The 138,574-nt window shown below is 40.8% G+C and overlaps 3 protein-coding genes and 2 pseudogenes across 9 annotated transcripts; 2 read left to right on the forward strand and 3 right to left on the reverse strand.

The window, feature by feature from the left end:
• Positions 1–804: 804 nt before the first annotated feature.
• On the forward strand, positions 805–20,847 carry LOC114497283 (tubulin beta-2A chain). 2 transcript variants are annotated; one of them, XM_028512962.2, is made up of 4 exons: positions 15,249–15,415; positions 16,772–16,880; positions 17,412–17,522; positions 18,724–20,847. In XM_028512962.2, the coding sequence occupies exons 1-4, from the start codon at positions 15,359–15,361 to the stop codon at positions 19,782–19,784; spliced, it is 1,338 nt and encodes a 445-aa protein (XP_028368763.1). In that variant the 5' UTR covers positions 15,249–15,358; the 3' UTR covers positions 19,785–20,847. The 2 variants fall into 2 exon arrangements, with proteins under 2 accessions (XP_028368770.1, XP_028368763.1); XM_028512969.2 differs by lacking the exons at positions 15,249–15,415; positions 16,772–16,880; positions 17,412–17,522 and adding exons at positions 805–923; positions 1,455–1,565 and having other exon boundaries at positions 18,724–20,025.
• Positions 20,500–52,913, reverse strand: BPHL (biphenyl hydrolase like). Of its 4 annotated transcripts, XM_036026585.1 has the most exons (8): positions 52,730–52,912; positions 47,775–47,878; positions 44,727–44,893; positions 43,108–43,261; positions 32,944–33,075; positions 27,842–27,965; positions 26,010–26,072; positions 20,546–20,834 (listed from the first exon to the last, which is right to left on the reverse strand). In XM_036026585.1, exons 1-8 carry the CDS (start codon positions 52,834–52,836, stop codon positions 20,747–20,749), a joined length of 939 nt encoding a protein of 312 aa, XP_035882478.1. In that variant the 5' UTR covers positions 52,837–52,912; the 3' UTR covers positions 20,546–20,746. The 4 variants fall into 4 exon arrangements, with proteins under 4 accessions (XP_028368773.1, XP_035882478.1, XP_035882479.1 ...); XM_028512972.2 differs by lacking the exon at positions 26,010–26,072 and having other exon boundaries at positions 20,500–20,834; positions 52,730–52,906; XM_036026586.1 differs by lacking the exon at positions 26,010–26,072 and having other exon boundaries at positions 20,546–20,784; positions 47,766–47,878; positions 52,730–52,913.
• Positions 49,482–50,339, reverse strand: LOC114496174 (annotated as a pseudogene).
• A 3,559-nt stretch (positions 52,914–56,472) lies between the features above and the next one.
• Positions 56,473–95,828, reverse strand: RIPK1 (receptor interacting serine/threonine kinase 1). 3 transcript variants are annotated; one of them, XM_036026584.1, is made up of 12 exons: positions 95,641–95,828; positions 87,015–87,235; positions 85,982–86,138; positions 81,589–81,726; positions 80,053–80,281; positions 78,024–78,173; positions 72,158–72,234; positions 63,124–63,214; positions 61,704–62,261; positions 61,209–61,319; positions 60,182–60,325; positions 56,473–58,493 (listed from the first exon to the last, which is right to left on the reverse strand). In XM_036026584.1, the coding sequence occupies exons 2-12, from the start codon at positions 87,164–87,166 to the stop codon at positions 58,207–58,209; spliced, it is 2,094 nt and encodes a 697-aa protein (XP_035882477.1). In that variant the 5' UTR covers positions 87,167–87,235; positions 95,641–95,828; the 3' UTR covers positions 56,473–58,206. The 3 variants fall into 3 exon arrangements, with proteins under 3 accessions (XP_035882477.1, XP_028369236.1, XP_028369237.1); XM_028513435.2 differs by lacking the exon at positions 95,641–95,828 and adding an exon at positions 95,442–95,608 and having other exon boundaries at positions 58,095–58,493; XM_028513436.2 differs by lacking the exon at positions 61,209–61,319 and having other exon boundaries at positions 58,095–58,493; positions 95,641–95,823.
• A 4,457-nt stretch (positions 95,829–100,285) lies between these two features.
• LOC114496980 lies at positions 100,286–107,653 on the forward strand (annotated as a pseudogene).
• The last annotated feature ends 30,921 nt before the right edge of the window (positions 107,654–138,574 follow it).

The raw sequence follows: 138,574 nt of genomic DNA on the forward strand, positions 1-138,574 counted from the left end.
ACATGATAATATTTAATGCCAGTCTGGCTTCCTGTCTCCCAGGCGGCAGGTGACTGACTGTATCTGGGATGCAATTACCCACAGCACTGGGCCAGGCCGGAGCGGGCATGGTGCATGGGTGTGGGCAAGGTCTGAAAAAGGACGAGGTCTCTGTCAGCACCGCCATATTGCCCACCCCAACCTCCCCGCCCCCTTCCTGCTGCGGATTCACAATGGAGCCTGTGCCCTCTCCAAGGCCAGCTCTGTTCACTGCCCCAGCCATGCTCCCAGGCTCCCTCCTGCCCTTCCCCACCCATGGCTCACTGAGCTCAATGGCCAGAGGCCAATATGGATGTTAGTGGCATAAACTGCACTGCTTGGAGAGCTGGGTGGGATTTGTGCCAGGAGACATTGATTCCTGTAAGGCAGCCACAGGGTGGGATCCAACTGGATCTGGGTCCTGCCAGGACCCATCCACCAGCTGGCATAGTGAGATGCTGTGATGCTGGGACATTGGGACAGTAGCCCTGCCTGGGGGTGACAGCCTCCACAGCTGCCCCAGAAGATCTGCTGTGCCCACCCTCCTCCTGCAGTGCCCCTCCCAGCTTTTCAGGCTGTTGCCATAATATGGCTGGTGTTCTGCTGGTTTCCAAGCCCCTCAGCAGCCTCTGCTGGAGGAACATGGATGCACAACTACCTGGTCTCTCTAGGACCCCCTTAACCATCTGATCACAGTGGCCACCACTCCAAGGACATGAGAGGAAGAAAAGGGCCACTCTTACTGATATTTATGATGCCATACCATCATGTGATATACATATTTTAAAATTTCCAGTTTTGGGAAGTCATCAGTGATGAGCATGGGATCGACCCCACTGGCAGTTACCATGGAGACAGTGACTTGCAGCTGGAGAGAATCAACGTGTACTACAATGAAGCTGCTGGTGATTATTTGAATGTTTTCTGCTTTTCTGTCAACCTTGTTTCCATACTGTGGACAGATGAAATGTGCTAGGAACATACAAATGACAAAGAAATGCTGCTCGCATTTTAAATATCAACTGCTAGTAGTTCCTTAAGACTCATGCATGTTTGCCATGACTAAGCATGACCATCCCCCCCCCTTTTTAAAGATTTTATTTACTTATTCTTAGAGGGAAGGGAGGGAGAGAAACATCAGTGTGTGGTTGCCTCTCATGTGCCCCCTACTGGGGACCTGGCCTACAACCCAGGCATGTGCCCTGACTGGGAATCAAACTGGCGACCCTTTGGTTCACGGGCCAGTGCTCAGTATACTGAGCCACACCAGAGCCAGGGCTCTTTTTTAAAAGCAGAAACACTCCCCTGTTCTTGTACTTTTGTCTCACATGTGGGAATTTTCCCAGATGAATTCTGCTGTGAAAGGTGCGTAGAACATTCTGTTGTCTGATTCCTTTGTCAACCGCAGGTCTAAATCCAGATCTTCTTTCCTGTAGGTAACAAGTATGTACCTCGGGCCATCCTGGTGGATCTGGAGCCAGGCACCATGGACTCTGTCAGGTCTGGACCATTTGGCCAGATCTTCAGGCCTGACAACTTCGTGTTTGGTATGTAGTCCTGAGCAATGGGAACTGGCTCAATGAGTCTTCCTCTTCCTAAACACTGTGGAAATCACTGTTTTTAGTGTTGACTGTCCAGGTGGACACTACGTCCACAGGTAGCCATGAGTCATGGCCTAATTCCACCTAGCCCAGGGGTGGAACTCTCTGGACAGCTCAGCAAAGAACAGTGTCAGGCTTCAGAGGTCTGCTTGTAAGCTTCTCACTACAGAGCAGCCTGTGAAGGGTAAAGAACAAAGGGCAATGAAAAAGCTTCAAACAGGAGTCAATAGGCTACTGGTAATTTCAGAGCGTCTTTGGCAACAGGTGGCCCCTTCAAAGGCACAGGTTGTGACCAGAAGTGAGAAAACTTCTTAGGACTGTTTTCTTTTCTATTTCATTGCGCCTTTGCCCTTACCTGTAACTTAATATATAAATACTGAATGCACACCTGTGCACCTGGAAGTGATCATGATGCCTTTCTCCTGCACTGGACCCTGACGGTGTCTGAGCTCATCCAGTAGATGCAATGTCCCCCCTCTCAATGTAGTTGGACAGAGAGGGTAAGAGGTTTTTAGCAGCTCCCCAACAAACCAGGACAGCTTCATATGAGTCACCAGTATGATGAGGCTGCCCAGAAAAGGCCATGGTAAGAGCTGTATTCCATACAGCTCTCCATCAAGAACAACCCAACTACGGGTGAAAAATGGGAAGGGATTAATAAGTACAAATTCATAGTTACCATATAGTCATGGGGATGTAAATATGGCATAGGGAATATATAATCAATAATATTATAACAACTGAGCATGGTGTCAGATGAGTACTTATCAGGATGATCACTTCTCAGGTTATACAAATGTCTAATAACTATGTTCTATATCTGAAACTAATATAATATTATATGTAAACTGAAGCCAAATTAAAAAAAATTTTATGGAAAGGAAAAGGAAAAAAAAGTACGAGATTAATTCTGAATCCAGTACCTCCCTAAAGTATAAACAACTCAAAATATTGTTTCATGGGGAGAGGTGGGAAGGAACTGAAAATGTTTAGCTGGTGCTGGTATCTCAGAAGTATGGAGAAGACAGACATCATCAGCTAAGGAGCCAAACAAGGACCAGTGGATAAATGGCACATGTCAATAGATATGGAGAAACTTTCTAATATATGCATGTAGCCCACACTGTTGGTATCTGCCCATGTTCCTTTAACACTCATTCTTCCCAGAGTGACTACTACATGTCCTACTATAACACCCCTTTGACAAGAAGACCCAAACAAGAATAGACTGGAGGCTAAGTAGCTCAGCTTCCTGACTTTCAGGGGGACAGCTCTGAGTGGTGGCCCACATGTCTCTTACAGATCCTCTGACGTGGAGCCCTGTGCCCACAGCAGTGATCCTCTCACAAATGCAGCCTGCTGGCTTTCCCCCGATTCCAAGCTCAGTTCCCCACCACCCTCCTGCTGCTTCCTGGGATCAGCTCCCTCACAAACTTCTACTCAATCCTTGTCTCAGATCTACTTCTGAAAACGGACCTAAGACACCCAAGACGAGATCGTATAGTAGTTATCTATTGCTGTGTAACAAGTTACCACAAACTCAGTGGCTTAAAACATCACAATTATTGAACAGTTTTCATGGTTGAGAATAGGGCCTGGCAGTCCTCTGCTCAGGGACTCACCAGGCAGTCCATCTGGAGCTGCTCCACGTGGTGTGCAGGGCCCTCATCCACGCTTCTTAGACAGCTGGCACAATCCAGCTCCCCACCACCACAGGTCTGCAGTCCCTGTTTGCTTGCTGGCTTTCTGCCTTCCCTACCACATGGTCCTCTCCACGGCATAGAAGCTGCCCCTTCAAAACCAGCAGGAGACTATCTTTACTGCTTTGAAAGTCTGATATGCTCTCGTGCCAACAGCTGGAGAAAATTCTCTGCTTAACAGGAGCTGGTGTGATTAGGGAAGGCCCATGCAGGTAATCTCCCCATTTCAGGATCAACTAATTTTGGACCTTAGTTACAACAGTGAAATCCTTTCACAGCAGTACCTAGATTAGTGTTTGATTGAACAACTGGGAAAAGGTATGTGGACTCCCGGGCCAGGTGAGTCTTGGGGCTGTAATGGAATTCCACCTACCACCATTGGACAGCTTGGAAAACAAAAGAACACGGTCTTAGGAAGATCTTGTTTCAACATCTGAACCTGTGTTCATAGAATAAGTGGTTTTTCCACTTACTAGTTGTATGGCCTTGGGCAAGCATTTTATTTTATTTTTATTTTTAAAAAGATTTTCCCTGGCTGGCGTAGCTCAGTGGATTGAGCGCGGGTTGGGAACCAAAGTGTCCCAGGTTCAATTCCCAGCCAGGGCACATTTCTGGGTTGCAGGCCATAACCCCCAGCAACTGCACATTGATGTTTCTCTCTGTCTCTCTCTGTCTCTCTCTCTCTCTCTCTTCCCCCTCCCTTCCCTCCCTAAAAATAAATAAATAAAATCTTAAAAAAAAAAAAACCAGCTTTCTCTTAAAAAAAAAGATTAAAAAAAAGATTTTATTTATTTTTAGAGAGGGGAAGGGAGATAGAGAAAAAGAGAAACATCAATGTGTGTTTGGAGCTACTGGGGACCTAGCCCAAAACCAAGGCATGTGCCCTGACTGGGAATTGAATCCATGACCCTTAAGTTTACAGGCCAGTGCTCAATCCACTGAGCCACACCAGCCAGGGCTGGGTAAACATTTTAATATCTCTGAAAGTTAGCTTTTTTCCCCCAGAAAATGGTGATAATTGTACTTACTTCAGAGGGTTATTGTACAGATGAAATAAAATAACCTATGTAAACTACTTGTCAGGATGGTGAACCATTGCTGCTGTAGTGAACATTCTATTAAGGAAGTGCTCAAGATAGGCTGACTTCTCATCAGGAACTCTACAGGGGAGAAGAAGATAGATTATTTTTGGTGTAGCTTTTAATTTTAGAATATATTATTTTCAGGTCCCTTTGACCACTGAAGTCTATGTGTCTTATGTGAATATTCCAGCAAGAGTTAATATACTTATCAGATTAAGTTCTTAATTGACTGTTATTATAGCATTTCCTTGGTACAGATTTCTTTTAAACATTTAAAAAAATATATTTTTAGAAAGAGGGGAAGGGAGGGAAAGAGGGGGAGCAACATCAATGTGTGTGAGAGGTACATTGATAGGCTGCCTTTCGCACACACCCAGTTGGGGACCTGCCCGGCAGCCCAGGCATGTAACCTGACTGGGAATTGAACTAGTGACCATTCAGTTTGCAGGTGGGCACTCAGTCCGCTGAGCCACACCAGACAGATTTTCCTCAGTACAAATTTTCATAAGGAGGTGAAGCCTATGTACTCAAATTGGGAGGAAGAATAGCAAGAGATAGGAAAAAAGAATCAAAAAGGAAATTCAAGCCACCCTTACAATTTCACCTAGGACACAGGTGGCAAACACAAGGCCCACAGGCCGAATCCAGCCCACCACCTTGTTTTATCCAGCCCAGCACCTGTTTCTACCTGGTGGGCAGCGTGGAGCTCTTGCTTAACTGTTAAGGAGTAGTTACATTTATACAGTCCTAAAATTACATTCGGCCCTTTGAAGGCAACTTTGAGGCTGATGTGGCCCCTGGTGAAAATGAGTGTGACTCCCCTGACCTAGGGCTAGTTCCACTTCAGTGAGTTAAAATTGCAATTGCAGGTAGCTACAATGGAAATTTCTGTTTTAGGCTGGGCTCATGGCAGCAATGTAAGATTTCCTGAGGCAGAGGTCCCATTCTAACTTACATCTTACACGTGCTACCTGGTTTCATTGTCCTGCTTTCTCATTGCTTCCTTTTAGCCCAGATCTAAGATTGGACAGCAGGTTCTAATCCTGGCATAAACCTCTGCTCAGACTTGACAGTTCATTTATCAACTCAGCTTCTGATATTGCTGGTCCTTGGTCTTTCCTTACTGTCTCAAATCCAGCCTACGCTCTCCCCACTATGGATGGTGTGAGCCTCTCTGCCCTATTTTCAGCTTCATTTCCCCAATGTCAGTAATAGCATGTTACCCATATACACATACCTCATTAATTGCAAAATTATCCAACCTCAAAGGTCATTTGTGAATCACCACAGTATCCAAGTATTAAATGAATTAACAAAAACTTAACTTTGAAATACCCAGTACATAGAAATTTCTGCTTGTACACAGCTACTCTATCTTATAATTCACCCAAAGTCCTACCTCTCCCCTCCTCCCCCAACAAAAATACTGCAACCAACTTGTCTTGGCCAGTAGCCCTCTGCTGGCCAGTAAGGGGAAATGACTTATCCAAGACCTAACCCGCTCCTTGATTTTTCTCCAAGTTAACTGTGCACACAGCCGCTTCTCCCTTTCCTCTTCCAACATTCGCAGCTCTGTCAAAACTCTCTCAGAGAATGCCTTTCCAACACTTTGTCTCCATATTTTTTAATCTCTTCTTTCTTCTAGTTATAAAAAATTCTAATTATTTTCTTGAACCCAGAAACTACTACTAATCGTGAGTGATGGGTGAAGCCAGTTTAAGAGCTTCGGAGGTCTAAGTTACCTCATTTTTGGAGGCACCACCCCATGTCATATCATAAATATTTATATTTCTATTTTGCACAATTTTTACATTAATTACAATTTATATGTTATGACCTAAAAGTTAATTGCATTTGACTAATTGATGTGATATGTTCTGTAGACATAATTTTACTATTGCAGTTTACTATTTCATATTTTGGAGTTGCCACGCCCCCCACACCCACACCCCTGCCCCATCTCAAACATCTTAGGTCTTAAAAACTAGTAAGTGCTGATCTTTTAGTGGCTAATGGTAAAATTGACCTTGTTGGTAAGATTAAAATGTGGAAGTAGTAAATATTCCTTCTAATTAAGAGAAACAAAAGAATATTGGCAGCATGTTACACAAGCATTAGACTGTGAGTGTTCAACAAAATTTGGTATACTCATATAATAAATTTTAAAAAATCAACACACCACGTATTTGAAAGGATGCCTATTACAATTTTTGTACTATATGACAATAAGGCATAAATAATAACTGATGGTAAAGAAGTAGTAGTATTTCTACACAGACAAATCAAGTATTTCTGGGATTTAGATGGAAAATAAAGGAGGAAACCATGAACAAGAAACAATTTGGGGGCTCTCTGAGGGCCCCTGGGAAACTGGATCTTTCCACAGCTTAAAAAATGGCACGTTATACTTCGAGAGCATATTTTCCAAAGGCGGTTGATGAGTTTGGTGGTTGGTTGCTGCTCCCACCTCAGAGACTGTTCTTGAGAAAACTGTACTGGCTATGCTGGTGGTGGAGCGGAGTGGGGGTGGGGTGGGGGGAGGGGAGAGCGGTAGATTTCTGTACGAGTTCTGGATGGGCAGGGAGGAAGGCGAAACCCCTTCAAAAGAGCAGAGCTGGGTGAGGGGCGGTGACCGGAGATGGGAGGGATGTAACAGGCTCGCGGGCGGCAGCTTTCCTCGCTCCCCGCTCACCCCGCCCGCGCACCTGCTTGCCCTAAGCCTTTCCCAGCACACTTTCATTAGATGACAATTGTTAGGCTCAGCACGGGCTGACCGGCTTTTCCACCACTTGGGAGGAAAACGCTCACATTGACCTTTCCAGTCATTGCCCTGAAAGAGAATAAAACCTGGGCTCTGGAGCCGCCATGAAAACGACCAGCACGTTTTCTGAGCGCACTTGGCGGCTTGGCCCGGTGGAAGACAGCATGGTTGGCCACACCTAAATTCTTTGGCTGTTTAGACTGTGGCGTGAGAAAAAGCTGTATTCAGAACATGGATGGTGAGGGAGTCCAAACTTTGGAAGTGACCGGGACAGGCTGTCTTGGGTTCCAGGGCCCCTCCGGCCGCTGATCCGGTCCTATCCTGCCTTTGTGGGCGGTTGGTCCCAGAACCATCTCAAAGCATGGGACCACCCATTGACCCGGCAGGCCCTCGGGGTTCAGGTGAGAACCATAGGGGCAGCACCAGCAAGAAACTGGGAAAATTTCTGGGCGAGTGGAATGGGGAAACTGAGACAAGAAAATTAAACCGGGCAAACAGTTGTGCAATTTACAGCCAGCTAGTGAATCACAAGACCTTAGCTCCCCTAACCATGGACACTTGAGAGTAAATAGTTTATACTCTCCTCCCTAACCAGAGAATACATAGCCATAAACCACAGGCCCCTGGGGAAGAGAGGAAGAGGAATTCTAACGCGAATGAAGAGATACTCAGGAACAAAGGAGCTGGTTTGGGAAGAAGGTTTGGACTTCCCTTTCAGCTCCTCCTCGAAAGAGAAACTGCATGTCTGTGCTTCCCACTGAGAATTTACCTCTCCCAAATTCCCATGTGTCCACTATATAAACTTGCTTCTGAAAGATCAAGTTAAAGTGGATGTTAGGGTTTTACCTACCACCTTCTAAGACTGCTAGCCTCTGATATTAATAAAAGCACAATTAAAAATCCAATCCCTGTCTCTGCTTTTTGGCTGCTCCATGACAGACAACATGAGCCCTGGAGTCTGTTGCCCTCCGGTTTCAAGAGGAAGAGCATTCAAACATCGCCTCAGTTCACTGCTTAAGAAGTTGTGCTGCTTGCTCGGTTCCTTGCTGTGGACAGCCTCATTGACCAAGGGTCAGAATTATAATACCAAGGTGTGTACACAATGTTATGGGCACAAAGGGGAGCATCACAGAGAAAGTGACATTAAGGCTGAGCCCTGATTTTTGAAGAAGAGCTTCTGGGATGGGGTGGGAAAAAAAGATCAGAAGGAGGGAGAAGGGAGAGAAGGAAGGAAGGAAATAGTAATACCAGTGGTAATAGCTAACATTTATATAACACAGTGGGTCAGGTGGTATTCTGAGTGCTTTTACATATTCATTCAATCCTTATAACAACCCCAGGAGATAGGTACTATTATTATTCCCACTTTACAGATGAGGAGGTCATTGAAGCGCAGAGAGGTTAAGTAACTTGCCTTAGGTCACATAGCAAATAAGTGGCATAGTCAGGATTTACTTCAACTCTGTCCATGGCCTGTGCTTTTAACCACTCAGGGCATGTGGGGTGGGCTGAATGGGGGGAAATTTATTCCAGTAATGTGAACAGCCTTGGCCTTGTGAAGCAGAGACAGTTTGCCCAGAAAACTGGATATGGCCCAGGCACTCTAGGTTATAGGGAAAATGGTAGCAGTTTAGAGAAGATTACATATATTTGAGAATTTGTAAGATTATGTCTGACTTAAATTATGGCATAATAAAATATAGTATTTTTACATTCTTTATGTTGAAGGCAAAAATAATTAAACTTATGTTAAAAAGAAACAAAAACACCTGAACAATCCATGAAAAGAAAGAAAAAGGAAGACACTACATCAAACAGGAATAGTGAAAAAATACATCTAGAGCAAACTGGGAAGACATACTTGCGTTTTTTAGTATTTTCTAAATTTTTAAATTTTGTAATCAGAAAATGTGTATATATAAAATAAGTGTTCTTACATAATAAGTATATGTGTACATATAATGTATGTGTATATTATACTCAAACATATAGTTTCCATTTTGAAATGTCTAGATTGACAATTCTAGTAAAAATAACACATACTAGGACACCAGACATTCTAGAAGGTGGCTGAAAAATGTTACTATATATTTATTCCAAATTATTAGTGTCTGGTGCAAAAGGTTATAAACTTTGGTAGAGTTGACATTTTCAAAAGTAAATTAAACTGGAGTTCAGACTGTCTGTGCTTTAGTCAGTCTTTTTAAAAAGGAAGCATCTTAAATGCTATAAGCCAAATTCCTCCATCTTCATATAGAGATTTTTGAAATTAAATGCCTGAAAATGTGTGCTTACAATCAAAGGAGCAGGCAGTGTACAGGAAAGAGAAATTGGGCTTCCTCATCCCCTGTGCCTTCTACAAGGGAACAATCAAATAGGATGTGAGACTGTTCCAGAATAATTGAGACAATTTTTTTTTTCTGAGATGGTTCTTGAGTTTTCATTATTCTGCAGAGAAAACTGATGTCCTCAAATTTTCAGGACCCACAACTAAATATATTTCAACTAGATCACATCTGTCATTTTAAAGATGGCATCAATTAACAGCATTAATTAGTAGCATTAATTATCAGGATCATAATACTAAGTATTCAGAGGGCAATTTCACTGGAACCTACTCACTGAAGGCAGCAGAGGGGGCAGGGCAGGCAGTGAGAAGGATAAGATCCAGAGTACTTTTCTTTTTTAAATTTATTTTTTGATTTAATCTTTATTGTATTTTTTCCATTACTATTTAGTCCCCTTATATTCCCCTCTCCCCAGCAATCACCACACTGCTGTCCATGAATCCTTTATCCTTTTTTGCTCATAGAGGGAGAGCAGGATGACAGCTAGTGGTGGGAGTGGGGGTTGGAGGGGTGACAAGGAGGAGGGACTGGGTCCGTTTGTAACTTGCATTCTGGAGCCTTGTACCAGGAATGGACGCCTTCCCTCTGCAGTCTGAATTTTGTCGTCATCACCTCAAAATGCCTTCAGGACAAGGGTGGCTCAAACACTGTTGGTGAGAACAGTTCCAAAGCAGGAAATGAAATGTGCCAACAGAATGTTGGCTCCTCTCCCCCCTTGCCCTGCCCAGCGGAGCCAGAAGAGTTGCTCCTTTTTAGATGCATAGAGAAAGAGGGAAAAAAGAGTGGAGGGAAAGCCACCCTTCTCCCTGAGCTCATCAAAAGCCCATTCCAAGTGATAGGAGACACGAGGAAGTTGGAAAATTTTAGTTTAAGTAACAGCTAATAAGCTTAGTAATCAATGTATGTAAAAGCTATTCCAGGAACTGAAGGTATGACCCACCGTGACTCCAAGCGGCCACAACCAGTCCAACTTTGTACCTCAAGAGGTCTCAAGCAATCGAGATGGTATCTGAGCCATTGTACTCCAGGGAGAGATGCCCTCAGGGTGAGAATGCTGCATTTTCTAAATCCAATTAACTTTCCCCCGACCCCCCTCCCTGAATTCCAAACCCCTTACCTGCACTTTGTTTTCCTTATAAAAAAGGGCCATTTTAAAATGGAATTTAAGACTGTTAGGATACAAACCTGCCGTTTTCTCAGATCACGGACCAAATGAATAAAGTGCCCATAAAGATTCAATCCCTGTCTCTGCTTCTTGGGTCTTGTAGATGACAGGCAGCATGAACACCAGCTTTTCTGGTTACACAGGGAAGGGGAGGACCAGTTGGCCCAATTTCCTCCTGTAATTACCTTCATGGGTGCCGTGCAGAATAGCACTGCTGTGTGATGCCTGGTGGTTAGAATAAGCACATGGTGGAGGGAAGCAGAAGCTCACAGTCCTCAGATGAGTCACCCTAGGTTGGGTGAGCTCTATTTAAAAATCTGCCTGTGTGCCTCTGTTGGTGGTGAAACGGTGCCAGAATATCACGGGAAATTGGACCTTGGTTCACCAAGCCCTGTTCTTGAGTTCTGGCTAAGAATTCAGATTCAAGACTCAAACTATAAAAAAAAAGTTTATGTGGAAATTCACGGAGGCAGGAAAAGTGAGCCAGCTGGACAAGGGTTTTGGAAACAAGTTAGAGAGGCCAAAGATGGGCCTTAAGTGTTTGGGAAAGAGAAAGGTAAAGGTAATGTGCCTGGAGGGAAGAAGAGGGGGAGGGCAAGAGTTTCACTTGGCCCTTCAGCTTGAGGGTATTTATCTGGAATCTCAAGGGAGGATTCCAATAGACTGTGCATCAGCTTTCCAGGTGTATCCTATCAGGGTCTTAGTCTCTGCTGACTGGTCAGTGCCAAGAGTGTCATTAGTCTGGGCAGCTGGTCCTGCTGTGAGCCATGGCGCAGCTTGTCTGGTTTTGCTGCTTTTCCTGGCCTGGAGCTGAAACACAACTGAGACCTAGATGTTATCCGTAGGGGCTAATGCTTAAGGGAGTGGTCATGCAAGGGTCCAAATGGGAGTCCCATGAGGCCACTCTTTGGTCCCTTATTCCTCTTCCAAAGGGGTCTACTGCATGACTAGTGACATGCCAGGGGAGGACGGTAAGGGGAGGGTGGGAACTGCATGACCAGTGATATGCTAGGGGAGGAAAAGTTACTCTGAGGGTGATGTCCTTGTTTCCCTAACTTTGCCCACTGCTAAGCACCTGGGGCTTCCTGCCCTGGTGACTTTCTGTAGTTGGTTCCTTGTCTTCACTCTGCTCATGGCTGTCTTAACTTCTTACCATACTTCTCAGACATCAGGTGCAGGTGATGGGGAAGGTGTGGGCAAACAAGTAAGCAGGCTGGGGTTTCTATTGGGTGGCAGGAGGAGGCAGCCTTGGGACCAACATTTGCTGCCAGTGATCCACAGAGCAGGTTGTCCTCAGTGCCTAGGCCTGCTGTGATAACTGCTGTCACTTATTGACTCACATGCACCAAAGGTTCAGTTCACAGACATTGTGTCTCATGTTCACACATCATAAGACAAGATTTCCATATTTCAGATATAGTGACAGAGCAGATATATTTGCTCCATCATGATTAATGACCCAATCATGATGGAGCAAAGTGGACACACTCCATCAAGGTGATTACCCCTCCACAGGTAGGGAGATGCCCACCTTTTGGAGTCCTCACATCCTCAATATCATCCCTTCCTAGTCTTATCCTCTGCTATTCTTTGGCCCAAAATTCCTACCATGAATGGGACCACAAAGGCCAAGAGGCGATTATCTCCAGAAACTCTTTGTGCAACTGTGTAATCAGTAAAGTTACCTGGAGCAGGGCCATTCTCTGGAGAGGCACTGGAAGACTCCAGCTGGCCATAAGAGCCTAAGATGTGGGAGTTGGCAATAAAGGTGGAGGGCAGATGGAGGCCCAACCCTAGGAACCTGGGAACAGCACCCATAGGATGGGCTGTACAAGGGGCCCCAGCCATGTGGGGCAGGAAAAGAGGAGAAAGTCTAGGAAACCATTCCACCCCGAGAGGAGGCCCCAGATGCTTGCCTGTGTGCTGGGGCCACCCCAAAGGACTAACTTTCTAAAGCAGGGCTGATGAAGTCATGATTTTGCCCACCCACCTCAGATATATGCTTATGATTAACATGGCAAATAGGCTTAGTATTTATGACAGCATCATTTTGGGTTTTATGGGGCATTTTTGCTCTATAAACTTGACCCACTTTCATATAGAGCTGCTCATTTCCTGCTCACAAAGCTGGCTGTGGGGTTCCTATAATTATCAACATTTTATAGTTGGAGAAACTGGCCCCAGAGAGGAAAGGAGGATGTGCTAGGAAACAAAAGCAGTTCCAGGTCCCTGCTCACTTAGCCCACTCTTAAGGTCATCATTGAAAAGAAATAAGGTTGGGCCTTACCTCACCCTGACCAAGCCTTTGAAACTCACCTGGCTTTCTTTGTAGCAGAAATCTAGATACTTTGATTTACTAGCTTTGTGGCTAGTCAGCTCTTTCAGCCTCCTTTCAGTACTATGAAATTGGAATAGTAGTAATGTTTGCTCTAGAATAGTGCTGTTCAATAGAAACACAATGTCGTTACTGGATGGGGACAGGGCCTGGAGTGGGTCTGCTTTGGCTGGCCTCTAGAGTGTGGGTTCTTTGAGTCCAGGTGATTTTGAGAGTATGTTTATTAACGAACCCCTACCTTTTGTGACAGTGTGGGCAGCACTGGAAAATATCATGCTAAGTGAAAAATAAACCCGTCGGTATAAGAGGAATCTAATGAACAAAAAAAAAACACTAATGAGCAAAATAGAACCAGAGACATGGAAACGTGGAATAGTCTGACAGTGGCCAGAAAGGCGGTGGGAGGGGGGTAATGGTGGAAAGAAGGGGAAGGGACTAGTCAAAGACCATATGTGAATGATCCATGGACCCTGGGACAAGCTGATTCTGCCCATTGCTCCTTGTTGCAAGTCTGGTGAGGTCCCTTAGAGTTCAGGATTTGCATGCCTGTGAGGGAAAAAGAAGGGAAAGGCATAGGTGTGCTCCTGGGAGAGTGTGCCCAGGGTCAGTCTTTAAGGTTTTAAAGGCTGAGAATTTCGGGAAGGTCTTAGAGAAGAATCTCAAGAGAATATTCACCAGCTTTTCCAGGTGTGTCCTTTCAGGGTTGTGGTCTCCACTGATTAGTCAGTGGCAGGGCAGCTGGTCATTGGTCACTGCAGCTGATCTTGGCATCACCTGCCTGATTTTGCTGCTTTTCTGGGCGTGGAGCTGAGATACCACTGAGGCCTAGATGTTATCTCTAGTGAGGGGGGTGGGGCAGGGCAGTTTAAACTGCTGGACCAGCAGTATGCCAGGAGAGGAAAGACCACCCTGGGGGTGAGTGCCAGTTTTGCCCATTGCTAGGCACATAGGGCTTTTTGCCCTGGTGACCTTCTGTATCGGCTGTAAATTGCTTCTTGGCCAGTTTGTTTAGCTATCTGTCTCAGTTTCCCCATTCCACTTGCCAAAAAATTTTCCCAGCTTCTTACTACCCCACCTCAATGTGAAGTGAACCACAGAAGTCACTGAAAATTTTCTAGTAGTCACTAGTCTAGAAGTCATTTAGAAAGTTAACAGAAACAAGTGAAATTAATTTTAAAATATGTCCAAAAGATTTTGAAAGGAAATTAATATACAAAATCAGTAAAGGAATATTTTATATTCTTATGGAATCCATGGAATCCTCTGAGTATTTTACACTGAAATCACATCTCAATTCAGACTACCCACATTTCAATGTTCCATAGTCACATGTGGCTGGTGGCCTTTGAATTGGACTGCCCAGGTCTATAAAGTCGCTGTGAGGATGTATGTAAGGCAAACGTACTTTGGCTGACACCTGGCTATTCACATTCATTTCCCTCCCTCTCTCTTTGACACACAGGCACGCAGCATTTTCCACATCTAAGTGGCCTTTACAAAGAACCAAGACCCAAAGTACAACATGAGACAAATCCAGCACCGTGCCCCTTTTCCTAACACCCTCCAACCCCTGCCAAACGGGCCATTTTCCTTACATGTAGAAGCAAAAAGCTGCCCACCCTGCCATTCTCGCGTTTCTTGAAGACAGCTCCTTGCTTATCAGTTCTCACCGGGGAACTCCCACTCCTAGCCACCTGCAGGCCCTCCCTGCGTTCATATTGGCTGCGAATTCCCACCTCGAATAGAAAGTGAACGAGGCCCACAGTCCAGGATCCTGCCCAGCATGCAGGAAAACTTAGCAAACTGCTGTAGACCCCACTGAAAATTTTGGGTTCCCTATTCCAAAAGGGTGCTGGATGCCTGTCGCCCTCTCCCTGGAGACAAGAACCCTGTTTGGAGGCAGCCTCTGCCCCAGGTTGCTGGACCTAGGTCTCCAGTCTCTCTCAGGGATCCAGAGTGGACGCGGTTGGGTGGGGATTCAGCTTTCCTGAATGACCCTTTGCAGGGTAGAGCGGCACGGGTGAGTTGGGGAAAGAGCAGCTGGCTGGGTCTGAGGCCCTCGCGGGGCGGTTTGGGTTCACTACGCGGGCCCAGCTGGCGTGGCGACCAACCTTAGCGCCCCCTCACCTCGCACCGCGCCCCGGCTCCCCCTCGTGGTGCCGCAGTCTCTGGCGCACCTCCCCCCCGCAGCTCCTCCTGCCATTACGTCAATGCAGGGCGGGCGGGTCCGTTGGTATAAAAGGCGGAGCTGAGGGGCGGTGATCGCTCTCTTCCTTCTAGAGCTCGCCCTTGGTACCCTGCTTCCAGTTCCGAGGCCCAGCGCTTCCACCCGCTCTGCAGCCGGCACCATGCGCGAGATCGTGCACATCCAAGCGGGCCAGTGCGGCAACCAGATTGGCGCCAAGGTGGGCGCGCCCCAACTGAAGGGGCCGGGAGTGGGCGGTGGGCCCGGAAGGTGTGGGCCGGGGCTGGAGGTGCAGCGGGTCCCAAGGGTTCCAGCTGGGCGAGGGTGGGGGGCAGCGGTTCCTGAGGGTGCGGCCGGGCCGGGAAGTGGGGGTGGAGGCAAAGGCGGCGGCTCCCTGCCCCAGTGGCGCATTTTCGGCGCAGCCCCCTGCGGGGCCAGGAAGCCACACCACCTGCTGCGATACGCCAGGCGTGGCAGCTGTATGTTCCTTTAATCAAGGCCCTTTGAAATTTTCTCGTAACCGACCCCTCAGCTGCATGTAGTTGGCATTTCTCTGAGTGTATTAGCCTCTGAAATTTGGACAGACGCTTCGTCCATATTAATCCAGTGGCCTCATGTAGAACTTAACTTGGACATTTTCCCCTCAGAGTATGAATGAAAAAATATGCAGTGTCATTGAGGTGACAGATGTTATAGAGACTACTCGTTGGGATATAAAGACGAGAATGTTAGATAATTTCCCTAGTACAAGCACCATGTAGACATGATAATATTTAATGCCAGTCTGGCTTCCTGTCTCCCAGGCAGCAGGTGACTGACTGTATCTGGGATGCAATTACCCACAGCACTGGGCCAGGCCGGAGCGGGCATGGTGCATGGGTGTGGGCAAGGTCTGAAAAAGGACGAGGTCTCTGTCAGCACCGCCATATTGCCCACCCCAACCTCCCCGCCCCCTTCCTGCTGCGGATTCACAATGGAGCCTGTGCCCTCTCCAAGGCCAGCTCTGTTCACTGCCCCAGTCATACTCCCAGGCTCCCTCCTGCCCTTCCCCACCCATGGCTCACTGAGCTCAATGGCCAGAGGCCAATATGGATGTTAGTGGCATAAACTGCACTGCTTGGAGAGCTGGGTGGGATTTGTGCCAGGAGACATTGATTCCTGTAAGGCAGCCACAGGGTGGGATCCAACTGGATCTGGGTCCTGCCAGGACCCATCCACCAGCTGGCATAGTGAGATGCTGTGATGCTGGGACATTGGGACAGTAGCCCTGCCTGGGGGGTGACAGCCTCCACAGCTGCCCCAGAAGATCTGCTGTGCCCACCCTCCTCCTGCAGTGCCCCTCCCAGCTTTTCAGGCTGCTGCCATAATATGGCTGGTGTTCTGCTGGTTTCCAAGCCCCTCAGCAGCCTCTGCTGGAGGAACATGGATGCACAGCTACCTGGTCTCTCTAGGACTCCCTTAACCATCTGATCACAGTGGCCACCACTCCAAGGACATGAGAGGAAGAAAAGGGCCACTCTTACTGATATTTATGATGCCATACCATCATGTGGTATACATATTTTAAAATTTCCAGTTTTGGGAGGTCATCAGTGATGAGCATGGGATCGACCCCACTGGCAGTTACCATGGAGACAGTGACTTGCAGCTGGAGAGAATCAACGTGTACTACAATGAAGCTGCTGGTGATTATTTGAATGTTTTCTGCTTTTCTGTCAACCTTGTTTCCATACTGTGGACAGATGAAATGTGCTAGGAACATACAAATGACAAAGAAATGCTGCTCGCATTTTAAATATCAACTGCTAGTAGTTCCTTAAGACTCATGCATGTTTGCCATGACTAAGCATGACCATCCCCCCCCCCTTTTAAAGATTTTATTTACTTATTCTTAGAGGGAAGGGAGGGAGAGAAACATCAGTGTGTGGTTGCCTCTCATGTGCCCCCTACTGGGGACCTGGCCTACAACCCAGGCATGTGCCCTGACTGGGAATCAAACTGGCGACCCTTTGGTTCACGGGCCAGTGCTCAGTATACTGAGCCACACCAGAGCCAGGGCTCTTTTTTAAAAGCAGAAACACTCCCCTGTTCTTGTACTTTTGTCTCACATGTGGGAATTTTCCCAGATGAATTCTGCTGTGAAAGGTGCGTAGAACATTCTGTTGTCCGATTCCTTTGTCAACCGCAGGTCTAAATCCAGATCTTCTTTCCTGTAGGTAACAAGTATGTACCTCGGGCCATCCTGGTGGATCTGGAGCCAGGCACCATGGACTCTGTCAGGTCTGGACCATTTGGCCAGATCTTCAGGCCCGACAACTTCGTGTTTGGTATGTAGTCCTGAGCAATGGGAACTGGCTCAATGAGTCTTCCTCTTCCTAAACACTGTGGAAATCACTGTTTTTAGTGTTGACTGTCCAGGTGGACACTATGTGTCCACAGGTAGCCATGAGTCATGGCCTAATTCCACCTAGCCCAGGGGTGGAACTCTCTGGACAGCTCAGCAAAGGACAGTGTCAGGCTTCAGAGGTGTGCTTGTAAGCTTCTCACTACAGAGCAGCCTGTGAAGGGTAAAGAACAAAGGGCAATGAAAAAGCTTCAAACAGGAGTCAATAGGCTACTGGTAATTTCAGAGCATCTTTGGCAACAGGTGGCCCCTTCAAGCAGAAAAGGCAAAGGCACAGGTTGTGACCAGTAGTCACGTGTCTTATCTCATTGCGCCTTTGCCCTTGCCTGTTAATGGGACCAAATTTACCTTTTTTATTGAGTTGGCCAAAAAGTCCATTTAGTTTTGTCTTTAAAATAAAAGACACATTTTTTATTTTCACCATTACCTTTATTGATTTGCATATTTTGAATATGTCAGCTATCTCCTGCTATTGGCTTCTAGTGGGTAGAAGCCAGGGGCATTGCTGACCATCTTCCAATGTGGCCCCACAGCAAAGAATTATTTGGCCAGAATAGTACCAAGAAACTTCACAAACCACTTTCGACATGTTCAGTCACAGCACCTTCTCCATACACTGCACAAACCTTTTTTTGTTTCCATTGCGTTTTTACCTTTCTTGAGACAATAAAGCATAACATGCTGAAAATGTTGCATATCTCCCATCTTCAATATTAAAATGGCTGCACAAAAATTCACCAATTTTGATAATTTTTTAATGCACGCTGATGTGATAGCTGTCACAATACAATCTAACAAAATTGTTTTGAATGAAGTTAAAGACAACTAAGTGCTACTATAGCCATTGTATGGAAAAAAACTAGCAGGACTTTTTTGGCCAACCCAGTAGGATATTCTGTTCTTAAGAATATTGTTTTGTTCCATTAACAACCTCCTTTGATCTAAACTTGTTATATTATGATCTCCAGTGTTTTTGAGTGTCACTGATAAAGAAAAATTTTCTGTAGACTATAAAAGGTATCTAAAAGGGAAGAACTTGCTACTGTAAGACTAGCACAGTGTCACAGTAACAACCTGAAATTCCTTATGTTTTAGTGTCTAGTATTCTCCTTTCCCTCTGGCAGGCCAGAGCGGGGCCGGGAACAACTGGGCAAAGGGCCACTACACAGAGGGTGCTGAACTGGTCGACTCGGTCCTGGACGTGGTGAGGAAGGAGTCAGAAAGCTGTGACTGTCTGCAGGGCTTCCAGCTGACCCACTCGCTGGGGGGTGGCACAGGCTCGGGGATGGGCACCCTGCTCATCAGCAAGATCCGGGAGGAGTATCCAGACCGCATCATGAACACCTTCAGTGTGATGCCCTCACCTAAGGTGTCCGACACGGTGGTGGAGCCCTACAATGCCACCCTCTCTGTCCACCAGCTGGTGGAAAACACAGATGAAACCTATTCCATTGACAACGAGGCCCTGTATGACATCTGCTTCCGCACCCTGAAACTGACCACCCCCACATATGGAGACCTCAACCACCTGGTGTCAGCCACCATGAGCGGTGTCACCACCTGCCTGCGCTTCCCGGGCCAGCTGAACGCAGACCTGCGCAAGCTGGCCGTCAACATGGTGCCCTTCCCCCGCCTGCACTTCTTCATGCCCGGCTTCGCCCCCCTGACCAGCCGGGGCAGCCAGCAGTACCGGGCGCTGACGGTGCCTGAGCTCACCCAGCAGATGTTCGACTCCAAGAACATGATGGCCGCCTGCGACCCCCGCCACGGCCGCTACCTGACAGTGGCTGCTATCTTCCGGGGCCGCATGTCCATGAAGGAGGTGGACGAGCAGATGCTCAACGTGCAGAACAAGAACAGCAGCTACTTCGTGGAGTGGATCCCCAACAATGTGAAGACGGCCGTGTGCGACATCCCTCCTCGGGGCCTGAAGATGTCGGCCACCTTCATCGGCAACAGCACGGCCATCCAGGAGCTGTTCAAGCGCATCTCGGAGCAGTTCACGGCCATGTTCCGGCGCAAGGCCTTCCTGCACTGGTACACGGGCGAGGGCATGGATGAGATGGAGTTCACGGAGGCCGAGAGCAACATGAACGACCTGGTGTCCGAGTACCAGCAGTACCAGGACGCCACGGCCGACGAACAGGGGGAGTTCGAGGAGGAGGAAGGCGAGGATGAGGCTTAAGAACTTCTTAAATACATCGTGCATTGTTAGTGAATTTCTGTTGTCCTCAATCAAGCATGGTTTTTCTATTTGTATACTATGGTGCTCAGTTTTGCCTCTGTCAGAAGTTCTAAGATATCTATACTAATTATAAAGCATGTGTCTAAAATCTTCTGGTTTCTTTCTTTTTTTCTTTCACTAGATACTTCTTGAATATGATTATGGGTTTACTAATCATAACAAAATAGAATTTCTACTTTTTTAAATTTTTAATTAAATGGGTGACATTGATTAATGGGGTCACATAGGTTTCAAGTGTACATTTCTATAACACATGATCTATATATTGCATTGTGTCGACCACCCAAAGTCAAATCATGTTGTTATCACGTACTTAATTAATAGTTCTATTAATAAAGAGATAAAAAATAATTTTTTCATCTTCACTGGTCCAAAATATGAAAGTTAAGGAATCCAGCAAAGGTAAGGGAGTGAATAGATTTGAGGTAAAGTCAACCTTTTTCCTTTTGCTGGAGTTATAGATCTGGTAAAAATCTAGAATTGAGGACCTTAGGCAAGGACTTTCTTCTGTTTCTTTTCTCGCTTTGCACAATGACACAACTACAGAGACAAGAGAGTGCTTGCACCTTTCAGAAGGCACAGCGTGGGTTCACAGCGCCCCAAAATAGCAGCCAGGAGCTCAAGTGCTCCTCTAACATTTATTTGCAAATAAATAAATCACCATAAGGAATTTGTTTTAAGACAATGGTAGAGATCCAAACTTAATGTTAAAAAGTCAGACTTAATTTTTGTAGCTATTAGAGGATGTTTTTAATGTTATTTTTCCTATTGGATTAACAGCAGTTGTGGGGAGGAACAGAAAGCCTAGAGGGAAGGTGAACTGGGGTGTGACGTGGGGGTGGGTTCCAGACGCCGCAACAGGCAGATGAAGCCTCTTGCTAAGGAATCGCCAGGTTACATGTTCATTGTAAGAAGTGTTCTGCCAACTTGTTGAATTCATCTGCAAAACGTAAGTGGAGGTTGTGTTTGCCTTCTGGCATCAGATGCAACCTAAAAAGAAAAAGCTTATGATTGATGGCATACCAGTTAAAACCTCTTACCCTCCCTAACATAGCATGAAAATCTAAAGTAAAAACCTGCCACATTTTTTGGATGACCACTTTTGGGGAGAGAATGTAAGGTACATAGTATAACCTTTCCAGATTAAAGAGTAAAAGCCTCTTGGAGTTTATGACTAACCTGGAGGTTAACCTGACGGGACCAGCACACACTGTATTTGGAACTGTATCATGTAACAAATGGTTTAACTGAACGTGCTTGAGAGTGGGGCACATGACATATGATTTGGTAGTTAGCTAAAAAAAAATTCATTTTAATAAGGTTGATTTTTTTTTAAGAGAAGGTTGGAGAGACGATAAAATAGAAAATGTCCAGATCCACTGGGTTAGAACAGGTGGGCTTTTTGGGGCATCTCTGTAGTGGAAAAACCCAAATCAGTCCAGCCACCAGACCCTTGTTCAAGGTTCAAAATCACCCTGTCGTTTTTGGAGAGTTGAGCAACTAAATATAAACCTCTAGACAAAGGGTGAGTAAGTGTTCCTTAGGACTGTGTGGGTGGTGGCAGCCTGCATCAGCAAGTCTCCTTCTCCAGTTGTCACTACATGTCTATGACAAACCTTACTGTCGTAAGGATTCTTCCTCGCTATAGGGTTGTGGTCAAATGTGGCTGGTTGGCAATTTCTTTAATAAAGGCAGCCTTCTTTGAGTTGTATGTTTTATTTATTGGTTACAAAAGCACAATTAAAGCTTCTAGGATATAAGTGCGAGCTTGAGCTGTCTTGTCCACAATGAGAATTGGACATTACAAGGACTATACTAGGGCAAAATGCCAATTACCGCTTTGCCTAATTCTCTGGTTTTTCAGCACCTGGGGTCTGAGAGCTCTCAGTGCTGGGGAGAACCTGGGAAAGGGCCCTGGGAACCGAGCTGTCCTTGCAGTCCAATCACATGGGGGTGGGGTGGAGGTACCCAGATAATCAAGATCATTTACTTGAAAGGAGGATGGGCCATATTGTTGGCATCTTTCTCAGGCTCTCAGGAAAGTTAATGCCATTTATAGTAACCAGAATGTTCCAAATTCAGTTTTAATGCTCTTCAGAAAAGTATGGCAACCCACATCAACCCCAAAGATAGGCTCCCAGTTGCCCTACACAAGAAACAGGGCTTGCAGGGATGCTCAAGGCCTCATTTTTAGCAGACAGAACCAACTGCCAAGGATGCTAAAAGGTCACAGAAGGGCATGTCTAGGCCAAACTGCATCTTCTAATGTGTGCTAAACTGGATTCCTAAGCAGAGACCCCAATCTGCCCAACTTGCAAGTCCTTTGTGGATAGCCATGCCGCTTATCACATGAGGTAGGCCTCATTTCTATGATTCATGCAAATCCCTAATAAGGCAGGAGAAACACCAGCAGTGAATCCCTTCTTTTTAGCCTTTGCTGTCTGCATTCTTCCTATAGTAATCTCTTGGTCTTAGGGAAATAAAAACGAGGTCCCTTTCATTAAAAATATGGGAGATCTGTTCTGAGACATCTCCATTCGGACCTACACTGAATTATGGGTGGATGAACAGACGGATGAGTATAAAGAAAGTTGCTCTTCTCCTTGATACTTTTTGGGGATCATTTCAAGTTCTTTAATACACCCTCCTTTAGGTCTAACACAAGAATCACTATACTTAAAGCCTACGTGTGTTCCTCTTTGGGAAAGTACCACACTAGACAGGAGTAAATATATAGGCTGTGAAGGTGATGTAGCAACTCTACTGCTGACCAAGATTCTCACCCAGATAACAAAGGGATCTAATCATATGATCCATGGAGAATGTTTTGCAAATAAGCACATTTCCCAGGAGAACAACTGGAAATTAAGGGGCATCAAGATGGTAAACAGAAGTTCCTATTTGCCAATGCAGGTTCCTTGTCGCATTTGGCACTTTTAGAAAAAGATGTGATTCTAGATCTTTTGAGAAATTAAAATATCTAGCCTCACAGTATAAATCCAGTGGTCGGTTTACTTCTTGATACAGTCCTTCTAGAATCTCACTCTTTACATCTCAGGTGGCAAAGGAGAAACAATGTTAGCATCCCTCCCTCAGTTGACCCTTCCACAGTTTCCGAATTAAGCTCTGAGGGCTGCAGATATGAACAAGGCCATAAATTATGTGCTGCAGCTTCTTTCTCCACTTGGGATATGATAATACTCTAAATTAGTTATGAACCCACAGAGTTTCCAGTAAGTCTGTGAGCATTTTTGTTTTAATTGAAAACCAAAGTAGGTTTCTGCCTGACTGCCTCCAAACAAGGATATGAGCTTTTTCATACCTTCAGACTCAAACTGAAATGTCGGCTCTTCCTGGTTCCCGGGCATTCAGAATTAGACCGCAGCTGTGCCTCATCTGTCCTGCGTCTCCACCTTCCTGACTCTGCTCCAGCTTGCCAACCAAAGATCTTGTACTTCTCAACCTTCATAACTGTGTGAACAATTCCTTATTCCTTATAGAAAATAAACCTATGTGTATGTATGTGTGTGTGTGTGTGTCCTATTGGTTCTGTTTCTCTGGAGAAACCTGACTAATAAATACACCCATACTCCTATACTAATGCTGAACACTGGGACGGAGGGCAACTTGCCTCTGACCTATCAAGCTATATCCTGTCTCCTGGGGCCTCTGATCACCTGCACTCATGCCAGCATTCTATCCACAGAACTGGCAGCTACTGTGTGCTGAGTTTTACGTGTTAAATGTGCAAATATGCACTCATCCCTCAAAAAATATTTTGAATGGTAGATACTATCACCCACATTTTACAGACAAGGAAACAGGGGCATGGAAATATATACTCACTGCCTAAATGAGTGACTGAGCCAGCATCCAAACCCACCTGAATGCTGCTGGTGCTCTTCACCACCACTACTGTGAATGTTGTTCAGGATCCCAAAATACCGATTCTGCTGCCCAGGTGAGACCCCATTTCCCACCTCCCCTTTGGATGACATTGGCCCTAGGTGCCACTATGTGCACATGGGTGTTATCCCTCATTCTTTCCCAGCTGGTCTGGCTCTCTGGCCCCAAAGCCAGAACATGAAGTTGGACCATAGTTTTTGGCCTGGAGTCACCAGTCAGTAATCCCTGGCCATCCACGGAGGCTTGGTCCCATGTGCCTCTTTTGCTCTCACATTCTCTTTCTTTCGGCAGGTACGACACTACATCCTGGGAAAGGTACTGACATGCTCAACAGGAGGAACACTAAATTCACATGCTAACAGCTGTAAAAGGGTATAAATAAGGAGCAGTGTGGCTTCAGATAGATAAGTAATTGGAGAAGGAGGAGAAAGTGGAGGAGGAGAAGACATCTGAGTTTCATTCTGAAGGATGACTACACTTGGCCAGGCAACCAAAGGAGGTGGGGGTGGAGGATTCCAGGTAGGGCGCTGGTCATTTGCAGCTGGGTCTCAAGTCCAGACCCTGACCTCTGTTGGGCCTGTAAGTCCTGACATCTGAGCATCTCCTTAGAAACACACTATCATGGGATGAACTGCATCCTCCCAAAATTTGTATGTTGAAGTCCTAACCCACAGTACTTCAGAGTGTAACCTTATTTGGATATAGGTCTTTAGAGAGATAATTAAGTTGCCCTGTCTGGTGTGGTTCGGTTGGAGCACCGTCCCATAACTGAAAGGTTATACATTTGATTCCTGGTCAGGGCACATATGGAAGGCAACCAATCAATGCTTCTCTCTGCGTGGATGTTATTCTCTGTCTTCCTCTCTCTCTAAAAAAGCATTGAAAAAAAAAGGTCTTTGTCCTTGGGTGAGGATTTAAAAAAAATAGGTAATTAGGTTAAAATGAGGATGTTAGGGACCACCCTAATATGATTGGTGTCCTTATAAGAAGAGGAGATTAGGACATAGACACAGACAAAACCATGTGAGGACACGGAGAAGACAGCTGTCTTCGAGCCAAGGAGAAAGGCCTCAGAGGAAATCAACCCTGCAGACACCTTCATCTCAGACTTCTAGCCTTCAGAACTGTGAGAAAATAAACATATTATTTAGCCTCCCAGTCTCTGGTATTCATTATAGCAGCTCTTACAGACTAATGCACATAACGAGCAGACACGCGGTTCAACAAGCTATGCAGTCATAAACTCCTCTGAGATGTCCGAGTCCCACTGCTTCCCGGAGCCCATCCACCCTACCTCCAAAGAGTCTGACGTGTGCCAACCTCTGCTCAATGCAAATTCTCTGAAAACAAGCTGGGGCTGGCCTCATGGGTGATGCATGTCTGATAAAAGGAGACACCCGAGCAGAGGCTGACTAGCTAGACAGGTGGTGAGTGATGTCAGTGCTTTTCCATCTCAGAAGGCGGGCTGGACAAGCAGGGGACACATAGGGGCTGGGACAGGACAAGGAGCCTCTAAGGGGCAAGGTCTGTTCCCTATCACTGTTGTAATAAGAACAGCTCTTACTTTGCAAGAGTTTGTTAGGAGGAAGGGTTCAATTGCCTAAAAATAAATTTTAAAATAGGAAACTTGAATGATCTCTAATGCCTCTTTGCTTCCAAGAGATTCCATCATTCTTCTCCAACAGAGAGAAACCAGAGACAAATTAACATGAGCAGGAAGCAGGCCTGCTGAACAACCCCACCCTTCATTAGCCTCATTCTGAGGACAGAAAGGCATTGGCTTCATATATGCTATTTGTTGGTAAAATCTTTGTGGGGCAGACTGGCTTAAACTTTAGTGATAAGCGTACCTTGCAAAGTAGTAAAACACTGAGTTCACTGGAGCTTGCTACACTGCGAACTGCTGTTGACAAGGGGCATGGTGTACCGAGTCACAGTATGACTTTGGTGCTTAAGGAATCCAAGTTCCTTTGGTTGGGTTCACAATAAACCACACCTGTTTTAGGTAAATTCATGTCGAACATAAAGGGCTGTTGTAGGAGAGGAAGGTGGTAGGTGTAAAATGCAAACCAGTTTTAGATAATCACTGCTCATAACACTTTACCTTCAACTGATTTGTTCCAAAGAATACTGCTCTAAGAAAATGACCTTCCATAAAATAGCCCACTGAAACATTAACATCTAAACAGTAAGGGAATATTTTTCTACCATGTTGATGTATTCTGTTGTTAGGAGATGGGTTTGAAACAGAATTCCTACATTAAACTTTCTTGCAGACTGACTTTTATTGAACCTGGCTCTCCAAGGGAACACATGTCTTTACTGTGAGAGTCAGTATACAAAAATTTGTCATTTCTGATGCTAGAAAACAATTAACCAGATCAGCAAGTATGTAATGCAGACATCTTACCATCATATTAAAATAAGAATACGTTTATGAGAGACAGCTGTGCTGTAGGGGAAAAGCACTAAAATAGGAGGAAAAAAACCTAGGATTTGTCTTTAACAGGTTATGCAACGCTGGGCAATTACTTAGCATCTCAGTCTTTATATTCTCATCTATAAAATGGGGACAATATTTCTTTTTCATAAGAAATATTTGTTTTTTGTAGCTGTAAAGTATAATTAGATTTTGTATGTAAAATGCCTTTTAAAATATAAAATGCTATATAAAGATAGAAATTATATAGATTTATGATACTAATATCTTACTATAGAATAAGAAGCATGCTCCCCATACTTGAATATTTTCTAAGAAACACAACATGGAATAGTGTCATTAGGAAGTAGTGGACTGTTTCTGCATCTGCTTTCCCAGCTGCACTCTGGGAGCTCTCGGGGCAGTGCTGGCCCACAGCAGGCATCATAAATTGGCTCATGGAAGGAAAGGAGAGAGGAAGAGGGAGAGAGAAAGAGAGAGGGAAAGGAACGGAAGGAGTAAGAGAAAGAGGAGAGAGTGAGGGAGGAAGGATTTTCTTAGGCTGCTAATAAAGGTCAATTTCAAAAGAATTCTATAGCAAAGATGTCCTGAGTAATGACAGTATTTCTGAAATTAATACGTAGTCTTTGAAGGGGTCAAGGCTCACCTGGGTCTTTATTTTCCAGTATAATTGCTAAAAACTGAGGTCACTGTCTTCTACTCACACATCATTTTCTCTTTCAGGATATGCATCCCTTGCATGTGAGGGAGATACTGAATTTATTCAACTTTGAATTTTCATCTTGATACAGCTGGCTATATATTTGAATTGGCAAAAGCTTGCTCTTGTGTCAGCCAAAATATTTAAAATATAAATTTCTGTTCTCCATACAAAAATGTATGGAAATGAAAAATAAAAATTTTGCTGACACATAAGTTTCAGTGATACCCAAAGCTGGCTGGCAGAAACAAAAATGCAAAGAATAAGCAACATGTATCTACTATTTAATCAAGTGAGCCACCAACATGGTTTGGTATATGTTGGTTTTATAATTCTGAATAATAATTTAATCATCTGATATGTACAAATTTAAGGCTAAAATAACACAAAAAAATTTAGAACATAATTTTCAGTGGAAAAAAGCAGCATCAGAGTTGAATACAGAACATGATTATTTTTATATTAAAAAAAGAGAAACAAAAAATGCTAGTAATAAAAGAATTTAAATGATTGGCAAGCAAAAGGCTATTATTTTCTTCTTTTGGTTTAACAGATTTTCCTTATTGGAAAGGGAGTGGTTTTGTAATAATAGTGTTAAAATTCCCAAATTACACAAAATTGTTTTAGTTAACAATGATTCCTATGAATCTTAACCTGTCACCAGTGTCACAGAACTTAGTATGTATTAGCACAGTTCACAGCAACAACAAGAGATATTTACCTGAGAATCCCCTTCCTTGTGATTACTGGTTCCCCACAAATCAGGGGTCCTTTTTTTCCCTATGTCTCTGGACCCTGTATACAGTGGTACTGCTTATTGTCATTGGCAAAATGGGAGTCAGGGTCCACTTTAAAAGATCTCAACCTTCATCATTCTTTTTGTTATTATAGCTTCTCCCATTTTCTTCAGAAGCCGTAGAGGCACAGAATGATGGAACGGAGACGACTTACCGTGACCCGCTCACGTGTTTGTGTATGAAGTCAGCATGAAAACGTGGGACTAGGGGATCCTTTTCACCATGCACAATCAAGGTGGGGCACTGAATCAGGGGCAGCAAGTGCCGGCAGATATTACCTGAAAAACAAATGCACGGGTAGTGGGCTTTACGGTGACCATTTCAGAGGGTAAGGAGAAGCTGAGAGCTGGGGCAAGTTGTACCTCCCTTTAGACCTCAGTGACCCAGTGCATTAAATTAGGTGGGGTGTGAGGGCCTACCAGCTCTACCCTTCTTTGGGTTTTCCTTTCTGTTTCTCTGTTTTTTAAATTTTATTTTAACACTTTATTAGTGAACAAGTAGTTTTGCCTGATTTAAATTAAAAATTCGGACTTCTGGCCAAGATGGAGGTGTAGGTAGACACACTGTGCCTCCTCACACAACCAAAAGGACAACAACAATTTAAAAACAAAAAACAACCAGAACTGACAGAAAATCGAACTGTATGGAAGTCCGACAACCAAGGAGTTAGAGAAGAAACATTCACCCAGACCGGTAGGAGGAGAAGAGACAGGCAATTGGGCAGAGAGGACTCGTGGCAAGGCGGTGGCTGGAGGACCCAGTGAGGCAGCAGATTGTGGAACGGGGCGTGTGAGGCTGCAGCTGGTGGACCCAGTGGTCCCACCTTTGTGTGCAGATAAACCAGGTGAAACTGGGGAGCGGGACAGACTGCACAACCCAGGGTCCCAGCGCAGGGAAATAAAGCCTCAAACCACCGATTGAAAATACCAGTGAGGGTTGAGGCGACACTGGGAGGAACTCCCAGCCTCACAGGAAAGTTCATTGGAGAGACCCACAGGGTCCTAGAATGTACACAAACCCACCCACATGGGAATCAGCACCAGAAGGGCCCAATTTGTTTGTGGGAAGTGAGGGAAGTGACTGAAATTCGGCAGAGAGCGGGGCATTGTTTCGTTTCAGATCCTTCCCCACATACAGCATCACAACTCAGAGTTACGGGCGAGTCAAGACAAAAAAAATGGCCCAAACGAAAGAATAGATCAAAGCTCCAAAAAAAATATAACTGAGCGATGAAGAGATAGCCAACCTATGATATGCATAGTTCAAAACACTGGTAATTGGGATGCTCACAGAATTGTTTGAATTTGGCCACAAATTAGAGGGAAAAGTGAAGACTATGAAAAGTGAAATAAAGGAAAATGTACAGGGAAATAATAGTGATGGGTAGGAAACTGGGACTCAAATCAATGGTGTGGACCAGAAGGAAGAAAGAAACATTCAGTCAGAAAAGAATGAAGAAACAAGAATTCAAAAAAATGAGGAGAGGTTTAGGAACCTCCAGGACATCTTTAAATGTTCCAACATCTGAATTATAGGGGTACCAGAAGGAGAAGAGAAAGAACAAAAAATAACGAAGGAGAACTTCCCCAATCTGGCAAAGGAAATAGACTTCTAGGGAGTCCAAGAAACTCAGAGAGTCCCAAAGAAGTTGGACCCAAGAAGGAACACACCAGGATACATCATAATTACATTAGCCAAGATTAAAATGAAGGAGAGAACCCTAGAAGGAGCAAGAGATGAGGAGACAGTTACCTACAAAGGAGTTCCCATAAGACTCTCAGCTGATTTCTTAAAAGAGATCTTACAAGCAAGAAGGGCTGGAAAGAAGTATTCCAAGTCATGAAAGGTAAGGACCTACATCCAAGATTATGCTATCCAGCAAAGCTACCATTTAGAATGGAAAGGCAGATAAAGTGCTTCTCAGATAAGGTCAAGTTAAAGGAGTTCATCATCACCAAGCCCCTATTATATGAAATGTTAAAGGGATTTATCTAACAAAAAGAACATTAAAAAATACGAACAATAAAATGACAATAATCTCACAGTTATTAACAACCACACCTAAAACAAACAAACAAAAAAACAATCTAAGCAAACAACTAGAACAGGAACAGAACCACAGAAATGGAGATCACAAAGAGGGTTATCAACAGGGGAATGGGAGGAGCAGAGAGGAGGAAAAGGTACAGAGAATAAGTAGCATAGATGGTAGGTAGAAAATAGACCAGGGGAAGGTAAGAATAGTATGGGAAATGTAGAAGCCAAATAATTTGTAAGTATGACACATGGACATAAACTAAGGGGAGGGGGAAATGTGGGTGGGAGGGCGTGCACAGCTTGGAGGGGAGTGAAGGGGGAAAATGGGACAACTGTAAGAGCATAAGCAATAAAATATATTTAAAAAATAAAATACAGTATTTTAACTGTAAAAAATAAATTAATTCAAAATTCACGTAAAACAGTAAGAAATACAAACAAAAACCCACAGCTCTTCATATGACATAGAGGCAGTTCCCAGTTTGCAAAACCACAGTAGGTGCTTGGCCATCTGATAAGCTCCTCCTGTGAAATAATGTCTGAACTGGTCCTTGGGGTCCCAGCTAGACCTCAACGGTCATATACCTCACAATGAAGTTACATTTTATAGCTCCTCCTCATCCCTCCTACCTCTCTGACATTCCTGACTCATATACAGTTGAAAGATTAGAAGATTCACTCCCATGCATAGCAACATTTCTAAGTTCCTCTCCCCCCCACCTTCCACCTGTGAAGTTTTAGTGGTTCCTTAGCCACTTGAGTTTCAACCCTCTCCTCTGGTAGAACAGGAATAAATCATAGTTCCCTGGGTGGTCAAGGGGCTAAAAAGAGATGCCATAGTACTGGCTGACACCCAGCAGATACTCCATAGAGCCAGCTCCTTCTCCCTCCTGCCTTCCCCTGCCTGTGTCAGAAAGAAAGCATGGCAGCTCTGAGAAAGCTAGGAGCCAGCCCAGGGGGAGTTGCCCCCTCCTCTTCAGTTGGGGGTTTGAATGAGAAGGTGACAGGCAGAACAGGGTAATACTTCTCTAGGTCTCTGAAGATGACCCCCTCCTGTCCCTGAGATGACACGCATCTGCCAACTGTATACTCAGATAATTAAAGCTGGCATTACTGAGTGTTCACTATACATTAGGAACTGTTCAAATTATTTAATAACCATAAAACACTTATGGTAGTTAAGTGCATGTTTTAACTCACTTAGTATGTACAATTATTTATAAATCAAGTACTTTTATTAAGCACTTACTCTGTACTTAGTACTGTACCAAAGCTGAACCTAAACAACTCAATTTGTCCTCAGAACAACTTTATGAGGTAGTTATTAGTATCCCTAGTTCTCAGACAGGAAGTTACAGCTTAGAGAAGCTAAGTGATTTGCCTGAATCCATTCTAACAGCAAGCCAAGTGGCAAAACCAGAATGCACACCAGGCCTGTCTAACTCCAAATCTGTGCAGTCAGTCCCTGTGCTAGGTCTGAGCATCTTTAAACTCAAGTGTGCAACCAGAAAAAAGGGCTCCTCTCAAATTAACTAGTACAGAAGGAGATAGTACTTCATTAACAATCTTGCTGTAAGATGATTGACACACTGCTAGATTCTTTGTATTACATTTTTTCACTCTATTTCCCTTTTTTAAAAAAAGATTTTATTTTTTAGAGTTTTAGGTTTACAGCAAAAGTGAGTGGAAGGTACAGAGACTGCCCCCACACGTGGCCTTCCCCACTACCAACACCCCCGAGTGGTGCATTTTCACAGACAGTGAACCCCCAATGGCGTATCATTGCCACCCGAAGTCCATCATTTCCCTCAGGGATCACCCTTGGTGCTGTGCATTCTGTGCATTTCAACAGATGTGTAATGACACGTATCTAGTATAGTACCATAGAGAACATTTTCACTGTCCTGAAATTCCTCTCTGTGGCCGTTCTAATAGGTGAAAAGTGGGATCTCATTTCTGTTTGGTCCATCTTTTAATTGGGTTGTTTTCTTATTGTTCAATTTTAAGAATTCTTTGTATTCTGGATAACAGCCCTTTATCAGATGGGTCTTTTATAAATATTTTCTCCCAGTCCGTGGCTTGTCTTTTCATTCTTTTGACGGTGTCTGTTGCAGAGCACAAGTTTTTAATTTTAACAAATACAGGACATATTTTTTTAACTCATTTAATTCTTCTTCTACCTATTGGCAATCTGACATTTTCCCCTACTCTCTTCAAGAAAACAGAAGTTTACATTTCACAAAGTTGTCTTCTTTAATGCAGAACTGTCTCAGATATTGTTTTATAGCAGTTTTTTTGTTTGCTTTAAAAGCCAAGGAAAACAGATTCCAGGGACCTAGTTCTATGAGTGGGTACTGTGTTTGAACAGCATATATTTGCTCTTTTGAACTTAAACCAAGAAAGTAACTTTTCCAAATGTCCTGTTCATTGTGAAGGTTTTGACAGATGACTCATTCTGGAAATTATTAGTTAAGACATCAAATTGATCCTTCAATCACAATGATTTTATAACTGAATGTGCTTCAAGATTATATTTTAGCTACTTTATATTCTTTCAGCAATTAAAAAAAGAAAAATGAGACATTAAAAATGTAAATATTTATATAAAATACTTTTAGATTTTTTCTTGAAGATGTTAATTTTTACTGTAATTGGACACCATGTCAATTTTTCAGATAAACACAGGGAGACATTGATCAGGGCTGAAGTCTATAATTTAGTTCTGAAGATGGAAAAAGAAGTGAACACTCTCTTCCTCAAACTAATGCTGCTGGGGCTAAAGGTCGTGACAGAAAGTCCCTCCTTCTTTGTCCTAGGGTAACTTGTCTAAATGTGCAAAAAGAAAAATTATGGTATATATTGCAGCTTGTTTGTTTTCGAATTACTCATTCTGAAATTAGAAAATAAGGACTATTTGAGGCTTCTGGAGAATTATTTTGTTATCACACACAAAGGAGTAGAAGAAAAAAGGACAGTCTGCTATTAAAGACTCAAAATTATAAACCTTTACACTATATACAATCTGTCTCTAGTTAAAGGTGGATTTAATTCACAAGAACTTGTATTGTATATAGTCAATAGTATTCTCTGTTCATACATCAGGGTGTAAGGATAGTGGGTGAATGCATTAAACCCTGAGGAATTCTGGAACATCAGGGGAGGAATTAAAGCAACCTTTATAATCAGCAAAGTAACCATTCAATAGTTCATGTAACCTACCATCCGGAAGATGTTTAAACTGTTTTATGCCATCCACCCACTTTTCACAGGTTTTTGCAAAGTACTCATACCCATATAGGGTTTCTAGAGGCTTTTTTATTTTCTCACTCCACTTGGAAACATCTCGGATACCTGAAAAATAGAAGTGTGGAAAGAACAGGTTTAGTGTCATATTAAAATTTACCTTTAAATATTCTAAGCATAGTCCAGCTCAAAGCCATTACTTGCTGTTCTGTCTGCCTGGAATGCTTCCCCAGGTTTCTCTAGAGCTCACTCCTCACTTCATCCAGGGCAGTAAGGCCTTGCCTTCCTGACCACCCTCCTTCCAGCTATTCCGCTTAGCATGTCCCATTACTTTGCAGTGTTTTCTATGTCAGTGGCTGAGTGTCTGTCTCTCCACTGGGATGTAAGCCTCAGTGTAAGGGACTGGGCTATGTTTTGTTCCCCACTGTACCCCCAGGGCCTAGACCAGTGCTTGGTACAAAATAGGCACACAACAAATTCTTACAAAGTGCAAGACATTAGATCTTCCTTTAATCATTCTGTTAAAGGTATATGATAAAAAAAAAGACATTCCTCTAATTAGGGTCACTTGAGTAAGAGAGACATTATTTATAATAGAGGGTTTTTTATTTCTGAATTGCATTTATGTACATTGAGAAATGCACACAAATTACTTATTTTAATTTCTTCTACTGAAGAGATATGGGTATGAAAAAGGCTAACTACTAACTTCAAACTATACCATAGAGGATTCACTATTAGAAAAGGAAATGATAGCCAAAAAACACCTTTAAAATAAATAAACACATTCTATTACTTAGCCTAATCTTTTCCATACTTTAAGTACAGTGAGATAAAGATTCTAATCCTCCTGAGCATATTAAAAATTGCTCATGTAGAGCTTTTAATACAGTGCTTATGATACAAGGTGCACCTTAAATATACCATGACGTAATGATATGAATTCACACTGAACAACAACTTAGCATTCTGGACAGTGCCAAGAAGCAGGCAGACACCTAATATATACTTAGTAAATGGAAATAACGAAATGGAGAAAAAACTGCTACTTACAACTATAACTGCCTTCTAAGGAAGGAAGATCCTGTTATAGTGCCTGCCTTTCTTCTGCGATTGGTTTAACTCTGCAGAGGTATGCCCAGAATTGAATATAGAGGCTGAGGAGAGCTGAAATTCTCTGTGCAAAAGTGAAAAGACTTCAGAAAGGGGTGTAGAGAGAACCTGAAAGTTAAGAGGTAGGAGGAGGTTTGGGAAAAAGAAAAAGGAAAGTTGAAGAGAGGGGAATGGAGAGGGGCGCTAGCAAGATGGTGTGAAGATGGCCAGTCAGAAATTCCCTGTAGATGCAATACTACTCAGCTGTAAAAAAGGAGGAAATCTTACCCTTTGCAACAGCATGGATGGACCTAGAGAACATTATGCTAAGTGAAATAAGCCAGTCCAAGAAAGACAAATACCAGATGATTTCACTTACGTGTGGAATATAATGAATAAAAACACCTAACAAACAAAATAGAAACAGACTCATTGATACAGAGAAAAGACTGACAGCTGTCAGAAGTGCAGAGGGGCTGGGTGAAAAAGATAAAGGGATTAAGCAAAAAAAAAAAAAGACTTCATAGACACAGACAACACTATTGTGATTACCAGAGGGAAAGGGGAGTGGAGGGATTTAAAAATAAATAAAAAAAATCTCCCTGTAGATATTTCTATTGCTGGCTATATAGCAGACCACACCCTCTGACAGGTCCTCTTACAGTGAGACAACTAGATCTTTATAACACATAGTTTTTGTTGCATTATTGGAGTTGCAGTAATTAGTGGACTAGATTATGAGTATATGTATGTGTAAAAGAAAGTAAATGCTGAAAGTAGAGGAAAGAGTGGTAAAGCTACTGAAAGACAGGGTTGCTTTTGGGGGGAAAGTGACTATCACTGGGGCTGGGAGGGTAGAGCTGAACCTGAGATCCCTGGGTTAGGCCGAGATGAAAATGGCCTTGACCTGGTCTGACCCTGTGGTCCCCAAGAGTGAATACACATATTGGTGAAGGAAAGCAATCTCAACAATGTTCATTGGTTTTCTGTTTGTTTCCAAAGTAAGAATAAGCATTTACTCCTAATCAAAGATCCCAAAACAGAATCTTCACAAAGCTAATGAAAAAACTAGAAAACTGGAAGAGAAAGCTTTAAAAATTATGCAGAACACCACACCGAGAGATAAGAAGATGAACCAGGGATAGGAAAGATGGAAAGATAAGGTCCACAAAGTCCAATCAGTCCCAGAAAAGTAGGAAGGAAGAATGGCAGACATGAAATATTTGAAAGGAACAAGCAAGAATGTTTTCAGAAGTGATAAAAGATAAGAATCCACAAACAAAATGTAATTCAAATAAGAGAAATAAAAAGAAGGCACACTTAGAAACAGAATGGTAAATCAGCAATATATCTAAGAAAAATAGAAAATCTGAACAACAGGCTGATATAAGACACATCACTTCAAAGGAAGGTAAATTAGACTGACAAAACTTCTCAACCGCAGCTACGGAAAGCAGAAGAGAGTGTAATATTTGAGAAAATAGTTTTTCATTGATATTTGCATTCTTAGCTAAACAATCTTTCAAGAGTGAAGGTGACATAAAACACATTCTTGGGTAACAACTGAGTGTACTATTACCAGACTTGCCCTTAAAGAATGTCTAAAGAACCACTTCAGGAAAGAGAGAGAAGATCTTAGAAGGGATGTCTGAGATGAAAAAAGGAAAGGTGAGTAAAGTAATTGACAGTTTGGTAAATGTAAAAACAAATACAACTCACTAAACCAATGAGAAAATAAGACATTGTAACATTTCCTTACTTTAAATTAAACAGTTCTGTCCATAAAGAGAGGCAAAGAAAAGCTACAAGCTATACAACATAACTACTAACACAATTACTAACTAGCAAGAGTTATTATTAAAAAATGAAAAACAACCCCTCTGCAAACCAGTAACACTGAAATAATATTGGGAGTGTTCTTATATGTTGTTACACCTGATAAGGTATACCTGTTACATATACTATATTATATGTATAACTATTACAAAATAAAAATTTAAAAATCAGTAAAAAGGAATAGAGTCCTACCCAAGATGAAGGTGTAGGTAGACACACTGTGCCTCCTCACACAAGCAAAAGAAGAGAACAACCAATTCAAAAACAAAAAAACAACCAGAACTGCCAGGAAATTGAACTGCATGGAAGTCTGACAATCAAGGAGTTAAAGATGAAACATTCATTCAAGCTGGTAAGAGGGGCAGAGATGGGCAGCTGAGGCAAGAGGACATGCAGCAAGGAGGTGGATCAAGGACCAGGTGGTCCCACTTTTGTGTGCAGATAAACCGGGAAGAACAACAGAGGAGCAAGACAGACTGCGCAACCCAGGGTTCCAGCATGGGCAAAATAAAGCCTCAGAAATTCTGGCTGTAAAAACCTGTGGGGGTTGTGGTGGTGGGAGAAACTTCCAGTTTCTTGAAAGTGGGATGAGAGCTGAACAAGCAGTATTGTTCACTCTCTGACCCCTCTCCCACAGACAGAGCCAAAATGCAGCAAAAAGGGTTGCCCCACCATGAAGAATACCTAAGGCTCCACCCCTTACAATGTAACAGGTGCACCAAGACAAAGAAATATGGCCCAAATGAAAGAACAGATCAAAACTCCAGAAAAAGAACTAAGTGACGAGAAGACAGCCAGTCTATCAGATTCAGAGTTCAAAACACTGGTAATCAGGATGCTCACAGAAATGATTGAGTATAGCCACAAAACAAAGGAAGAAGTAGAGGCTATGCAAAGTGAAATAAAGCAAAATATACAGGGAACCAACTGTGAAAGGAAGGAAACTGGGACTCAAATAAACAATTGGGAATAAGAGGAAGAAATAAACATTCCACTGGAACAGAATGAAGAAACAAGAATTCAAAAAAAAAATGAGGAGAGGCTTAGGAACCTCTGGGACAACTTTAAATGTTCCAATATATAAATCATAGGGCTGCTGGAGGAAGAGCAAGAAATTGAAAACTTATTTGAACAAATAATGAAAGAAAACTTCCCCATTCTGGTGAAGGAAGTAGACATACACATCAGGGAAGCTCAGAGAATCCCAGAAAGGTTGGACCCAAGGAAGAATACACTAAGATACATCATAATTATATTACTCAAGATTAAAGATAAGGAGAGAATCTTAAAAGCAACAAGAGAAAAACAGAGAGTTACCTACAAAGGAGTTCCCATAAGACTGCCAGCTGATTTCTCAAAAGAGATCTTGCAGGCAAGAAGGGGCTGGAAAGGAGTATTCCAAGTCATGGAAGGCAAGGACCTACATCCAAGATTGCTCTATCCAGCAAAGCTATCATTTAGAATGGAAAGGTAGATAAAGTGCTTCCCAAATAGGATAAAGTTAAAGGAGTTCATCATCACCAAGCCCTTATTATATGAAATGTTAAAGGGACTTATCCAAGAAAGAGAAGAAGAGTAAAACTATGAATAGTAAAATAATAACAAACTCACAACTATCAACAACTGAACCTAAAAAAAACAAAATCAAAAACAAACTAAGCAAACAACTAGAATAGGAACAGAATCGCAGAAATGGAGATCATATGGAGGGATATCAGTGGGCAAGGGAAAGGTGGAAAATGGGGGAAAAGTTACAGGGAGGGAATAAGAAGTGTAAATGGTAGGTACAAAATAAACAGGGAGAGGTTAAGAATAGTATGGGAAATGGAGAAGCCAAAGAACTTCTATACATAAGCCATGGACATGAACTAAGTGGTGGGGTGGGGGGAATTGCTGGAGGGAATTGAATTGGGGTAACTGGTGGAGGGGTATAAAGGAGAGAAAAAAATGTAACAACTATAATAGCATAATCAGTAAAATGTACTTAAAAAAGAAATGATATGAATAGGTATAGTAGAGAAGAAACCCCAGTGGTCATAAACACATAAAAAGATTTTCATCCCTACTAGTAATAGAAAAATGCAAATTTAGAACCCCCCAATAAAATACCAAAATACCATTTTACACCCCTTTGACTGGCTAAAATTAAGATGTGTGATGATTCCAAGTTTTTCTGAGTATTTAAGATAAAGTGTCTCATATGTTGCTGGTAGAAGTGTAAATTTATTTATTTGCAAAACAATCTGTCACTTATAATGGGACATACTTGCATTCCACAATACTCAGCAATTTCATACACCCTAGAGAGACACTGTTACTCATATGCCTCACAGGACATACACAAGAATGCTCATAACAACACTGGAAACAGAACAACTGTCCATTGATAAAGGAAAGGGAAAATAAAATGCAACATGTTTGCTCAATGAAATATGATACAGCAACATCATGAATGAATCTCAGAAACACAATGTTCAGTGAAGAGTGAGTCATAGGAAACAAGTCACAGTATAGAATCCCTTTGTGTAGCTAAAAAAAAATTCTATAATCAAATATATAATAATATAAAATATGTTTAATTTATTTCTTATATGATATAGTATTAAACATTAATGTTAATATATAATTTTAATAGCTTTATATAATATTTTAAATTTATGTGTTTTACAAATTTTTACAAAGTAAATAAAGGCCCCTGTGGTGGGAAGGCAAAAACCTTTTAAGAACCAAATTAGCTGATGTTCAGTATGGAGATATTTTTCTTGTGAAAATGTAAATTTCTCCACTTGGGACAGCAAAAGATCCTTAAAATGAACCAGGCATTTGGAGCAAGTGGTATCTATGGGAATGAGAAATCTTGGGTAAAACCTTAGACTCCCACAATAAACATTACTGAAATCTCAAGGGACAGGGAAATCCAGCTGCAGCTGAGGCAAGCCAGATGTTCATATTGAGCACTGTGGTTAATAAAATAGGCTTGGAAGTCATACTGCCTACATTTGAATCCCAGCTCTTGTACTTACTAGCTCTAAGACCCTGAGCAAGTTCTTTAACCTCTCTGTGCTACAGTTTCCTTATCTAAAAATTTAGAATTATAATAACATTATGGCATAAAAGCAAGTAAGTTAGACAGGATATGCACTAACAACAGTGCCTGGCATATTACAAGCACTTAAAAATAGTCTATGTAATGCCCCATCTGGGTAGCTCAGTTGGTTAGAGCACCATCCCGATATGCCAGGGTTTGTGGTTTGTTGTTCCACAAAAAGTCAATGTCTCTCTCTCTCTCCCCCCCTTCCTCTCTCTCTCTAAAATCAAAAATAAAACTTAAAAAAATTCTATGTATTTATTTAGTATATTTACTTCTGTCCTCTTCTTTTCAAGAGGAAGCCAGTTTACACCAAAGCATAATTTCCACCAAAAATGAGTAGTAATTATGTTTCATAGTTAAGTTCATAAAACAGCCATTTGAATCGAACTGTTTGCTGGTCCAAAACAACTAATTTCTATCCAAAAGTAAATTGATATTTTTTGAGCATATAATTTGTGACAGGTGCTGGAATCTTAATGAAGAAAACACTTATTCATCATTAATTAGCGAGTTAATCCAGTAAACATTATTTGAAGTCTGCTGTGTGTTAGTCACAACAGATACAAACTTGAATGAGATTGCAGTCTCTGCTGTTTAGTCAAGGACTGGTAAACAAGCATGGTATTAGACGTGCTTGGTGTCATGGGAAAGCATGGGGGAGGACAGAAGAGGGCTAGTGAGCTCCAGGCAGTGGCATCAGTGCTGGGTGGGCTTTCTAGAGGGTAAACACTGATGTGTTTACGTCCATAAGAACAGAAGTCAGCAAGCAAATACCAAAGCAGGAACAACATGTGCAGTGACACGGAGGCTGAGAACCATGCTACTTTCAGAACTTAGCGATTCTCAGGTGGCTGAAGAAAAAGATGGGTGTGTGGGGGAAGGGAAGACAAAAGTAGTAGGAGATGGACTGGAAAGACAGAAGGTCCTGGGTCACTCAAACTCTGTGAGCAAAGCTGAGAAGTTTGAACTTACTTATCCAGAAAGTCATGGGAGACCTTGAAGGATTTTCAAGTAAGAGTTCCTAAGAAATTGGATCCAAGAAGAAACACCAAGGCACATCATAATTACATTACCCAAAATGAAAGGTAAGGAGAGAATCTTAAAAGCAACAAGAGAAAAACAGAGTTATCTACAAAGGAGTTCCCATTAGACTATCAACTGATTTCTCAAAAGAAACCTTACAGGCAAGAAGGGGCTGAAAAGAAGTATTCCAGGTCATGAAAGGCAAGGACCTCTATCCAAGATTACTCTATCCAGCAAAGCTGTCATTTAGAATGAAAGGGCAGATAAAGTGCTTCCCAGATAAGATCAAGTTAAAGGAGTTCATCATCACCAAGCCCTTACAAATGAAATATTAAAGGGACTTATGTAAGAAAAAAAAGAAGATCAAAAACTATGAACAGTAAAATGACAAAAAAACTCACAACTATCAACGACTGAACCTAAAAAAGCAAAAACTAAGCAAACAAGTAGAACAGGAACAGAATCACAGAAATGGAGACCACATGGATGGTTATCAGTGGGGAGGGGAAAGGGGAAATGGGGGGAAAAGGTACAGGGAATAAGAAGTATAATTGGTGGGCATAAAATAGACAGGGGGAGGTAAAGAATAGTATAGGAAATGTAGAAACTAAAGAACTTATATGTACGACCCATGGACATGAACTAAGCAGGGGGACTGCTGCTAGGAGGGGTGGTACAGGGCAGACAGGGATAAAGAGGAGAAAAAAATGGGACAACTATAATAGTATAATCAATAAAATATACTTTTTTAAAAAGATTTTTTATTAAGATTTTATTTATTTATTTTTAGAGAGGGAAGGGAGGGAGAAAGAGAGAGAGAGAGAAACATCAATGTGTGGTGGCTGGGGGCCGTGGCCTGCAACCCAAGCATGTGCCTTGACTGGGAATCGAACCTGTGATGCTTTGGTTCGCAGCCTGCTCTCAATCCACTGAGCAATGCCAGCCAGGGCTAAAATATACTTTTAAAAAAGAAAAGAAAAACAATGAAATTGAATCCTCTAGTTAAACAGGTCAGGATAAAAGGAGAGATTATACAAATTATCAGTTTTAGGGAACAAAGGAAGGAGATCACTGTAGCCCTTAAAAACTTTTGAAGAGTTATAAAGGAGAAACAAAAGAGTGACAAGGGAATACTACGTACAACTCTGAAAGAACCCACTGGCTTTGACAACATGTAGATCATACTTATCTCAGTGAGAACAGTTTCAGTATGGGCCACAATGGGAGGTGGGCCAGAATGCAGTGGCGAAGGAATGAGAAGAGAATGTGTAGAAGTAGAGAGTGCAGACAACTCTTTCAGTCAGTTGTGGAAAAGGACAAAGAATGGTACTGTAGTAACTATAGGTAAGAAAGACAACCTTTTGGAGGAGGAACCATGCCCCCACCTTTATAGGCTGAGAGGAAGATCCAGGGAGAGAAGTCAATGATACAGGAGAGGTAGAAAGGACCAAGGCACTGTGTCCTAGAGGGTGGGAGGGAAAGGACCAGCAACAAAATGAAACAGCTTACTTTGCATAAGACAGGCACTCTCCTCAGAACCAGGTGGAGATGCAGTAAGGACAGGCAGGAGTACCAAAGAGGACTGGTAACTAAATCTGACTTACCATTTAAGAGTTTCATAGTTCTTTACCAAAGACAAGGACTGTCAAGAACTAAGACTCTACAATAAAACTTTGCCATTAAATAGCTTACTTAAGTCATGTGAATTTCAGAATAATTGAAAAAGATTAGACTTGTGGTATTCTAGTGCATAGGGCTGCAAACTATTTCTGTAAATGACCAGACAGTCTAAATATTTATTTTAGACTTTGTAGGCCAGGAGGCAAAAACAAAAACATTATGTAGATAAAGGAGAGAAACTTCTGATTTACCTTGGCCTAATTGTCTGGAATAGGCCATCTGGGAACCAATAGAAACATACTCAGGACAAAAAGCTATTGGCCTGAAGAGAAGGGTCCTGGTGAGACAGGCTAACATGTGGTGGTGTTAGGGTAACCCAGGTTAATTTCGCTTTGTGTCCCAGGGACCCCCAGATTCTGAATCACCTTTCCCTCCTCGCAAGGGCCCCATCGTCTCAATGTACACAGCCTGCTGGAGGCTAAGCAACTCCTGAACTGCCAACTGAAAGTCCATGGCTGGCTGCCTGGTTATAACTAACAGTTGCCAACATGTAGGTGGCCACCAGTACAGGTCCTGTAACAACACTGGGAGTGGAGGAGGAAAGGCAGATGAAGAGGGACACCCAATACTGATCTCCAGAAGTCACTGTGCTAGCCTCCTAGATGGGTGCTTAGGTCTTACAAAAACAGATGGTGAGCTGGATTTAGTCCATAGGCCCCTGTTCCTGTGTCTCTAAAAACCTTAAAAATTAGCCTGAAGGACAACCTTAAAAAATGTGAATAGTACAAAAATTCTTCATCAAAATAAAAGGTTTCAGTCCTGGCTGGTGTAGCTCAGTGGACTGAGCACCAGCCTGTGAACCAAAGAGCCACTGGTTGGATTCTCAGTCTGGGACTCATGCCTGGGTTGCAGGCCAGGTCCCCAGCTGGGGGTGTGCGAGAGGCAACCACACACTAATATTTCTCTCTCTCTCTTTCTCCCTTCTTTCCCCTCTAAATGTAAATACTAATTTAGACCTTTTTTGAGTCATGAAAGTATCACTTTTGAAAAGAGAAAGCTCTTAAACATAAACTGGTTAAACTGCATTACTTTTCTGAGAAATTATTTTTCCTACCTTCAGATTGAAAAGCAGAAGAGGATGAGATATGACTTGTAACTATATATCAAAATGAGAATTAAAGAGGAGCCCTGACCAGTGTGGTTCAGTTGGTTAGGCCTCATCTCCACAAAAGTGAAAGGTCACCAGTTTGATTCCAGTCAGGGTTCATGTCTGGGTTGTAGGTTCAGTCCCTGGTTGGGGCATGCATGAGAAGACACTGATTAATATTTCTCTCCCACATCAATGTTTCTCTCTCTTTCTTCTTCCCTTCCCCCTGCCTCTACAAATAGAGAAATAAAATCTTTTTAAAAAAGAATTAAAGGAGAGAGGGAAGAGGGAGATATTACTTGTCATGACATCTCCAGTTCACGGAACCTACCCTGATAAATCATTTCATCCTCCTCAGTCACATAGGCGTTGGCTCCCCAAATCACCATCTTGTGGATGTAAGATGGATATTTTGCAGCTGCAATGAGTGCTGTAATGCCACCATCACTCCACCCCAGCAAAGAGAACTTTTTAAACTTCAGTGTCTATGAGAAATACAACAAAAAACACAGCACAGGTTATTGCTCCTCTGTTAAAAGAACCCAATAATCAATAATTAACAGAATCAATACTACTGTGGGGTTTGGAGTATCAGTTGGCAGTTAATGAAAAATCCTAGAGTTCACCATTTGATGAGAAAAATGTTTTCTCTCAACTAATTTAGTGTAAATATAATTGTTTCAAATTTTGAAGGAACCACTTCATCCCTTGGATAAAGTCTCAAGGAACTGGAAATAATGGAGATCAGTACTTGGACATGACAAATGACAAGTGCATGCGCATGCACACCTGAGCAAAGACTCTGAGAACAGCTGTGTAGATTAGAAAGGGAAACTGGAAGAAATAAAATCATTGCATCTGGTAAAGTAACCAACTGCAACATTGTGAAGAAGTGGCTAGAGGAACTCTGGAAGAGAATGGTGTCATGGGGAGGTTATGCTAATCCTGGGGTGAATCAACCAGGCTCTGAAAATGTGTTACACAGGGACAATGAAAAAAGATCACATCTGAAAGATGCTGTCTAGAGGTAAAAATTAATTAATTGGGAAAATTAAGTTCAAGAATTGGAATGACTACTATGGATAACAACTTGGCACTATGTTGTAAAATGAAGCTGTGCATCTTCTATAAGCCTGCAAACCATCTCCTAAATATGTATGGAACTCTTACACATGTGTACCAGGACACAGGTCCAGGATGCCTGAAGAAGTATTGTTATAATAGCAAAAAAATGAGAACTAAAATGTCCATGGACAACAGAATGTTCACTGCACTGCTGTTTATAATCACCAAAAAAGGGCAACTTAAAAATTAAGTTATTGCCCTGGCAGGGTGGATCAGTTGGTTGGAGCTTTGTCTCGTATATCAAAAGATTGTGGGTTTAGTCCCTCTGGTTATAGCATGTGCGGGAGACAACTGATTGATGTTTCTCTCTCACCTTGATGTTTCTCTCTTTCTCTCTCTTTAAAATCAATAAATGTATCCTCTGGTAAGGATAAAGAAATTAAATTATTTATCTACCATTAGAAGAGAGGTAAAATAAGACACAGTATATCCATACAATGAAATACTATGCACCTATTATAATACTGATATAAACTAGTATTTATTGACAGGGAAGTATCTCTTTGAAAAATTGTTCAATGAAATTGAACAATAGTAAGTTACAAAAACATTAGGTACAGTATCATGCCATCAATATAAACATGTGTATTTACATATGGACTAAGACTGGCCAGAAATGCAGAGCCTCAAAGTCTTGGTGGTGGTATCTCTACATAGTTGGATTGTGGGATATTTCTACTTTCTTCTTTATATGTATTTGAACTTTTTAAATTTTCTGTAGGAGTCTCATGGTATTGCCCCGATAGAAATAAAAAACAAAACCAAAATAAATGAAGACAGGCTCAGTCATCCTCCCTCCCTTGGGTTCTTCCCTAAGAGACCCACCTTCATCAAATCAACAGCATCTTTTGCATCCCTTTCAAAAAAGTTCCTTGGGAAATCTCGATCTGGGGGTCTGGAATGTCCATATCCTCGAGGATCCCAGGCAACCACTGTGAAGAGCTTCTTATTTAGGTTTTTAATCTGAGGTCCAAAATCAGTCTCTCCACTTCCTAAAAACAGCGACTTGATTAATTCAAGTGAATGCTTTCATTATTTCAAACGCATTACTGTAAAAATATAAATAATTGCAAGCCCAAAAAAGCAAATAATTTATACTCAAAGTTAGACATGAGATTATAATCAGCAAAGGAGCCTTGCAGGGATGGAATCCATTTACCGGGAGGCTGACTTCCTTTTCCCTGGGAGCTCAGACGTGCCTCTTATGGCCCCCTAGTGGCCACTTTGAGAAAGACAGATGCCCTGGTCAGGGATTACTAAAGTCCAGCCCTTTTGGTACCTCTTTAGACTCATTTTCCTTTAAAAAATAAATCATGAAACTGTACAGAATTAGGTTTACTGATAATATGCTTCTGGGTTATTTTTTGCTTTTCTTTTTTTAAGTGGCTGTTACAAGTAAGAGAGATTCCAATATCTGTAGACTGATTTATGAGATTTGATCCAAGTTATTTAAAGTAGAATTCTAAAACCCCAGATGTTTTTTTACTAAGCTAATGTGAATAGCCCAGAAGACTTTTGGGCAGTTATCACTAGCAACTAGAAAGTTAAACTAGAAAGAAATGATTGGGGAGGGCAGGGTGTAAAAGAAACACATCAGTTTATTTCATTAAAAAATTATAGAACAGTGTATATCAATAAGTCAGTGGCAGACTTGACTGGGAGTTCCCAGCCTGCCCACTAGTCACGGCCACTGCGGGCACACACACGTCGAGCTCTCTCAGGTGTTGTGCTCACACCCACTCAAAGCAGTGTGCAAGGCCAGTTCCTCAAAGAGCTCAGTCCAGGGGCACATCAGCACTTTATTTTTAAGGTCTGCTTGGTTTTTGAGGACTCATAACTCAGACCACAAAGAGATACTAAATGTCTTGCTTGATAAACTAGCTATTGCTAGAAAATGTCTTTCAAAATGGTATAGTATCATTTGATGTTATCACTGTTCTGACAAGATATGCCGTTCTCAACATCAGGTAAATCATTCAGAAACCCAAGATAAAAACATAAATGGATCTCAAGCTCATGCCTTCTGCTCTTATGGTTCCTGAACTGGAGGGACTTCTCCATGGGACTGCTGTGGAGGGGCAGAAGGTGAGAAGGCGGGAAAAGGTAACAGCCCAACTCAAGACCAACTTCAGAAATAACAATACTTGCTTTCGGGCACACAGGTATACGTTTGAAGACTTTAGTGCAAACAATACTAAAACCTTAAAAAGTTTATTTTAAGGAACAGTTGCCAGTATATGACACTTGAGAAGGAAACACATCAACACTGGTTACATGTGGAGGCGGGAACTGGGTGCTGGGGACAGGGGACTGAAGGGGCAATCTCACTGTTTGACCTTTTGATTTTTGAATGAGGTTAATGTTTTACATTAACAAAAATTAAATTGTCAAGTTTTTTATACCTGGATAATGATTGCAATCTGAAATAATGGAAATCTAAGCTGGTAAATTATTCATTGCTTTTACAGATAACTTTGGTTCAACATCAGCCACTGGGTTAAATGTCCTCCTTCATTATACAGTTTAAAGGGGAAAAAAAGACATTAAATACTATCTAAACAAGGATGCCTCAATAGCTACAGGGGTACCATAATCAGCTGAGGCTCAACCAAGTGAAACCATCAAGTAATTGAAACATTTTAACAGAAAGAAAACACATCATAATGAAATAAGTATCAATTGGGATTATTTAACTAAACAAAACAATGCAATGCCAAAACCCTTAAAACCAAATCTGAGATGTTCTGAGATCATTGGAAAATTTCCTCCTGAACTTTCTACATCCTGAACTTCCTAAACTACTTATCTGAAAAATGAGACTGAGATTCAGCTGGCTTTACAATACACCATTCATACCAATCTAATTTTGACTTTCAAAAAGTCTGTAAGCTCAGTTTTGCTCTTAGCTCTTACTTTGATTGGACACATAGTTCACCACGAAGGGCCCTCAATCTACCTTTCAGCGCCGAAAGTCTCCCATCCAAGAAAAGCCTTAAAACCAGCAATCTGTAATGGCTGGTCACCCACTTGTCTTTTGCCTTCATCTATCCCTTCTTCCCACACCCCTTTCCTTAACTCCCAAACCGTAGCCTGATGCGAACCCTGGCCGGCAGGATCCATGTGTTGTGGCTGCAAGAGACAAATTCACATGGACTACAGAAGTCCTGTGGGGAAAAAGGGCCACTCTCTAAGTGACAGAGTATGTCCCAACCCCTGCCTGGACAGGCTTTTATTGCTTTTCTGGGTACATTACATTGAGGATGGTCCTCATTTACTATGCACAGGTTTGCTATAGGTGATTACCTTTTACAGATAACAAAGGAAAGAATGTTGCTGATTACTTCAAAGAGAAGGACGTTTCAAACCAAGGGGAATAGTGGTTGAACTGGTTACACTTCATACTTGGGAGGTTTAGCACAGACTTTAGGAAGTTCAGTAAGTACTTGCTGCCTCAATTCAGGGTGAGGGAGTTTTAGCAAAAGCAAGCCTCATAGCAGCCTATGTACAATGCAGGCCTGATTCCTCACAGGAAAACCTATCTGTGGGTCTGGCTCCTATGTGCCGGACCTCGCTCCCCACTGTCCTTTCTGAGTGGGGCCTGGGCTATATTCCCATGCAATGAGGAACAATCCCTATAGTAGGCAACCAACTACATGGTATACTTGCATGGGAAAAACCAGGTATTTAAAGAAATAAAATAATGCATATACCAGAAAGTTATCTTTCTAAGTCACCTAACATTAATTGTAGCAAATATTACTTAAAGCATTTCCATAAAAGCATTAAAATTAATGATCAGTATTTGGCAACTATATTGTGAAAGCATCACAGATTACACAGCACTCAAAAACATTCCATTAAAACCTTCCAGACCCAACATTCCAGGAAGCAGCAAGACAGCATGCTCGCCCTCTCCAGTCCGCTGATAATGCAGGTGGACACCATTCACAGCCACTTTGGTAGAGGTTACTGAGGTGCTAGAAAAGAAAAAGCCCATCCCCAAAGAAAAATTATTATTTAGCAGTGCCAATGTAATATGACAACACTGCCCTTTTATAGACACGAGTCAGCTCTAGTACCTTCTTCAGGTTTCTCAGACTATTTTGATTTATGCTTCAGTCTTCTGAACCTGAAAAAGAACATGAGTTTGTATCTTCCTCACTAGACTACAGATATGGACTGTGTCTTCATGTTTGAATATCCTACAGCACAGCTCAGGGCTTACAAAAGACCCTACAAAAGTACCTAGGGTCTTGCTCAAATCAATGGTCACACAGGCCCGCAGGCATATGCCTGGTGAGCTGGAAACCAGTAGTGCCAAAGTGCAGGCTGACATGGGAATGACGCACAATGGACTGTGAGGGGGAACATCAGCAGCACAGACCCCGGGCAGTCATCTGAACCGTGGCAGGTCTAGACAAGCTACCTGCCCCGGCAGCTGCCACGGCAGCATTCCCAAGGGTGAGACAGATCTCACGTGTCTACAAGGACAACCTTTATCTCAAGGCTATCCTTTAGACATATGATTTCTCACATTCCCCAGCCAGCTGCAGCTTCTGCAGCTCTACTTGGGAATGCCTGTCTGCTCTGATACGGCCAGGCTGTTTTTTAAGAGGGTAAAATATTCCTGTGTTGATTGCTGAATAACTGGGTCCATAAGCTCTCATCTCAAGAGCCTTTGCCTTGCCACTGACCTTCCTTGGCCCAAGATCTCCCATGATGCAGCATCTAACTCCACATGCTTGGCATGGAGAGGGTCTCAGGCTGGGGCTACTGCCAGAGTCTGTTCTGACTGGGTATGTGCCATGCCAGGTTTCTGGTTTTTTTTTTTCTTTTTTGTAAATCAGTCTTTATGTTTACTTTTTGAGGCCTTTTCTTTATTTTCTTTTTTGCTCAACCCCCTGACATTTTACTCCTCATGCACTAAAGATTTTTGAGGGGCTCCCTTCTTTGCTTGTAAATTTGTACAATGAGGATGTTATGTGCAATAAGATGACCACCCTCCCCCCACCAACTTTGTCAATGTCCAAGCCAGTGTGTTGTCACGACTGGGTGCTGCTGTCTCCTCCTCTCCAGGGCCCCAGGAGTCAGTGCTGAGGCACGGGCTTAGACAGGCTTCCCTTCCTTCAGCTTTTATGATCTCTTTTTATATTTAAAAAAAAAAAACACCTTCTAATTTCCTTCTGCACTTTGTTATCATTAAACTAAATAACAGCCACTGCGAACACCGGTATCATCTCATTCATTTTTCCATGTGATGCACATTATACTCACCAAATTCTACCACTGACGGACCTGAGGATTAGACAGTTTAAGCAATTTGCCCAATCACACTGCTCATAAATTGCAAAGTCAAGATGAGCATCTGTCTGACACCAGAGCCTTTGACACTTTTTATGCTTTGTTTAGAAATAAAAATGGGGGCTATTAATAGGATACAGCTTCACTTTGAAATTCCTACATATTCTCTATTATCTTATATGTATAGCTATTTCTTTCGTATATTTTTTTCCAAAGTAGCCACTGGCTACAATAAAGCTACCATAGGGCATGAATATATATACACACACACTACAGTGATAGCAAATTAATTTTTTAGTATTTTTTCCATTCCACATCATCAGGAGGACTGATTTCAACTTTCCTTTTTCCTTCGTCAGACTGGTTGGCACTCAAAACTGCCCCACCAGACCCCATGAATGATTTTTCATGGCACCTTTCACTTCAGCAGAACCATCTAAATAGATTTGCTGGAATAATCTGTTTAAAGCTGCATCTCCCTTCAACTTCTTATTCTTTTCTTTTTCTTTGATCTCTACAACCAAATCTCTCCCGATTTCTTGTATGAGATGATGATGGATATGAGCTCTTTACACCTGCTATCCACTGTCCCAGCTTAGGCACGCCTCCCTGCCCCTCTAGCTTTCCCTATCTCAGGGACTCTAGCTTTTCATTTTTAATTTTGATTTTGTTGAAAGTACTTTAAATGTGCTCTGTTCTGGTATTACAGAATTTAAAAAATCTCAATTTCAAATTGTAATCCTATCCAGTAGGAAGTTTCACTAAAGCAGGAAACTCTTTTTCTGAAAATTCCACCTTTATAATGCATCCTTCCTCCGCACATTCCTGACTATAAGTGTGGTCAAAGGTTCTGTTTGATATCAGTCATGCTTGATTTTTGACTGACAGGCCCCTGGGACACAGACACCTCAGATTGTGACTCATTCTTAGCTTCTTGACACCTTTTAGCCAGACAATAAAATCTGCATCCACACTATCTAATTTCTGTGGCTCCAGCAGTGGGGGCACATGCACCCTGACCACCGGACAGATGGTGGTGGCAGGCGCCAGGTGGAGAGTCTCTGATTCTCTGGCAGAACATCCTGAGTTTGAATTTGGAAAACATTTTTCATCAGGCAGGTTTTTAGGTTCTGTAGGTTATTAATATTGTAACTGTATGTAACCTACAATTCTAAGTAAAAAATGCTCTTTTAATCTAACCCTGGGACACACCGCTTTATAGATTATAAAATAAGAAAAGAACCAGCCTTCCAAAAAACAGACTTACAAACAAGTTTTTGGAACACAACTCAATTGCAGGTCAGGCACTGGCTGTTTCAGGAGTGCTTTTACCGACTCATACCGGGCTGCAGCCTTGTTTCAGGGTTTACCGACACCACTGCTTGTTTTCCCTGATTACATGTCATATTAATTTGCAAGCACACTTATAAAATGGCAGTTCAAAATCCAGAGAAACCTGTTTTTCAGAGATGTTTTAGGAAGAATGATTTGCAGTGCTAATGGATTGACCTTCCTTCCTACAGCCATTAAATAACCTATTGTAACTTTGATATTGGTAAAATCACTTTATTTCAATCCCTTTCTGAGAACAGTAAATTGGATTAATCACCATTTTTCAGTGTTAAATTACACTGCTGCAGACATTTACATATTTTTCCATCTGCATCAAAACAGTCCTGGAAAATCTTCCAAAATATCTAAAATAATTAAAAGACCCTAAATCCAATGTGAAGCTCCTAGTCAATCACAACATAAAAAATGTAAAGCCAGTCAGATTTTTCCTTTCTCTTTCCAAAAATGTTTTCAAATGAGAAGTTTCTACATTATATATAGTGAAGTTCTAAATGCCAAATACCTATCTAGCATTTGACTTTTCTTCCTGGTCATGAATGAAGCTTGCCTATATATATATATATATATATATATATATATATATTGTGTGTGTGTGTGTGTGTGTGTGTAGGTAGGGTGGTAGGCAATAAAGTAAAGCAAACTTCTTGCTTCTCTACCTTCATTTTCTGCCTAGTATCTCTTGGGACACAGGACACCCACTTTTAAGACAGTGAGTCAGAGATTAACCGAGGATTTTTTTTTTGGTTATTGGTTAATCTCAAAATTCGTGTGTGTGTATGGGCAGGGTGTGTGTCACAAAAAGAGAAAGGTAGATTCTTGGGCATCTCCACAGACAAACATCAGAACCTCTGGGAGTCAGACCCAGGAATTTGAATTTTCCCAGTTCCCAAGGTGATTCTCCTGCATGAGGTCAGCAAAGACTCTGGAACTTGGGACTGTGTTTCTGACAGCTAACAGGTCACAGACATTCTCAGGTTGGTTTCTGATCAATGAAACATGAGAGATTATTGCCTCTTAAAGAGACTGGACAGAGTAACAGACTGAGTAAGGGGTTTGAGGTTGTAATCTCTGTCAGGAGTATGTCTGTGACTAAGCACATAACATTTCCTCCCTGGGTCCCTTTGTTACTGGAAAGGGACCTGGTCCTGAGCAGGTCTGCCTAGGCCCAGCCTATAGTGTGTTGGTTCTTGACTTTGTACAGCAGAGATCTCACAACACGAGTTCAGGTGATTTTGGGAGTACACTTATTAAAGCTGGGGACACTGACACAAGGAAGAGCTTAGGATAGAAGAAGTAACAGGAGCACCTAGGCTGGGCAGCTTTGGCTCTCAAGAAAGTCAAAGAAAAGTGGGCCTTGGACACTTGTTCATGGGGTTAGCCCTGGAGGAGCTGCTGCTGCTGCCCATTGCTCCCCAGGTTGCAAGTCTCACTGAGGTCCCTTAGGGTTTACAGAATGAGTGCTCCTGCAGGAAGAGGAGGGGAAGAGGAAGGGAAAGGTGCAGGTGTACTCCAGGGAGGAAGAGCATGCTGGGACCCTTTATTTTTAAGGGTTTTTAAAGTCTGGGAGTTTAAAAGCCATTGAGAAGGATCTCAGTAGAATATTCATCAGTTTTATGCTGATGTGCTAAAATGAGATTTATTCCCTTAACTTCACCCGTCCTTGAGTATGGCTGGCACAAATGGTACCAATTGGATTTCTGCTATGTATTTCCCTGACTAGAGTGATTTAAGCCATTTACCCTCTGGTTGGGGAGAAGTGTAAATCATTTATTTTTAAGTGTCCTTGGCTTGGCTACAGAAGATTTGTGATTTACTACCTGGCTGTAAACTGCTCGGCTGTTTATCCGTCTCAGTTTCCCTATTTCACTTGTCCTGGCTTAGTACCTGTCTCATCTTTGGTCTGCATAACAGAGGGGCTGGGCTCTACCACAAGATCCTTCAAGGCTCCAGAGTTCCAGAACTGAAGGCGCTGCACTGCTCCAGTGCTAAGGCAGGGCCAGCAGAAGGGAGGGAGGTCCGCTCCACCGCACTCCCTGCTCCCAGCTCCTAAACCCTCCAGCCAGCTTGTGCCCTCCCCTCATAGCGTCCTCTCCACTCTCACCCTGCCTCCCACCGCCAGCCCCCAACTCTTAAACTTGTCACGGGAACTCCCGCAGGGGAATGAGCGCCATTACCCGAAGGAGGCCTCGGTCCGGGTCAGAGGAACGGAGACACCTGACTTCAGAGCCGAAAGAAGGAGCCGCAGACGTAGCGCTCCTCGGCTACCTAGCGCCTTCGCCATGGTCCCAGGTCGCACCAACCCAGGGAGCGCATGCGTGGACACCTGCAAGCCTCCCTGGGCAACCACAGCCGACGCCGCTAGCTAGGAAACTCGCATGCGCCAGGCCGCTCCCCCTTCCCTTGGCAGCCCAGCTTTGGCTTGCTTTGCTCCGCCTCACATTTCCTTATTGCTCCCTACCTCCTCCGCCCCAATCTGGCAATTCGCTAAATTCTCGCAGATCCCTGAGAAATAGGGGCTTGCAGTATGTTTGCTTCTAGAGACGATAGAATTAAACCATTTTTATTCTTCATACTGTCATGAGCATATGTTCCCAATATAGTCTTTCCTATAAGTCAGCGGGGCAACTTCTCAGCTAGCTGTCTGCTGAGCAGCCAGGCACCAAGAAATAGACAAGAGTCACACCCAGTAACTATGCTATTCACTCACTTTTGTTGAATGCAGGTTCACTCAAAGTACCACTGAAACATACATTAATTCCTATTCACACTTTAACAGTCTAAGAGAAATGTAACACACACACACAATCAATGGGGGATAATGAACCAGAGTCTCGTGTGCAGGCTCTGGAGACAACATCGTGGGCAAGGGATTTGCCAGCGTCTTGCCAAGGAATGATCTCCAGAGCCAGGTGCATAGCAGGACAGATGTCCCCAGTCCAACAGGGCAGAGCCTGGGGCAGCCAGTGCCAAGGGAGATCAGCGTGGCATGGAGCAGCACTCTGGAGTGTGGAGCTTGGCTATCTCAGCAGTGGTCTGGAGCCTGCTTCAGTTATACCTTCAAAGTGGTGTACGCCACCCTTCTGGGTCTTTTCGATAAATGTCCCCGCACCCCTGATGCCAGGTGTGGAATTTCCCCAGGAGCCAATGGGTGGCACATGGCTGTTCTGCTCAACATCCCTGCTGGCCAGTGTGGAATTTCCCCAGGAGCCCATCTATGGGTGGTCCCGCTCTGCAGACATGACTATTCTGGTCACATGTGCAGATGTCTTAGGCATGTCTCTTTGCCAGACATGTCAGCTCTCAGATAGTTTCCCTCTTGAATCAAACTGTCCTGGCTGACTGACAGCCATTTTGGTTGACATGAGTGACTCGATTTTATGTAGCTTATGCTATCTTGGTCAGACCAATGCCATTTTATTGATCCTGCTCTCCACATACCACCTCACACTCATTAGAATGGCTATTAAAAACAAACAAACAAGCAAACAAACAAACAACAAACCAGCCCTGGCTGGTGTGGCTCAGTTGGTAGGGACATTCTCCCCACAAAGAAAGGTCTCAGTCTAGGCACATGCCTAGGTGCATATATTGGTGGGGGTGCCAACGAGAGGCAACCAATAGATGTTTTTCTCTTCCATGTTTCTCTCCCTTTCTCTCTCCCTCACCTTCTCACTAAAATCAGTAATCATGTCCTCAGGTGAAGATTAAAAAAACAAACAAACAAATTAATGTTAAGGAGGATATGGTGAGATTTGGAATTGTGAACCATGTGCATTGTAGGGAATGTAAAGTGGTGCAGTGGCTGTGGAAAATAGTATGTCCATTTGCCAAAAAAGTAATATGGGACTACCTAACAATTCTATTTCTGCATATACAGTCCAAAGAATGGAAATCAGGGTCTCAAATTAATATTGATACATCCAGTTTATAGCAGCATTATTCACAATAGCCAAAAAGTGGAAGCAACTCAATTGTCTATCAATGAATGAAAGTATAAATAAAATGTGTATCCACATAACAGAGTATTGCTTTGCCTTAAAAAGGAAATTCTGAAACTTGGAGACATCATGCTCAGTGGATAAGCCAATCACAAAAGGACAGTTACTGGCTGATTCCACTTACATGTGGGCCCCAGGGGAGACAAATTCATAAACATAGAAAGTAGAATGGTGGTTGTAAGTGACTAGGTGGAGAGAGACAGAGAGTTTGTGTTCAATAAGGACGGACTCGGATGGTGGTGATGGTAGCACAGTGTGAACATACTTAATGCCACTGAGCTGTACACTTGAAAATGGTTAAGATGGTAAATTTGTGTTACGTGCATTTTGCTATGCTAAAATATTTTTTCAAGACCATAAAATTCAAGCTTTATAAACATCTGGACTTGAAGATTCAGTGGAGAAAAACAACACCCCTTTAATACTAACACTATGCCTCCCCTTAACTGGGAATAACTGGCAGAATCTTGGCTTGAGTTACTCAAGATGACAACAGCTTCCTTGCATATTACATTATTTTTCCTTCAAGAGACCCACGGTGCTTTTAAGTGTTACAGCCATGGAAAGTTTTGTTACCTGCTGTATCCTTACTGGCCCATTGGAATTCCTTGAGTAATAAAGGCAGGTTTGGCTTAACTATGGAATATGTAAAAATATTTATGTTCTACTTTCAATATAAATCTGTCACATCAAATTTTCTGCATAGAAAAAAAATATGTATTTCAGCTGACTACTGTCACTTGAATTTCACAAATCAAAATTGGGGTCAACATTTCTTTATTTTTTCCTGAAATGTTGATTGTTATTTCTTTTCAGAGATGATGAGGGTTAAAAATAATTGTCTATAATTTTAATACCAGCTATCCTACTGGTATGCAAAATGGTGGTACTGTGAAATTATTGGTATCACAGTTTAAGGTACACACTTGAGAACTAGGCCTTTATGTATAATGCAAGCATACAATTTAAAAAAGAGCTACTATTCTTGTGCCAGGCACCTTATGATGCAATATTTTATTTTATTCTTTACACCAACCACAGGTACTTTGCCCTTTCTATTTATAGATGAGGAAACTAAAGTTAGGAGAGGTTAGGGAGCATGCCCTAGGTATACAGCTGAAGGGTGGCAGAGGGGAATTTAATTCTGCTTGATTTCAGGACCCCATATGTGGATTATTACATCATATAAAATTCACTGCAGTAGCACTGCCCTTCAATGATTTGTCAATCAGAAGCCTCTGCATATAAACACCTAACTTTTTATATTAGTATTAATAAGAAAAACTGTTCTCTATAAATAACACACATTAAAACATTCAGCAAAATACTATTTAAAACATTTTATAAAAAAGAACTTATTTTTGAAGACCTAACTTCATATCCTAGATCCAAAGCAAAGGTTATGAGCATAACAAGTGGCATTCTGCTGAGCAAGACTGAGCTGGATGTGTGTCTTATTTACCAGCAGTAACCTTAGGATCTATCTTTTTTGGAACCCTATAGTTTTTTGGAACACTATGGATAATCTTCTTTCTCATTTTGTAGTCTGTGTCAGTTCACTTAGTTGGTTTCTCTGAAGACTAGTGTTTTTGTGGTGCCTGGGTCTTATCCTGAAACTCCTCAGATACAAATTTGACTTTTTTCAGCCCAGTTTTTAGGGTTGGGACTGAAGCAAAGGCCTCTGAAACTTGACAGAAGGACAGCAGTGCTGCAGGCTCTCAGTGCGGTGAGCTTTCATACTGAGAGACACAATGCTCTGTCCAGAAGCTTCTCCTCTTTTTACCGTGTGCTTCCTTTCTCCTACCAATAGCAGGCAGTGAAAAGAGGATTAGGTATAGGAGCTGCCAACTGAAGTGGTAAAGTCTCAGTGGAGAAACCTAAACTGTCTCATTTATACAGATACACATCATTTCAATGGCTTGTATTTAAGGTACAAAATTTTATTTTTGAAGAGTCAGAATACTTTTCATTTTTGCCCCTTATTATGGATCATTCAATCTCTTTGGAAGTTAAAGATTTTAGAACACTGTTAAGACAAGGTACAAGGGATACATTTAGAAAAGAAGCATCCAACTCCCACTAGCAAAGCCTGGGACCCTTTCCCCCTTTAGTTTTGCTTTTGGTCTTTGTGATCAGAGCTGTGTGGCAACTAAAGAGTGAGCCTGTGTATGTGTTGGTAAGAAAATTGAGGTTCATTACTTTGTAACAGTGTTCTTCTCAGCTGGTGCAATTTTGCTTTTCCAGGGAACATCTGGCAATGCCTAGAGACATCTTTGTAACAACTGGGGATGGGAAGAGAGGGAGAACAGTGCTACTGCCATCTAGTGGGTAGAGACCAGAGTTGTTTTCAAACATCCAACAATGCATAGGACAGTTCCCCACAACAAAGAATTATCCAGCCCAAGGTGCCAATAGTGCCGAGGCTGAGAAACTCTTTACAGTCCCACTTCAGGTGTGTGTGTTTATCTGCTGGGTTGAGCTGGAGGAGGATTAGAATCAGAATGAACAATTCTGTTATCAACCCACCCGGCACTAGAATCTGTTCAGACAGCCAGATTGGTCAGTCCGCACCCCTCTCCTTTCCTCCATGGCATACCCTTTCTGGTTAGCAAAGTTCTGACAGTGATCCTGGGTGGCCCAGTTGGCTTCAGTCTTCCAGATTCTTCATTCATTCCTGAGTTTTATGTGGGCTTTGAAAGGTTGAGTGCTAGAAGCACAATTACCAGATTCTGAAGCTGGCCTTTTTTCTACATTGTAGCTCACAGAAAAAAATTAAAATATTTATACAGCACCTGGGGGTAAACTGGAGAGATGTTCAACAGTGATCAGCCCCAAGGCTCCAGTCACAGCCGAGGTGAAGATAACATTCCTCGCACACCTGCTCCCTCTGCGGGGCAACAGGTTGGGAAAGTGCCTAAAGTGCCAGAACACTAGGGAGGAACTGAAAAACTTAATCAAGACTTTTTGTAATTGTCACAATTAGTAGCAATTTCTTGCAATGACTGCCTGGGAAATTGTGCTTTTTTGTTTTTCCCCCCTTCTTAGTACATCATAAAGTCCCTTCAGTTAATTTATGGAGATTGCGTGCAGTTCTTGAAGCCTGTAATGACTGATACAGAATTTGATACTGAAGTAACGGAACGTATAATTTTGGAATGAACTGTGGTTGTAATACCAAAAAACATCATAGTATTTGAAGAGAACTTAGAATTTTTCTGTACTTTGGTTATAACAGAAGCCTATGTGGAAAAAAGAGCACAAAATAAGAAAGCTGATTTAGTTTACATTTTCTGAAATTTCTTTTGTCGCTCAAACAAAATTCCAGAAAACGGAATGAATAGCAGAACTGAAGGTTATGGGATAAAGTAAAAGAAAATGATCTTCCTCAAATATCTTTTCTTTCCTTTTCAAACCCACTTAGGCTTCTTCTTTTCATTGAGGCTTGGCCATTAATAAGGCTTCCTGTGTAGCGGGTTGTTTGCTGTAGACTTCTTTCCCATTGTCTAACTGTGAAATGCAGAACATGATTTTTATGCAGGTACAGGATCCATACCGATGAGGAAAGAATTCTGGATGATCTGAGGCAGCACATTTTCAGTGGATTACTCACTAAGTGAGGAGTTTACTTATTGCTGCCAAAGCTCCTTTTAGAGTTAGTTCTGGCTGATATATTTCAAGTTGTTCAGAAGGTCTAGTCTTGAACACTGGTGGAGTGCAAAGGCCAGTTTTCCCACTGTGGCCCCCTTATTGCCTTCTCTCATCAGCCACTTTTGGAGCATCTGGTAAACCTTTTCTTTTAATCCATCTCGCTCATAGTCATGGTCAATTTCATCAATCTGAGATTCAGTGAAGCCCAGTTTCCGTGCACACCTTTTCCAGCTCTTTCCTAGATTTTCCCTGACTGGGTCCAGGTGTTTATCAGTCAGACTAGTGGTATTATCTGCCAAAAAGAAAACAGAAGGCGGCATGAAGCTGCAACTCATTTTAACATCCTAGCTTCAAAAACTTGTATAAAGTGAAGAGTACTTGGAGCACAGTGGAAAAGACAACTTCTTAATTACATAGCTGTTGACTCACTGGATGATGGTTCAACTAGCCCATTGGAGGAATTTTTGTAAATTAGAACAGGGGACCTCTTCCTCCTAGCAGATGCATCTCTGAGCCACAGCTGATGGCTTTGGGATTAAAACCCCTGCCTGACTATTAGGTTGTTTATTCAACCTTAGCCAGCAGTGTAATTTACATGAGAGCTTTCTGATATAAAGGGAAAAAACACAATTTTTTCCCCTTTGGGGCATTTTCTACTTACATATGGCCAGAATTAAGGTCACTCAAGCCCTGACCCCTTCACCCAACAATTCATTTTCACCTCACTTAATCAAGGAAACTGAGACCAGCAAGTGCAAACCTACCTATTCAATCAAAACGTCTTCCCTGTCTTTTAAGGGATGAGGCATCTATACTGTTCAATATCTATTTCTGGACTCATCCCTCCCCTGCCCCAACTGCTATCTCTCCTCTCCTATAGCCATAACCTCTCTCTTTCTACTGGTTCCTTCCCCTTAGGCCTTCACAAAAGTAACAAAAGGAAACAAAAGTATAAAATGACCACCACAAACAAACCACACTCCTTGATCCTCATCCTATCTCAGTAAGCTGAATCGTTTTTGCCTCTTAACTCCCATTCTTTCCTCAGATCCCCACAGTGCAGCTTTTATCATCACCATTGGATGTCAGTGGTCCAAGAACCTCCTAAGATATTTGTCAAATTTTGTCAGTACCTCTTCAGGAGAGGAAAACCTGAGTTTCATCAGATTATCAAAAATACCCTTGCCTCCCCGCAATTTAGGAACTTCTGCTCCAGGAATTTTAAAGTCTACCCTTCAAATGGACCAGATCAGGGATTGGCAAACTACACCACATGGATCAGAGCCAGCCCGCTGCCTGTTTTGGTAAACAAAGTGTTACTGGAGCACAGCCATCCATGTACATATTGTCTGTGGCTCGACTCATGGCAACCTGAGTTGAGTAGTGCAACAGAGACCTCAAGGCCACTGAAACCTAAGATATTTACTATCTAGAACTTAGTAGAAAAATTTGCCAGTCCTAGTGTTAACCAGAGGGCGAGGTTCTTTCATCATATTGCTTTGGCCTCATGATGGCTTTTGCCAGGTTGTTTTGGGATTAATGTTATGAGCCTGCCTAGCGGGAAAGTCTTCGTTTTTATTACGGACGTGCCACTGAGGGCAGTCACCTAATAGTTTACAAATCCCTTTTGGTAAGGACCTGAAGGAGCTATCTCTTCTATGTCTGAGTAGTAGCATTAATGATGATAACTATAATAATTTAACACTTTTCTAGATCTTCCTATGTACCAGGCAATATTCTAAGTTCTTTATACATATTGACTCATTTAATTCTCACAACAATCCATGAATTAGATATTGTAAATTTCTCCATATTAAACATAAATAAATTACAAAGAAATTATATGGGAATTACACAGATATTTCACATAGGAAACATGGGACAACTTTCAGGGAGAAATTTTACGATTCCATTATATCCCTCTCACCGAGTAAGAAAGTTCAAGGTTGCTAGACAATGGGCCCTTAAAAGGCATCTTACCAAAGATATCTTGGTACTTAGAAGCAGGCTCGTTCATGTACATGCTGTTCAGTAATGGTGAACTCACTCCACCAACTTCCATATAATTCTTGTCTCCAATCTGAATGCCAGTACTGTTATATATGGAACATTTTAGAGACTCACCTGAATAGAAAGAAGTACACAGCTAAGTACATCTAAATGGAAAGTAAGATAAGCCCTGACTGGGTAGTTCAGTTGGTTAGAGTGTTGTCCCGCCAAAGTTGTGGGTTCAATCCCTGGTCAGGGCACATACAAGAATAAACCAATAAATGCATAAGTAAGTTTAACAACAAATCAATGTTTCTATCTTACCCTTTCTTCCTTCCTCTCTCTAAAATCAATAAGTAAAAATTTTTAAAAAGTAAGATGAAAAATACAACACAGTAAAAAGGCAGGGCTTTACTCTAAATGTTTAAGTTAAATTACTTATTCTATGCCATCCTGTAAAATTTTTTTTAAAATTGTTTTTCTTTTTAAAAATTAGGGTAGCTACCATCATAAAAATAGAAAATAATAAGTACTGATAAAAATGTGGAGAAATTGGAACCCTTATGTGCTAATGGTGGAAATACAAAATGGTGCAGCCACTGTGGTGAACAGTATGGTGGTTCCTCCAAAAATTAAAAATAGACTTACTATATGATCCAGCAATTCCACTTCTAAGTATATACCCCCCAAAATTGAAAGTAGGGTTGCAAATAGGTATTTATACCTCCATGCAGCATTATTCACAATAGCCAAAAAGTAGAAGCCACTCAAGTGTTCATCAATAGATGAATGGATACACAAAATGTGGTGTATACATACAATGAAATATTATTCAGCCTTAAAAAGGAAATTCTGACACATGCTGCACGAACCTTTAGACCATTATGTTATGTAAAGTAAAGATAAATAATGTATGATTTCACTTATAGGCAGTACCTACAGTAATTAAATTCATACACATAAAAGGTAGAAGGTTGGTTGCCAGGGGCTGGGAGGGGAAAGGAGAATGGGGATTTACTGTCTGACGAGTACAGAGTTTCAGCCTGGGAAGGTGAAAAGAGTTCTGAAAATGGCTGATGGTGAAGGCAGCCCAACAATGCGGTTTTCATCACAAATGGCAGTCTTTGGCCTATATGAGATAAGAAATAAAAATATCTAAGACTTATTTCTTACCTTCAGAAAATAGCAACCAAATAAAAGAAAAAAGCAGATACCTTCACTTGCATCAGAGATTGGGTATAATGGGACTATTATGATTCAAGCTAGAGTAGGAGATGCCTACCAGTTACAAAACCTATAAACCAGCACTTATAGACAGCTGCACTGAATCCCACCCAAACTGAAATATGCCCAGGCCAAGTGATCGTATGGAGACTATTCCACAATGGCAAGTTGTATCTGGCAGCAGAAGACTCTGAACTGGCCCTTTGTTAGTCTACAACAGAGCTAACAGCTGTTATATTTTCAGAGAAAAATTTAAAAAAGATAAGATTAGACTGACAGGCCTGTTTACCTGTTGATGACAGGGAGACGAATGGAATGGTGGGTGTGTTTCCCAGTAGGTTGGTCTCAGGTACTGGAGTTTTATGCAGGCTTGGCATGTGGCTTAGATTTGGCCCATAACAAACTCTGGAACCTGCTGTTCCCAGATCTAGTGATCTTGTTCTAAAACCATGTGGATTATATGATCCATTGTTCCAGTGTAGTCCTTGAGTTTGGCTGGTCAGTCCAATTGGTTGGTGTACTTCACTACCATGACCGGTTGTATTTGAAGAAGCAAGGTCTTTTGCCCCCGGGTTCTGATAAGGTCTTGGCTGTGCAAAAGGGTCATGGGAGACCCTTCGTCTCCTTTCCTCTTCTCTATTGTAAACTGCATTTTGTCTGGGTTGATGTTTTGTTTGCTTGTCCATGCGGCTGCCAAAAAGATGGTAGTTGGCTTCCTCCTGGAGTTTACTCTGCAGCCTGTCATTCTCCTCCTGCTGGTGCTCCGGAGAGGGAGCAAACCAGGACTCTTCCACAGGACCCATCCCAAGTCCCTGTGAACTATGCAGTGAACCGGGCTGTTCTGTGGCTGAGAAGAAATGATCACCATTGGAGTTTCATGAAACATTAAAAAGTAAAATGAAACCTGAGCCCCATAATGAATCTGTACCTCAGTCACATACTGTAAACATTGAGAACAAGTAAAAAGCGTGTATTACATGGGCCCTCTTTTATATGTAAAAAGTAGGAGCCCATGCCTAGCAATGAGAGAGCACTAGGGAAATTATAACAAGCAACAGAAGAATGGGTGTTGCAGGAATGACAAAGGAAGAAAGGGACTTGTGTTGCAGCAGAGGAGGTACAGGTTAGTGCAGGGCTGGAAAATAACAGCAGCTGCTCTATGCTAATCACTTTCCATGGATTTTTTCATTCCTTCATTTTTTAAAGAATAAGAGTAAGAGCAATTATCATGATCTAATGGATAAGGTTTAAGAGGTTAAGTAATTTGCTCCATAATAAATAGCTAATAGGTGGCTACAAAACCCTGTACTCTGCCTACCCTTTTGTTGTAAGGAAAAAAGTATCCCTGCTTGAATCTGAGACCAAACTCTCTGCTGATACTCTGGATCTCGTCATCCCTGACGTTCTCAAGCACTTGCTCCTACATATGCCCCCTTCTTTATCCTGAACCATCACTTTCTCCCTATCGGATATATTAGGACTCTTATATTCAGGGTGCTTTATCATTTTGGTGAAGTCAATGGTGCTTAACATTTTAAATACATGTATCTTGACTCCTGAATATATTATATATTCTTTTAAGGTAGCTGTTGAATTTTTTAGTTGCTGCTTCTTCTCATATGGTTGTGAATAGTATTTAAGAGAGAAGAGTGTGTGAATGAGTACACATATTTGTGAATAAACAGACTTCTGATCATAGTGTAAGTTACCTGAATTTGACCTGCTTGGAGGTATTGCTACACAATCCATTTGGAGAGACTGCATTCTCTTCACAATTTCATTTTGGCCAGGATACTCTTTCTATAATAAAGAGCAAACTACATACTTCAGTAAATAGCAGAAAATAGTCAGTTCCAGAAGATTATTATAAGAAAAATAAGTCTTTTCAGAAAGTAGAAATTTCACATAAGGTAGCTCTTACGAACAGTAAATATTTAAAAAAATGCATTTCCCAAATAGCCAAAACAATCTTTAAAAAGAACAAGGTCGGAGGGCTCACACTTTGTGATTTTTAAAACTCACTACAAAGCTACAGTAATCAAAACAGAGTGGTATAGCCTAAGGACAGACATATAACCCAACAGAATATATTGAAGAACCCAGAAATAAACCCTTACATACACGGTCAATTAATTCTGGACAAGGGTGCCAAGACCACTCAATGGGGGAAACACTGAATATCCACATGTGAAAGAATGAAGTTAGATCTTTACCTTTAAACATATATATAAATTAATTCAAAATGGATCAAAAACCTAAACTTAGGAGCTAAAACTATAAAACTATTAGAGAAAAACATGGGAAAAGCTTCAGGATATTGGATTTGACAATGATTTCTTGGATATGGCAATAATAGCATAAGCAACAAAATAAAAAGATGGACTTGTCTACATCAAAATTAAAGACTTCTGTGTATCAAAGAACACTATTATGAGAGTAAAAAACAATTCACTGAATAGGAAAAAATTGCAAATCATATATATGTGATAAGAGATGACTATCTAGATATATAAAGAATTCCTATAATTTGATGACAACAACAACAAAGCAACCCAATGCAAAAGTGGGAAAAGAACTTAAATAGACATTTCTCAAAAAAAGATATACAAATAGCCAATAAGTACATGAAAAGATGCTGAACTTCATAGTCATTAAGGAAATGCAAATCAAATCCACCATGAGATATATACTACTTCATACTGATTAGAATGTCGATTATGTAAAAAATAAAAACAAAACAAAACCAAAACTCAGAAAAATATAAAGTATTGGTGAGAAAGAGAAATTGAAATGCTTGTGCATTGCTGGTGGCAATGTAAAATGGTGCTGCCATTATGGAAAACAGTTTCATGGTTTCATAAAGTTAAAACAGAAAAAAGTTAAACAAAAAGTTAAACAGAATTATCATACAGTCCAGCAGTTCTACTCCTAGGCATTTATGTGAAAGAACTGAAAGCAGGGGCTCAAAAAAAATACTCATATACCAACATGCATAGCAGCATTATTCATTACAGATAAAAGGTGAAAACAACCCAAGTGTCCATCAACAGATGAATGAAAAAAATGTAATATGTACATATGATAGAATATAATTAAGCTTTAAAGAGGAATGAGGTTCTTGTAGAAGCTACAGAATGGATGCATCTTGAAGACATTATGCTAAGTCAGTGATTTTCAACTTTTTTCATCTCATGGCACACATAAACTAATTACTAAAATTTTATAGCACACTAAAATATATTTTTTGCTGATCTGATAAAAAATAGGTATAATTATGATTCATTCACACTGGACGGCTATTGTATTGGCTCTTGTCATTTTTTTATTTGACAATCTAAGGAAAAAGAAGTAAGTGCTCCTGACAGTCAGATACTGCATGTTTTAAAAATTCTTGTGGCACACCAGTGTGCTGTGGCACACAGGTTGAAAATCGCTGTGCTAAGTGAACGTGCTAGACGCCAAAAGACAAATATTGTGTGATTTCATGTCTACAAGGTACTTAGAATAGGAAAATTCAGAGACAGAAGGGAGAACAGAGGTTACCAGGGGATGGGGAAAGAAATGAATGTGGAGTTAAAGTTTCTGTTTGGGATTAAAAAAAAGGAAATGGATATTGATGATGGCTGCATAACACTGTGAATGTACTTAATGCCAGTGAACTGGATACTTAAAAATGGTTAAGATGGCAAATTTTATGGTATGTATCTCACCACAATAAAAAAGGAAATTTTCTATAAAAGTCATAATACTCATTATAGAAAATGTAGGGAATTAAAAGAAACTTACATATTATGCCTTCACTTAAAAAATTAACATTTTGGTATTTTCTTCAGGACATTTTCCTAGTCATATTTACATTTTGCTTCTAACACACTGCAAGTTACACAGGTGTGTGGTCGAAAACATTCACTGAATGAACATTATGAGTAATTTAGAGGAGAATGAGTGAGAATATTAATTATGTGCATAGTTTAGAACATTTTGTATGTTGCTTTTTATTTAACATGATAAGCATTTTTGTTATTTTTTAAAGTATATTTTATTGATTATGCTATTACAGTTGTCCCATATTTTTCTCACATATATCCCACTCTACCCTTTACCCCCCCTACCTCCAGCACCCTCCTTCTTAGTTCATGTCCATGGGTCGTACACATAAGTTCTCTGGCTTCTCCATTTCCTATACCATTGTTAACCTCCCCCTGTCTATTTTGTACCTACCATTTATGCTTCTGATTCCCTGTACCTTTTCCCCCGTTCTCCCCATTCCCCCTCTCCTCTGATACCATCCATGTGATCTCCATTTCTGTGATTCTGTTCCTGTTCTAGTTGTTTGCTTAGTTTGTTTTTGGGTTTTTAAAAAGATTTTATTTATTATTTTTAGAGGGAGGGGAAGGGAAGGAGAAAGAGGAGAAAAGGATCAATGTATGAGAGATACATCAATTGTTGCCCCTTGAACATCCCCAACTGAGGACCTGGCCCACAACTTAGGCATGTGCCCTGACAGGGAATTGAACCCAGTGACCTTTTGATGCACAGGCCAGCACTCAATCCACTGAACCACACCAGCCAGGGCTATTTTTGTTTTTCAGGTTCAGTTGTTGTTAGTTGCGAGTTTGTTGTCATTTTACTGTTCATAGTTTTTTATTTTCTTTTTCTCAGATTAAGTCCCTTTAACATTTCATATAGTAAGGGCTTGGTGATGATGAACTCCTTGAACTTGACCTTATATGGGAAGCACTTTATCTGCCCTTTCATTCTAAATGACAGCTTTGCTGGATACAGTAATCTTGGATGTAGGTCCTTGTCTTTCATGACTTGGAATACTTCTTTCCAGCCCTTCTTGGCTGCAAGGTTTCTTTGGAGAAATCAGCTGAGAGTCTCATGGGAACTCCTTTGTAGGTAGCTCTCTGCTTCTTTCTTGCTGCTTTTAAGATTCTCTCCTTATCTTTAATCTTGGGTAATGTAATTATGATGTGCTTTGGTGTGTGCTTCCTTGGGTCCATATTTTTTGGAACTCTCTGAGCTTCCTGGACTTGCATGTCTAGTTCCTTCACCAAAATTGGGAAGTTCTCCTTCATTATTTTTTCAAATAAGTTTTCAATTTCTTACTCTTCCTCTTCTCCTTCTGGCACCCCTATGATTCAAATGTTGGAACATTTAAAGTTGTCCCAGAGATGACTAAGTCTCTCATTTTTTTTTTTATTTCTTCTTTCTTCATTCTGTTCAGGTTGAATGTTTATTCTTTCTGTTCCAAATTGTTGATTTGAGTCCTGGTTTCCTTCCCTTCACTGTTGGCTCCCTGTATATTTCACTTTACTTCACTTTGTATAGCTTTCACTTCTTTTATTTTGCACCTACAATCAGTCTGTGAGCATCCTGATTACCAGTGTCTTGAACTCTGCTTCTGATTGGTTGGCTATCTCCTCTTTGCTTACTTCTTTTTCTGGAGTTTGGATCTGTTCTTTTATTTAGTCTATATTTCTTTGTCTAGCACACCTATTGTTGTAAGGGGCAGAGCCTTAGGTGTGCACCAGGGCAAGGCAGCTTATTTCCCTGCATTGTGACACTGTATGTGAAGAAGGGGTCAGAATGGGAACAATGCTGCTTGCTTGGCTCTCAGCCTGCTTTCCTCTACTACCCACAAGTGAATTGGGCCCTTCTGGTGCTGATTCCCAGGTGGGTGGTTTTGTGTATGTCCCAGGACCCCATGGGTCCCTCCAACAGACTGTCCTGTGAGACTGGGAGTTTTTCCCATTGCCGCAACTCCTACAGATTTTTACAGCCAGAGGTTTTGAGGCTTCATTTTCTCATTCTGGAACCCTGGGTTGCACAGTCTGTATTTTTCCCCAGTTGTTCCTCCCAGTTTATCCACACACAAATGTGGGATCACCAAGTACACCTGCCACCGCCTCACCCTCCCGGTCTGCCAGATACCACCTTGCTGTGCATCCTCTCTGCCCCAGGTGCCCATCTCCACCCCTCCTTTCAGTCTGGATGTTTCTTCTTTAACTCCTTGGTTGTCAGACTTCCATACAGTTAGATTTTCTGGCACTTCCATTTGTATTTGTTTTTACTTTGGTGGTTGTTCTTCTTTTGGTTGTGCGAGGAAGAGAAATATATCTACCTATGCCTCCATCTTCGCCGGAAGTTGAACAGTCTGTTATTTTAATTTATAAAAGCAATTGTTTATTTTTATAGTTATGTTTTATTATACAAAATACATAAGTACAGATTCCATTTAAAAAGAATCAAATTGTGCAGAATCACATACAGCAGCACTTTAGTTGTTTCTTCCAACCACCACTTTCTTCCATTCCCTGGAACAGTAGTCCCTAACCTTTTTGGCACTAGGAACCAGTTTCATGGGAGACAACTCTTCCATGGACTGGGGTGAAGGAGACAGTTTTGGGACGATTCAAGTGCATTACATTCAAGCTCACCTCCTGCTGTGCGGCCCAGTTCCTAACAGCCCCCAATTGGTACTGGTCCATGGCCCAGAGTTGGGGATCCCTGCCCTCACACAGCATATGTGGTTTATCCTTTTATTCTCTCTAGGTATTTACATATACATTCTGGAAATTTATACACACACACATATGGTCTGTCCAGTAAAAGTCCAGCCATTGTTAATATAATGAGAATGGTTTGTGTGACATTGATGTAACCTGACAGCCAAGGATAGTAGACTGGAACGCACATGTGTGAACAATGATGACTTCACTGTACTAGTCAGTGAGGGCGGTAGACACCATTGAATGAGTATGTGTACTGTGTGGCCATCACATTCAAAATTACTGAGCAAAAAGAGCAACAAATCTACATCAAATTTTGCATTAAGCTTGAACATTGCTCCAGAAACTATTCAGATGATTCAGAAGGCTAAAGCTATATGCAGCTGGTGATTGGCAGCTCCATCATGACAATGAGCCCACTCATGCACCATGTCTTGTGCAGAGGTTTTTTGTGAAATATCAAATTGCTGAAGGTGACTCAGCCCCCCTACAGCCCCAATTTGTCACACTGTGACTTCTGGCTTTCCCCAAACTAAAAACACCTTTGAAAAGAAAGATATTTGACTGTCAGTGAGATTCAGGAAAATATGACAGGGCAGTTGATGATGACTGGGAGAACTGTGTAAGGTCCCAAGGCACCTGCTTTGAAGGGGACTGAGGTGTCATTGTCCTAAGTACAATGTTTCTTGTATAAATATCTTCATTTTTGTATAAATATCCTTCAGTAAATATCTCCATTTTTCATATTATATAGCTGGATACCTTCTGGACAGACCATACACACACACACACACACGTGTACATATATACACACGTTTATGTATACATAAAATATATAGAAGATATAGGATCTAGATATAGAAGAAAAGGATCAAACTCTTAAGTATTGTTTTGACTTATTTTTTTTACTAACAACAAATCATGAAGATCTTTCTGTGTCATTATATATTAGTTTCTGCCTCTTTTAAATGGCTATATATTCTGTAGTTTCAATGACTCGAAATTTAGTATATCTACTTATGATCCATGTGGGTTGTTTCCACTTTTTCAGTCTCAAAAACTAAGGTGCTCCCTGGCTGGTGATGCTCAATGGATTGAGTGGTGTCCTGCGAACTGAAAGGTTTCCAGTTAGATTCTCTGTCAGGGCACATTCCTGGGTTGTAGGCTGGGTCCCCATTTGGGGGAATGTGAGAAACAACTGACTGACACTTCTCTCACACATGGATGTTTCTCTCGCTCTCTTTATTCTTTCCTTACCCTCTCTCTAAAAATAAATAAATAAATAAATAAATAAATAAATAAAATCTTACAAATAAAACAAAACTAAGGTATAAAAAACTCCTAGAGCTAAATCTTTGAGAATACATGTGAACAGGATAGACTACTAAGAGTAGAATTGCTGCAAAAGTTATGTGCTTTTAAAAGTTTGATAGGTTGCCCTGGCTGGTGTGGCTTAGTGGATTGAGTGCCGGCCTGTAAACCCAAGAGGCTGCTGGTTCCCTTCCCAGTTAGGGCACATGCCAGGGCTCCAAGCCAGGTCCCCAAGTGGGAGCATGCAAGAGACAACCAATGGATGTTTCTCTCACACATTCACATTCTCTCCCTCTCTTGCTCCCTCCCTTCCCCTCTATCTAAAAGTAAATAAATAAAATCTTTTTTAAAAGTTTGATGGATGCTTCATTTTTCAATAAACTTCACCAATTCATAGTCTTACCCAATACTGCACAGGGACAGCCTACTAGTCTGCATTTTCACCAACACTTGATATTCCCAATCTTTCAAAAATGTTAATCTAATAGATAAAAAAATTATAATAAATTCATTTTGCTTTTCGCTGTTAGTGAAGCCAAGTATCTTTTCCAAACTTCACTGTCCATTGATGGATTCATTTTGTCATATTTCATTCAAGATTTTCACATTTCTGTTAAGTGAGATTGGTCTGTAATTTTCCTTTCTTTTATCTTCTTTTTCAAGTTTGGGGATCAAGGATATACTAGTCTCATAAAATGAGTCTGGGAGTGTGCCCTCTTTTCTGTTATCTGGACAAATTTTGTAAGATTGGAATGATTTATTCATTGAATATTTGATAGAAATCACTGGTAAAAGCCCTGGCTGGCGTAGCTCAGTGGATTGAGTGCAGGCTGCGAACCAAAGTGTCGCAGGTTCGATTCCCAGTCAGGGTACACGCCTGGGTTGCAGGCCATGACCCCCAGCAACCGCACATTGATGTTTTTCTCTCTCTCTCTCCCTCCATTCCCTCTCTAAAAATAAATAAATAAAATCTTTAAAAAAATCACTGGTAAAATGATCTGGATATGAAATTTTCTTCATGGCAAGAACTTTCATCACTGATTCAATCTTTTTAAATGGCTACAGGAATATTCAGGTTTCCTAATTCTATCTAAGTCAGTTTTGCTAAGTTCTACTTTTTTCTCAAAATTTACCCATTTTATTTGTTTTAAAATTAATTAGCACAACTGTTTTGTGCTAATTAATGTTTTCTTTCTGTTTTCCTTGATGAGTAATAATTAGTTGATTTTATTAGTTTTTTCAAAGAACCAACATTTAACTTTTTGGATCCTCTATTAGCTGTTTTCTATATCACTAATTTATGCTCTTCTCTTATTATTTACTGCTTGCTTTCTATTTGCTCTAGGTTTATTTTGCTATCTTCTCCAGATGAATGCTTATCTAATTCATTTTCAGCCTTTCATAAATATACATATAGACTATTTTTACTAGTAAGTACTCCTTTGCAAATTCTGTAAGCTTTAATAGGTAGTGCTTTATTAGCTCCAAATATTTTCTAAATTTCATTATTTTTTAACCCAATTGGTAATTAAAAGTATATTTCTTAACTTCTAACCAATGGGATTTTCTAATTATCTTTTAAGATTAATTTCTAGCATAACTGAAATGTAGTCAGAGAATGCAATCATTCTTTACACGATTACAGTCCTTCAAACTGGTTGAGACTCCTTTTATTTTCCAGCACATGGTCAACTTTTGAAAATGTTCCATACGTTCTTGAAAAGCCTTCAAAGGTGTATTCTGGAGTAATTAGATGCAATATTTTATATATTCCCATTAGGTCAAATGTGTTAATTATGTTGTTCAAATTTTCTATATCCTCACTGACAATTTTTTTGTTTCTTCTACCAATTAGAGGGAAATGTGTATTAATATCTCCAACTGTGATTGTGGATTTGTCTATTTACTCTTTGAGTTCTGCCAATTTTTGCTTTCTATATTTTGATTTTATGACCATATAGATATCTAAAGCTATTATTATCATTCTGATGAATCAAACCTTTTATCATCATGAAATATTACTAATGTAGTAATGCTTTTCTGCCTTAGTGACTGTCGCTCACGCTGTCCATTTGATTGCTCTTGGCTTGCATTAGATATCTCTGTTTAAGTGTAAGAGGCTGACAATCCTTTTTTTTTTGACTGCCCAAGTTTTTTCTTTTTTTTATATTTTAAAATTGCTGTTTGTCTACCTGTTTTGTTTACTGTAGTCTCCTTTTCATGATTCTAGCAGTATGTTGCTGTAAGACTTATGACAGCAGCTTTTTTTCTGAATGTGTATGTTGGGCAAGTTTCTGTTCCTCTTTGTTGGTTAATTGGTAACAATATTTGACATACCTCTCTGACTCCAGACCTCAAACTTACTGCTTCAGCTCAAAAGCAGATGCTGCTCCCATTTGTGGCTTAGCATAATGGAATTAGGGGGAGAAGCCAACTTTTATGACTGGTATAACTGTGGATCTCAAATAACTCCCTATCAATGTCCCAGGTGACCATGATGTTGCCTCTCTATATTCACTCAAAACTTGCTCCTCTAGCTTTCCTTCAGCATTATGTTCTGGGTTAGCTTTTCTTTTTCTGTTACATGTTTCAGCAAATATACTTTTGTTGGCTTTCTATCTTTCAAGAATTCCTCAAAATGACTAATCCACCTAGGATATTTCCTGTTTTATTCCAGAGAAGTTGTGCTTTTGTTTTCATATTACTATGTATATTTTCTCCCATTTCATTAGTTTTGAAGGAGGAATGGGTCCAGAATGCCAAGTTGATATCTGCATAAAACTGCTCATTTTGTTTTATGTAGTTACCAAGCTAGCTTACCTCAAATCTCAGTTACAAATTACATTGCTTTGATTTTCATGATTTAAAATATATGCTTTGACATATTAACATTTTTAGCATCTGCTATGTTACCTACCTTTAAACTCTTCACATCCTCCTCTATATCTTCTTTTAACTGATGTAAATAAAAAGGTCTAAATTTTTCTTCAATGCCTATATAAGAAAAACAGCACTTTAAATTTCTTAAATATTTTCTGAAATAAAATTAAAATATTAGTGATCTATTATCTTTGCATTTACTTTAATCTGTGGGAAAGCAGTAAAACAAAACTTTAAATGCCAAATCACTGGCTTTCAGGAAAAGACTAACAAGATTAATAACTTGGTGACAGAACAAGGGATAGTACAACAAAGCGCTCCTGTGAACTGGCATGCAGTGTCTCTGGCTGTGAAGCACAAAGCCCTAGCTAGTGTGAGTTCATTTCCAAGTGAACAAGGATGGGTGGACTCTTTGTTTCTGTCTCTCCGATAGATTTACCAGAGGATGAAATACTCAGAATAAAATTCACTCAAAACTTTGCTATAAAGCGTTAGAGCTGTTGGCTTTAAAAGAAAAAGCAATGATCACTTCCTGGAAGATGCAGTAGACGTATTTTTCCTTATTTCTCCCTCTAAGTACAACACAAAGCCCTACATATTATACATAAAACAAATATAAGGAGACTCTGAAAGGAGAAGAGACAAAGGCAGATCAGCTAGGGACTTTGGGATTTGAGAAAAGACATGACAATGAGTTCACTGGGATTTCTTTTTGCCACGTAGATTCTAGACTTAGTCCTGAAGAAGCTGGCAACCCAATACCAAAAAAATCCAGCAAAAGGCTGCTTTTTCTAGCCAGAGGACTAAGCAAGGGGCATCCTAGCAAGATATAAAACCTTTAGTCAATAACCACACTCCAACCAAAGGACAGAAAAAACTGTTGCTCCATCGCCACCCCTACCAGCAAAGGCTGATTGTGAGCTGAGACTTCCAACCTCACAAGACAGTAATAAGGTGCCCCAATGCACCAACAAGGGTGATGTCAGAGAGATCCAAATAGGAAACCAGGACTTTCCCTTCTGCCAGATGGTAATGAGCCCCTCCGCTCCTGTGGTGTCAGTGAACTACAATGGCAGGCTGGATTTGACCCTCACCTTGCAGTAACAAAAAGCCCCTTCCCTATCTTAATGGGTGTCAGAAGAGGCATAGTGGGGAGTCAGGACTTTCACTCCATTGCAGTGTCCATGGAGACCACGTGAACTCTGCAGGAACTTCCACACCTGACCAGTAGTAACAAGGAGGCTTCTCCATCTCAGATGTTAACAGGGCTAAGTGGAGAACCTGCACTCCCCTCAACCTGAAACCAACAAGGTGGCAAAACCATCCCACTGCCAAAATCGTGTCGGATAAAGCCAGCTAAAATGGAAAACTTAAAGAAGATCCAGAATCTCATAACATAGTAAGAAAAAGTGTAAGTTTCAATAGAAAAATCACTAATCATACTAAGAACCATAAAGATCTCAAACTGAATTTAAAAAAGACAATAAATGCCAACACTGTGATGGCAGAGATATTAGAATTACCTGTCTAAGGCTTTTCAACAGCCACAATAAAAATGCTTCAATATCAGTTATAAAGAAGCTTGAAATGAAAAATAGAAAGCATCAATAAATAAATAGAACATATAAAAGAAATTTCAATAAAACTTTTTAACTGAAAAATTCAGTAAACCAAAATTAAAAGCTAGGTGGATGAGCTCAACAGCAGAATGAAGGATACGGAGCTAAGTCAGTGAATTAGAAGACAAACTATAAAAATGACCTAATCTGATCAAGAGAGAGAAATAAACTCAGGGAAAAAATGTACAGGAGTCAGGGACATGTGGGACTATAAGAAAAGTACTAGTATTTCTGTCATCAGAATCTTGGAAGGAAAGGAATAGGGCTGAAAAAAGTACTCTAATTTGGCAAGATACATAAACCTATAGATTAGAAAAGTTGATCAAAACTCAAATGAATAAACCCCCCCAAATCCATAACAAGACAAATAACAATTAAACCTCTGAAAAATAAAGAGAACATAAAAACCTTGAAAGTGGTCAGAGAAAACTACTACCTATAAGGAAAAAAACAATTGGAATGACAGAGGAATCAGTAAATGAGTGGATAAAACAACTATGAAACATTTACACAATGGAATACCACTCAGCCATAAAAAAAGGAGAACAATTCTACCCTTTGCAACAGCATGGATGGACCTGGAGAACATTATGCTAAGTGAAATAAGCCAGCCAGAGAAAGACAAATACCATATGCTTTCACTTATATGTAGAATATAATGAACAAACTGAACTAACAAGCAAAATAGAGACAAACTCACAGATGGAGAGCAGGATGACAGCTATGGGGGCGGGAGGGCCAAGGGGTTGGAGGGATGGAGCAAAAAAAGGAAAAAGGACTCATGGACATGAACAAGTGTGGTGATTACAGGGCGGGGGGTTGGTATAAAGAGGTTAAACGGTAATGGAAAAAATACAATAAAAAATTAAAATTTCAAAGAAAAAAAAGTATGACAGAAGATTTCTCAACTGAAACCATGGAGGCCAGAGGAAGTAGCACAATATTTTTTAAGTGCTGAAAAAATAACCATCAACCCAGAATTCTACACCAGCAAAAATATCCTTCAGGAATAAAAGGGAGATCAAGATATTCTCAAATGAAGAAAAACTAAGAGAATTTGTCTCCAGAAGACATAGCACAAAAGAATAGCTAAAGGAAGTTCTCTAAACAAAAAGAAAAATGATAAAAGAAGATACCTTGGAAAGGAGGAAGAAATAAAATGTACAATATTAAAAAGTAACACACATTTGGTCTTTTCATCAGCTTTTGTTGGCTCTGGGCAGGGAGTTTGCCAAATCCCTGGAATCCCCTAAATGATAAGAATGTCTGTATATGTTAGTGAGATGGCTCCTGGCTGGAGAGGTAGGGGTGAGGGGAAACTAGACAGCTTCAGAATGGGAACTGTCACCAGAAACACCTCATCCTAATTAGAGTTGGAACTTTCAGCACCACCTCCTGACCTCCATGAAGGGAAGAAGGACTGAAGATAGTTCAGTCACCAATGATTTAGTCAACTGTGCCTAGTCTACTGAGGCCTCCATGAAAATCTCTAAACAAGAGTTTAGAGAGCTTTTGGGTCAGAGACTACACTGAGGTTCTGGAAGAGTGGCACCTCCAGAAAAGGCATGGGAGCTTTTAAGTACCTCCTACCCCCGCAAATATTTTGCTTTATGCTTCTCTTCCACTTGGCTGTTCCTGAGTTGTATCCTTTATAATACATCTGCATATAAATCTAAAATTATCTCAGAGTAAGAACTTCAATGAAAAACAAAGTGAAAAAAAGCCCTGGCTGGTGTGGTTCAGTGGAGTGAGTGCTGGCCTGTGAACTGAAAAGTCACAGGTTTGATTCCCCGTCAGGGCATGTGCCTGGGTTGTGGGTCAGGTCCTCAGTTGGGGGTGTGTAAGAGGCAACCGGTCCATGTTTCTCTTACACATTGTGTTTCTCTTCCTCTCTTTCTCCTTCCCATCCCCTCTCCCCTTCTCTCTAAAAATAAATAAATATAATTTTTAAGAAAAGTGAAAAAGAAGTTAGAAAAAGGAAATCAAGCCAGAGGAATATTCAGGCTGACTAAACAAATAAGCAAATAGGCAACTAAATCAAAGTACTCTTCTAATCCTTTGGTGGTAAGTGGTAGGTGGGGCTTCATTTCCGTTTTCTCATAGCTGAAATATAAGGACAAAATGCTTTACAGGCTCCTAAGTGCTTTCCCACTATTTATTTTTTCTTCATCCGATTTTCTTCTTTCCTCTGCCTTTAGGATCTTAGCAAGATCCTTGGTAACACAGAGGAATGGGAAGAGGTGCAAGCATGTGACAAACCCATATCCTTACCTTCTTCCTCTACTATAGGCCCAATCTAAATGACAAAATATATATCCAAAGATGCCAGCTACACAAAAGGAGGGAAAAGAAATAAAAGAAGCTAAGAAACAAAAAGGCCAACGCAAGCAACCCAAGTTGTATCATTCAACAGATGAATGGATAAGAAAATGTGGCATATCCATACAGTGAAATACCACTCAGCAATAAAAAGAACATCTGACATGTGCTACAACACACATTAACCCTGCAGACATTATGCTCAAGTGAACTAAGCCAGTCACAAAAGGACAAATAGTGTATGATTCCTCTTATAATGAAGTACCCAGAGTAGTCAAATTCATACAGACAGAAAGTGGTATGGTAGTTGCCAAGGGCTGGGGGAGAACACTGGGGATTTAGTGTTTAATGGGGACAGAATTTCAGTGGGGAAGATGAAAAGGTTCTGGACATGAGTGGTGGTGATGGTTGCACAACAGTATGAATGTACTAATGTCATTGAGCTGTACACTTAAAAATGGTTAAAATGGTAACTTACAAAGGCCTGTCCAGAAAGTATCCAACCATGAACTATGAAAAAGAGACATTCATTGAAGAAGATACAAGAAACACTGTACACAGGGCAATGATGCCTCAGTCCCCTTCGAAATAGGCATCTAGGGACCTCACACAGTTCTCCCAATCACCATCAGCCGCTCCATCATATTTCCTGAATCTCACTGACAGTCTGAAATCTCTTACCTTTCAAAGGTGATTTTACTTTTGGGAAAAGCCAGAAGCTGCAGGGTGCCAAATATGGGTTGTAGGGGGCTGAGTCACCTGGGGGATATGATATGTCACAAAAAACTCTGCAGTAGGCATGATGCATGAGCAGGCACACTGTCATGGTGAAGCTGCCAATCACCAGTTGCCCACAGCTCTGGCTGTTTTGGTTGTATTGCATCTGTCAACCAATGAAGAACACTGAGGTAGTACTTATTAATTATCTGGCCTGGAGAGGTGTACTTGTGATGGACAATAACTTCCCAATCAAAAAACATAGTTAACATCGTCTTGATCTTGCTGCAACATTGCCATGCCTTCTTTGGGCATGGAGAACCAGGTGACATCCACTGGGATCATTTCTGGACTATAGCTATAGACCCACAATTCACCTTTGGTTATTGAGGAAATGTGATTAATTAGTAGCAGTTTGAATGAAGTCACTGGCAACTGCAGCACGATGTTCCTTCTGCTCAGGTAACAGAAGCTGTGGAATGAATTTTGCCACAACACCTTTCACACCAAGATCCTGCATCAAAAATCTCAGACACAGTAGTTTTTGGAATCCCCAGATCAGCTTCTAGTTCTTGCACTGCCAGCTGCCGATCATTGTTGACTGCAGCCTGTGTACATTCAACATTCTCAGGTGTTCTGTTTGTTGCAGGCTTTCCGGAATGTGGTCACTTTCAACAGATTCTAGACCATCTTTGAAGCATTTGTGCCACACTTTTATTTGCACTACACTCATCGCATTGTCTCTGGAAGCCTTCTGAATCATCCAAATAGTTTCCACAGAGGAATGTTCAAGCTTAACACAAAATGTGATGCAGATGTGTTGCTTTATTCACTCAGTCATTTTGAATGTGATGGCCACACAGTACACATGCTCACTGAATGTCTACCACTCCAAATGACTAGTACAGTGATGTCGTCATTGTTCACACAGGCACATTCCAGTCCATGCTCCTTGGCTACCAAGTTATATCAATGTCGTGTAAACCTCTTGTTAAATTAACAATGGCTGGACCCTTTCTGGACAGACCTTGCATATATGTGTGTTTCAACACAGTTTTTAAAAAGTTAATTTTGAAAAAACATGCTTTTGGGAGGGATAGAATCTTTTCATTGAAGAAAATGTTTGAAATCTAGATAATCAGTTTGAAATCAAAAGTGAAATTCAATTTTCTGAAAACTCAAAGCAACTTCCTGATAATAAGAAAATGGCCACAGCAGTGATGGTACAGTCATAAAAGATGCCCTTACCAGCAAATGTTGGCCGTAATTCTGGATCTGCCTCCCAGCACTGCTTCATGAGGCTGATGATCTCCTTTGGGCAGTACTGAATGATGTCCCCCTCATCTGGCCTGTTCCCAGATTTAATGCACATTACCAACTGCTGCTCAGAGAGAGCATCTATAAAGCAAAGAGAAGCTTAAGTTTAGACTTTCTTTCAGGTCCTGCTCCTCTCAGGCAGGGAGATGACAGAACTTGGACAATGCCACTAACCTCTCTCTGCCTAGGATATGCTTTTAGTAAAGCAGCCTCGTTTGCACAGGGCAGAATGGTGCCGTGGCAAGGAGCCACACAATGTCTTAATTTCTGTAGATGAAAGACAGAATTCACAAGAAAACTGCCTACTGGCAGAACAAATGGAATATTCATGAGAGTGACTTAAGATGTAGAGTAACATTCAAGAAGTAACAAGAGGCCTGACCAATGTGGCTAGTTGGTTGGGCATTGTTCCTCAAAGCAAAAGGTTGCCAGTTCAATTCCCAGTCAGAGCACATGCCTGGGTTATGGGTTCTGTCCCTAGTCAGGGAGCATATAAGAGGCAACCATTGATCTTTCTCTCTCACATTGACATTTCTCTCCTTCTCTTTCTCCCTCCCTTCCTCTCTAAAAAATAAATAAATAAAATTTTAAAAAAGAAAAAAGAAGTATAAGGACCTTTACTAGGTCAGAGAAGGCTTTGTTGAGTGCAGAAAAATAAGGAATTATCCAAGTAAAGAATGGGGAAAAAGGACGTGGTGGGGATGATTATGGGCTAAGGAAGTAGGATGTAAACATATTGGAGGTTCCATAAATCATGATGTATCCCAGAAATTATGTTTGATATAAGTGAGAATATTGACTAAGAAAGAGAGGTAAGGAATAAGGCCAAAGAAAGAAGCAAAACCCAAATCAGATAGGGCCCTGTATTCCATACTGAGGAATTTAAACTTTATCCTTAAGGCCACAGAGAGTCTTGAAAGGATTTTAAATGGATGAGTGAGATGGTCACATTTCCTTTGGGAGGACCAGTTGGGCTGCAGTGTCAATGGTGGGTGCATATGAGGAGCCTACAGCAGAAATACAAAGGGTTTGACTAAATAAAGTCCAGTAGTGACAGAAGTAGATGATTCAAGATGTATCTTGAATTATGTATACTTTGAATTTATAGGTTTTGATGTCTCTCTGGATGTGGGAGATGAGGAACAAGGCTGAGTCTGTGATGATGAGTGTTTTTTGTTGGGAAACTCAGAAGATGGATGGTGATGCCATTGTTGAACATAACAAGAGGTGCAAAGCTGAGTGGGCTACAGGGAGAGCAGGTAGAAGATAAATTTGTTTGGGGGGATGTTGCTTTGGGGTTCTTCTGGTACATATAATAGATCTAACAGACAAATGGATATCTAGGCCAAGGCTAGAGATAAGAGATTTGAGAGGCATTGGGCAAAGTGGTGGTTGTTAAACTGTGGGAGCTAATAATCCCCCAAATAAGAATGGGTAGGAAAATGTCCATTAGTTTAGGCTCTTAACAAACTGAAGAATGACTACATGTATCTGTTCTCCTGCATGAACCATGTCTGTCTCATCTTTACATTCCCAATTCTGATTAAAGTGCCTATATACATTCTGAAATAATTTTTGAATGGAGTAAGTGGATAGATGAAAGTATGACATGTATGCCTTGTAGTATGAAAGGGTAAGTCCTCATAAATATAAGCAAGCACCTCCCAAGCTTAGATACATCATCCAGGCTCCTATTTGTCCTGTGACCCTCAATTCCTAAACTGAGACTACAAAAATTTATAGAGCACCTGCTATGTTCCTGGCACTATGTATGTAGATACTTAGGAAACAGCAGTGAATACACCAGGTGTGGTCCAAGACCCTGGGGAGCTTATAGTCTAGTGGGTAAGACAGACATTCGATGAGCAATTTTAAATTTTAACTGACTTCATTGAAGACCATTATTTCATTTAACAATTTTGATGAATACACAAATCCCACTCCTTCATAAATGTCTTACTTTCATATGGCTCCTTATTTGCAAATATTGCCCAAAGGACTATGGCAAAGCTGTACACATCTGACTTCTCCGAAGGCCTGGCATTGATGTCATTCAGGTGCTCAGGGGCCATGTAGTAGAGGGTGCCGCCGTTTTTCTTAGAGAGACTATTCATTTTTCGCTGCTCATTATGTTCCTCTTTAGTCAGCTTACTCCAAGTCTTGAAGGAAGCAACGCCAAGATCAGCTATCTGCAAGCGATTAAACAGAACAATGGGATTGTTCTGTGAGGGCTACATGCAAATCAGATTTGATTTAAATTTGGGGCCCATCCAGTAGATGTGAGGCACAGTGAATTTTCCAGAAATGGTTGCACTGGATAGGGTTAAAACAGCTACTTCTGAACACTCATAGAAACTTCATATTTCCCCAGCCATCTAGAAAATCTCCCCTAAGAAATGTCCATGTGAAATCCTGGTATCTCAAATCTTGTGTAATTTTTAAAAACCCAGGAATTTTGCTGGAGGGGTTGATAGGAGGGGAAGAAAGGAGGCAGAACGGAAGGCATTTCTGACATGAACAACAGAATGTGTGTTCTAATTCCTCATTGACTCTGCCTATGTTTTTCAACTATTTCTGGAGGTAGGGGGAAAAAAGTTCTTCTCAGCTGATTTGTATAGAGGACAGTGACTAGGTACTGCACCTTCTCATTTCCCAAATGGTGCCCAAAAGCCCATGGATGCAAGATTCCAAGGATTCCAAAGCCACACTGAGGATAAGGGCTGTGGTGCTACTTGTTTTGAGTTGGTGGCCTGAACCTAAGAGAAAATGGAAAGGGAAGGAGGAGAAAAACAGACAAAAAGCAGAGAGAAAAACATCAAGGTCAGACACAAAACACAGAGAGAAGTGGCAGGGGAAAATGACAGAATACAGTTAAGAAGAAATCAAAGGTGACAGTTTCACTTTTGCCTCCGGGAATCCAAGCCTTTGGGGATGAATTTTGGTATGTGGTTATTGTTAAATCCACAGATTCTAAGAGATGTGCTATTAATATAAAGAAGGAAGCTTCTTTTTAAGACAGGAATAAAAATCCACCCAGGACTAGAGCTAAATGCTAGAGGCAGAACCTTCCAGCAGAGAGGGATGCCTGTGAAAGCAGTCCCAGAGGCCAGACCCCTGGGCTGCTTCCCCTGTCAGGTGCTGGCACTTGGATTCCTGCTGCCAGAGCCAGTAAGCTACGATGACCCCACCTAGATAAATCTTGGTCTCCTTGAGTGAACAACAAAATCCCTTTCTCTTGTTCCCTTGCTTTCAAAATGAAACATTAAAAAGTGCAGATGAAAGTAAATGAACGCATAAAAACTACAAACTCCATCAAGTGTGTGTATATTCCTTTTCAATCCTTGGTAGAGCTTTTTGGCACCACCACCACCAGTTAGAAACTGGGCTAGGTCTCCCTTTAGAGTCACCATGTACAAAAATGGGTTTACAGTGAAGAATTAAAACTAAAATTGCCTCAATCTTCTATAAGCCTTTAGATTACAGTTTACTGGCTTACCTTAATGTGAAAGTCGTTGTCAACGAGGATATTTTCAGGCTTTAGGTCCTTGTGTATTACACCTTCTCCATGTAAATAGCACATTCCTTCAATGGTCTCCAGAATTATCCTTCCTTTTACAGAAAGGGGGATACTGATCTAAAACAAGTAACATTAAGTCTATGAAACGGAAAAGTATTCAAACTGGCCAAAGCAACAGTTTCATTCCAGAGTAGTGGGGTCTGCACCGGAGAATACAGTTACCAGGTTCCTTCTATCCCACTCTGCAGCACTGCTGAAGTTGTAAAACAAGCCCCCTTTCGAAGAAAGAGTTCATCCTATGTGCTAAGGGTATTAATGGTCTTTTTCAGTATAAAACCAAAACTTCCATGACAATATGGTATTATATAAAAATGCTAACAATTAAGCTCCTTGAGAACAAGTCATCATCATCATTATTATTTAGGATGTATGCTTACTACTTAGCACGGTGCTTGGAATGTTTGGTGGATGAATAGATAAATATACAAAAAAACCCCTACCCAAATCCCAGATATTCTCTATGATATACTAATATAATGTTCTAATATGTATTAAATATGTGAAAAATATCATGGAAATATATGTATGAAATAATGTTAAAAGAAAAAAAGAATGTAAGAGAATGTGTTCACACTGATTAGAAATATGTAAAAATTAATCTACAAGATAACATAATACAGTTATCTTGTAGATCATTCATTCATTCTGAAATGAATTTAATATCTATTTTGCGATTTGTTATCAGGTACTTCAGGTCTTCATAGAGTCCCAGGTCAGTCTTACAATTGTATTCTATTATATGAACATTTATGTTTAACATAGAGAATTCCAGTTTCTAGTTAGAGTAGGTAAGCATTAGATTTGCTTAACATCAAAAAACACAAACTCTCACTCTGTGTGTGTGCGTACACACAGCCCCCAGTTTACAAACAGGCAGTTTCCTAAAAACATATGGATATGTTGGTTATTGGTAAACAGGAAAAAAATGTAAATGATGGCAGTAAGATTCCCATGTCAACCCCCCAAACCATATCCAACTCATAATGTAGCTGAATGACAGTATCTATGCTGATCGCTACCATACAAAAAAATTGCCAGAGATTTTCGGGTCTTTCATGGAATACCTTTGGACTTAGGAAAATGCCAGGTAGATCCCTTTCTCATCTCTCTTTGTGCCTCCCTCCCTCCATCCTCCTGACTTTCTTCTTGAGCCCCAATTTGTGCACCTTGTCTTTGCCTGACCCCCAGAAAGCCTACTTAGTTCATGCACCTGATCTAATTTTGGGGAGAAGAGCAATCTGATCAAATGATATGACAATGTGTACAAGTGATTATCTTTTATCTTTCCCACAGGTATTTGTGAGAGATGTCTGTGATTTAAAAGAAGAACTGCCACAGTTTTGGCAATTGTGAGGTCAGGGGGGAAGATAGGGAAAAGGGTGCCATCTGCAATAAAGACAGTCATATCAACCACTCCCACAGGCAAGCTATGCTTTGCCAAGCCCAGTTATTTGCAGTTTCCCAAAGTTGGCATACTCTCGTTCTTTTGCATATGCCATTCTCTCTGCCTGGAACACTTTCCTTCCTAATTCTCAGCTTCAAACCTCTACTTGTCCCTCAGATTTTGGTTCAAGCATCCTTCCTCTGGAATCCTTTCTTATATGCCACATGCTAGGGTGTGTGCCTCTCCTCTGTTCCCATACCACACGATGAGGTTGTCTATCAAAACATTGTACACCATTCCCTTGCCTATCTGTCCCCTTTACTTGTCTGTGTATTTGCTACTGCTTCCTGAACAACTAGCACAAGGCCTTGCTCTTAACAGATACAAAAACTTCTTCTTTGCATAGTTAATTCAGTTTAACTTTGCTTCTAATTTTATTCTTTTTTATTTCTTAAATATATTTGATTATGTTATTACAGTTGTCCCATTTCCCCCCTTCACTCCCCTCCACCCTGCACCCATCTTCCACCCATATTCCCCCCCTTTAGTTCATGTCCATGTGTTATAAGTTCTTGGCTTCTACATTTCCTGTACTATTCTTACCCTCCCTCTGTCTATTTTCTACCTACAATCTATGCTACTTATTCTCTGTACCTTTTCTCCCTCTCTCCTCCTCCCTCTTCCCTGTTGCTAACCCTCCATGTGATCTGCATTTCTGTAGTTCCGTTCCTGTTCTAGCTGTTTGCTTCGTTTTCTTATGTTTTTGTTTTAGGTGTGGTTAATAATTGTGAGTTTCCTGGCATTTTACTGTACATGTCTTTTATCTTCTTTTTCTTAAATAAGTCCCTTTAACATTTCATATAATAAGGGCTTGGTGATGAACTCCTTTAACTTGACCTTACCTGGGAAGCACTTTATCTGCCATTCCATTCAAATGAAAGCTTTGCTGGATAGAGCAATCTTAGATATAGGTCCTTGCCTTTCATAACTTGGAATATTTCTTTCCAGCCCCTTCTTGCCTGCAAGATCTCTTTTGAGAAATCAGCTGAGAGTCTTATGGGAACTCCTTTGAAGGTAACTCTCTGCTTTTCTCTTACTGCTTTTAAGATTCTCTCCTTATCTTTAATCTTGGGTAATGTAATTATGATGTGCCTTGGTGTGTTCCTTCTTGGGTCCAACTTCTTTGGGACTCTCTGAGCTTCCTAGACAGACTTCCTGGAAGTCTATTTCCTTTTCCAGAATGGGGAAGTTCTCCTTTATTATCTGTTCAAATACTTTTCCACTTGTTGCTCTTCCTCTTCTCCTTCTGGCACCCCTATAATTCAGATGCTGGAATGTTTCAAGATGTCCTGGAGGTTCCTAAGCCTCTCCTCATTTTTCTGAATTCTTGTTTCTTCATTCTTTTCTGATTGGATGTTTCTTTCTTCCTACTGGTCCACTCCATTGATTTGAGTCCCAGTTTCCTTCCCATCACTATTGGTTCCCTGTACGTTTTCCTTTATTTCACTTAGTGTAGCCTTCACTTTTTCATCTAATTTGTGACCAAATTCAACCAATTCTGTGAGCATCCTGATTAACAGTGTTTTGAACTTTGCATCTGATAGGTTGGCTATCTCTTCATCGCTCAGTTATATTTTTTCTGTAGCTTTGATCTGTTCTTTCATCTGGGCCTTTTTTTTTTATCTTGACACACCTGTTATGTAGTGAGGGGGGAGCCTTAGGTGTTCAGGGGCGGAGCAGCCCAGTCTCTGGGTTGTGAGGCTGTATGTGGGGCAGGGTCGGAGAGGAACAATGGCACTTGCTCTGCGCTCTGCCGGATTTCAGTCCCTTCCCCTGCTTCTCACAAGGAAATTGGGCCCTTCTGGTGCTGATTCCTGTGTGGGTGGGTTTGTGCATGTTCTAGGACCCTGTGGGTCTTTCCAATGAACTCTCCTGTGAGGCTGAGAGTTTCTCGTGGCACCTCAACCCGCACAAGTGTTCTCAATCGGTGTTTTGAGGCTTTATTTCCCTGCGCTGGGACCCTGAGTTGGGTAGTCTGTCTTACTCCCCAGTTTTGCCTGGTTTATCTACACACAAATGTGGGATTGCCTGGTCCACCAGCCCCCTTGTGTGCCATACCCTTCCACAATCCACAGCCTTGCTGGGTCCACCTGCTGCTGCCTTGTGTGCCTGGGGTCCATCAGCCACCACTTTGCCATGAACCCTCTCCACCTGTCCACTCAATTCTGCCCCTCCTACTGGTCTGGATGAATGTGTCTACTTTAACTCCTTGGTTGTAGGACTTTCATACAGTTCAATTATCTGTTGGTACTGGTTGTTTTTTGTTTCTAAATTGTTGTTGTCCTTATTTTGGTTGTGCGAGGAGGCACAATGTATCTACCTACACCTCCATGTTGGCCAGAAGTCCAGATACAAAAAAACTTTTAAAAATGGTTTTGAGTTACTTGGTTTGGCAAAGTTTTTATTTTCCTGTTGTTGGCTCGAATATTGTAGATTTAAGCTATACGTCTCTTAAATGGTATCTGTATACAATCATTGATATCCCTTCCTGTCATATAAGCCTTCAGAGGATAACTTCTTTACTCAATCAGTCAATATTTAATTGTTATTCATTATGCATATAGCCCACATCAGACCATCTGCGTCATGAAGACAGGGCCTGTCTCTGAATTGTGGATCTTAGAGTGACTGACAAAAGGGGCATGGACACCTGTCTTCAGGGACTGAGAGAAGGGCAAGATTACTTCCTGAGCAGGGAAAATCAAGGAGAACTTAATGAGGGATTGACCAGAAAATCCAAAACATCTAGAAATTCACAAAAGGATTATTTTACACCAATAAGCAACCACAGAAAATGAGCAATAACCCTAACAGACAAGAACACCCAAGTCACCACACCTGTACCAGGCGCAGCAAAGGCCCCCATACCTCAGCTTTCAGCACGTGCATCAGGTTGCCTTTTTCCATGTACTCCATCACGAGGCAATAGTTGCCCTCCTCCATGATGATACCCAGTAGCTTCACCACCCGCTCATGTCTCAGCCTGTGCATCATCTTGCCCTCCTCCAGGAGGGACTCGTTGTACCTATGGGAGGAGAAGGTGCTGAGTTAGCCCTGCTTCCTTTTGTGTCCCCGACAAACACAGTACACGTCTTCAGGGCATTCCATCCCAGGTGCTTTTGTCACTACTTGTTCGTGTGCTGATCTCTGCCAGGAACTGACTACAAGCTTCATTTTTTTTTATTATGTATTTATTTATTTTTAGAACATATTTTTGACATAGTTGTTCAAGTGCAGTTGTCTCCATTTTCCCCCCACTACTCTGACTACAAGCTTTAGATGGCAGAGTGTTTTCTCCTTCCCAATGACTGGCAGTGAGTGTTCAAGAAATGTTAAACTGGTGGGCGAATAAGTGAACATTAAATAAACAGCAGCAATGACACACCTGCCTGAAAAAAGGGCTGTGCTGGACAGTATAACAAAAAATGCAACCTCTCTCATTACCACTCTGGTAAGAACGGAAAGAAGTAAAACAACACTACCACTTGTTTTAAAAAGAGGGTTCCTGGAACCACTAATCAGTGAACCACTTTTGTTTTCTTTTCCATACTTAGGGCTGGTGCTTACCAAAAGTGCGAAGCAAATCTATCTCACTCATCCGTCCCATTTCCTTTTCATTGCCTTCCTCATCACCCTTGGTCTCCTTCCCTTCATTTCTCTTTCATTATTTACCAGCTGTAAACTTTTCATTAGCCAGCCTCAGAATCCTTATTGGCCATATAGGGATAACAACCACCTTTCAGGGTTATTTGACATGAAGCCCATATATTGACAATTACTCCATAGTCTGCCTCATTCTAAAACCTGTGCCATCCTTTTCCACTACCCACTCCTGCAACTCCACAAACACTGCTTCCTACCACCAGCCCGCAATTTGTCCACCTCCCTGTTCCCAACTCACTCCATGCACTTCGGCCCTGTGTACACCTTTTTCAGTATTACGAGTCCATGGGATCTGTGTAAACACAAAGACACCTGTCCGAAGCCCCCGCTGTCTAGAGGCTCCGTCTCCAGGAAGTCACTGGATTTCATCTTAATATCATCCAAGGACATGTCTGGTTTCCTTCCAAATGCTCCAAATATTTGAAAATACACCACGTTTTTTCACCTCAGAGCTGTTCCCTGTAATGAAAACAAGAAAAGATCTCAGTGCAACAAATTAATTATTCAAAAAATAAAGTATACCTTTATTTTTTGAGGATAGACTCATAGTCTCTATGATGAACTTTTTTTCATATTTCTAAGAATTACAGAAGACAACAATTTTTATTCCTTAGACCTTCATCTCTGGCAACACAGAGGACTAGAAAATTTTGAAAGTCCTCCTACTACAAAGGACTTATATATGTTGGGAAACATAACACAAACACCTATTCCAATGCACAGCTAGTTTCAGCAGAAAGGACAAGCAGCACCGGGACTGAAAACAAACAGGGTGCTAGCCACAGGGCCATGGCCCATGTGGAAGCTGCTATGGACTGAATGTTTGTGTCCATCCCCAAATTCGTCTGTTGAAGTCCTATCTCCAATGTAGTTGTATTAGGATGTGGGGCCTTTGGAAGATAATTAGTTATGAAGTTGGAGTCCTCCAGGATGACATTAGAGTCCTTAGAAAAGACAGAGTTTTTCTCTCTTTACCATGTGAGGATATCATGAGGGGGTGTCTAGGAAGTGAGTCCCAGCCACACATGAATCTGCTGGCACCCTGATGGTGGACTTCTCAGCTTCCAGAACTGTGAGAATTGTCCACTGTTTAAGCCACCCAGTCTGTAATTTGTTATAGCAGCTGAGTGATAAGACAGTGGCTCTCTGGGGTACTCCTAACCTTGCTACACAGAGGTCAGAGTTTAAAGCCCAGACAAGGACAAGAGCTGAGACCAGGAAATGCAAGAGGGTTGAAAGAAAGATTCCCCCCTTAATGTGACACTCCTCAATGTGCTACCCTACCCTTCAATGAAAGGATGGACTAGAAAAAAGCAGTCCACTAGTACAGAAACTTGTCTTAGACTGGGTATAAGATATAAAAAAATGTCTCTGTAAATTAATAACCTTGGGCCTATCCTTAGATAGATTTGAACCTTGAATCTAGAGATCTCTTATAACTAAGATCCCCCAAACTAAGAACTTTTACATATAAAGTGATCACAGACTAATGGCATCCCTGGATTATAAGGCTAAAGCAAACAAAACTCAATCAAGCCAGGTCACACAAAATTCCCAGAAATAAAGAACTAAGTTAACATGAGCTCCCTTTCTAAAATTATAATACAAAAGAAAAAGTTCATTATAAACGAGACTCAGTGGATACAAGAAAGAGCAATGTTAGGCACCAAAGAACTTCAGGTAATTAAACCGCAGAATAGCCTTACATTGATTACGAACAACAACACAAAATTTAAAGAATATAAAAGGAACAATACACTATGTCAAAAGAACAGGAAGATGTAAAAATGATGAGAATTTGGAGAATTTGTACATCAGTACTATGAAATATAGAATGTATACAATCTCAAAAGAGAACTATTTGCTTGCTACATTTTTCTCTGCTTTCATTCATTCAGTTTTCCTAAACTGAAATGATGAATAAAAATCCATGGGGTAGCACAATGAGATACTACTACACACCTACCAGAATATTCTAAATTGAAAAGGCTGACACCACCAAATACTGGCGATGGTATGATACAACCAGAATTCCCATACATTGTCGGTGGGAGTATAAATTTGTACAGCTACTTTGGGAAAAGATCTGACAGTTTCCTATAAAATTAAACACATACCTACACTATTACCCAACAATTCCAATGCCAAGAGAAATAAAAGCATTTGTCCCAAAAAAACTTGTGCAATGTTCACAGCTGATTTATTTGTAATAACTCCAAAATGGAGACAGGTGTCCATCAATAAGAGAATGGGTAAAACAAACAAAGAAAAAAACCTGTAGTATATTCATACAACGGAATACTACCCAGCAATAAAAAGAAATGAACTACTAATAATACGCGCAACAATGTGAGTCACAAAAACATTGTGCTAAGTAAAGTAAGCCTTATACAAAAGAATATATACTATATAACTCAATTTATATGAAGTTCTGGAACAGTCAAACTAATCTGTGTTGTTAAAGGAATGCTGGTTGCCTGGGAACAAGGTAAGGATTGACTGCAATGAGGCATAGGGGAGCTTTCTAGGGGAAAGGTAAAATTCTAGCATCTCAGTGGGGGATTAGGGTTATACAGGCTTAAGTATTTGTCAATATTCAGTAGGCAATACTCAAGAATTAAATTTAAAAAATTAAATTTTACATCAAAAGAAAAATCTGTAAACATACTGAACTCTAGTTAGTGATATGCATGCTGAAATATTTAGGGGGAAGTATACTGCTATCTCTGATGTACTTTGCAGATAGACTGGTGAATAGAAAAAGGGATAAGTGATGGGTGGTTATCTGATAAAGTAAGCAGTGTAAAATAGCATAGAAGGTGGATATATGTGAGTTCACTGTAAAAACTTTTTAACTTTGCACTTTGAAATTTTTTATAATAAAATGTTGGGGGTAGTTTTAAAAAGTGAAAGTACCTGGAAAAGTCTCTGAAAACGCCTAGGATGATAGCAGTCTGGGCAGCTGGGCTCAGGTAACCAATGTTCACCTGTACAAAGGCTGTGGTGGGCCCTGCCACCCTGACCATGGGCACCTATGGGAACAGGCCCTTCTTTCTCTTGTATGAGCTCTAGCCCTATAATTTATTAGCCCTGTGCCCTGGGTACTTTACAGAAGCCTCAATTTTCTCATTTTGAAAAGGGAATAATGACTGCCTCATTGGACCAGGAAGTATTATATGAAAAAAGAATATTTGAAAACACATTTGTTGCCTGTTTTATGGCTCTGGCTACCGCTGGCCCAGCCACCCACATTCATCCACATTTACTAGACTTTGAGAGTCGCAAGGTGCCGCTGGGATCACTCTGCTCAACAGTTCTCCTGACCAACCCTCGTGAGAATGAGTGGGGTTGGAGGGTGTAAAAATAAAACATATTTTAGCATTTATTTTAGGCCTCCTTTTCCATTTCCTATAGATTCTCTGCAGCATACAAAACCCATCTTATGAGGGTAATTTACCCCAGTCTCCCCTTGCAACCTCTTTAGGGTGCATTCTCCTGGCCAGATGCTGCTCATCCTTTGGCATATTTTCAGGGAAGCCATCCTAAGTCTTTCCATTATATATTCACAGCATCCTTGAAACAGGTAAGTCAGATGTAATTTGAGAATTTTTTAAAATTAAGCTCACAGAAGGCAGGAAACTCCTGCACAGTATCTCCAGTGCCTGGCACACAACCTGACACATGGTAGTTGATCATTAAATGAACTTTTAAAAGAACTATTTAATTGTCCCAAAATGAAGGGCACACTTAAATGAATTATAGCATATTCATAAAATGGAATATATGGTCATTCAAAATTGTAGTCTGTAAGTTACATACAGATATACGCAAAAAAATGACATAGTAAAAGATACCAAAATGTTTGCAAGGATTATATATGGATGGCAGGATGATTTTTACTTTCTTTACATTTGTATTAGATTCCATACATTTTCTGCAATAAACACAATTACATTCATAATAAAAATTATTTTAAAAATTCAAATCCTCATTTGAGGATGTTTATTGATTTTATGTGCATTTTAAATATATGTTATTGAAACACTATTACAATGGTCCCATTTATTTTCTCCCCTTTATTCCCCTCTGCCCTATACCCCCTGCTCCCACTTGCATTCCCCCACCTTAGTTCATGTCCATGAGTCATACATGTAAGTTCTTTGGCTTCTCCATTTCCTATACTATTTTTAACTTCCCACTGTCTATTCTGTGCCCACCTATTATGCTTCTTATTCTCTGTACATTTTCCCCCCATTCTCCCCTTTCCTCTCCCCAATGATAACCCTCCAGATGATCTCCATTTCTGTGATTCTGTTCCTGTTCTAGTTGTTTGCTTAGTTTTTGTTTTTTAGGTCCAGATGTTGATAGTTGTGAGTTTACTGTCATTCTACTATTCATAGTTTTTGCTCTTCTTCTACTTCTTAGGTAAGTACCTTTAACATTTCATATAATAAGGGCTTGGTGATGATGAACTCCTTTAACCTGACTTTATCTGGGAAGCACTTTATCTGCCCTTCCATTCTAAATGAAAGCTTTGCTGGATAGAGCAATCTTGGATGTAAGTCTTTGCCTTTCATGATTCAGAATACTTCTTTCCAGCCCCTTCTTGCCTGCAAGGTCTCTTTTGAGAAATCAGCTGAGTCTTATGGGAACTCCTTTGAAGGTAACTCTCTGCTTTTCTCTTGCTGTTTTTAAAACTCTCTCTTTATCTTTAATCTTGGGTAATGTAATTATGATGTGCCTTGGTGTGTGCTTCCTTGGGTCCAAGTTGTTTAGGACTCTCTGAGCTTCCTGGACTTTCTGGAAGTCTATTTCCTTTTCCAGATTGGGGAAGTTCTCCTTCATTATTTTTACAAATAACTTTTCAGTTTCTTGCTCTTCCTTTTTTCCTTCTGGCACCCTATGATTCGGATGTTGGAATGTTAAAGATGTCCCGGAGATTCCTAAGCCTCTCTTGAGAATATTTATTAATTTTAGAGAGAGGAAGGGGGAGAGAAAGCAAACCAAAACCTTTTGGTGCATGGGATGATGTTCCAACCAAATGAGCCACCCAGGTAAGGCTAAAATTTATTTTTTAAAGGAAATAATGCTTTCACTAACAAGTTCTTTATTCTTAGGAATCAAATTAGAGATGCTGATAAAGATTATGTACATACAATGATGTCCCCAGTAACATTACAAAGAGCAAAAAACATATAGAACAATTTACACATCTAGAGGAGAGAATAAGTTTTGGCCCATCCATACTCTGAAATATATCTATCAGGTTTCAGAAATGATGCTATATGTGAACGTTTAAAAAACATTTAAAAATACTCACAGAATAAAGAAACAGAAGGAATTACAACCATGCTCTGAAATATGCCCATTTGGGTATAAAACTTCAATTTTATGAATTATATTTGGGATCTCCCCTTCTGTCCAGGTTTTGCCTTAAATTTGCCAAGACAACTAAGATTTAAAGTGCCTTCAGCAAGCATGATAGAACTCAGGTGGCCTCCAGGTGGGTCTGCAGCACTTTATGAAGTGTTTCCCATCCTAAGTCAATTCTCCTTACAGTCTTGCAGTTTGCTGGTTCAGTTTAGTCTTTCTTAATCTTATGAATCTTTTTGATTGTTTCAAATGATTTCTTTTTTTCACTCTTTTCCCCATGAAAAATTCAACTTTAGAAGCACTGAATATCTTACGAAGGTCTTGTGAATCTAAACAGGTAGAAACCACATTATAGAGCCATGTTACACAATAATCAATGAAAGCACACTGGCCTATTATATCATGTAATAACACCCGATTTCAGCTAATTGTGTCCATTTCAATGGGATAAATGGATATTAATTCACAGACACAGAGAAGCAAGTCCCACCCCCCAAATTGACTAAAAATTCCAAGAAACTCCACAAATTATCTATAAGGCAGAGTGAACCTATATATCAAAATATTCAGCTCTATATCAAAATATGTTTGTCAATTATACTTCAATAAAACTGAGGAAAAATACAAATAACATAATTAATACACCCCAAATAGGCAGAATTAATTTATGATATTAACAGTCAGAGTAGTGGTTACTGCTAGGTGGAGACAGGAGGTAGTGAATGAGAGGAAGCATGGGGGTGGGTTTCAGGAGTGATAGCAATGTTCTAATTCTTAAGCTGGGTAATGTTTACTTTGTAATACTACATAGAGCTGTATAGTTATGATCTGTGCACTTTTCTCTATATGTTATACATAAATAAAAAAGTTTTTTAAAAGGATTTAAAAATATTCATATTTATCTTTCATAGGTAGGGGACAATTTTTTTCAATTCAATGATGACCATAAGGAGCCTGACAAAAATGTTGGTTGCCTACCTGTTATTACCACCTGCCCCCTTTCCCTGCTAATAGGACTCTGATTTTACTCATGTATCTAATGTGGACTTCTCTAAAGTTTTTTGGGTTATACAGCTTGATGCTTTTGTTTATACAACTTGATAAACAAGAGCTCTGAACAAAGAAGACCCAAATGATGAACAAGAGACAAGACTGAAAGAGTTTAACTGCATTATCTTGTACATGAGCGTGTTATGATCCTGTGAGGTTTCAGTCTCATCATTGCAATTTACAAATAAAGAAACTAAAATTTGGAGTTAAATGATTCACCTAAAGTGGCAGCTCCCGGAAGAAGCCTTTGACTCTCTACTCAAACTTCCACTATTAATTCACCAACACATGCTACTTTGTGTATATAACAAACAATAATCTATGTTAAAATAATATGCAAAGACCTAATTTGATAGTCCTGCTTACCTATATTAAATGAGTATGCTACAATCAGAAACATGAGGAATGTACAGCCTAAATTTTTAAAAACATGAAAATATATGGTTCAAAATCAATATTCTAAGGTTAATACAATAATTTTTTCCAGATTATAATATTCAACCAAAGCATGGGAAGGTACATTTTTCAAATTCCCATATCATATTGGTGGTATTAACATGTTATGGATTAATAAGCCCCAAATAATAGCTTGGAATTTTGGAAGTTGGTATTTTAAGAATTTTTATCAATTTTGCCCTGACTGGTGTGTAGGTGGGTTGGGCATTCTTCCTCTAACAGAAAGGTCATCAGTTAAATTCCAGGTCAGGGCACATGCCTAGGTTGTGGGCCAAGTCCTCAGTTACGGGCATGTGAGAGGCAAAGTGAGCAGTGTTTCTCTTACACATCAATGTTTCTCTCCCTCTCTTTCTCTCTCCCTTCCCTCTCTCTATAAATAAGTATTTTTTAAAAAGAGTTTCTATTAATTCCTATTAATATTTACAATGCTGAAAGTAGAATATATGTCTAGTGGTCAACATAGTGCAGACTGAGGAAAATGAAAATTAATCTTTATTGCTGTATTATCAGTAACAATAATGAAATGCCCTAAATTTTAAAGGCTTAGTCTTCACTTTCTGTTTAGAAGAGCTGCAGTTTTCCACATTTCTATGATCACAATTTCCTCCTTACTCTACCATCAGCCAGGTGGTTATAAGACGCAAAACAAGTACTATTATGTCACTCTACATTCCAAAGTTCATTCTGAGCCTTGATTTCTTCAAGTGTAAAACAGGGAAGAAAAGATTTCCACAAAGTTGGTAGAGTATAAGTCTCAGGCTTTGTCCAAAATAAACAAGAGTTCTCAGCAAGGAAGAGACAAACCATCAAGATAGAAATAAATGAACACCCCCCCCCCCAACACACACACACAAACACACAAACACTCCTTGTGGGTTTTTGGCAAATGCTTAGAGGGATGGAGCTAATTATACTCTTTCAAAACCCTGAAGAGATTCCGTAGCACTTCATAGAAGCAAATGCCAATGACCACTGAAGAAGCCTGCTAGGGTTCTTCATTTGTCCCTTTTGTCAGTGTGGCTGTTGACCCTTCTTTCCCATTTGCTAGTACACGTCTAAGATTATGTGGAAATGTTTTTTATTGTGTTTGCAACGCGCAGCAGCCGCAACTGCCACAAACTGGTCCTCTCAAGGGTTCGAAGTCCCAGCCAGAGACACCTACTAACCTATTAATGCAACGACTGTAACTTACTGAAACTACAGTGAAGGCCTACCATCCCTACCAAAATAACAAAAACGAAGGGTGTGTTCCAACGTCACACTGCTACCTTGGCCCCAGGACAGGTATCCGCTTCAGTACGGATTTACACCTAAAGCTCTGACCAGCAGGAGAGCGGCTGAGCCTAGGACACTTAGAAATTCTGCGCCGGACTTTCGGGTACTTCCGCGGAGGATTCTAACACTAGATACTCGTTCCTCTTTCCTTTTGTCCTCCCAGCTCGCTTTGAAACAGAGTAAAGCCAGAGTCCTTTGACTGAAAGATCTCTGGGAATTTTAAGACAGTACAAACCCCATCGGTCTAGTCCTCCCGAGCAGAAAGGATAAGGGGGGCAATCCGACCCAGCACCCAATTTCCAAGAATACAGGCTCTCAGTGGAACTATCAGGAAAGCCGCGGGCCCCGCCCACCGCGTAACTGGCCACTCGCCGCCCGCCTTGGGGCACGCAGTCTCCGCCCTCCGCCTACACGCCGACCCGGAAGCCCCGCCCCCGCCTGGAAGCTGAGTCCGGAGAACTTCGCGGTTGCAGTTACCGTCCTCGCGCAGACGCACCCAGGAGTTGCTTACTTTCGTTTCTGCGGCAAACTTCCTCAGGTCCGGATGAGGAAAGAAACAGCTGTGGAGATCAGGAATTACTCCGACTTCGCGATAGCCTCTTAGTGGTAGACTGCGGAAGGACGCCTGGGCCTGACGGACAGTCAAAAGGGACCCAGGTCCCCTGGTTCGAGGAGACCAGACCGCATTGGCCGCGCCACCCTGCGCTCACCGCGCCCGGTTCCGTGGGACCCGCGGCGCTGCGCGCGTCCAGCCGGGCAGCCCGCGCTCCCTCGCCTCCGTGGGACAGCGCGCTCGGCACTTGGAGGTGTGAGTTGGGACCGCCGCGCTGGGGAGGTCGGGTCCGCTGTTCGTGCCTTCAGTGCGTCGACTGAGTGAGCTCAGGGCTGGCGGCGAGCCGCGGGGCGTGGACTCCTCGCTCTGCCTCCACCCCCTGCCCCTGCGGAGGAGGAGGACCGAGAGAGCGCCCGCCCTTCGGCCGGAGGGACCTGTACCCAGAGGTCTGTCAGTCAAAGCATCCTAGCGTTACGCTGTTTGAAAGACCATTGGGAGATCAGAAGGAAAGCGGAAATGTTACCTGGTCTTGGAAACCTTCTCCACGAGGGAAATGCAGCTTGGCCTAGTGAAAGGCGCAGGATGGGTTCCCAGGGGGTGAGAAATCTGAGCTCTTCGTTTAGCAGCCCTAGGCCCTTAGGCAAATTACCATTCTCTTATCTCTTCACCTGTAAGTTGAGGATATTAAAGTCTCTTTGGGGCTGTAGAAGGAGAAACGTGATATTATTGTACAGTCCTTTAAAATGGTAATTGGAAGTCTCCAGCAAAATGGAAAATGTTTGCTGTGGTATTATATTAAAAAGCAAATTATACACACTGCAATGATTACATATTGTAAAAATGTATATTCAAGTGAATGAGAAGCTACAAACTGGAAGTATTTGCAAAAGACATACCTGATGAAGATTGTTACTCAGAATACCGTACATTTGACCCTTAACAACTTTGCTTTGTGCTGTGTGCATTTACTAATATGGGGATTTTAAAAATCTGTTTTTAAGTGGACCCACGCAGCTCAAACCCACTTGTTCAAGGGTCAACTGTATTTTCATGTTTGGAGGGCCAACTTAAGTTATACCCAGGTTTTCGACTGTTTCGATGGTGGGTGTCCCAGCACCCATGCCTGTTGTTTTAGGGTCAACTGTATACTAAAAACTCTTAAAACTCAACAATTAAGAAAAGGAACAACCTAGCCCTGGCTGGTGTAGCTCAGTGGATTGAGCACAGGCCTGTGAACTAAAGGGTTGCTGGTTGGATTCCCATTCAGGGCACATGCCTGGGTTGCAGGCCAGGTCCCCAGTAGGTCGTGTGGGACAGGCAATGAGACATTGATGTTTCTCTCTCTCTCTCTTCTTTCTCCCTCCTTTCCCCTTTTTCTAAAATTAAATAAGTAAAATCTTTTTTTTTAAAAAAAGGAACAACCTAATGAGAAAATGGGCAAAAGATCTAAATAGATATCTGATGGTACTGGTGGCAAATAAGCATATGAAAAGATGCTCACCATTATAGGGAACTACAATTTTGAAAAACACAATGGGATACCACTGTTACATACTTATTAAAATGACCAAAATCCAAAATACGACACCAAATATTAGAATGTAGAACAACAGGGATTCTCATTCATTGTTCATGTAAGTCAAATTGGCACAGCCACTTTGGAAGAAAGTTTTGACAGGTTTGTGTGTATGTGTGTGTGTGTGTGTGTGTGTGTGTTTTAAGCTAAAAAGGTCTTACCACATGATTCAGCAACCACACACCTTGATATTAACCCAAATGAGTTGAGAGTTTATATCTATATAAAAACCAGCATGTAAATGTTTATAGAATCTTTATTCCTAATTATCAAGACTTGAAGGCAACTAAGATGACAGTAGGTGAATAGGCAAAAAGACAAAAAACTGATCCACCCTTACAGTGGAGTATTACTCAGTGCTAAAATGAAATGTGCTATCAAGCCACAAAAAGACATGGAGGAACCTTAATTCCTAATTTTTAGAAAAAAAATTTTAAAAAAAGTCAATTTTAAAAAACTCATTCCAACTGTTGAGTTGGCCAAAAAGTCTGTATGGTTTTTTCCATAAAATAAAAATCACATTTTTCATTTTCACCAATAACATTATTGATTTGGATATTTTGAGTATGTTGCCTATCTCCCATGTGGTGTAAGGTGCATTGTTCTGAATGTCTCAATTTGATCACTATCAACTTCAACTAGTCTACCAGACTGTGGAGCATTGTCCAGTGAGAAATCTCTAGCACGAGACTTCACAAACCACTTTTGACATGTTTGATCAGTCACAGCACCTTCTTCATACACTGCACAAATCTTTTTTTGCATTTTTACCTTTCTTGAAATAATAAAGCATAATATGCCAAAAATGTGTATTTTCTTCTATCTCAATATTCAGATGGCTACACAAAAATTCACTGATTTGGTAAGTTTTTTAAATGTACACTGATGTGACAGCTGTTGCAATACAATCTGGCAAAATTGTTTCAAATGAAGTTAAAGACAACTAAGCACTACTAGAGAAACCTTACAGAAAAAAACAAACGAACTTCTTGGCCAACCCAATATAACATTTTGAAGATGGCAAAATTGTGGAGACAGAAAAGTTGTGGTTGCTAAATTTGTGTGGAGGGATTGATGAATAGGAGTAACGGGATTTTAGGGCAATAAAATTCTGTATAATACTATAATGGTGGATATGTTATACATTTGTCCAAACTCACAAATGTACAACAGAATGAAACCAAATGTGAACTGTGGACTTAATGATGTGTCAGTGTTGGTAAATTGTAACAAATGTACCACACTGCTGCCAGATGTTGGTGGGAGAAGCTCTGTGTTTTGTGGGACTTGGGGAATGTAGTTAGAATATGCAGGAATGCTCCTTTCTTTCCGCTCACTTTTGCTGTGAAACTAAAATTTCTGCAAAAAATAAAGTTACATATATATGATGAAAGGGGTACCTATTAATTTAACAAATATTTCTAACTATTATATACCAAGTATATACTAGATACAGGAGTATTTGATGGTAGATACAAGTGATACAAAAAGGCATTCATTCAATAAATATTTACATAGCACCTGTTTTAGGCATTAAAGACTCAGTTGTGAATAAATCAAAAATTTCTACTCTTATGGGGCTTATGTTCTAATGGAGAAGAATGAATGAATGACTGAATGAGCTATAGAATATATTAATAGTGAGTGTTAAGGGAGAAAAAGAACACCAAAGTTGGATAGGAGATGTTCATGTAAGTATGGGTAGTGTATCACAATTTTATATGGAGTGGCCAGGAAAGATCTCACTGTAGCCCTGGCCAGTGTGTCTTGGTTGGGGTTCATCCTGCAAACTGAAAGGTCTCCAGTTCCATTCCATTTGGGACACAAGCCTGGGTTGCAGGTTTGGTTGCTGGTCAGGGCACATACTGAAGGCAGCCAACCAGTCAATGTTTCTCATATCGATGTTTCCCACCCTCTTTTTCTCCCTTCCCCTTTGGGGGAAAAAAACCCCTCACTGTAAAGGTATATTTGAGTAAACAACTAATGGAAGTCACAGAGTAAGCCATGAGAATAGCATGGGGATATCCTAGGGACCAGCATACAGGGCAAAGAAAGGGAAGAGCAACGACAAAATCTCAGGGATTGGAGCAGAGGGAGGAGATACCTGTGGAAGGAACAAGACATAAAGTAGTAATACAGGATAAGGTTAGAAAGGTAAGGGAGAGAGAGTAGGGAAGATTATGTGAGGACTTGTAGGTGATTTTAAGAAGTTTGCCTTTTATTCTGAATGCAGTCATTGGAGGGTTTTGTGCAGAAGAGAAGCATGTTACATAATAGGTTCGCTCAGGCTGTTGAGTTTGAAAATATACTGCACAGGAACAAGAGCAAAGCAGGATGACAAATTTGGAGGTTAATGCAGTAATACAGATGGGATGAGGATGACTTGGGTGAGAGTGATAGCAACAGAGGTAATGAGAAATTGTCAGATTCTGGGTATAATATGAAGGTGAAAGTGACAGGATTGGCTTAGAGATCAGAAACAGTGTGGGGGGAGAAAACTGGAAAGTCTTTGTCCTGAGCATACTTGAATTACAGAGTTGCATAGTGCAAACAGCAAGTTTGTAAGAATACTGAGCTCTGTTTGAACATGTTAATTTAAGATGTTTATTAAACATCTAGGTGGAGATGTAAAGTAAGCCAGTGGGTATATGAATATGGAGTTCAAGGAAGGAGTCTAGGTTGAAAATTTAAGTTAGAATGCCATGAACATGGATGGTTTCTAAAGCTATGAGGCAAGATATCAAGGAAGGAAATTATGATAGAAAAGAAGTCTTAAGAATGAGCTCTGAGATCCTACAGTGTTTAGAGGTTGATGAAATGAAGAGCAGCCATCAGGAAAATAGGGAGAAACCAGGTTGGGGGTGAGGATCTTTAAGAGAGTGATCAGTTGTGCCAAATGCTGCTAATAATGTCAAGAAAGATGGAATGAGATTCACCATTGGATTTGGCAACCTGGACATTGTCAAAGACCAAAATAATGTAAGTTTTAGTGATATGGGAGTAGATTCAAGAAAAATATTGGAGGAGATGGGGAGAAAGCTGAGAGACTGTGAGTATAGTTAGGTCTTAAAAGGAATTTTACAGAAAAGGTAATGGGATGAATAGGGCAATAAATGGAGGGGGAAGTGGTGTAAAAATACTAGGATTTCATATTTATTCTAAGGTACTTCACAGTCTATTGGAGAGAAAATTGTTTCATAAAAATGTTATTTAATAAGGGGGAATGATGGAGGTATGTGTCAGGTGCTATGGCAACAAGAAAAGGTTCTACTTGAGAGGATAATAATTCTACTCGAGGGGAAAAAGATCAGGAAATACTTCACAAGGGGGGTCACTATTGGTTTAATCTTAGAATATGAGTAAAGAAATTCCTACTCTGGTCTTGACAGAGCATGTAGAATGAATCCTTCCATTGAGAAAATAATGGAGCACGGACAAAATAAGTAAAATGACTGTTCATAGGCATTGGTGAGCAACTAACATACTGAGGACTAACGAGGTTACTGTCCTTGAGAAGAAAAAATATGGAGTGAGCTCCATATTCATTCACCACAGCTTTTTCTCTGAGGACATTTCTAATTCTGTGCAGAGGATAATAGAACCCAAGCAGAAAGTAACAGTCTCAGTAGTTGAGTAGGGCAGAGTCTAGAACTTGAGAAGCAAATCTCAGGAGAGAACTAAAGAGAAATAACTCCAAAACTGTCCATTGAAATTATACTTCAGTGATTGGCTGATGACTGAACCGTACATATGTAGGGACAGACTCAAAGAAACCCAATAGGCAAGAGGCTAAAAAGCTGAGAAGAGTTTTTAGTAGCTTCATAGCAGTAGGGAAATAGATGTTGGAGTTCAAGCACTGTCAGATTGGAGGGGTGTGGATGATACCAGCCAGCGGTATTCATCTCGGCTGCCGATGTTCGTCAAAACATGCTAAAAACATACACGGAGACAACCAGGTCCTGTGGGGGAATAGGAACAGCAGGGCCATCCCTCACATGGGGAGCACCTTGGCCACCCTCTCTCCTGGAGGGCGCCATGGTCACTCCTCACTTGGGGAGCGCTCCGCTTGGCCACCCTCCTTGGTGGGGAGAGTGCCCTGTTCCCCCTCCAGAGAGGCTTTTTATTGGTTTCGTTTGAATAAGAATTCAGGTAAAAGCTCATTACTCATTGCTAGGAAGTAAAGATCAAACAATAGATAACAAGGAAGTCTGAGCGCCTATTTTGAGTCAGGGTCAAAGAGCTGTAAAACTTTGAGGAACAAACTTAACTTCTTCCTTGGACGAAGTTAGTCTTATCATTCAACTGAGAGCATTCTAAACAAAGCAGGTTTCACAGGATTTTACATATTCTTTCTTAGGCCTAATCACCCGGGGAACCGCCCTTTTCAGCACAGAGCTGCACCACCCTGTCATTGTTTCAGGCTTAGGTGGAGCAAGGGAAGTAAGGCACCCAAGAGATAAGGAGATTTTTCTCCCAGACAGGAGGACTCAGGCTATGTCAAAGCCGAGGAGCGAGGGTCCATCACCCCCTTTTGCTGTAGCCCCCAAAGTCCATTCTTGGGGGCCTCCCACATGATCGTGCCTGTCTTAGGTCGTTCCCCCCTTGGGGAATCCTACCCGTCATTGGCTAACCGACCAAGCTTTGGGGTTCAGTTATGAATGAAGCAGCAGAAGCAGTGCTCCTGCCAGGGAGATAAGCTTTTGTCTCCTTGCTGGCTTATGGTCCAAGGCCACTCCCTCAGCCTTAGCCTTGGTGGGGGTTACAGTTTCTGATACCAGGCAGGGCAGTTCCCAACAGAGGGGCCCTGCAAAACATCCTAGTCTTTCTACTGGTATCTCAGAGAAGGGACAGGCCTTATGAGTCAGGACCATGCCTGTCTTCACCTGCCTATACTGGGTAGCTGAAACAACACACTTATTTTCTCACTCTTTTAGAGGCTGTAAGTTTGAGATCAGGATGCCATCCATTATGGTTAGTTTCTGGTTAGGCCTCCCTGCCTTGTAGGTACCTTCTGTACATTCACATGACCTCTTCCGTGTTCATGTGTGGAGAAAAAGCTCTATGGTATGTTTTTTTATAAAGGCACATATCCCATCATGAGGGCCCCACTCTCACAACCTTATCTAAATCTAATTTCCTGCTTAAGGTCCCATCTATAAATATCAGCACACTGGGGCTTAAGGCATCAACATAAGAATTTGGGGTGGGGGACCCAATATAGTCCATAGCAATGTCCTCAAAATAAGACATGACTCAAGAATAAAGGCACAATAGCACAGCTCTAACAAAGCAACCCACCTGAAACAGAACCACAGTAATTTGCTAGTAAACTTTTTTTTCCAGAGAAAACCTAACCCCTTTTGAACAAAGACAACATTATTCTGCATCTCTACATTTTCTCATAATGTCTGGCATCCAATAAAAAGTATTAACATGCTAAATATAGGGGAAATTATTTTGAAAAAAAAAAAACAAGAAAAGAGAAATAGCACCACTGGAAATACAGATATTGAATAATCAGAGAATTATGATAAAAATTTTAAACAAAATAGATGAAATAATAAAAAAAAAAATCTCACCAGAAGTCTTGAAGCTGTTTAAAGAAAGTCAAATGGAGATTCTACAACCTGAAATACATTATACTTGAACTTAAGAAAGCAAATGGATGGGTTTAAAAGCAGATAAAAAAAGGATTAGTGAACTGGAAGATAGGTTAGTAAAAATATCCAGAGTGAAGAACAAGAGAAAAATAGATGGAACTAGAAAGAAAAGAGGATGAGAAACACATGGAACATGGTGAAGAATCAAATATTTATACTGTTGAAATACCAGAGGAAGAGAACTGGATGGGAGACACATATGAAAAATTGCTAGCCAAAGCTTAAAAAAAAAAATGTAATGGAAAACCTTAAACAACACAGTAAATAAAAACTACAAGCTCATACAAGATAAATATTAAAAAATCATACCTAGACATAGGATAGTCAGTTGAAAAAAAGCCAAAAAGAACATCTTAAAAGCAGCTGGAGAGAAAAGACCTATTACTTTCAAGATGGTAAGAGCGTTAGACTGACTTTTTTTAACAAATTGAAACCAAGAAATTGTCACCTTTAATGTATTGATAAGGGAAATAAATACACTGTATTTTGCTGTGTAAAATGCACACCCACAGCTTGGTGTGCATTATACATGGGATTATTATACCCATGGTATGTAATCATTATATTCATATATAATGTGCATCCTTTTTCCTAAAAAATTTGGGCCAAAATGCATACTTATTATACATGGCGAAACACGGTATATATATTCCAACCTAAAGTTTTATAACTAGCTAAAGTATCCTTCAAAAATGAAAGCAAAATAAACTTTTTTCCCCCAAACCGAAGCTTAGAGATTTCTTGCCCAAGGAGCTGCATTACAAAACAATACTAAAAAGGGTTTTATTTGCTGAAGGAAAATGATCTCAGAGAGAACACAGAATGACAGGAAGGAAAAAAAAACATACTGAAAAGGGGAAAAATGTGGATAAATGTCGAATGTTTAAAATGATAATGATGATGCCTTGTGGGCTATATGTAGAAATAAATGATAATCGTACAAAAGGGCAAGACATGAGCAAATGAAATTAAACTGTCTTTAGTTTCTAGAATTGTTTGTGCAATTGTAAAAATACTAATTTGTGCAGTACATATCTCAAAATAAATAGTATAATCTCTACAAGGTTAATATAAAAATGTATAAGTAAAAAGCTAATGGGAAGCTACAGGGAAGGTAAAATAATAGAAAACATTTTAATCCAAAATCAGTCAAGGAAGAGGAAATAAAGGAACAAAGACAGATGGTATAAATAAATGGCAAATAGCAATATGATAAACTGAGACTCAATCCCGTTAATAATACTATATATACACAGTTTAAACACTTCAGGCAAAACACAAATAATGCCATGCTGAGGAAAAGTACAAAACCCAACTATATGCTGTTTAAAAAACCCACATTTTAAATATAAGGACAGAAACTTTGAAAGTAGAAGAATGGAAAATATATATAGTGTAAACACTAACCAGAAAAAAAACTAGCATAACTGTTCTAATACCAGACAGAGAAGAAATTAAAGCCAGAGATATTGTTTGACAAAAGAAGAGCCCTGGTTGGTGTGGCTCAGTGGACTGAGTGCCATCTTTGGAACCAAAAGGTTGTTGGTTCAATTCCCAGTCAGGGCACATCCTGGGTCGCAGGCCAGGTCTCCAGTATGGGTTGTGTGAGAAGCAACCACACATTAATGTTTCTCTCGCTCTCTTTCCCTCCTTTCTCCTCTGTCTAAAATAAATAAATTTTTTAAAAGGGTCAATTCAACAGAATTTTATCACAATCCTAAGTCTGTATGTACCTAATAACATAAAAAGAAACTGACAGAAAAAAAAAAAAAACCAGATCCACAGTAATAGTTTGAGATTTTAGCAAATTTCTGTCAGTAATGGATAGAAAAAGCATACCAAAAAATCAGCAAGGACTTAGAAATATTTGAATAACCTGAACAACCAAACTGAACCAATTGACATATATAGAAAACTAAATGTAACAACTGCAGGATGTCTATTTAAGTGCATGTGAAATATTTATCAAAGTAGATAATATGCAATAAAATAAGTTTCAACAAATTTCTGTGAATTGAGATCACACAGGGTATGTCCTCTAGCAACAGTGAAATTAAATGATGTCAATAAAAGAGAGGTAACTAGAAATCTCCAAATATACATAAATTAATTATCACAATTCTAAATAATTGACTGATCAAGAAAATACTAAAATAGCAATTAGAAAATATATTGAGCTAAACAATAATAAACATATATGTAATGTATCTCTTTTGAGATGAAGCTAAACTTTTTCTTAGAGGGATATTCCTTTTTTTTAGAGTACTTTTATTTTTTTATTGTTTTTTATTTTTTAAGTATATTTTATTGATTATGCTACTACAGTTGTTCCAATTTTTGCATCCCCTTTATCCCTTTCCTCCCTGCACCCCACCACCCTACAGGATTCCCTCGTCCTTAGTTCATGTCCATGGGTTGTACCTATAAGTTCTTTGGCTTCTCCATTTCCTACACTGTTTTTAACCTTCCCCTGTCTATTTTGTGCCCACCAATTATGCTTCTTATTCCTTGTATGTTTTCCCCCCATTCTTCCTCTCCCCACTAATAACCCTCCAGGTGATCGATCTCTATTTCTGTGATCCTGTTCCTGTTTTAGTTATTTGCATAGTTTTTGTTTTTTAGGTTCAGATGTTGATAGTTGTGAGTTTATTGTCATTTTACTATTCATAGTTCTTGATCCTCTTCTACTTCTTAGATAAGTACCTTTAACATTTCATATAAGGGCTTGGTGATGATGAACTCCTTTAGCTTGATCTTATCTGGGAAGCACTTTATCTGCCCTTCCATTCTAAATGAAAGCTTTGCTGGATAGAGTAATTTGGGATGTAGGTCTTGCCTTTCATGACTTGGAATACTTCTTTCCAGCCCTTCTTGCCTGTAAGGTTTCCTTTGAGAAATGAGCTAATAGTCTTATGGGAGCTCCTTTGTAGGTATCTCTTTCCTTTCCTCTTGCTGCTTTTAAGATTCGCTCCTTATTTTTAATCTTGGATAATTTAATTATGATGTGTCTTGGCTGTGTCCCTCCTTGGGTCCAATTTTTTGGGGATTCTCTGGGCTTCCTGGGGCCCTGGAGTCTATTTCCTTCTCCAGATTGGGGAAATTTTCCTTCAATATTTTTTTCAAATAATTTTTCAATTTCTTGCTCTTCCTCTTCTCCTTCTGGCACCCTATGATTTGGATGTTGAGACATTTAAAGTTGTCCCAGAGGTTCTTAAGCCTCTACTCATTTCTTTGAATTCTTGTTTCTTCGTTCTGCTCTGGTTGAATGTTTATTTTTTCCTTTTGTTTCAAATCATTGATTTGAGTCCTGGTTTCCTTCCCTTCACTACTGGTTCCCTGTATATTTTGCTTTACTCATTTTGCATAGCCTTCATTTCTTCCTTCATTTTGTGACTCAGCTCAATCATTTCTGTGAGCATCCCTATTACCATTGTTTTGAACTCTGTGTCAGATAGGTTGTCTATCTCCTTGGCGCTTAGTTCTTTTTCTGGATTTTTGATCCATTCTTTCTTTTGGGCCATATTTCTTTATGTTGGCTCACCTGTTACATCATAAGGAGCAGAGCCTTAGGTATTCACCAGGGTGGGGCAACCGTCTTTGCCTGCATTATGGTGCTGTCTGTGGGGGAGGGGTCAGAGAAGGAGCAGTGCCACTCACTCCACTCTAGTCCCACTTTATGTCACTTCCCTCAAGTGGATTGTGCCCTTTCAGGTGCTGTTTCTCAGGTGGGTGAATTTATGTACATTCTAAGACCCCATGGGCCTCTCCCATGGGCTCTCCTGTGATACTGGGAGTTTCTCCCATCACCACAACCCCCACGGATTTCTGCAGCCAGAGGTTTTGAGTCTTTAGTTTCTTGCACTGAAACCCTGGGTTCTGTGGTCTGTCTTACTACCCAGTTGTTCTTCCTCCTTATTGGCAGGCGAATATGGGATCCACTGGTCCACTACCCATCACCTTTCCAGCATGGTCTGCTAGCCACTGCCTTGCTGCATGTCTGCCCCTACCAGTCTGGATGAATGTTTCTTTAACTGCTTGGTTGTCAGTCAGACTTCCATGCACTTTAAAGTTCTGGCAGTTCTGCTTGTTCTTTGTTTTTAAATTGGTTGTTATCCTTTTTTTAGTTGTGCAAGGAAGCAAAGCATTTCTACCTATGCCTCCATCTTGGCTGGGGCTCCTATCCCCCCTCCCCCCCCAAAGATTGTATTTATTTAGAGAGAAGGGAAGGAAAAATAAAGGGTGAGAAACATGAATATAAGATAGAAACATCGATGGGTTGCCTCCTATCATGCCCTGACCAGGACCAAACCTGCAACCCAGGCATGTACCCTGACTGGGAATTGAACTGGCAACCTTTCACCTTGCAGGATGATGCCCAACAAATCAGCCACACTAGTCAGAGCAGTAGAGACATATTTCTGACTTGTAATGCATATATTTTAAATATATGAGAGGTTGAAAATCAATTATTTGAATGTTCATCTCAAGAAACTCCAAAAAACTGTCCATACCTCTTGCCTGGGGGGTGACCACATGGCTGCCTTCCTCTGTTGCTGAGGTGGTGCTCTGATCTGGCAGAGCAGAAGCTCAGAGATGTTGAAAAAGATGTTTTGTTCCCTCAAATAATGAAAGAAAAGACCTGACAGAGATGTTTCAAACAGTTCAAAATTTTACCAAATGTTGCAAGGAGTCGGAATCCTTATGGTAATAAAATGCTGGAAAGAAAATTCTTCCATGAAAAATGGGAAGTGGAATACTTAAAGGAAAGGGAAGAATTCAGAAAAACTGGAATTCCTACCAAGAAAAGGATACAGAAGCTTCCAACAAGTATATAGGCAAATATTCAAGTGATACTCAGTAACTCTATTCATGGAAATAACTATTACCTAAAGTAATGGATTTAAAGAAGTGTGTTTGCTTTATCCTAAAGTATGGAAATACTAATTTCATTTAAAATAGAGATTTTTTAATTAATAAGCTGCAAAAAGCAGGAAATTAAACTTAAAATATAGTGAGATTCTAATAAATTTAAGAATGAATAATTGAAATAGAAAGAAACATACAACAGAGGACCCCAGCAAGAACAAAAGTTTGTCCTTTGTAAAGATTAAAATTAATAACTCCCCAGCAAGACGGGCCCTGTTTCAAAAGAGTGAGAGAGAGCCCACTGATATCAGGAATGAAAAAGAAAACAATACAAAAATTAAAAGGGTTAAAAAATAAGAAATTATTATACTTTAGTGCCATAAATTTAACAATGTAGATGAAATGGAGAAATTTCTTAAAAAATACAACTTGCCAAAACTGATCAAAGAAGAAATAGAATACTGTAATATTCCTATGTTTGTTGAAGATATTGAATGCATCATTAAAAATCAAAGAAAAAAACAAAGGAAAAAAAAAGTTCACACTCAAATGACTTCACTGGTAATTTTTCCCAACCATTTAAAGATAAAATAATAAAAATCATACATAAACTTTTCTAGAGAATAGAAAAAATGGAATCTTTCTAAATGTTTTTAATAAGGCCAAGCCAACCTTGGTAGCCAAACTTGACAAAAACAGCAGCAGAACAGAAAATAACAGTACAATATATCTCATTAACATAAATGTAAACAATCCTAAATTATATATCAAATTGAATTTAGTGACATGTTAACAGGACAGTACATCATGATCAACTAGGTTCTATTTTATAAATGCAATGTCAATTTATAGTAAGTTTAACATTCAAAAATCAAAGCAATTCAAATTACAGAAAAAAAAATCATGATCTACTTACTCAAAAGGTGCTGAAAAATGATACATAAAAATTCAAGAGTTCATGATAAAAACTCTCAGAAAATTAAGAATAGAAGAGTACTTTTCTAATTGGATACGGAACATTTACACTAACCTATAAACAACATCATACTTAATTGTGAACTATTTAACACTTTTCCTTGCAATTAGGAGCAAGACAAGAAAGCCCACTATCATCACTTCTCTTTGGAATTGTACTGGTAGCTCTTGTCAGTACAATAAGAAAATAGAGTTAACACCCTTGCTGGTGTGGCTCAGTGGGCTGAGTGCCGGCCTGGAAACCAAAGGGTTGCCGGTTCAATTTCCAGTCTAGGGCACATGCCTGGGTTGCAGGCCAGGTCCCTGGTGGGGGGCATGCACAAGAGGCAACCACATATTGATGTCTCCATCTTTTTCTCCCTCCCTTACCCTCTCTAAAAATAAATAAAATAATAAAATCTTTTATAAAAAGAGAAGAGAATTAAAATATAAAAATAATAAAATGGAGTAAGTAAAAGTATAATTATTTTCAGATGACATGATTATGTGTGTAGACCTTTCAAAAGGATCTAAAGCAAACTTAAAATTAATAAATGACTTTAGTAAGATCATTAGATTCAAGATAAATATTAAAAATTAGTTGTATTTCTGTATCTAGCAAATAGCAAATAAAAGTTAAAGATAGAAGAGCCGCACCATTTACAATAGCAACAGTAGAACTAATACAGTATAAAATATGTAGGACCACTAAAAAAGAACTACAAAATATCACCAAGAGATATGACAAAATACCTAAATAAATAAAAAAATTTTCCCTCTTTCTGAATTGGAAGAGTCAATGTTAAGATGTTAAATCTAAAATCATTTTTGTCTTTTATAGATTGTACTTTCGATGTCACCTTTTGGTCACAAGGTTTTTTCCTGTATTTCTAAAAGTTTCTTTTTTAATTTTTATTATTTTTTATTTTTCAATTACATATTGAAAAATTCAGTATTATTTTGTATTGGTTTCAGGTGTACAGCACAGTGGTTAGATAACCATATACTTTACAGAGTGGTCCCCCGCTATTTCAAGTGCCTACCTGGCACTATACATAATTATTACAATATTACTGACTATATTCTCTATACTGTACTTTACATCCTGACATGGACACCAACCTGCAGTGTCCATGGCATTACGGATGAGATGAGATAAATTCACACCGACTACTGAGTCCTGTAAAGGAAAAGGGACAGCACGGCCTCTCTCTCAAGAGGAAAGTACTCCAACCCTTGCCTTGACAGGCTTTTATTGGGTTCAGTTTGCACAGGAATAAAGTTCATCAGTCATTGTCAGGCAGAAATAACTAAACGATAGATGACGTTCAAAGAATTCTGAGGGCTTATTCTGAGTCAGAGTCACATAGTTAAAGGACCATAAAACTTTGGGGGACAAACTATTTCGAACTTGGACCCTTATTATTTAGATTGAGGGTATTAACAAAGTACACTTCACAGGATTTTATGTATTCTTTCCTAGGCCTGATCACCCTAGGGAACCCACCCTTTCCAGCACAAGGCAGCACCCACCTCCAGCATTGTTTCAGGTTTAAGGCATTGTTCCAGGCTTAAGTCAGGCAGGGGAAGTAAGGCAGCCAAGAGATTAGGAGACTTCTTGCAGACAGAATGAAGACTCTGGCTATGTCAAAGCAGAGGGGTGAGGGTCCAGCACCCCCTTTTTCTATAGTCCCCAAGTCCTCCCCTGGGGTCTCTCATGATCGTGCCTGTCTTAGATCATCCCTCCCTTGAGGAATCTTATCCATCATTGGTTAACCAATAAAGCATTGAGGACTGGGTAGGGTGAAGTAAAAGGAGCAGAGGCAGCGCTCCTGCCAGGGAGATAAGTTTTGTCTCCATAATGGCTTATGGTCCAAAGGTCACTCACTGAACCTTAGCCATGGGGGGGTTACAGCTTCTGAAACCAGGCAGAGCAGTTCCCAACAACATCCTATGACTATTTTGTGACTACCAATTTGTACTTCACAATCCCTTCACCTTTGTTATCCATCCCTTTATGCCCCTCCTCTCTGACAGACATCATCAGTCTGATTTCTGTATCTATGAGATTGTGTCTATTTTGCTCTTTAGACTGAACATATGAGTAAAATCATATGGCATTTGTCTTTATCTGTCTGACGTATTTCTCTTAGTATAATACTCTTTAGGTCCAGTCATGCTGTCTTAAGTGGTAAGATTTCATTATTTTTTATGGACTAGTAAAATAACATTGTATATACCATATCTATGACAGGTTTTTATCCCCTATTTATTGATGGGCACTTAGTTGCTGCTATATCTTGGTTATTGTAAACAATGCTGTAAAACACAGGGGTGCATATATTCTTTTGAATTAGTGCTTTGGGTTTCTTTGAATATATACCCAGAAGCAGAATTGGACCTCCATAATATTTTCCATACTGGCTGCACCAATATGCATTCCCACCAACAGTGCACAAGGGTTCCCTTTTCTCCACATCCTCACCAACACTTGTTGTTTGTAGATTTATTGATGATGGCCATTCTGACAGTTGTGAGATAAAATCTCACTGTGGTTTTAATTTGCATTTCTCTGATAATTACTGACACCGTATATCTTTTCATATGTCTGTTGCCCACTTGTATGTCCTCTTTGGAGAGCTGTCTATTCAGATCCCCTGCCCATTTTTCAATTGGATTGTTTTTTTTTCTTGTATTTTTTTAAAAATTATTTTATTGTTGTTCAATTACAGTTGTCTGCATTTACCCCCACTACTCCGTCCCATCCCAGCCAAACCCACCTCCCTCCCTTGCTTTCAGCTCCCCTTGATTTTGTCCATGTATCCTTTATACTTGTTTCTGAAAACCCTTCCCCCATTATCCCCTCCCACCTCCCCTATGGTTACTATCAGATCGTTTTTAATTTCAGTGTCTCTGGTTATATTTTGTTTGCTTTTTTCTTTTGTTGATTAGGTTCCAGTTAAAGGTGAGATCATATGGGATTTGTCTTTCACCACCTGGCTTATTTCACTTAGCATTATTTCTCCTGTTCCGTACATGCTGTTGCAAAGGGTAGGAGCTCCTTCTTTCTTTCTGCTGCGTAGCATTCCATTGCATAAATGTAGCATAGTTTTTTGATCCACTCATTTACTGATGGGCACTTAGGTTGCTTCCAGCACTTGGCTATTGTAAATTGTGCTGCTATGAACAATTACAATGGGGTGCATAGGTTCTTTTGGATTGGTGTTTCAGGGCTCTTTAGGATATAACCCCAGCAGTGGAATTGTTGGGTCAAAAGGCAGTTCCATTTTTAGTTTTCCGAGGAGATTCCATACTGTTTTCCATAGTGGCTGCACCAGTCTGCATTCCCACTAACAGTGCACTAGGGTTCGTTTTTCTCCACATCCTCTCTGAACACTTTTTTGTTGATTTGTTTATGATGGCCTTCTGACTGATGTGACGTGGTATCTCATTGTAGTTTTAATTTGCATCTCTCTGATGGCTGGTGATGCTGAACATCTTTTCATATGTTTTTGGGCCCTCTGTATGTCCTCTTTGGAGAAGTGTGTGTTCAAGTCTTTTGCCCATTTTTTAAAATTTTAATCATTGTTCAAGTACAGTTTTCTCCCTTTTACTCCCATTCCAGCCCACCCACCCAACCCTCCCCACTTCACTCCCATTACTCCCCTCCCCTTAGTTTTTGTCCATGTGTCCTTTAAATTTGTTCCTGTATATTTTGCCCATTTTTTCAATTGGGTTGTTTGTCTTCCTCGAGTGGAGTTGTGTGTGTTCTTTACATATTTTGGATCAAATCCTTGCCTGAGATATCCTTGGCAAATATGTTTTCCCATATAGTGGTTCTCCTTTCATTCTAATGCTGTTTTCTTTAGCCAAGCTTTTTAATTTGATGAGTTCCAATTTGTTTATTCCTTCCTTTATGCCCATTGTGTAAGGGGACATATCAGTAAAGATACTGCTGTGTGGAATGTCTGAGACTTTCCTGCTGCTGTTTTCCTCTAGGACTTTTATGGTGTCATGACTTATATTTAAGTCTTTTATCCACCTTGAATTTATTTTTGTGTATGGTGTAAGTTGGTGATCAAGTTTAATTTTTTTGCATGTAACTGTCCAGCTCTCCCAACACCATTTGTTGAAGAGGCTATTTTTACTACATTTTCTGCTCCTTCCACCTTTCTCAAATATTAATTGACTGTAGAGACTTGGGTTTATTTCTGGGCTCTCTGTTCTGTTCCATTGGTCTATGTGTCTGTACCAGGTTGTTTTTATTACCGTGTCCTTGTAATACAGTTTGATATCAGGTATTGTGATCCCTCCTACTTTGTTTTTCTTTCTCAAAATTGCTGCAACTTTTCGGGGTCTTTTATGGTTCCATAAAAATTTCTGAAATTTTTGTTCTATATCTGTGAAATATGTCATTGGTACTTTAATAGGGATTGCATTGAATCTGTAAATTGCTTTGGGTAGTATGGATATTTTTATGATAATCCTTCCAATCCATGAGCATGGTACATGCTTCCATTTGTCTCTTCCTTAATTTCTTCCTTCAGTGTTGAATAGTTTTCTGAGTATAGGTCTTTAACTTCCTTGGTTAGGTTCATTCCTAGGTACTTTATTTTTCTTGTTGCTATATCAAATGGGATTTTTTTTCTGATTTCTGCTTCTGATATTTAATTATTGGTGTACATAAATGCCTTTGATTTATGAATATTGACTTTGTATCCTGCTGTTTTGCCAAATTCACTTATTAGGTTGAGCAGATTTTTTGGTGGAGTCTATAGGATTTTCTATGTACACTATCATGTCATCTGCAAACAATGACAGTTTTGCTTCCTCCTTTCCCATATGGATGGCTTTTATTTCTTTTTCTTGTCTGATGGCTGTGGCTAGGATTTCCAATACTATGTTGAATAGGAGTGGTGAAAGCAGGCATCCTTGTCTTATTGCTGATCTTAGTGGGAAAGCTCTTAAGTTTTCGCCCATTGAGTATGATGTTGGCTGTAGATCTCTTGTATATGGCCTTTATTATGTTGAGAAATGCTCCCTCTATTCCCACTTTGCTAAGTGGTTTTATCATAAATGGGTACTTTACCTTATCAAATGCTTTTTCCACATCTACTGATATGACCATATGATTTTTATCTTTTGTTTTGTTTATGCAATATATTATATTTATTGATTTGCCAATATTGTACCATCCTGGCATCCCTGGGATGAATCTCACTTGATCATGGTGTATGACCACATATACACCAATACTTTTTAATGTATTGCTGGATGCGGTTTACCAATATTTTGTTGAGGATTTTAGTGTCTATGTTCATCAGTGATATTGGCCTGAAGTTTTTTTTGTTTGTTACGTCTTTATCTGGTTTTGGGATTAGGATGATTCTGGCTTCATAAAAAGAGTCTGGGAGTCTCCCATCTTCTTGAATTTTTTTGAATAATCTGTGAAGGATAAGGGTTAGCACACCCTCAAATGCTTTTGTAAAATTCTCCTGTGAAACTGTCTGGTTCAAAGATTGTGTGTGTTGGGAGCTTTTTGATTCCTGCTTCAGTTTCATCAGCTGTTACTGGTCTATTCAGGCTTCCTGCTTCTTCTTCATTAAGTTTTGAAAGATTATATTTTCCAAGAAATTTGTCCATTTCACCTAAGTTTTCAAATTTCTTGGCATATAGTTCTTTGTAGTGATTTCTTACAGTCCTTTGTATTTCTGTGGAATCAATTTCAATCTCACCTCTTTCATTTCTGATCGTGTTTATTTGGGTCCTCTCTTTTTTTTCTTGATGAGTCTGTTTAAAGGCTTGTCAATTTTGTTTACCTTTTTAAAGAGACAGCTCCTGGATTTATTGATCCTTAGAATTGTGGTTTTAGTCTCTATGTCATTTAATTCTGCTGTGATCTTGGTTATCTCCCTCCTTCTACTTGCTCTGAGCTGTCTTTGTTGTTGTTCCTTGAGTTCTTGTAGGCATAGAGTTAGGTTGTTTGAAATGTTTTGGTAGGCCTGTATCACTATGAACTTCCCTCTCAGGACTGCCTTTGCTGTATCCCATAAATTTTGGATTGTTGTGAGTTCATTTTCATTTGTTTCTAGAAAATTTTTGATATCTTCCTTAATCTCATTCTTGACCTATTCATTGTTCAATAGCATGCTATTCAATCTTCATGAGTTTGAGTGTTTTTGAACTTTTTTCCTTGAGGTTGGTTTCTAGTTTCAGCCCCTTGTGGTCAGAGAAAACGCATGATATGATTTCAATTTTCTTGAATTTGTTGAGGCTTGTTTTGTGTCCTATCATGTGGTCTATCTTTGAAAATGTTTCATGTGCATTCGAAAAGAATATGTATTTTGCTTCCTTGTGATGAAAGGTTCTATGTATATATCAGTTAAGTTCATTTGATCTAGGGCACTGTTCAATGCCACAATATCCTTGTTGATATTTTGTTTGCAAGATCTATCCATTGTTGACAATGGGGTGTTAAAATCCCCTACTATAATTGTGTTGCTATCAATATCTTTCTTGAAGTCCTCCAAGATTTTTTTTTATGTATTTGGGTGCTCCTATGTTGGGTGCATATATATTTACAATGTTTATGTCTTCTTGGATTCTTCCCTTGAGTATTATGAAGTGACCCTCTGGGTCTCTTTTTTGGCTCTTTTTTTGAAGTCTATTTTATCTGATATGAGTATTGCTACTCCAGCTTTTTTTTCCCTTCTTCTTTCATTTGCTTGAAATATTTGTTTCCAGCCCTTCACTTTCAGTCTGTGTAGGTCTTTTGTTCTGAGGTGGGTATCTTGTAGGCAGAATATGTGTGGGTCATGATTTCTTACATTCAGCTATTCTATGTCTTTTGATTGGAGCATTTAATCCATTTAAATTTAAGGTTATTATTGATAGGTAGTTATTCATTGCCATTTTTCACACCTTTCTTCCTCTCTCTCTCACTGTTTTTCTTCCTGTTCTTAGAGCAGACCCTTTAGCATCTGTTGAAGAGCTGGTTTGGAGGAGGTGTATTCTTTGAGGCTTCTCTTGTCTGAGAAACTCCTTATTTGGCCTTTCATTTTAATTGAGAGCCTTGGTAGATAAAGTAGTCTTGGTTTCAGGCCTTCAGTTTTCATTACTTGGAATATTTCTTGCCAGTCCCTTCTGGCTTGGAGCATTTCCATTGAGAAGTCAGCTGCTAGTCTTATTGGTACTCCCTTGTATGTTACTTCCTGTTTCTCCCTTGCTACCTTCAAGACTCTCCTTTTGTCTTGGAATTTTGCCATTTTAATTATGATGTGTCTTGAAGTGGGCCTCTTTGGATTCCTCTTGATTGGGACTCTCTGTGTTTCCTGGATTTGTGTGACTTTTTCTCTCATCAAATTAGGGAAGTTTTCTATCATTACTTTTCAAACAGGTTTTCCCTTCTTCTCCTTCTTCTCCCCCTCCCCCTCCCTTCTCCTCCTCTTCCGCCCTCTTCTCCTCCTCCTTCCCCCCCCTCCTTCTTCTTCTCCTTCTCCTCCTCCTCCCCCTCCCCCTCCTCCTCCTGGTATCCCAATTATATGAATATCATTATGTTTTATGTTGTCTTGCAGTCCCCTTACCACCTCTTCATTCTTTGAGTCTCTTTTACTTTTCTTGCTCTTTCTGGGTGTTTCTTTTTACCTTATCAACCAGCTCGCTGATCCGATCCTCTGCCTCAGCTAGCCTGCTTTCAATTCCTTCTACTGTGTTCTTCAGTTCATAAATTGTATTCTTCATTTCCTCTTGGCCCTTGTTGATATTTTCTATTTCCTTTTTCATGTTGATATAGTTTGCAGTGAGTTCATAGTAGTTTCCCTGTAGTTTTTGGTAATTCTCTGTGAGCTCATTGAGTTTCCTTATATCTATTTCTTTGAACTCAATATTTGATAGTTGACTTGCCTCTATTTCATTTAGCATTCTTTCTGAGGCTTCCTTCTTTTTTTTCATTTGGGGATTGTTTCTTTGTGTTCCCATTATTTACGAGACTCTTCTCGTTAGCCTCAGCTTCTTTAATTGATCTGTTCTGACTCCCCAGGTTTTTGGTGTGAACTTCTATGGTAGAAGACCTGTGAGATTCAGTGGTGCAGTCTCCTTGCTCTCCTGAGCTCGCTGGTTTTAGGCTGTCATTTATGTTGGCTCTCTGTATATCTTTGGGTTGTGATTGTTGTTGGGCCTTTCTTTGGTAGGTCCTTCTCTCCAGCTGGTTAATTGAGGGTTGCTCTGTCCACCATGTGTTATATTCTGTTGTGTGGGTGTGGACAGGTTGTGTTGAAGCTGGTTCTTCTATCTATATGAGGTTTTGAGGCTTTTCTCTCACTATTGTTTAGTTGTTTATTCTGGGTAATTTCTCCACCATTTAGTTGTATTTCCACATTGGTCTAGGGTGGAGGTTAGTGTGGCTTCCACTCCCTCCTTCACCTTCTTCCATTGTTATCTGTTGGTGGTTCCTTTGTTGGTGGGTTTTCTCTTCCAGCAGGTATCCTGGTGTCCCACCTACCTGTCTCACTTGTTTGGATAAACCCTCTTTGGGTCTAATGCTGGTCCTTTTACAGCTCCAGATTTTATTCTGGATTGGTTTTTTGTTGTTGTTGTTGCTTGTTTTTGTTTTTGTTTTTGTTTGTGAAGGGATGTTTAACCTACTAAAAGTTTTATCCCGTATATTTAATAAGTAGAGAAACTATTGAGTAATTTTTATATAATGATGTTTAATTTTAACCAAGTTCTTTTTTTTAATACAAATGACCAATTGTTCAACAGAGTTTGTTGTAAATATCCTTTGAATTACCTTTTCACCTTTCTCAAAACTCAATTGGCACATACAATTTAAGTTCCACATGTGAACAGAATGGAAGTCATTACTCCCATCATTACAACAAGAAAAAAAGGTAAACAAACTGAAAATAAACAATTTCTTTAGGCCCAACAGAGAATTGAAGTCATAGTACAAACCTGTACCCTGAAATCCACAGAGGAAGGAGAACATAGGGAATGACAGATAATATCAGGATATTTGGAGCAGACACTGCTGGAGCAATGAACTTGTAAAACCATTAAATAGTAATTTTGATGAATTGCTGAGGGATGAGTATGGATTAGCTTGAGGGTAAGAAAATATTGACAGCTCAGTTTGGGGGGCCTCCATACTTTTATGATTTTTACTGTTAGAAACTTCATCAGGTTCTCAAGGTAAAGAACCAAGAAAATTCCCTCATGTTTTTGACAGTGAGATGGGAAAAAACAAACATTTTGAAATCCAGGATTTCAACATATCAAAGACTTGCTCTCAAAAAGAAACAACTATACCACAGCCTTTTGGGGGAAGAAAAAGAGGGGAAGAAAAATCAGTCCACTTAAAACTGAAAGGCCAAGATTTAATAATAAGATTATAAAATGCTTCCCTGCCTTCACACATTATCACTACATCAAAAGGGTTCCAGTATAGTAATAGTGGATTACAATAGAAAGACCTACAAGATATGAACTCAATATGAGAGAGAGTTCTTATGAAAACCCAAAACAGCAGAGTGGAGTGGGAAAAAAGGAAACTAAAGCCTCTGGCACCTACAGCTTCAGCAAATATTCAACACTGCCCAACGCCTAGGCAGATTAACAGAAAACCTCACACTAAAGACATGTTTACATCATTTCTATTACTTTGTCCATTATGTCCACTATCAACAGAAAATTACATGGCATGCTAAAAAACAAGAACAAAGACCATCTGACAAGATAAAGCAAGCATCAGAACCAAATGAAGTGATTTTAGAATCACCAGAAATGAGATTTATGCTTAATATGGTAAAAGCTTTAATAGGAAAAGTAGAAAACTTTCAAGAACAGATGGTAATTTAAGTAGAGATGGAACTATATGAAAGAATCAAAACGAAGTGCTAGCAATCAAAAACACTAACAGAAATAAAGACTGCTTTTGATGGTAGATTTCCAGTCAACATGGAGTTGTAAATACCCATGCTTTGCCTCCTTGCACAACCATAAGGATCATAACTAACTTCAAAACAAAAGCAACCAAACTGACAGAAAATTGAACTGAATGGAAATCCAACAACCAAAGATTTCAGGAAGAAATATTCAGACAGGTAGGAAGGGCAGAGACTGGTAGCCAGGGCAGAGAGGACACAGAGTAGCAGCAATGAGGAAGTGGTGGCAGGGAAGCAGTAGCAAGGCAGTGGCAGCGGCAGCTGGTGGAAATGGTGGCCCCACATTCACATGTGGTGGATAAAAACCAGGAGGGCCACCTGGGGAGCCAGTCATCCCAGCCTCAGGCCACACCATGTGGCCCAGGGTTCTAGCACTGGGAAATAAAGCCTCATAACTTCTGGCCATAAAAACAGGTGGGGTTTGTGGAGGTGGAAGAAACTACTGGTCTCTCAGGAGAGTCCATTTAAAGGACTCACATGATCTTAGAATGTACACAAACTCTCCCACTCTGGGAACCACCACCAAGGCAATAGCTAGAGGGGTGCCAGTCACATACGAGAAGTGAGAGAAGTGACTGGAAACTGGGTGAGAGCTAAGCAAGTGGCATTTTTCCCTCTCCAACCCCTTCCCCGCATATAGCTCCACAAGCAGTTTGCCCCACCCTAGCAAATACTGAGGCTCCACCCATTATAACATAATAGGTGTGACAAAATGGAGTCAAACCAGCTCCGCCTAATACACAGAAACAAAAAACAGGGAGGCTGTCAAACTAATGAGACAAAGAAATATGGCCCAAATGAAAGAACAGATCACAACTCCAGAAAAAGAACTAAGCAAAACAAAGATAGACAAACTGTCAGATGCAGAGTTCAAAACATTGGTAATAAGGATGCTCAGAGAACTTACTGAGTATAGCAAATGCATAAGGGAAGAAATGAAGGCTACACTAAATAAAATAAAGAACTATCCACAGGGAACCAACAGTGGAGGGAAGGAAGCTGGGGTTCAACTAAACAATTTGGAACTTAAGGAAGACATAAACGATCAACCAGTACTGAATGAAGAAACAATAATTTTTAAAAATGAGAAGAGACTAAGAAGACTCTGGGACATCTGTAAACATGCCAACACCTGAATCATAGGGATGCCAGAAGGAGAAGAGGAAGAGCAAGAAATTGAAAACTCATTTGAAAAAAATAATGAAAGAAAACTTCCATAATTTGATGAAGGAAATAGACATACAAGTTCAGGAAGCACAGAGAGTCCCAAACAAGTTGGACCCAAAGAGGGCCACACCAAGACACATCATAATTAAAATACCAAAGTTTAAAGATAAAGAGAGAATCTTAAAAATAGCAAGGGAAAATAAGGGAGTTACTTATGAAGGAGTTCCCCTAAGACTGTTAGCTGATTTCTCAAAAGAAACCTTGAGGCATGAAGGGACTAGCAAGAAGTATTCAAAGGGATGAAAAGCAAGGACCTACAACCAAGATTACTCTATCCAGCCAAGGTATCATTCAGAATGGAAGGGCAGATAAAGTGCTTCCCAGACAAGATAAAACTAAAGGAGTTCATCATCACCAAGCTCTTAGCATATGAAATATCAAAGGGACTTATTTAAGAAAAAGAAAAAACTATGAACCTTAAAATGACAACAAACTCACAATTATCAACAACTGAACACAAAAATAACAAAAACAAACTAAGCAAACAACTAGAATAGGAACAGAATTATAGGTTTGGAGATCACACAAAGGGTTATCAACAGGGAAGAGGAAGGGGAAAATTGGGGAAAAGGTATAGGGATTAAGAAGCATAACTGGCAGGTACAAAATAGACACAGTGATGTTAAGAACAGTGTAAGAAATAGAGGAGCCAAATAACTTATATATATGACCAATGGACATGAACTAAGGGTGGGAGGATTAGGGGGATACTGGGAAGAGAGGGGCAAATGGATAAAAATTGGGACAACTGTAATAGCATAATCAATAAAATATACTTGATAAAAGAAATAAAGACTGCTTTTGATTGTATTATGGCCAAAGAAAGTGAACTTAAAGATAAGTCAATCCAAACTTTTCAAAGTGAAATACAAGGAGAAAAAAGACTGGAGAAAATAGGAAATAATCTAAGAACTATGGAACAATTGTAAATACAACATACATGTAATTGAAACATCAGAATGAAATGAAAGAACAATAAGATCAGAAGAAATACCTGATATAGTAATGGTAGATGTTTTTTAAATATATTTTATTGATTATGCTATTACAGTTGTCCCATTTCCCCCTTCACTCCCCTCCACCCTGTACCCCGTCTCCCACCCACGTTCCCCCCCTTTAGTCCATGTCCATGTGTCATACTTATGAGTTCTTTAGCTTCTACATTTCCTGTACTATTCTTGCCCTCCCCCTATCTATTTTCAACCTACATTCTATGCTACTTATTCTCTATACCTTTTCCCCCTCTCTCCTCCTCCCACCCCTACTGCTAGCCCCCCATGTGCCCTCCATTTCTGTGGTTCTGTTCCTATTCTAGTTGTTTACTTAGTTTCTTTTGGTTTTGCTTTAGGTGTGGTTGTTAATAATTGTGAGTTTGCTGTCCTTTTACTATACATGTCTTTTCTTTATCTTCTTTTCTTAGATAAGTCCCTTTAGCATTTCATAAAGTAAGGGCTTGGTGATGATGAACTCCTTTAATTTGACCTTATCTGAAAAGCACTTTATCTTCTCTTCCATTCTAAATGAGAGCTTTGCTGGATAGAGCAATCTGGGATGTAGGTCCTTGTCTTTCATGACTTGGAATATTTCTTTCCAGCCCCTTCTTGCCTGTAAGGTCTCTTTTGAGAAATCAGCTGACAATCTGATGGGAACTCCTTTGTAGGTTACTGTCCCCTTATCTCTTGCTGCTTCTAGGATTCTCTCCTTCGTTTTTACCTTGGCTAATGTAATTATGATGTGCCTTGGTGTGTTTCTTCTTGGGTCCAACTTCTTTGGGGCTCTCTGTGCTCCTTGGATTTCTTGGAAGACTGTTCCCTTTGCCAGATTGGGGAAGTTCTCCTTTATTATTTGTTCAAATAACTTTTCCACTTGTTGGTCCTACCCTTCTGGTACCCCTATAATTTGGATGTTGGAACATTTAAAGGTGTCCTCGATGGTCTTAAGCTTTTCTTCGATTTTTTGAATTCTTATTTCATCATGCTTTCCTGCTTGGTTGATTCTATCTTCCTTCTGGTCCACTGTGTTGTTTTGAGACTCAGATTCCTTCCTTTCACTATTGGCTCTCCTCTGTGTATCTTCCTGCATCTCTTTTATGGTAATCTGCATTTTTTCATGTAATTTGCATCCCAAATCCACCAGTTCCGTGAGCTTCCTGATCACCAGTGTTTTGAACTGTGCATCTGATAGATTGGCTATTTTTTGGTCACTCAAAAGGATGAGTCCTGGGGGACTGATCTGTTCTGCTGGAAACATATCTTATGTCTTTCCCTGTCTCTCCTATTATTTTATTTATTTATTTATTTTTTTCTCTGGTCTGGTCGCTCTTGTTACGGTGGGGGGCGGAGCCTTAGGTGTTCACCGGGGCTGGGCGCCCCAGTCGCTAGATTGTGATGTTATATGTGGGGGCAGGGGCGGGAGCGGGGACAGGAGGGATCAATGGCGACCGTTCCATTCTCCTGGAGTCAGACACTTCCCTGGGCTTCTGGGCCGTGAGCTCTGCCCTGGTCCACAATCGCTGCCCCACTGATTCCCCCAGCCGCTGCTTGCGTACTCAGGGATCGCCGCTGCACTGCTGCGCTCTTGCGCCCCGGATGGCTGTCGCACCGATTTTGTGCCAAATTTCCCCTGACCTACGCACGCCTGCGACCCGCGCCAGCCCCGCGCCCGCCCGGCTCGTCTTCTCCTACCAGTCTGGATGTACGGGTCTACTTCAACTTCTTGGCTGTTCGACTTCCATTTAGATAAATCCTCTGACAGTTCTGATATTATGACTGCAAATCATTGTTGTAAATTATTGTTGTTCTGTTCTTGGTTGTGCGAGGAGGTACGGTGCGTCCACCTATTCCTCCATCTTGCCGGAAGTGGTAGATTTTTTTGTAAATTAATGACATACACCAAACCACATGTCTAGGAAGCTCAGAGGATTTCAACAAGGACAAATAGCAAGGAATGTACATATAAGTATATACAGAATACCAAATACAAAAAGAAAATCTTGAAACAAGCCAAAGTTACAATAAATAAACAATTTTACCTGTAGAGAAGCAATCATAAAAATTCTACCTGTAGTGATGTCAGTTCAATAGCAGAGCAGGGAGCCCTACGTTCTTGTCTTCCATCAAAAGACTTTTTTAAAAAATAGACTGAAACTGTCAGAACAAACTCACAATTTTGTGAGAATGTCAAAGATTCACAGCATCCAAGTGAACACAGAATAAAGAAGAGGGGAGTTCAGAATGGTGCAAAGTCTTTGTCAACAATTTGTAAGATCTTTTCATTGTCTTACCCTGAAAACTTTCAGAAACTAAGGATATCAAGAGACCTCTCAATTTTCCACCACAATGGCATCCCTTTGGGGTCATTGGCATTTTTCTCCACTCTGCACTCTCCCTCTTGTGTCTGGAGCTCTGTTGTGGAATCGCCGACATATGGTGGTAAAGATTTGGTGCTTGAAAATGAGAGACATCTTTGGAAGCATCAAATGGAAAAGCAGCAGAGATGGAACTTGCCTAAGCCTTCAACCAAAGTTTCACCACCTGCTGAACAGTCCATGCAAAAGAAGGTTCCAGACATACCTGAAGAGCCTGGAGGCTTTCCTGAAACAGCTGGAGAAGTAAAAATCACTGCTGCTCTTCAGTGTCCAAGTGGGAGTGTCCTGAAGAGGATTTTCAGTCCTGCAGTTCACAGGCTTTATTTGACTGTATCATGAAAACTGGGAACCACACATCCCTACACAGCCTTTCTACTTCCTTTCCCAGAAGGCTTCTGGAAGTGGAGTGAGGCTGGGCACTGAGGACATGGGAATAACTGTCATACTGTAATTCAGTGTGGAAGCCAAGCAAGTAGAAATGAGAACTACCTGTTCTACATAAAAGCAGTTATATCATAACCTTACAGAACAAAGGGTTCACATTAAAACATGCCATACCTTGATTGAGCTCAAGGCATCAAACACTTTCATGTTGATATCCATGGGAATATATGGACATAAAGGGTTAGAAAAAGGAGTGTTCTCTGCATACAATAATTTTGGGAATATGCCATTTTATAATGTACAAAATGAGAACTATGTAAAAATGTAAACAGTAGGACACTCAATAATTTACTTTTTTCCTAATTGATATCACTTATCATTATATTGAAAAAGAAAGCCATATGATCTTGGTTCCTGCCTCTTCAATCCATCTTAATCACATTATATTTCATAATTCAGTGAAACCTTTCACAGCCTTATAAGTAGGAATGGTCATTCTGTTGTCTTTCTAGAAATTAAAACCTTTAAAAGAATATTCAAAGCTCCTTAGAGTTTTAAACTTCTTTTTGATGGTTATACATTAATTTTTACTTAACAAAAATTTGAGATTTATATAATTTTGCCTTGCATTAAATTGCAACATTTACAAAGTTTCAGGTAGGCTAATGTTTTTTAAAAATAAAACAAAATATGGTATAAAAGGCAAAAAACTGCCCCAAAATGATAAACTGCATTTATTAAAAAATCACACTGAAATGATACTCAATGGTAAAAGACTGAAAACTTTATTCAAAAGATCGGGAACAAGACCAGGATGCCCACTTTCACCACTGCTATTCAACATTGTACTGGAAATTCTATCCATAGCAATAAAAGTCACCTAAAGTTGAAGGGAAGAAGTAAACTAATCTCTAAGTCACAGGTGATACAATTGTATACATATAAAAATTTCTAAAAATCCAAAAGAAAGCTACCAGAGCTAATAAACAAATTCAGCAAAGTTGCAGGATACCTAATTAATACACAAAATCACCTTGGTTTCTATATACATGCAATGAATCCAAAAATAAATTTAAAATGTAATTCCATTTACAAAACTTTGAAAAGAATAAAATACCTAAGAATGAATTTAACCAAGGAGGAGGAAGTCTTATGCAAATAAAACTATAAAACATTGCTGAAAGGAAATAAAAAAATGTCTAAATAAAAAGACAGCCCATGATTAAGGCTCTAGAAAGACAATATTGTTAAGATGTCAGTACCACCCAAAGCGATGTGCAGATCCAATACAATCCCTATCAAATTCCAACAGCCATGTTTATAGAAGTGGAAAACCAATTCTCAAATTTACAAGTAATTGCAAGGACTCCTTAAAAACAATCTTGAAAAAGAATAGAGGCAGAGATTCACATTACCTGGTTTAAAAAATCTTAACTAAAAACTACATCAAAACAGTATGGTACTAATCAACAAAACAGACAAGCAAGCAAAATAAAACCAGAGACATTGAAATTAAGAACAATCTAACAGTAACCAGAGGGGAGGTGGGAGAGAATAATGGGGGAAAAAGGGGGAGTGTTTTCAGGAACAATTATAAAGGACTCATGGACAAAACCAAGGGGAGGTGGAATCAGGGGAGGGAGGTGGGGATGGCTGGGGTGGGGGAGTGGTGGAAGGTAAATGCAGACAACTGTACTTGAACAACAATAAGACAATTAAAATAAATAACTAAATAAAATTTATAATGCACAAAAGAAACCCAGTATGGTACTGTCATTAGGGTAGACACAGAGCTCAACAGAATAGAATAAAGAGGTCAAAAATAAACCAATATATCTATGGCTATCTGAGTTCATTAAATAGAGAAGGAATAGTCTCTTCAACATGTGTTGCCATGACAATTGGATTTCCATGTGCAAAAAAAATTAAGTAGGATCCCTACATCAAACCATATAAAAATAATTTAGAAAGGATCAGCAACCTAAATATTAAAGCTAATACCATAAAGCTCTTACAAGAAAATATAAGGATAAACTGTCATGACCTTGAATTTGGCAGTGAGTTCTTAGACATGACACCGAAAGTGTGAGCAGCAACAACAAATAGGTTGCTTAGACTTCATCAGAGTTAAATACTTGTGCATCAATTACATTACCAAAGAAGTGGAAAGACAACCTACAGAGTGAGAGAAGATATTTGAAAATCGTATCTCTAACAAGGGTTTAATGTCCAGAATTTATAAAGTACTCTTACCACTCAACAAAAGAAGATAACCCAATTCAAACATGGACAAAGGACTTCAATAAACATTTCCCCAATAAGATGTATAAATGGTCAATAGGCATAAAAGAAGATGCTCAACATCTTTAGTCACTAGGGAAATATGAATCAAAATCATAATGAGGTACGTAAACATGACTTGCCTCCTCACACACCACATCAAAATTACAACTAAACTACAGAACAGTCATCACTCAGAACTGTCAGAAATCAAGCTGACTGGAAGTCCAACAACTGTGCAATTAAAGAAACCACATCCATCTAGACTGATAGGAGGGGTGGAGACATGGAGAACCAAAATAGACTGTGCCCATAACCATGTGTGGTGGATAAAAATGTGAGAGAGATATCTCGAGAACAAGGAGTCCCAGCCCCATACCAGGCCCCTCAACCCCACACCCGGCCCCTCAGCCCATACCAGGAAGATGAGTCCCCGTAACTTCAGGATTCAAAAGCCGGCAAGAAATTAAGTTGTTGGAAGAAATTCCTAGAGTCCCAAGCAGTTCCCCTTAAAGAGCATACGCACAGACTTACTCAGACTCGTTTCTGCTGAGCTCCAGCAGTGGGGTAGCAGCTTGAAAGGCACGAGGGGCATACAGGGAGGACCTGAAGTGTCTGGCTTCAAGGTGAGAGCTGGGGGACAGCTTTCTCCCAGACAGAAAGGCAGGCAGAGGCCATTGTCCCATTTATGACCGTACCCCCACAGAGTCACGGAACTGGCAGGCAGGTGCCACATCTAAGACTCCACCTACCTGGCTAACACTGTTTTTCCTGCCCTGGAGATCCCTGAGGCTCTTCCCCACTCAAATTACAAGTCCACCCAAGCTGTTAACAGTAGGACTTTCCATGTGAATGGCTGGTCTTGGCTGTGTTTCACAGCTTCCTAAAGTCTCTCAAATAAGCAACAGCCAGCCTCAGTGAGCACCCATCCCTCATAGTTCTTGCTAAGTGGTCCCAGACCCTGCACTAGCAGCAGGTAGCCTAGGTTCACAGCTAGGCTTTGCCTAGGAACCTCTAAGCGCAGCCATCTCAGATTGCTTTATAGCTCAGTCAGGGTGGCCTCTGGCAAAACACAGGTGGGGGCACACCTTGGTGTGCCCCCACCTGGGAAACCTGAGGGCCTGTGCACCCATTGAACAGCTACTGACCACATTGGAGCTCTACCACCTTGCCCCCATACAGCTGATCCTGCATAGAGAGCAGAGATTAGTGGTCAGTAGTCACAGCCAGTCATTGCAGCTGACTGGCCTGGGTATATCCCTCCCACTGATCTACCAACAACAATAAAGGTGCAATTATAAGAGGAGAGTGTAAGCCTACAGAGAGGGTGCACATTGAGTACCCAGCTTAGGTGATAGAGGAGGCTGTGCTACTGGCACAGTCCTGTAGGGAAAGGACGATTACTAAATTAAGCCATGCTACTAAGACAGGGAGTCATAGTAGCTCTACCTAATGCTAGAAGCAAACAGGCTGCCAAAATGAGGAAACAAAGGAACATGGCCCATATGAAAGAACAGATCAAAACTCCAGAAAAATAACTAAACAAAATGGAGATAAGCAATCTATCAGATGCACAGTTCAAAACATTGGTTATACAGATGCTCAGGGAACATAGTGAGGACCTCAACAGCATGAAACAGATGCAGTCAGAAACAAAGGAAAAACTAATTGAAATAAAGAACAATTTATAGAGAGACAATGGTAGAGTAAATGAAGCCAAGAATCAAATCAATGATTTGGAACATGAGGAGGCAAAAAATAACCAATCAGAGCAACAGGAAAAAAATAGAATTAAAAAAAAATGAGAATAGTGTGAGGAGCCCCTGGGACAACTTCAAGCACTCCAATATTCACATCATAGGAATTCCAGAAAGAGAAGAGAAACAGCAAGAAATTGGAAATCTATTTGAAAAAAAAATAAAGAAAACTTCCCTAATTTGGTGAAGGAAATAGACATACAATTCCCATAAGCACAGAGAGTCCCAAATAAGGGGGCAAAGAGTCCCAGTCCAAGACACATCATCATTAAAATGCCAAAGGTTAAAGATAAAGAGATAATCTTAAAAGCAGCAAGAGAAAAGAAGTTAGTTACCTACAGGGGAGTTCCCATAAGACTGTCATCTGATTTCTCAAAAGAAACTTTACAGGCTAAAATGGGGTTGGCAAGAAATATTCAAAGTCATGGAAAGCAGGGCCCTACAGCCAAGATTGCTCTACCCAGATAGGCTATCATTTAGAATCAAAAGACAGATAAAGAGCTTCCTAGAGGAGTTCATCATCACCAACCCATTAGTATATGAAATGTTAAAGGGACTTATTTAAGAAAAAAAGATAAAAATTATGAATGATAAAATGGCAATAAATACAAATCTATCAACAATTGAATCTAAAAAATTAAGCAAACAAGAAGAACAGGGACCGAATGATGGATACAGAGTGTTTTAATGGTTGCCAGATGGGAGGGGGATTTGGTGACTGGGTGAAGAGGCGAGGGGATTAAGAAGTGCAAATAGGTAATTATAGAATAGCCACAAAGATGTAAAGTACAGCATAGGAAATGGAGTAGCCAAAAAATGCACAATCAATGAACATGTATTAAGGTGGCAGGATTGTCAGAGGGAATGGGGGATGCTGGGTGGACAGGGAAAAATGAGAAAAAGTCAGGACAACTGTCATAGCATAATCAATAAAATATAATTTAAAAAGAAAAAATATTTGACACAGGATGCAAGAGCATAAAGTGGACTTTCCCAGCATCTGTGAAACCGGATGTGACAGGCTAACTTCTTGGCTTGTAGATAGGGTAAAACTTTAGACACTGCTCAGTTCTTGAGACTTATATAGTATTCCTTACATACGAAGTTTCTCATGACCAGGTTTTATATGTTGTGCAGAACACCATACTTATTTTTTCTATTAGGTTTATACTGTGATTGCACATCAAGAAGAAACAAAATAGTGTGCTTAATCAACCTATATTTATGATTCATTCCTTCATTTAAAAACAATATATAACTTGGTGATTTTAAAGTAATTTTTTAGGATAAATTCTCAAGAATGTATTAAGAGTACATTCTTAATGTAATGAATATTTTCTTCGTAAGTTGTCTTGTTAGAAAAAATAAATTGTCATATTAGAAAAATTGTCTTAAAGGAAAAAATAGTAATAGTAGAAGAAAATGTAACTCTGTGATCATAACTATAATCATAGTTATAAATATAGTTAAAATAATCATAAGTGGAGAATATGTTCCCCAGATTGTATCATGGGGATATGAATCCAGGTATCTTCAGAATAGACTTTACAGAGTTAGAAAAATTTGATTGTGCTGTGTAAAACATAAAGCTCACTAATTCATGCAAGTTCTTTACCATTTGGGGTAATTATCATAGAGCCTGTGTTCACATCATGAGTAGCAATCTGGGTCCAGTCAGGAGATAGAAAGCATATAATGGGTTAAACAGGAGCAGTTTAAATAAAAGAATTATTACCTATGATTTGTAAAAAGTGACTATAAGATACAAGGCATAAGGTATAAGGGAACCTCCATAAGGTTCCCTTGGGCTGAGGGACAGTGTACATGGAAGGACAAATGGTGGAGAGTTCACACCTGTTGGAGCAGGTATGGCTCAGCCCACAGAGGGCAGAGAAATGTGCTGGTTAGCTCAAGCTGGAGCTGGTCTGGAGTCGCTGGACGAGTAACAGTCCACTTTGGGGAGTGCAGGTAGAGGAGCAACATCTGCAAAAAGATCATCAGCTGGGAGGGACCAAGGTAGCTGGGCCACAAGTGCCTTCATGCTTAAAGGAATTCTGTTCATCACACAACAAATATATTAAAGGTGGCACTCAGGTGCAAGAGGCAATAAAGTGATAACTAACACAGTAAGTACATTCAATCAACTTTTTGGAGGTAGAATATACCTCTGGTAGGCTGTGTTGAATGTCATTGGCCAAGGTACCAAGGGGGCGTGCAGTAGGTAGGCTCTTCCTTTCAGATGGTTGTCAGCCTCTGTGCCCACAGTGCCACCATCTCTTTCCTGTCTTTGTCTGGTGTGACCTCAGGAGCAAAACTTATCTGAGGGGTAAGGAAAGGACTTCAGTTCACAGAATCTCAGCACACAGTGCTAAAGTCACAAAGTCAGAAAAAAAATGGTTAGAAACCACCGCCTTAGAGGTCCACTCAGAGATACAAATTCTCCAAAGCCTTTTCAAGAAGGATTAAGTGCCAGTTAACTAAAAACCAGCCCTATGTTAGGTCAAAATGCAGAGGATGTGCAAGTCTTCCTGTAATTAAGATACCTACAACTTTTTTGATTTCTGATCACAATTTGGCAGGGACAAATTGTGGTGTAAGTACTAGTAAAGAGAAGGCAGCTTCCTGTGGTGATTGCCTAAAGCCCCTCACTCCTTTAGAATTTAGTTCTTAAAACCACTTACCAATCTTCTTTTTTAAGTTGAAACATTTTTTCCCTAGAATGTTTCTCTCCTACCGTGTATTCCTTTAAGATCAACCTCCTCAAGCAATTGTCAAGCTGCGCTTTGTTTCAAACATCCTGAGACACTGGACTCTCCTTGGCATTTATCAGCTTGTTGAAGCCTCAACATAGGTGTGCTCAATTTGCCACACAGCAGAAAACATAGCACAAAAGATTAGTAGTATTCGACTCCATCCAAAAAGATTCACTTCATCAGTTCTCAGAGCAGTGTCAGCTAGCCATCGAGCTTTTTCACACAGTGCTAGACTGAGAATGATTCGGGCAAAATAGGTTAGCATCTCTAATCCTAATTGTATTTCTATATCCAGAATCAAAAACTAATAATTGATCATCAAAGACCCAGGAGCAAGCTGCTTTGCTCGGAGGTGGGGCAGGAAGTGGAGGGAAGGTCAGATGCAATGACACATGGCTGTAGGAGCAGGCCTTCTTCATCTATCTACAGGAATACCAATAATGATACCTACTTCAGAGCCTTTTTGTGAAGAGTAATGACACATTTCATGTAAATTATGTCACACAGTGCATAGCACACCGGGCATTCTATAGACTTTAGCCATTGTTATGATCCGTGTTCAATGAAAAAATGAGCTTACCCCTGGGCTAGGTGTCTAGGAACAGTCTGAGAATGGAGTTGTGAGGCACCCATTTCTGCAGAGCTAGAGTACATGGAATCCCTTAAATGAACTGGCCTGAGCGGACCCTGAACCCGAGGCTTCCTCCGGGACTCGCCACCAGAGGGCAGCATACGCACAGCCTGGCTGTCGAGGTCCAGCTCCAGTCCTTGGGAGTGAGTGAAACTGTTAGCTGAGATCCAGAGGTCCTGGGGCCCAGGCACTTTTCTGCAGGCATGCGTACAGAGTGCCCCAGGATGCACAGTGTACACTAAGTGGCTTGACCTAAGAACAGGCCAAGCCACGAGGTTAGAATCAGTGTCTTGGGAAGGTGTTGACTCACTTAGGCCAGTTATGGATTTGAGAATCAGGTGAAAAACAAAACAATACTATGTAATGATCACCGAGGTAAACAGAGACATGGAGAACTTTTCTTAAATTCTCCAGACTTGTCAGGTGGATTGTAAACCTAAATGACCTTGATAATCTCATCTTGGCTATTCCAGGTCCAAGCTGGCCTGTACTGTGGAAGTGTTACAGGGTGCAGCCAAGAGGGGGCCCCAAATGGGCATTTCAAAATGGGGTCCAGAACTCAAAGGTGTCTAGGAGATTTTAGGATGTCTTCACCCCCCTCTCCCCAGGGTGTGGGTTGGGGGAAGGGACAAATGGAGCAAGGCCATTGAGAGCTGTTTCGCATAGCAACAGCCTTGCAGCTACCCTCTTGAGTGGTCATTTAACATATCTATAACCTTTAACTGGTTGCATAGATATGTTAAATAGCTGTGACCAGCTCTGAGCCAGGGGAATGGAAGTAACTTCCCCACCAAGATGTAACTGGGGGGCAGGTCCCCTGAGTTACAGCATCTGCATGGGAGCTCAGAGAAGACTGGCTCCATGACGTGGGGCCACACCTGCCCAGACTCATGATGGCAGCCCAGTAAAGCTGGAAGGATATGAGTTCTGGCATGTGAGGTCAAGTGTGGGAGGAGTCGGAAGTGGGGCTGCAGAGGAAGATTGGCGCGGGGATTTAAACCCTGATGTGGCAGCCATTGGAGCGAGAATCATGCAGCTATGGCAGTGCAGGGAGGATCGCAGCCACCAAGGAGAGAACCATGCGGCTTGAGCAGAGTGGGGACTCCTGCAGCCATGCAGACACCATCCACGATGCAGCCACCTGCGGCTCCTCTACTGCCTGGCTCCGCGCCCCAGCCGGCTCTGCAGCAGCGGCCTCGAGAAGGGGCCATTACTAAGTGACTCGGGAGCACCATGTCACCACCCTGCCACCGCAGCCACCGCCAGGCCTCCGCACGCTGCGCCCCCACTCTCACCGCTCGGGCTCAGCCAACCTCATAGCCACCTGCTCTGGCTAGGACACGATAAGCTCCGCGCTAGCCCTCTGGATGCTCCTGCTGCTGCCGCTGCTGCTGCCATGGCTCTCCCAGAAAGGGGGATCACCCTCCCTCTCCCCCAGCCCCCTCTCCCCCGGCCCTGCAGCCATGAGAAGAATCACCACGTGGCTTTAGCTGGAAATCCTGGCAACACAACCAATGGTGCTGGGAACTAAGGAAGGCCTGCCAGCTGAGCACAAATTACTAGGAAAAACCGAGAGCTGCCTAAGCCTCAGACTTCTATTTCTTTTCCTGAGATATGGTACCCCAAACTGGGCAAAGGGGGGAAGGAAGGACTGTGTGTTTGTGGGTGTTTCAAGGGGCTTTGGGATTTCGACAAAGACATTAAGTCATTACTTTTAGTCTGTATAACTTGAATAAATAACTCTTTTCTTTTTCACCAATCTCTAGCATGGAGAGCTATAATTCTCTGGCTTAGGAAAAGGTGAACCTAGTACAGGGGGACCCCAGGAGAAATGGGGATTAATTCCGTAGCATTGTGGGACCCTCTTCCCTGGTGGCCAGTCGGGGAGGATCATGGGAAACCACATGTGCAGTAGCTTTAAAGTAATGCAACTACTTGTATATACTCAGTAAAAGCCCATCAAAACTAGCCAGAAAGGATTCTCCCTATAAGAATAAAGTCCCTCCAGCCCATAAGGTCAATCTCTGCTTGGAGTTGGACTGCTCCCATGTTCTCTGCTATAAACTCTGGGTATTCGGTTCAATTCTTTGTCCTGATCACTAAGAACCTGGTTACCTGTGCCCACCTGTGACAAGGGGACCATATCTCAGGAAAAAGAAATAGAAGTCTGTAGCTTGGCTAGACTCCCAGTTCCTCCCAATAATCCATGTTTGTCTGGGCAGGTCTCCTGAAGTCCCTAGCAGCATCAGCTGTGTCGTCACCATCTCCAGTTCTTAATCCAAAACCACATGGCACCTCCTCACGGCCCTCCAAGGAGAGTCCTTTCACCCCTTTCCTTCCCACATGGTCCCACATTGTCCCACATTGTCCCCCATTGTCCCCCATTGTCTCTGTTCCACATGGAGGCCTGCCTTTTTTGTTTTTTGGTTTGTTTTTTTTTTGCCTTATTTTTTTTTGCCTTTTTGTTTAAATCCCAGCCAGGAGCTTCCTCCATAACCCTATTTCTGACTCCTCCCACAATTGGCTACACCTGCCAGCACTCCCATAATCTCTGCCCTTTTTGGCTGCCATAGTTAGTCTGTACAGTCACGGACCAGCAGTATAGAGTGAACCATCTCCAAGGTCTGGCACAGGCTCTGTAATCCAGGAAGGGGGAGTGGGAGGGAGACAGGGGTGTGTCTAGCTGCCTCCCAGCTACATCACAGGTCAAAGTCACGCCCATCTCCCTGGCTAGCCTGCTGTTGATATGCAAAATAACCATATGGGTATTTTGCATATGGGTATGAAACTAGCTATTATTGATATGCAAATCTCAATGGCCTTGCTGCACACTTCCCATCCCCTAGCTAGCCTAGTGTGTGAGGGGATATCCTATATTCCCAGACACCCCAAGTTCTGAACTCCATTACAAGCCCCCCTTTGGGAGGCCCTGGGGCCTCCCAGCCTACAACTTGTTACAGTTAGCCTGGAGACTTGAAATTTAAAATTTGTGATCTTGGCAGTTCTGACTAAGCAATCAGATTTGTGACTCCATTTCTTGATGCACTTCACTAAATATATGTATGATATTTACATTACACTGCAATCTGAAGATACCTGTCTTATCCCATATTAAAAAATATTAAATATATTTAATAGGGGGAAAACAATCCTGAAATATCTTCAGATTAGCTTCCTGAATCTTCTCTTGCTCCTTAAGTGTATCTCTGGCTGCAGACCTTTTCTTACAGCCTCCATGTCCTTCCAACTCATAATGAAGACTGGGGTGGCAGAGAGTTCCTGGGTAGAGATATGGCACACACCTAGGTATCTGGCCCCCAAACACAGTGGCAGCCCAAGCAAGTATGAGACTGTCCCCAGCAAACAGGGCCCAAACAACCCTGTCTCTTCCACTCCACATATGTTCATTGGAGTTCTGGTGTGTGCTGGGCATATGGAGTTTTCCAAACCTAGTTTGTATTCTCCTGATGTACACAAACATATTAGAAGGAATAGATGAGTAAAAAGGAGCCAAAATATATGTAGCAATGTGGGAAGAAGGAGCTGCCTGTTTAGCCAGTTATTTTGTCCACGCAACCCTGGAAAACAGAGATTTCAGCCAGAATCACTCACAATCAATAGTGAAAATCCAAGGCAATGGCATGTGAGAAGGAGGGTGGGGAAATTAGCTCTACTGAGGGTGAGTCAGGAGGACTTCCCAGACAGGACATTCTTGAATGGAATTTTGAAGGATACCTAGGAATTTCCAGAGAGATGAGTGGGAGAGATGGCAGGGATAAGGTCATTGAATGCAAAGCACTTGAATGTACTGAGAGTTCTCCTTGAGCGCAAGGTCTGTGTATACCAGGGGTGGACTGTGCCAGAGTTTGTGGCAGCCAAGTGAAAATTAGGGAGCCTTTACGAGAAAGCAGACTAGGAGTTGGTAGGGCCATACCATGGAAGGTCTTAAACTTTGTTGTGGAAGCAATGGACAAGAACGGAAGGTGTTAGCACTAGATTAACTTAGAGCATGGTCAGATTTGTGTTTTAGTGACATCCTTTGGTAGCAATGTAGAAAAGGGCAAAGTTGGAGGTTGGGCAACTGGTTAGGAGATGAGTATATAATAATTAAAACTTACAGCCCTGGCTGGTGTGACTCAGTGGGTTGAGTGCTGGCTTTCTGTGAACCAAAAGGTCACTGGTTCAATTCTCAGTCAGGGCACATGCCTGGATTGTGGGCCAGGTTCCAGTGTGCGGGGCACTTGAGAGACAGCCACACGTTGTTTCTCTCCCTCTCTTTCTCCCTCCCTTCCCCTCTCTAAAAAATAAATAAAATCTTAAAATCAACAACAACAACAGACTAACAGAGCCCCCTGTGGCCCAGCCTCATCAGGGTTTCACACTGAGAAACAAAATGCAGTAGCTGAAAGTTATTTTTAAAAGTAACTTTCTTAAAAAGCAATTCTAGTCTTTCCTTGTACTTCAAAAAAATGCTAAAGGGAATACAATTCAAGGCACATAACTACACATTGTGGCAGTTTTTCCTTTTCAGCAATCCACATTCCCTAAATGTGAGCAACTGGAGAGTAGGAATGATGTGTTTTGCTTTCTCTTGTATCCATAACTTTTAGAATAGCATTGGGAGTTTAATAGTCTCTGTGCACATATTTTTCACTTGCTGGTGCAAACCTCTCACACTGCAAACCCAGTTCCTCCCACCCTTGGCTCACCTGGCCTACATCCTTCTTCCCAGTTTCCCATCTTTGTACCACAGGAATCTGGAAACTGGCCCTGGCAAGATCTGGCTCTGCTCAGAAGTTGGTGGAAAACTTTGAAGATAAAGATGAAACCCTTTTGTGGCAGAGGGGCTGAGAATACTTAGGTGTCACTGACTTTTTCCTCCATCTCCACTGGTGTTCTCCAGGTGAGATTTGATAAGGACTAAACTCAGACACTGATAAGGGGGAAGAAAGCAAGGATGGCTAGCACAGACTTACAGAAAAGCATCTATCTATAGGACTGCTTCCTATAGACTAGAAGGCTGGAGTATCGCCACGATTAATAGGAAGACTACTTCAATTTATTCCCTGAACATGCATGTGGCCCTGAAAGTGACTGATAGAATTACTGTTTATTGAGCATTTACTCCCCAGCAGAAAGTACACTACACTAAATACCTTTGGCATAGAGACATTTTTAAAGTAACATATAACCTCCATGGGGTCATTATTATTTCCACCCTGCAGATGAAGAAATCAAGACATTGAAAAGACAGATGATTTGCCTAATGTCACAGAGTCTGTAAGTAGCAGCAATGGAACTCAAACCCAAATCTGTACAGTTTCAGAGATCAAAATCATTAAGCTTTCCTGTATTTGTTTAGGACTTGACAAATACTGGTTTGTCTTAGGGCAGGAAATTAGAATCTCTCTTAAGTGTCATACTTAAAAAAAAACAAACAAACTCTGCTGTGCTGTCTTCTTTTTTTAACCTGCTATTCTTTGGGTAGAAAAAGGAGAACAATGGTGTACAAGATAGTGTATTTATGAAAAAAATCTATCAGTCCTGGCTGGTGTGACTCAGTTAGATTGCATGTGGGCCTGCAAACCAAAGGGTTGCCAGTTCAATTCCCAGTCAGGGCTCATACTTGGATTGCAGGCCAGGTTCCCAGTTGGGGGTGCACGAGAGGCAACCACACATTGATGTTTCTCTCCCTCTCTCCTTCCCTTCCCCTCTCCCTAAAAATAAATAAATAAAATCTTTAAAAAAAATTCATCAGTGTTTTTACTTTAGGTAGACATTTGAGTCTTATTAGCTAATATCAGCTAATGCTATATCAGACAATGCTATATTGGCCAATTGACAATTTTTTGTACACTTACTCTATTTAGATATCTGTACTAGACATTGAGAGGAGCTCTGAGAAATGCAAACAGGATTGATACAAATTGTTGGTCTTAATGGGATTGCTATAGTCTCATAATGTTGAAAATCCACTTTAGCTCATAAACTTGGCTGACTAATTCTTGGGCAGTGGTTCAGATGGCTCATTGTCTGCACTTGAACTATGGGTGTATATTGTAACGGGTATGGAATGAGGTTCAAAGCAGGATTCAGGCTGAGAGGCTGCAGGCCTCCCTCCCCCACTGCCCCACAAGCCTGGTTTGGGGGCTGGGAAAAGCAACAGCACAGGGATTGAGACTTATTTTGCATAGTAATAACAGCAGGCTGGCTTCACAGCCTGCACAGAACCAGGGAGATGGGCGTGACTTTGACCCATGTTGTAGTTAGGAGGCAGCTCCCCCAGTTAGAGCCTGTGGGAGAACTTGGAGATATATATTTATAACTGAAATGTTAAGGGGGTACCATTGGTTCCTTTCCCAAACCCCCAGGAACGGGACCAGGAACCCCCATTCCTGGTCCTTGTTTTACCATTCAATATGTGGTTATAGTTGAAGAACTTCTTTTCTTTATTTTTAGAGAGAGGGGAAGGGAAGGAGAAAGAGAGGGAGAGAAGCATCAGTGTGTGGTTGCCTTTCTCATGCCCCCAACCAGGGACCTGGACTGCAACCCAGGCATGTGCCCTGACTGGGACTTGAACTGGTGACTCTTTGGTTCACAGGCTGGTGCTCAATCCACTGAACCTCACAAGCCAGGGTTGCACAATTTCTTATGAGAAAAGAAAAGAAACCTTTAAAGAAGGGATCAAAACATTAGTCCAGTAACTCGCATCTTTCCCTGTGGCTCTCGGCTCAAAGTTCGTGGCATAGAGATCAGAAATGGTGGCAGCCCTGCTTGTGCAGTTCGTCCACAGCCACTTTCTTTCAGGATCCTTTGACAGACCAGGGTTCTTGGTGGGCTTAGATGATGAGCACTTTCTTACCTAAATCAGGAAAAGAAAAACCTTCCTGAGGGAAAAAAATTCCTCTTGGTCATAATTTAGAGAAAATTATTGGCAAATATTTAAGTATATCACCACATTTAAAGCTGAGAAATAAGATTTTTAGTACATACTCTTAAAATAGTGATCATTTAAACTGTTTTAAGTAGAAATTTGCAAAGTTCTCTTTCACTAGATTTTACAATACATGCAATTCAAAGATATGATGGAATAAATTATGTCCTGAGAGGATGAAACAAACAAAAATTTAAAAATTCTTGCCCTGCTGTGTGGCTCAGTGGATTGAATGTTGGCCTACAAACTAAAAGGTCATCAGTTCGATTCACTGGTTCAATTCCTGGTCAGGGCACATGCCTGGGTTGCAGACCACGTGCCCACTTTGCCATGTGTGAGAAGCAATCCTCTCATACATCAATGTTTCTCTCCTCTTTCTCCTTCCCTCCCTCCCTCTCTCTAAAAAAATAAATAGATACAATCTTTAAAAATGTATTTAAGAGTTTCATGCAATTTTGTTATTCCAGGTGAGAGATTTTAACCCTATTCTTGTAAAAACAAAAGTAGTTGATGATGTAAGCTGAATGACAAGGGAACTGACTTTTGCCCTCAATCATGGCCACACCCTGACAAATATCAATCTGATTATAAGAATAAAGTTATCTTTTCTTCTTTTCCACACTCATACTAAACCCACAATGGAAGGAACTGGCCTAAGATCTCATAAGCCTGAGACCCACAGCATCTCATGTGGTGATACAGGTAACAAAGACATTTAGAACCAGTGATGGCTCATGGGCTTCGCTTGCATCCAGCACCTC

The sequence above is a fragment of the Phyllostomus discolor genome, chromosome 5 (genome assembly GCF_004126475.2).
Source record: "Phyllostomus discolor isolate MPI-MPIP mPhyDis1 chromosome 5, mPhyDis1.pri.v3, whole genome shotgun sequence".
Taxonomy (NCBI): domain Eukaryota; kingdom Metazoa; phylum Chordata; class Mammalia; order Chiroptera; family Phyllostomidae; genus Phyllostomus; species Phyllostomus discolor.

Coding starts and splice junctions, on each gene's coding strand:
- RIPK1 (XM_036026584.1), bottom strand. CDS start 87,166: ATGTCCTTGGATGATATTAAGATGAAATCCAGTGACTTCCTGGAGACG. Junction 78,174..80,052: donor AAATAAGGAGCCATATGAAA/GTAAGACATTTA, acceptor TTTGCTTTATAG/ATGCTCTCTCTGAGCAGCAG. Junction 62,262..63,123: donor TCCAAGCAGGTCAAATTCAG/GTAACTTACACT, acceptor ATTTCTTCTCAG/CCACAGAACAGCCCGGTTCA.
- LOC114497283 (XM_028512962.2), top strand. CDS start 15,359: ATGCGCGAGATCGTGCACATCCAAGCGGGCCAGTGCGGCAACCAGATT. Junction 16,881..17,411: donor GTACTACAATGAAGCTGCTG/GTGATTATTTGA, acceptor TCTTTCCTGTAG/GTAACAAGTATGTACCTCGG. Junction 17,523..18,723: donor GCCCGACAACTTCGTGTTTG/GTATGTAGTCCT, acceptor TCCCTCTGGCAG/GCCAGAGCGGGGCCGGGAAC.
- BPHL (XM_036026585.1), bottom strand. CDS start 52,836: ATGGCGAAGGCGCTAGGTAGCCGAGGAGCGCTACGTCTGCGGCTCCTT. Junction 43,262..44,726: donor ATGCTGTTGATTTGATGAAG/GTGGGTCTCTTA, acceptor TATTTCTCATAG/ACACTGAAGTTTAAAAAGTT. Junction 26,073..27,841: donor AAACACGTGAGCGGGTCACG/GTAAGTCGTCTC, acceptor TGACTCTCACAG/TAAAGACATGTGTTCCCTTG.